Source organism: Notolepis coatsorum, assembly GCF_963971535.1.
Source record: "Notolepis coatsorum genome assembly, chromosome: 1".
In the NCBI taxonomy this organism is placed as follows: domain Eukaryota; kingdom Metazoa; phylum Chordata; class Actinopteri; order Aulopiformes; family Paralepididae; genus Notolepis; species Notolepis coatsorum.
The window spans coordinates 104,074,679-104,218,857 of NC_140165.1; the positions used below are offsets into that span (position 1 = coordinate 104,074,679).

The window sequence follows — 144,179 nt, forward strand, 5'->3', positions numbered from 1 at the left end:
TATGTTCTTCCTGTGCTCCAGGACAGTTCAGTCAGTATGTTCTTCCTGTGTCTCAGGACAGTTCAGTCAGTATGTTCTTCCTGTGCTCCAGGACAGTTCAGTCAGTATGTTCTTCCTGTGCTCCAGGACAGTTGTCAGTATGTTCTTCCTGTGTCTCAGGACAGTTCAGTCAGTATGTTCTCCCTGTGTCTCAAGAAAGTTCAGTCAGTATGTTCTTCCTGTGCTCCAGGACAGTTCAGTCAGTATGTTCTTCCTGTGCTCCAGGACAGTTCAGTCAGTATGTTCTTCCTGTGTCTCAGGACAGTTCAGTCAGTATGTTCTCCCTGTGCCCCAGGACAGTTCAGTCATTATGTTCTTCCTGTGTCTCAGGACAGTTCAGTCAGTAAGTTCTTCCTGTGCTCCAGGCCAGTTCAGTCAGTATGTTCTTCCTGTGCTCCAGGACAGTTCAGTCAGTATGTTCTTCCTGTGTCTCAGGACAGTTCAGTCAGTATGTTCTTCCTGTGCTCCAGGACAGTTCAGTCAGTATGTTCTTCCTGTGCCTCAGGACAGTTCAGTCAGTATGTTCTTCCTGTGTCCCAGGACAGTTCAGTCAGTATGTTCTTCCTGTGTCTCAGGACAGTTCAGTCAGTATGTTCTTCCTGTGCTCCAGGACAGTTCAGTCAGTATGTTCTTCCTGTGCTCCAGGACAGTTCAGTCAGTATGTTCTTCCTGTGTCTCAGGACAGTTCAGTCAGTATGTTCTTCCTGTGCTCCAGGACAGTTCAGTCAGTATGTTCTTCCTGTGTCTCAGGACAGTTCAGTCAGTATGTTCTCCCTGTGTCTCAAGAAAGTTCAGTCAGTATGTTCTTCCTGTGCTCCAGGACAGTTCAGTCAGTATGTTCTTCCTGTGTCTCAGGACAGTTCAGTCAGTATGTTCTCCCCATGTCTCAGGACAGTTCAGTCAGTATGTTATTCCTGTGCCCCAGGACAGTTCATTCAGTATGTTCTTCCTGTGTCTCAGGACAGTTCAGTCAGTATGTTCTTCCTGTGCCCCAGGACAGTTCAGTCAGTATGTTCTTCCTGTGTCTCAGGACAGTGCAGTCAGTATGTTCTTCCTGTGCTCCAGGACAGTTCAGTCAGTATGTTCTTCCTGTGTCCCAGGACAGTTCAGTCAGTATGTTCTTCCTGTGCCCCAGGACAGTTCAGTCAGTATGTTCTTCCTGTGTCCCAGGACAGTTCAGTCAGTATGTTCTTCCTGTGTCTCAGGACAGTTCAGTCAGTATGTTCTTCCTGTGCTCCAGAACAGTTCAGTCAGTATGTTCTTCCTGTGCCTCAGGACAGTTCAGTCAGTATGTTCTTCCTGTGCTCCAGGACAGTTCAGTCAGTATGTTCTTCCTGTGTCTCAGGACAGTTCAGTCAGTATGTTCTCCCTGTGCCCCAGGACAGTTCAGTCATTATGTTCTTCCTGTGTCTCAGGACAGTTCAGTCAGTAAGTTCTTCCTGTGCTCCAGGCCAGTTCAGTCAGTATGTTCTTCCTGTGCTCCAGGACAGTTCAGTCAGTATGTTCTTCCTGTGTCTCAGGACAGTTCAGTCAGTATGTTCTTCCTGTGCTCCAGGACAGTTCAGTCAGTATGTTCTTCCTGTGCTCCAGGACAGTTGTCAGTATGTTCTTCCTGTGTCTCAGGACAGTTCAGTCAGTATGTTCTCCCTGTGTCTCAAGAAAGTTCAGTCAGTATGTTCTTCCTGTGCTCCAGGACAGTTCAGTCAGTATGTTCTTCCTGTGCTCCAGGACAGTTCAGTCAGTATGTTCTTCCTGTGTCTCAGGACAGTTCAGTCAGTATGTTCTCCCTGTGCCCCAGGACAGTTCAGTCATTATGTTCTTCCTGTGTCTCAGGACAGTTCAGTCAGTAAGTTCTTCCTGTGCTCCAGGCCAGTTCAGTCAGTATGTTCTTCCTGTGCTCCAGGACAGTTCAGTCAGTATGTTCTTCCTGTGTCTCAGGACAGTTCAGTCAGTATGTTCTTCCTGTGCTCCAGGACAGTTCAGTCAGTATGTTCTTCCTGTGCTCCAGGACAGTTGTCAGTATGTTCTTCCTGTGTCTCAGGACAGTTCAGTCAGTATGTTCTCCCTGTGTCTCAAGAAAGTTCAGTCAGTATGTTCTTCCTGTGCTCCAGGACAGTTCAGTCAGTATGTTCTTCCTGTGTCTCAGGACAGTTCAGTCAGTATGTTCTCCCCATGTCTCAGGACAGTTCAGTCAGTATGTTATTCCTGTGCCCCAGGACAGTTCATTCAGTATGTTCTTCCTGTGTCTCAGGACAGTTCAGTCAGTATGTTCTTCCTGTGCCCCAGGACAGTTCAGTCAGTATGTTCTTCCTGTGTCTCAGGACAGTGCAGTCAGTATGTTCTTCCTGTGCTCCAGGACAGTTCAGTCAGTATGTTCTTCCTGTGTCCCAGGACAGTTCAGTCAGTATGTTCTTCCTGTGCCCCAGGACAGTTCAGTCAGTATGTTCTTCCTGTGTCCCAGGACAGTTCAGTCAGTATGTTCTTCCTGTGTCTCAGGACAGTTCAGTCAGTATGTTCTTCCTGTGCTCCAGGCCAGTTCAGTCAGTATGTTCTTCCTGTGCTCCAGGACAGTTCAGTCAGTATGTTCTTCCTGTGTCTCAGGACAGTTCAGTCAGTATGTTCTTCCTGTGCTCCAGGACAGTTCAGTCAGTATGTTCTTCCTGTGCTCCAGGACAGTTCAGTCAGTATGTTCTTCCTGTGTCTCAGGACAGTTCAGTCAGTATGTTCTCCCTGTGCCCCAGGACAGTTCAGTCAGTATGTTCTTCCTGTGCCCCAGGACAGTTCAGCCAGTATGTTCTTCCTGTGTCTCAAGAAAGTTCAGTCAGTATGTTCTTCCTGTGCTCCAGGACAGTTCAGCCAGTATGTTCTTCCTGTGTCTCAAGAAAGTTCAGTCAGTATGTTCTTCCTGTGCTCCAGGACAGTTCAGTCAGTATGTTCTTCTTGTGCTCCAGGACAGTTCAGTCAGTATGTTCTTCCTGTGCTCCAGGACAGTTCAGTCAGTATGTTCTTCCTGTGTCTCAGGACAGTTCAGTCAGTATGTTCTCCCTGTGTCTCAAGAAAGTTCAGTCAGTATGTTCTTCCTGTGCTCCAGGACAGTTCAGTCAGTATGTTCTTCCTGTGTCTCAGGACAGTTCAGTCAGTATGTTCTCCCCATGTCTCAGGACAGTTCAGTCAGTATGTTATTCCTGTGCCCCAGGACAGTTCATTCAGTATGTTCTTCCTGTGTCTCAGGACAGTTCAGTCAGTATGTTCTTCCTGTGCCCCAGGACAGTTCAGTCAGTATGTTCTTCCTGTGTCTCAGGACAGTGCAGTCAGTATGTTCTTCCTGTGCTCCAGGACAGTTCAGTCAGTATGTTCTTCCTGTGTCCCAGGACAGTTCAGTCAGTATGTTCTTCCTGTGCCCCAGGACAGTTCAGTCAGTATGTTCTTCCTGTGTCCCAGGACAGTTCAGTCAGTATGTTCTTCCTGTGTCTCAGGACAGTTCAGTCAGTATGTTCTTCCTGTGCTCCAGAACAGTTCAGTCAGTATGTTCTTCCTGTGCCTCAGGACAGTTCAGTCAGTATGTTCTTCCTGTGCTCCAGGACAGTTCAGTCAGTATGTTCTTCCTGTGTCTCAGGACAGTTCAGTCAGTATGTTCTCCCTGTGCCCCAGGACAGTTCAGTCATTATGTTCTTCCTGTGTCTCAGGACAGTTCAGTCAGTAAGTTCTTCCTGTGCTCCAGGCCAGTTCAGTCAGTATGTTCTTCCTGTGCTCCAGGACAGTTCAGTCAGTATGTTCTTCCTGTGTCTCAGGACAGTTCAGTCAGTATGTTCTTCCTGTGCTCCAGGACAGTTCAGTCAGTATGTTCTTCCTGTGCTCCAGGACAGTTGTCAGTATGTTCTTCCTGTGTCTCAGGACAGTTCAGTCAGTATGTTCTCCCTGTGTCTCAAGAAAGTTCAGTCAGTATGTTCTTCCTGTGCTCCAGGACAGTTCAGTCAGTATGTTCTTCCTGTGCTCCAGGACAGTTCAGTCAGTATGTTCTTCCTGTGTCTCAGGACAGTTCAGTCAGTATGTTCTCCCTGTGCCCCAGGACAGTTCAGTCATTATGTTCTTCCTGTGTCTCAGGACAGTTCAGTCAGTAAGTTCTTCCTGTGCTCCAGGCCAGTTCAGTCAGTATGTTCTTCCTGTGCTCCAGGACAGTTCAGTCAGTATGTTCTTCCTGTGTCTCAGGACAGTTCAGTCAGTATGTTCTTCCTGTGCTCCAGGACAGTTCAGTCAGTATGTTCTTCCTGTGCTCCAGGACAGTTGTCAGTATGTTCTTCCTGTGTCTCAGGACAGTTCAGTCAGTATGTTCTCCCTGTGTCTCAAGAAAGTTCAGTCAGTATGTTCTTCCTGTGCTCCAGGACAGTTCAGTCAGTATGTTCTTCCTGTGTCTCAGGACAGTTCAGTCAGTATGTTCTCCCCATGTCTCAGGACAGTTCAGTCAGTATGTTATTCCTGTGCCCCAGGACAGTTCATTCAGTATGTTCTTCCTGTGTCTCAGGACAGTTCAGTCAGTATGTTCTTCCTGTGCCCCAGGACAGTTCAGTCAGTATGTTCTTCCTGTGTCTCAGGACAGTGCAGTCAGTATGTTCTTCCTGTGCTCCAGGACAGTTCAGTCAGTATGTTCTTCCTGTGTCCCAGGACAGTTCAGTCAGTATGTTCTTCCTGTGCCCCAGGACAGTTCAGTCAGTATGTTCTTCCTGTGTCCCAGGACAGTTCAGTCAGTATGTTCTTCCTGTGTCTCAGGACAGTTCAGTCAGTATGTTCTTCCTGTGCTCCAGGCCAGTTCAGTCAGTATGTTCTTCCTGTGCTCCAGGACAGTTCAGTCAGTATGTTCTTCCTGTGTCTCAGGACAGTTCAGTCAGTATGTTCTTCCTGTGCTCCAGGACAGTTCAGTCAGTATGTTCTTCCTGTGCTCCAGGACAGTTCAGTCAGTATGTTCTTCCTGTGTCTCAGGACAGTTCAGTCAGTATGTTCTCCCTGTGCCCCAGGACAGTTCAGTCAGTATGTTCTTCCTGTGCCCCAGGACAGTTCAGCCAGTATGTTCTTCCTGTGTCTCAAGAAAGTTCAGTCAGTATGTTCTTCCTGTGCTCCAGGACAGTTCAGCCAGTATGTTCTTCCTGTGTCTCAAGAAAGTTCAGTCAGTATGTTCTTCCTGTGCTCCAGGACAGTTCAGTCAGTATGTTCTTCTTGTGCTCCAGGACAGTTCAGTCATGTTCTTCCTGTATCTCAGGATCAGTCAGTATGTGTGAACACGTGCCCCTCTCCTAATGCTTACAATCTAAAAACCTGCATGGACAACACATGACGTATATCATGCAGGTTAAGGTACCTTGTGTATACCGTTTACTTTTACTCATAGTATACAGCAGGGGTCGGCAATTAGGTTTGCCCACGGGCCAAATTTTCCCCAAGCCATTGTGTGGCGGGCCAATGATAATGATTTTTTTTTAACTCTGTCAAAATAAACGACATATACATGTTTGCACTGTCTTTTTTCTATTATAAAGTGCCTCTCACACAGTGCATAACACATTAACAGATCAGTCATTTGATTTTAATGCAGGTGCTCGCATTATAAATCGAATGTATTATTATTAGTATAACACATGAACAGATCAGTAAGGGTGCATTTGATTTGAAGCACCACAGCGGGTGTATTATACATCGAATGTGTTGTGAAGGGCCAGATTAAACCGAATATATATATTTATTTATATATATATATTTAATTGTATTTGTATATTCTCTAATATTCCCTGATATCCCTTGTATATTCCTTGTACAATATGCATTGAATATCCATTCTAGCCTACTGAACATCCCATAATAGTCTCCATTCTACTATTGGTCGAGACCTTGGTGCCAGGCTGCCATACCCCTCAGACCCAGTTCAAACGTACCGCTCCACATGTACGAACAAGTCCTAGTTCCGCGTAGGAATCTGGCTACCGCACCACTAATGGGACTATTTGTTCATAGTGCGTATATATACTGCGCTACTAAAGTAGGACTTTCTTTTCAGTCCAGTTTCTTACCCTCCAATAGAGTCACAGACGTAAAGCCTCCCCGCGACGCCACGTGTGGGAGTAAGGCCAAGTTCGCCTACCATCGGTATTGAGACATCGTGTATATTAATATTTGAATAGTCATATTTGGCACTATATCGTCGAGTTGGACGTAGTCTATTAAGCTAATAATAGTCTGTTAATATATAGTGCTTCGTGCGGTGAGAATACTACCGTAGTCAGTACCCCATCGTTTCGGGCAGAGAACTGGCTGCTTACCCAGGGTGGTTGACCCCATGTGAAGCTGCACCCGAGGAGCCCCAGAGCCGACGAGCGAGTGGACCTGTATACCGGATTATTCTACCGACGACAGCCCGCCTTCCCAGGCACGGATTATGCTTTGTATACTTTGATTATTCCATGGATAAAGACCCCCGACACTGCAGTGTGTTGGAACCCCCCCCCCTGGAGAGGACGCAAGGTGAGGAGACGCTCTGCAAGACGAGGTCGCTTCACGTCTCTCCCCCGTGGACCGGAGAGAGCCGGCCCACAAAGAGTCCACCTGCTTTCATCTGTGGTCCAAGGATCGCCGGCGCATTGAACGGCACTACAGTGGGTTCACCTGGGATACCCTTGGCCGGACGAGGCAGCCGGATTCTACCCCCCCCCCCCCCTTCCTACTCCTGTCGGCTTACAAGCGACCGGATTAACCCCCCCTTAGTGTATCCAGTCTTATAATCATTAAAGTATCATGGCTGTTATTCCTTAACTATTCCAGGTCGTATATTTACCACCTGCGCCATCAGAGATTGGACATTCTCTATTGATATACCGACGAATACTCTTTGCCATAAAAGTGCATACTATTTCAATTCATAAATGTAATTAAGTGATTACGTGCTTGCTCTACACACCATTGCTGTGTAGTAATAAACGCATACTTCGACTTCGTACATTTGTGTTGGATCCGTTTCATCTACGTGAGAGTGTTTATGATAATATATTTATGCCGTGTACTGGGTGGCCGAATATTAAGTACAAAGGTAGTGGTAGTAAGTATCATATCTAGTAATACAGTCAGGGAATTGTACCCCTCAGTTACAATTGGTCCTTCGAGCCGGATGGTAATTAGTGTAATATTAATATAGTGTTATTAATATTGAAATGGCCTATGATGAACACTCCACGAAACGATCCTCCTAACCAACGCCCGCAGCGCGAACGACGGCTCCCTCAGTACTTAGAGGCTTACGCTGTCAGTCAACAACCTAGTCTTCTACTAACAGTAAACGCGGTAAAACTAGAAAGTAAAAGTATGTCTAACCCCAACGCCCAGACTACCCCGACCATAGAGGCCCCTACGGGCTCTAATGTAACTGACCAAGTTCACGGTGGGGACCAGTGGGAACCAGACATGACTTCACACCCCGCCAGTACTGAAGAAGTAGTCCCCGATGAGTCCCGGGAGGAATACAACGCTACCGAGAGAGAACTCGGCACGGAAGAAGACGGGGAGAGCACCGTGGAGATAGAGCTCCAAGGCTCCGCAAGGAGTACCCCGAGGGAAGGCTCCCCTATACAACCGCCTTCTCCCAGCGAGGCAGAGAGGACCCTACAGCAGGCCTTCCTCATCAGCCTGAACGCCGCTGCTGAACGCGACCGACTGCAGATCCAGCAGCGAAGCGAACACGAGCAGATACGTCTAGAAATAAGACGCATTCAGATGGAAGAGAATGTGGCCCGAGAACGAGCCGGTGCTCAACGGGACGCAGCGCGCGACAGACAGCAGTCGCAACTAATAGAACAGCTGATCAGACGGACAACACCCTCTCCCTCCGCCAGAGGCTCCAGGAACTCGTCTAGACACACCTCCAGGGCGGCATCCCCTAGCCGAGTAAACAACCCTGAACTTGACCAACAGACGAGGTCTATACCCCCCACAGACCACCTCCCCCCACCGGTCCAAGCGAGACCTAGCAACCGGGAAGGAGCAGCATATCCTGTGGAGAGGCTAAACCAGAGACTACAAGCACTGGATGACCTAACTGAAGACGAAGAGGAAGAGGAGGAGAACCACGCCCGAAGACAGCACAGTACTCTACCGGACCAGGAGGTCCGGTACAGCCCAGGCTATACCCCCGCGGAGCTGCGCTACAGACCCCCGACTCTATACACGGGTGAGCACGACGCACGACCCGCACCGAGGAACAGCACCTGGACAAGCGGGCCATGGTACACTGCCGGCACCAGCCCATACCAAGGAGCGGGAGGAGACTCGCCTAGGAGGCCTCTCCCCCAACGCTCGCCGATGTATCCACAGTCAGCGTCATACATTGGCACGCCTATGGTACCCGACTTCACCCAAGAGAACCGGGCCCAGTATACAGAACTCTGCATGTGTCTGGAGACCATGTTGGTGGATGTATTGGATGAACGCCACAAATACGCCATCCTACTGAAGCACTTAAAGGTACCCCGCGCACATAATATAGCGCTCGCCTACGCGACTTCCACCACCCCATACACAGCAGCGCTGGTAGCATTGGACCAGAGGTATGGGCGCATATGGGATTACGTGATCCAGGAGATCCGACACATCGACCGCTTACCCCCAGCAATAGACAATCGAGCACTGGACGACCTGTCCATCAGAGTGCAGTCCCTGGTAGGGATGTTGGGAGCGCAAAGAGAGAAGGGGAGGCATGAACTTTACGCCAACTCAAATGTGGAAAGGATTCTGGAGAAGCTGCCGCCCGCTCGTCAGGAGCGCTTTAGGCGGCAGAGGGACCACAGAGACCCGAATGGCCCCGAACCGAACCTCCTCGATCTAGCAGACTTCCTGGCGAGAGAAGTCAGCAGCCTACGGCTAGATACATTCGGACGGAGCACCCCTGGCTCCAGAGAAGGAACCAGACGACTAAATGATGGAAGAAGATCGGTGACTGTGATGCACCAATCGGAGTCAGTACCGAGCAGCAGGAGCCACAGTACCCCCTCCAGAACGGAGAAGTGGAAGATAGTGTGCCCCTACTGTGAGAAAGAACACTGGCTAGCGCAATGTGACTCCTTCCCCAAGCTGAACGCGGAGGAAGCAGGTCAATGGATAAAGTCCAACAAGCGCTGTTTTCGCTGTGCGCGCTCACACATGGCAGCCGAATGCCGCTTAAAGAAAAGGTGCACCAAGTGCGATGGAGCCCATCTGGACATACTTCACGACAGTAACAGACGGCGCCCTTCACCCGCACCATCCAGCCGCAAAGCGAGCGTCATGTACATCGATCCCGCCAGCAGCAGTGGAGCCCGAGTACTCCTAAAAGTAGTGCGTGTGACACTAAGCTACCAGAATAAAGTCCTGGACACTTACGCCGTCCTCGATGACGGGTCAGAGAAGACCCTGCTGCTCGCCTCCGCTGCGGCCCAGCTAGGGCTGCGGGGAAGCGAAACCCAAATGACAATTCGGACAATAAGACGAGATTTGAAGACGATAAAGGGCGAGAATGTCTCATTCTCTATCGCAGCAAGCGGCCAGCCTGAGCGACGGTACCAGATTGCAGACGCTTTCACCAGCCAAGAAATAGGACTGTCGCGGTACACATACCCCGTCGCCAAGCTGATGGAGAAATATGCACATCTGCGCAAGTTACCGATCCCGCTCATAGACAATGCTATGCCGACCCTGTTGATAGGCTCCGACCATGCAGACCTCATTGTCCCGATAGACCGGGTTCATACCGGACCCCGAGGCTGTCCTGCAGCAGTCGAGACCCGTTTGGGATGGACTCTCCAAGGCCCGCTCGCCAAATCTCTCAACCGAAGTACAGCCACTAGATGTCTCCACTCCCGAGTCACAGAGGGAGAAACCGCACTCCTGCAACACGTAGAGCGGCTATGGACCTTGGAACAAATGCCCTTTAAGAACGGAAAGAAAGACATTCGCTCTAAAGATGACATTTACGCCATTCACCTCCTCGAGACAGGGACCAAGAGAGTCCCGGTCAACGGCGTGTTGAGATACGCCACGCCACTCCTGCGGCGAGAAGGAATGCCTACTTTCCACGCCAAGACAGACGCCACAGAACGGTACCTGCTGAACACGGAGCGGCGCTTAGCCAAGAACCCCGCCCAAGAGAGTGTATACCGCGCTGAGATTGAGAAGCTCATCACAGCGGGACACGTCACAAAGATGGACATTAAAGAGGCTGACCAGACCACTGAATCGTGGTACGTGCCCCACCACAAGGTCCATCACAACGGTAAAGACCGCATAGTATTTAACTGCAGCTACCAGATCGGATCCCAAAATCTGAATAAAGAGTTACTGCCCGGTCCCACACTCGGCCCCTCCCTACTCGGCGTTCTACTCCGCTTCCGCCAGGAAAAGGTGGCCATCAGCGGGGACATTAAAGGAATGTTCCTGCAGGTGAGATTAGTAGAGGCGGACAAGCCCCTGTTACGGTTCCTATGGAGAGAGAAGCCAGGAGATGAGCACCCAGCCATCTACCAATGGGAAGTCCTCCCCTTCGGAACGACGTGCAGCCCCTGCTGTGCTACATTTGCACTACAGAAACATGTAGCAGAAGAGCCAGCAGCGGACGAAGAGGTCCGACACAGCGTAAAGAACAGCTTCTACGTAGACAACTGTCTACAAAGCCTTTCAACCCAAGAAGAAGCCGAGGCTCTCCTGATTAAACTCCGCGCCTCATTGATCAAAGGCGGCTTTGATCTCAGGCAGTGGGCCAGCAGCGATCTGCAAGTACTGCGCAGCCTCTCCTCCGAGGACAAGGCAGCCAGCAGCGAGACCTGGATGGCTACAATCCCGGGAGAAGCCCAGGAGATGACCCTGGGATTGGTGTGGCGATTCAAAACAGATTCGCTTCACTACAGACACAAGCCCCTGACTACGGAGCAGGGAAGGCCGGCGGCGGCGCCGACCACCAGACGGAGTGTGTACACAACACTCGCCCGACAATATGACCCGCTAGGATGTATTCTACCGTACACCACCAGGGCAAAAACGATTGTACGAGCATTGTGGGACAAGGACCAGGGCTGGGACGACCCCATTCCCGCACACCTTGCATCCACCTGGAGAGAGTGGGAGATGGAGCTCCACTCACTCCCAGGCGTTAATATGCGCCGAAGCTACTTCCCACCCACGGTGAGGCCAGAGACATGTAAAATGGACTTACACGTCTTCAGTGACGCCTCAGAGGTCGCATACGGATCAGTAGCCTACTTGCGGGCCCAAGACCAGGGGGGAGAGATCTACACAGCATTTGTCCTCGCCCGCTCGAGAATAGCCCCACGCAAGCAACAATCTATCCCACGTCTAGAGCTCTGCGCAGCCCTAGCCGGAGCGCACCTAGCCACGCTCATCCAACGTGAGCTCACCATACCGGTGTCTAGAACAATCCTGTGGTCAGATTCCACGACGGTACTCGCCTGGATCAAATCGGACTCATGCAAGTACAAAGTCTTCGTGGGAGTCAGAGTCACCGAGATTCAAGACTTAACCGAAGAGTTAACCGGAGAAACAGAGTGGCGCTACGTTGATACAAAACAGAACCCAGCTGACGTCATCACCCGGGGGATGCCCCTGGATGACCTCACCCGTCGCAATGTCTACAGTGACGGCCCCGCATTCCTAAGACTCCCGGAAGGACAGTGGCCCACGCCTATCCCGAGGGAAGCAAGTCCAGAGGAGGTGGAAAATAAGAAGTCTGTGTTCTGTGGATTGAGCACCGTAGCCTCCACCGACCCTAACATAGACGATTGCACGTCCATAGAGAGTGCACAACAAAGAACATTCCTGCGGTACCACCCGGAGTGCAAGTCCCCCGCTGATATGTCAGCAGCTAACTACGAGGAAGCAGAATTGCTTCTACTGCAGCGAGCCCAGAGAGACTCGTTCCCCGATGAATTGGCCTGTCTACAGGGAGGAAAGCCCGTCCCATCCGACAGCAGATTAATTCACCTGGCCCCCGAGAGCGACGCTCATACCCTCATCAGAGTGGGTGGTCGCCTACGCAGAGCCCCCAATCTACCGGATGACATTAAATACCCGATCGTATTGAACAGCCGACACAAGGTCACAGAGCTGATTATAAAGAAATACGATGAGGATGTACATCACGCAGGAGCAGAAAGAGTCTTCGCGGAAATCAGACGTCGTTACTGGATCCTACAAGGAAGAGAGGCGGTACGACGCTTCCAGCGAACATGTCTAGACTGCCGCAAGTGGCGCGCGCAGCCCAGCATACCAAGGATGGCTGACCTTCCTCCATGTCGCCTCCGAATCGGTGACAAGCCATTCCACTCAACGGGTATGGACTGCTTTGGCCCGCTGCACATAAAGAAAGGAAGAGGAACCGAGAAGCGGTGGGGTATTGTATTCAAATGCATGACCACCAGAGCGATACACATCGAGCTTCTCCCGACCATGAGCACAGACTCATTCCTTATAGCCTTCCGTAGATTCACATCACGGAAAGGAAGACCGTCTACCCTATTGTCCGATCATGGGACAAACTTCAAAGGCGGCGAAAGAGAGCTGAGAGAGAGCTTCCAAGCTATGGGCCCAGAACTTAAGACCCACCTCGCTCCAGCACAGGTTGATTTCCAATTCAACCCCCCAAACGCACCCCACTTCGGTGGCACTTGGGAACGAGAAGTGCGCTCCATAAAGACAGCCCTGTACGCAGTACTTGGGGCCCAGACTGTGGCGGAAGAAGTCCTAATGACAGTCCTCACGGAGATTGAGGGAGTACTTAACTCGAAGCCCCTCGGATATGTCTCCAGTGATGTGGCGGATATCGACCCAGTTACCCCCAACACACTCCTGATGGGGCGGCTAGATCCTGCATTACCCCAGACAATGTACCGGCCTGAAGAAGCGAACGGCCGACGAATGTGGAGGTACAGCCAAGTATTAGCCGACAAGTTTTGGAACAGTTTCCTACTGCACTACCTACCGTCTCTACAGACCCGCCAGAAGTGGGTAAAGGAGAGAGACAGTTTGACAGAAGGAACAGTCGTCATGATTATTGATCAATCACTGCCCAGAGCTATGTGGCCGGCCGGCCGCGTAAGCAAAGTGATCACCGGTGCCGACGGCAAGGTCCGAGCAGCTGAAGTGCTCGTCCAGGGTCGCACTTACACCCGTCCCGTGGCGAGGCTCATAGAACTGCCTCGACTCCCAGACACAATCGATGATGACCATGACCCTACAACCCTATGACTTTGTGAAGACTGACCCCTACAGCAAACCCTTATGTGTAAATAGACAACGCGATTAATCTGTCTCTGTTTAACTGATTAGGTCTGGGACCTATTCAGGGGGTGGCTGTTGTGAAGGGCCAGATTAAACCGAATATATATATTTATTTATATATATATATATTTAATTGTATTTGTATATTCTCTAATATTCCCTGATATCCCTTGTATATTCCTTGTACAATATGCATTGAATATCCATTCTAGCCTACTGAACATCCCATAATAGTCTCCATTCTACTATTGGTCGAGACCTTGGTGCCAGGCTGCCATACCCCTCAGACCCAGTTCAAACGTACCGCTCCACATGTACGAACAAGTCCTAGTTCCGCGTAGGAATCTGGCTACCGCACCACTAATGGGACTATTTGTTCATAGTGCGTATATATACTGCGCTACTAAAGTAGGACTTTCTTTTCAGTCCAGTTTCTTACCCTCCAATAGAGTCACAGACGTAAAGCCTCCCCGCGACGCCACGTGTGGGAGTAAGGCCAAGTTCGCCTACCATCGGTATTGAGACATCGTGTATATTAATATTTGAATAGTCATATTTGGCACTATATCGTCGAGTTGGACGTAGTCTATTAAGCTAATAATAGTCTGTTAATATATAGTGCTTCGTGCGGTGAGAATACTACCGTAGTCAGTACCCCATCGTTTCGGGCAGAGAACTAGCTGCTTACCCAGGGTGGTTGACCCCATGTGAAGCTGCACCCGAGGAGCCCCAGAGCCGACGAGCGAGTGGACCTGTATACCGGATTATTCTACCGACGACAGCCCGCCTTCCCAGGCACGGATTATGCTTTGTATACTTTGATTATTCCATGGATAAAGACCCCCGACACTGCCGTGTGTTGGAACCCCCCCCCCCTGGAGAGGACGCAAGGTGAGGAGACGCTCTGCAAGACGAGGTCGCTTCACGTCTCTCCCCCGTGGACCGGAGAGAGCCGGCCCACAAAGAGTCCACCTGCTTTCATCTGTGGTCCAAGGATCGCCGGCGCATTGAACGGCACTACAGTGGGTTCACCTGGGATACCCTTGGCCGGACGAGGCAGCCGGATTCTACCCCCCCCCCCCCTTCCTACTCCTGTCGGCTTACAAGCGACCGGATTAACCCCCCCTTAGTGTATCCAGTCTTATAATCATTAAAGTATCATGGCTGTTATTCCTTAACTATTCCAGGTCGTATATTTACCACCTGCGCCATCAGAGATTGGACATTCTCTATTGATATACCGACGAATACTCTTTGCCATAAAAGTGCATACTATTTCAATTCATAAATGTAATTAAGTGATTACGTGCTTGCTCTACACACCATTGCTGTGTAGTAATAAACGCATACTTCGACTTCGTACATTTGTGTTGGATCCGTTTCATCTACGTGAGAGTGTTTATGATAATATATTTATGCCGTGTACTGGGTGGCCGAATATTAAGTACAAAGGTAGTGGTAGTAAGTATCATATCTAGTAATACAGTCAGGGAATTGTACCCCTCAGTTACAGAATGTATTATTATTATTATTATTATTATAACACATCAACAGATCAGTAGGGTGCATTTGATTTGAAGCACCACAGCGGGTGTATTATACATCGAATGTACAACTCACCATAATGCAGGCAGACCTGGGCTTATTATTGTCTCTGCTTCCTCCTCAATCCATGCTAATGTTTGAAATATGTCAAATGTCCACTCGCGTTGAATGCCCACCCATGTCCACCCAACTTGAACACAGTTGCTTGCTTCATTGAACCCATTCTGCAATCGGTTAATAAAGTTTTCAATCAATCAATCAATCAGCCTCGTGTTGCCATGTGAACACGCAAGAGACACGTTTTGCGATAAACCCGTATTTTAAATATGACTCCTCGTTTTGTTTGTGTCTTGGAAGTCGTAGTTCCCTCTTCTGGCGCCTGAGTTGGTATTTCCTCTTTGCAAGAAGCTACCTAAAGATGTTTAATTGCATTACTGTTTAATGCCAAATTGTATTTTTAATTTAATTCAAATACCTATAGCGCGGCGCCGTCATTTCAGGAGCTTCTTCAAGCACTCTTTTTAGTTAATTGCATTGTTTTTCCATTGTTTTTTATTGCATTACTGTTCACATGCATGTGTGGTGCCGTCAGTCATGACTCGAGTAAAGATAAAGCTTGAATGATTTACTGAACTGGTGTTTTTATTTCATGGACTTGCGTGTTTCCCATTTCAGCACCAGCGCTGTCCACCTCACTTTGAGCAAGCCTATAGCACAGTACATTGCACTCACCTGTTATTCACTCTCAACATGGATAAAACATAAAGTATGCATATAATAAAAAGAATATATATATATAATATTAATATAATATAAATATAATAATAATAAAAAAAAAATATTAAAATAAAATAAATATATTCTCAAAATAAACTGACGGGCCAGAAATTATTGCTGGCGGGCCAATTTCGGCCCGCGGGCCGCCTATTGCCGATCCCTGGTATACAGTATATACAATTATAATTTTGTATTGCCTATATTTATTCTAATGTATAATATAACCGATAGGGCATAGACCCTCATCTGCACCTTTTAGTTTATTTAAAAAATATATATATTCAGAGCCAATTATATTGTTTACACCATTTTTCCCCTCGTATTTATATATATTAACACTTTGAGTGCCAGCCACACGTTTTGTCGTTAGTTAATGCCGACCGTTGAGTGCCGCCAACGCTATATAGCGTTTGTTTGTCGTATTTTTTTTAATTGATTGGCGATTCATATTTCATCAATCGAGCCTCAGGTTAGTGTTGCACTCTCTCTGAGCTCAATTGGGAAGATACCGCCCCCTATCGTCTCTCCCTGTGTAACTGCACCCCATTACTTTAGACTGATGGGGGGGGGGGGGGGGGGGGGCGGGCGAGTTTCCTCATTTTACTTTTCCGTCAAGCCAACTGAAGAATCCATTGTGATCGCCGGCCCGGAAAACGCGTGGATTATGTATTTACAGTACCCAACGCTGAATCAATAAACGCGATCGATATTTGGAATGGCGATCAGGAATTGGAATAATCTTTTTGGATAACATCTGATCTGAGGTAAGGAATTTATTTTACCAGTCTTAGGATAATCAGACCCGTTTTCACAGAGATATCAGCGTTTGCCCTATGCGTGTGTGTGTGGCTGTGATCGCTGATCAGGAAATGAGAGAATCAATATTTCAGCCCGCTTCTATAGCGTGCATAAGTACACATATACTATCGATAATCTAGCATTTATTTGAAAACTATTCATAAATAGGCCGAAAAATTACAACGTTTTTGTGTGCCAGAATATTCCAGTAAATGCCGATTATCACAGAATCTTTATATTTTCCTTGAAAACGAGGGCTTTTCAAAATGCTATAAAACGGAAATGAAGCGATTAAAAAAACAATCAGTTTCAACAATGTTGACTGCAAAAAAGTCATTGATAAGCGACGGGCAGATTAGACATAGCCATAATTTAAGACAGAGATTATGCGTTCACAACGCTATCATTGAAGTGGGTGGTGGCATTCAACCACGTTTTACCATGTTAACCAGTGGCACTGGAAGTGTTAAGGTAAAATTGTATTGCCTATATTTATGTCTTTCTATTACCCTGCCCATAACTGTACCTCCCCTCCCGCTATGACGCACACATTTAACGGGCACTGTCCGCTTCCATTCATTGTGCTAAACTAGGCTAACGTGCAGCCAGATAGCTTTCTACTGAACGCACAGAGAGGAAACTGGTATCTAAGCTAATCACTGAGGTCACTGGGATGCAAAACCTCCTCCAGAGGAACGAAGGACTTCGAGGCCATGCAATGGGTTAAGAGCTCACATAAACACTTGAGCTTTATATTCCAGCCTAGTCAGTCTGAACCAGAACTAAATCCTCATTTGGGTCTAAAGAGTTCACACAAACATTGTCTGGTCTGATAAGAGTCAGAGCTCCATCGGGATATTAAAGATGGTATAAATAAAAAAGTTATAGTATTGATTTAAAAAATATAATACACCCAGAGTTTTTAGAAAGGTGCAGAGTATTGCTTAGAAAGTATAGTTTTTCCCAAACAATTTTTTTTATTGATTAATGAATTGATCCTATTTTGGCAGGGGCAAAATTAATGTATCCCCCGCCCTACTTCCCATTTCCCCAGGTAGAATGAACCTGCTCGGCTAAATGACATGCCGGTGCTCTAGTGCGACATCTAGTGGCGATTATCCATATTAGGTTTCCACACCCCGATTACAAACTCGATGAGAAAATGTATACCAAACAATGAAAAGTTCTTTATTGCCATCAGAACATGAGTGAGAAAATCAGAGACAAAATCTGACAGTGAGGAGTTGACTGTACAACTAGCAAACACACATACGTACGTTATGTACGTACACACACAGGCAATGTGGCCAGCAGTCTTTCAACAAGGGGATACATACATGACGGAATCCAGTACTCACGCAATACATGGCGAGGTATAAAGGATTAACACAAACAAGACAGGGCTCCATCTTTCTCCCTCTCTCACACATACATGCAACAACTTAAAAAAAAAAAAAAAAAAAGTACAAATACTCGTGCCTTCCTTTCGTACTCACTAAAAACACAGCATACAGGTAAACAGGAACGGGTTTAACAAAAGCAGCATCTCGGTCACCTCAATCCCACCGCATGCTCCCCATTCATCAGTCTCACCAAAAATACCTTTGGTCATGTGGGACACTTGCTTTTCACGCACCGTTCAGCCCTCCTTGCATTTTAAAAACAATTTCCTTAGGACTCCTGCAACACCGGGGGAAGAAGACGGGCCTCTCCTCGACTCGTATGCGCTGTGATGGAAACCGGGCCATCGAGGCATACGAGTGGGTGGGGTGGGGTGGGGTGATGTTGCGAGAGTCAAAAGTCACAAAACAGGAACGGGCACTTTTCGACCCATCTCAAACTCGACCCTCTTCTCCATTCTTCCTTTCGAGTGGAGTTTGAGATGGGTCCATTGTAGTAGTAGAGTACTCCCTCTTTTTTTAAAGTTACGTGTCGAAATGAGCACTTGAGTAAACTTGGGAGAAATCAAAGCCGGGAGTTTGGCGTCTTGCAACATAAAGGTGCAGGATACTGACGGCACTGCCAATTTAATTCAATTGTAACCTCAAGATTCAGGAGAGGAATCGCCCCCCCCCCCCCCCCCCCCCCCCTTGTGTGAAAACATGTTATTTTCTTTGTCCCAGTTCAATCTCGAGATAAAAAACAAAAGCCACATGCAAATTTCGATTAGTGTTTCATTAGTGGAGTTGGTGGTGGTGATAAAACGAGTCCTCGATCACCCGTGCCCATCCCTAGGTCACAAAATACAGTTCTCTTTAAAAAGGTAGAGTTTCTAAGTCGCACATTCAATGTGTATATTAGCAGCAATTCTAGTGAATGAAACAATGGCTTTTTAAGTGGGATTAATAACGACAACCCCTTCCTCATGCACAGGACAGGATCCACCTACTACTTGGTTCAACTAAGACCATGCAAGTTTAGAAAAATAGATTGCAAACTCACAAGACAGAAATCAAAAAGTTCATTTCGAGAAGAGTGGTTGATTTCACTTCCATTTTTTATTTCATATTTTCTATGATGTGGAAAGAACAACAACAAAAAAAAGAAAAAAAATAAGTTGAGAGCGGTAACCAAGACAACAGTGACAACATGAGCCGAGAGCCAATGAGGTTGAGAGTCTCCTCCCTTTCTCCACCCGTTTGACGACCCCCCCCAGGTACGAGACGACCACCTCGCTTTGACGTTTTAAATCGGTATGTCTCCTGTGCGTCACGCAGGCGCCCGCGCTCATCCCCCACCTCGCGTGAAGGACTCGTCGCGACCGTGCAGTATTTTAGTGTGCTTCCATTTTTGTGTAACTTTTACAAACTGTATGTCTGTGTGCGTTGCGTGTTTATGGCTCCCATCTCGTCCGAAGCTGTGCTGATCCCGCGATCCGGTGGGCCTCCTGGCCCGCCCCACGAGCACCCGCGACCTCTGACCCTCCCGGTGGTCGCCCCGCGTGCGCTTCGGAGGCGTGTGCGCGCTGCGGTGGTTACCGAGGCGCTCGTGTGGCTGGAAGCTAAGTCCCTAACCCCTTCCTCTGTCCTGGAGAAAGGAGGCACAGTGTAGTTCTTTCGTAAGTCTAAATCAACATTTTTGTTAAAGTCCACAATCTGTCTGTCTGGTCTCTGTGTGTCAGTCTGTGCCGTCTGTAAGGCTGTGTGGGCACAGCCCTGGACCCTCTAAAGAAGTCAAAAAGGGAGGGGGAGGGACGAGCAAATGACCAACCGCCTCTCAAACCTATCCGACCAATAGCGGCCTCGCCTTGTTGACCTGCCCAGGGCTACCATGCCGACCGAGTGTTAACTTCACCCTCCCCGCTTAGTTCTGTGGTTGCCAGATATCTCAACTGTGCACACATACATACAAACACACATACACGCACTCGCACACATATGTGCTAACCCCCCCCCCCCCCTCCCCAACGCTGTCCAGTACACGCTTAAAAAAAAAAGAAAAAAGGGAAAGAAAGAAAGAAAAAAAAGGAGGAAAGAAAATAGGACAAGCGCCTTGAATTTCGTGTTTGGCACCGGACTTTAGTTTATTTTTTATCTGGCCAGTCACTCCCTCGGTTCCTGTATACATCTCACCCTCTCTCTACCGTAACCGTAGAGACACCTCTGCTCTCTATTCCGCTCCTCCCTCACAGGTCCGTCCGTACGCTCCCTCCTCGGAAACAAAAGGGAAAAAGACATCCCGCCTTACTTCCTTTTGTGGAACCAAAAACTAAATAAAAGAAAAAGAAATTAAAAGAAAAAAAAACCTGTAAAGTTATTTTTTTCTTCTCTCAAATTCAAGGCACAATGTCTATCAATAATCCAATCTCTGACTGACTGACTGTCCTGTCCCATCCGCTTTGTCAGTCTCCAAACCCCCTGGGTTTAGGGTACGATCGACGCCTCGACGAAGCTATCGGACCGTCCCGCGCCAAACCCCCCCCCCCCGCGTGTCCCTCCCCTCCGGCTAGCGTCGCCAATCTCTCTTCTCCTCTGAACGTTTTTTTAACACTTTTAAAAGAAGACGCGTGAGAGAGCGACCGCCGAGTCCTAACCAGTGATCAACAACAACAAAAAGATAACGGAAGAAATAAACAAAAAAACAAAAATAAAAAGACAACCGTTCCAAAAAAAACAAAAACACAAAAAGAGTCTCGTCCTGTTTCTCGTGTTTCAGTATTTCTTTAAAAATCAAGTCATATCCACCAGCTCTTTTTTGGCAAGCTAGTTTTTTTTTCTCTTTTTAAATAAGCACTAAGTACTGATAGATAGGATAACATACACAGTTACGTGTGTTTTTAAGTAGATGCGTTTGTCGTTTTTTTGTACTTTTTCACTCTCGTATGAATTCAGGTATTTTGTCAGGTATTTTTCACTCATCAGTTTTTAAGGTTTAAGTTAATGCAAGCAGGGACAGAATTTGCCATGAAGTCTTGCTCTAGACGTGGGTTTTGAGAGGGGCGGGATGCCACTCCCCTTTACGAGACGCCGTTGACCAGCGTCAGGGTCTCACTGGCCGAAGCCATGCCGTTGCTAGGGGAGCGCTTGGCCGCGGCCCGCTCGTCCCTCTTGGCGCTGCTCCCGTTCTCCTGGGGGGGGTTGAGGAAAAAGGTGAGAATGGTTCAATAATTAAGAGTGAAAAGGTTATTGAAATCATGGCAAGACTGTTAGAAGGTTTTTGGGTCCGACATCACTTAAATTAGGTTTGGTTAAATCTCCAATAACTGATTTACCATTTATGTCAATATACTTTCTAGAAGTTAGGGTTCCTTGCAAATATCAATTTTTTTTTTATTAGAAAGAATTTGACATAGCTATTAAAAATGATTGCTTGAACCAAAACCAAACAAGAAAATGTTTTGTTTCAAACAAATAAATAGCAATGTCAGATATATCAAAGTGTCCATATATGTTCCATTAGAACAAAAACAGTTCACAGGGCTAGGGCTATGTGCCGATTATGCCATTGTTGTGAGGAAGAATTGGTGCTTTCTATGAGGCACTTTTGCCACTAGTGATACATGGGTAAAAGGCCTAGATTGGCCTGATAATATGGGCTGAGTGGTAATATAGGTCTAGCCCCAGCTGAAAGCGTGCACGGTTCTGTGTGTACCTTGGGCTCAGGGCCGGCGTGGTTCTCCTTCTGTGGCAGATTCTGTCTGCTCTGGGACTCTGCACGGGAAATATAGTCTGCCACGGTCACTAGTGGAACAAACATTGAAGACTTAATATACAGCGGAAGAAACACTGAATACCTAATCTACAGCTAAAGAAACATTGAAGACTTCATCTACAGCTAAACAAATCATTGAAGACTTAATCTACAGCTAAACAATCATTGAAGACTTTATGTAAACCACATTAGATACTATGCTCAAGGATCCCTAAGAAAAGGAAGCCGATATACACTGTTGGCAAGTAAGAAAGAATACAACTAGGGCTGTCGCTGTAACCGCATCACCACAATCCCGCGGTGTCGTCACCCACGGATGCAGAACAGCGTCAACAGTGTAAAAAAAAAAGGGGGGGGGGGGGAGTCATCATTTTTAACTCCGTTCATTTAATGACGAGGCGTCCGTTTTCCAGTAGCATGAGCTAACTTCACGTTTCCATACAGTTTACAACTCGCACATTAAATCAGGATTTATTTTCATATCCCGGACTCGAGCCCCCAATGTATACCTTTTCCTGTATTAATCTCAACCGTGATAGAGTTTGCAAACGTAACTTAACGTTCGCCATCTAACATTAGCTATAGGCTAAAGGCCTCTAAATGCTACAGCAACTGCAACACATCAGCACGACTTCAACGCAACATGTTGCAGAGGGTGTTGTAGTGTGTTGCGAGCATGTTGCGTACCTCTCCCCAAAATCTAATCTGAACAACCTTGCGTTGATGTTGCGTAGCAGTGATTGGTTGGTTAGCGAATGGGGGCGGGGCTGTCGTAGAATAATATTGGTCGCAGGGAGGAATACCATCCTCGAGTTAATGTAATTTATACAAATGGAAGTATTGATTTCGCCGTAACGAATCAATAAAAAAATATATCGTTAACTGGAATATGTTAGTTTCTTTACACATATGACAAATCAATAAAAAAATCACGAATTAACCGGTGGTTATCCTATAAACACTTTGCCGCCCAACCACGAGTTAACTCGGGTTTCGGTGCCATGCGTTGAGGACCAGAGCCACGAGTTAACTTGTGGCAAGTTGTTATTGTTTTATTCCATATTAATAAACGGATCAAGATCCCCGATCGACTCTGCAGATTTACCCGCCTCCTTGAAATTGGCGACATGCAATACCAGCCAGATCCTCTTAGGGGCGCCATCGCTCCACTGCAGTATCATTGTGGGCGAGTGGATAATTTTTTCTTTTTACTGTCTATGGGCGTTTCATATGAGCCTGGATCCCAAGCAAACATCCTCCACCGTTGATCACATTTCGAAGCGCAGATTTCAGCCTGGAATAATGGGATTTATGATCAGCCAATGGACATATCGATCTACCAGATGCCGATGAATAATGGGGAAATGCTGCCGGCTGACGGTAAGACATTATTAACCCAAATTACAGACGGATCAGACATTGTTGTAAAACGCAAGCGATCGATCAGTGAATGTGGCTACTTGAACGCACACTGTATTGCTAATCAATAATACTAATCGGCGTCCCCCACCGCCCCCATTTCATCCATAGATGCTCTGTAATAGTCCGGATGCTAAGCAGTTTGTTTTATTTCATTCGTATATATACAACAGAAATGCTGTTCGATATAACGTGACTAGCCGTTAGCCCTATAAATAGCTTTCCAGAAAAAATACGAGACGAAAACTGCGATAAAGCTTATATTCACGACGCTATAAAATGACAACCAACCGATGGAATTTTATTTTCTTTAAGCCATTATGAAGGCACGGTTTATGCACTCGAGTGACAATGAGAATGGACAGATAGCAATACTATAAAGTATATATATAGCTATCCAAAAGTACATCGGTTTGTTTACAAAGCATGGTCCTCCAGCCACATATTAGATGGCTAGGGCCGGTCGTCAATGTGTTAACATAGCTACAACAACACACCGCAACGTTAATATAATTACATGCATCATTGTTTACAATGAACGGTGGGGCTAATCGAAAGGACTGGACACGGACAAGTTAAACAGCAATCAATGAATTTAATATAACAGGTAGTTCGAGCTAGGGCTGGGCGATATGACGATATTATATAAATATCGGGTACAGTTCATTAACGATACACTTTTTCAAAGTATCGTGGATATCGTGATGTTTTGCCCAAGAGGATTGTGTCGCGTCAATCTGTCCACACGTTACTCGTTCATATCTCAGCCTGTGCTGAGATATGCCCATTCCGCGGTCTGTTAATAAAGTTTTCAATCAGACAGATGTATGGAAAGGCTTTTATTATAACATTCGTTGTAGTAAAATCATTATGCCTCATTTAGTCATCCTGTGAAGCACTGGTCTCCTACTCGACGGCCACGGGGAGCTAACGTTAGTAGCTTTGTTGATGTTCAGCACACGGGACATTCAGGAAGTCAAAAACTAATAACGCTTGCCGATTGGTGCTAAGAACAGCAGGGCGGGTGCAAGCGGTGTGACGTCATTGGCAGACTCGACTGTCAATCAAAATGATTATGTTTCCGTCAGAATGAATGAATGAAAACTGTATTAAAAGGTTGCAGAATGGGTACAATACAGTACAGGAGGATGAAGACTAGAAAAAGACTTTCGGCTTTTTTACATAAGGGTCCTCCATTTTCAATTCATCAAAACATTTAGAGACATACATATATACAGTAGTTTCATAAAAATGCTAAAATGCTATTTATTGATTGATTGATTTAAAACTTTAACGTATTGCAGAATGGGTACAGTACAGCTCAATACATACAATTGTTAAGGGGATGCAGACCAGAGAAAGACTTTAGTCTTGTTTACATCAGGGTCCCCCATTTTCAATTCATCATATTTCATATCTAAATCATATAATATCTCATATGCAATATATAATCTAATAATCTAAATCTAATATAAAAATGCTAAATGCATGGGTATTTTATTTTGTCTTTAATGTTAGCTTGCAAACTCAAATACTGTCTTGGTAAGCCTCATAATGAATTGTTTGGGGTAAAAAAGAAAAACATCGTGATGTGTATCGTGTATCGCCGAAAGGTCAGAAAATATCGTGATATCATATTTAGGCCATATCGCCCAGCCCTTCGAGCTGCATTTTCGTGCCTACAACCACAGGGATATATCCGGCTTTGACGAGCTCTCTCTCTCCTGCCGATTAAATTCAGCAGCTCTTCCACCTCGAGTGCCTGTAGCTGCCTGCATTTGCACAAAGGCGTCCATCCCTGCTGCTAGCTAATGTTAAAACTAACCTAAAGTTAGTTGTTCACCAACAATCTACAGACACCAACAAACACAGAACCGGACTACCGGTAAGTTACACAAGCAGAAAAGCATCACAAATACATCCGGTCGGGGGGTTTCAAAATAAAAGAGCGACGTCTAAAGTACCGGAAATACGTTTATTTTGTACATTAACGTTAAAACAAACCTAAACTAACGTTACAACTAACCTAAAGTTAGTTTAGGTTTCCGTTAACGTTAGATAATGTACAAAATAAACGTATTTCCGGTGCTTTAGACGTCGCTCTTTTATTTTGAAACCCCCCGACCGGAAGTATAAATGATGCCTCTTTTTCGGCTCGTTATCAATGGGTTGGTTGAGAAGGGAAGTTTCATCTATCTAGGGAACCTAGCTACATCCGGGGTACAATGTCGCATAGGCTGCGCGTCGATGTTGCAGAAGCATAAAGGCAGAGTGTCTGCAACACTGTTGGTTGTCGATGTTGTGTTGCAGTTGCTTCGCAGTTGCTGTAGCATGTAGAGGCCTTAACACATGTTGTGTGATTAGCCACACACACAACCACGGTGAGAAAATGTCATACTGCGACAGCCCTATCAAAACCCCTTTACTACAGCGATAAGAAGTCTGTGCTACACAGTAATTTTCATTATTTGGAGAAAACACAAGCACTTCCTTCACATAACACGCCCCAACCCCCCCCCCCCCCCCCTCCCCATGAGTGCATTTCTAAATATTGAGGTATACCAAAATGGGAAAGAGGGTTGCGGACAGTACATGCTACATTTGAGATGAGTACCATGTTACCTTTAGTGGTTGACCAGTATGGGTTTTTCAATGGCCAATACAGATATAATTTCTTTTACAATATATACAATATTTATTTTGGATAAAATACAATTTATTAACAAACGAGACACAAAATTGCTTAGGTTCTCCAATCCTAGCTATGTTAGCTAGTTGATGACAGCAAGGTTTGCGGTTGCCAACATTACAATTGTACTAGTAACTGGATATAAAATAATGCAGTATTTTTTCCGCTTCAAAACATCCAAACTTAGTGGTGAGTGTCCATGTTTACCCTTCCATTCTACGTAAGCTACCATGAAGTGATTGGTATTAAAAGATCCCTTGCGATCTCTAGTTTTGTAATGTGATCAGCAGGCACATATAAAAATTCAATATTGTGCAAACGGATACATTTGTCGACCACTAGTTAACTTGACGGGGAGGATGGACACTCACCACTCTCGCCTGGCTGCCTGTCGCGGCTGCTCGAGCCTCCCTCGGGGCGGGTGCCACGGTTACGGCGGCGGCGGCTTCTGTTGCGGCGCTGGGGTCTGCCTTCCTCATCTTCCGGTCAGAAGGAGAATATTTGGGTGAAATTATAGTAGGGATGCACGCACCGATACTGGTGTTGAATATCGATCTGATACCAGGTTAAAATAGGGCATCAGTATGGTCTGATACCAGGTTAAAATAGGGCATCAGTATGGTCTGATACCAGGTTAAAAAAAGGGCATAAGTATGGTCTGATACCAGGTTAAAATAGGGCATCAGTATGGTCTGATACCAGGTTAAAATAGGGCATCAGTATGGTCTGATACCAGGTTAAAATAGGGCATAAGTATGGTCTGATACCAGGTTAAAATAGGGCATCAGTATGGTCTGATACCAGGTTAAAATAGGGCATACGTATGGTCTGATACCAGGTTAAAATAGGGCATCAGTATGGTCTGATACCAGGTTAAAATAGGGCATCAGTATGGTCTGATACCAGGTTAAAATAGGGCATAAGTATGGTCTGATACCAGGTTAAAATAGGGCATCAGTATGGTCTGATACCAGGTAAAAAAAAAGGCATAAGTGAGTCTGATACCAGGTTAAAATGGGGCATAAGTATGGTCTGATACCAGGTTAAAATAGGGCATAAGTATGGTCTGATACCAGGTTAAAATAGGGCATCAGTATGGTCTGATACCAGGTTAAAATAGGGCATCAGTATGGTCTGATACCAGGTTAAAATAGGGCATAAGTATGGTCTGATACCAGGTTAAAATAGGGCATCAGTATGGTCTGATACCAGGTTAAAATAGGGCATAAGTATGGTCTGATACCAGGTTAAAATAGGGCATCAGTATGGTCTGATACCAGGTTAAAATAGGGCATCAGTATGGTCTGATACCAGGTTAAAATAGGGCATCAGTATGGTCTGATACCAGGTTAAAATAGGGCATCAGTATGGTCTGATAGCAGGCTAAAATAGGGCATCAGTATGGTCTGATAGCAGGCTAAAATAGGGCATCAGTATGGTCTGATAGCAGGCTAAAATAGGGTCTGATAACTAAAACAGTGTGCCTAGAAAAGAAACATCATATTCTATCTTCATGTTATGGGATATAAATGAACCAATACCGTCGATATTCACCCCATATTGGCCTCATCTCATATGCTCGTAGTCTATGTTGAATCCATTATGCAGTATAATCTGTGACGCTTATAGAAGCTGTGTCACAGAACAGTCTGGAACTTCTCATAAAGGTGCACGTTAATAAGGTGACTTAAATGACCAAAAACGACGACTTAACGGCCTTAACACATTGGTCGCCAAGAACGACTTACGCGGTGTTTGCCCGCCATGCGTTGAACGCCAACAACGGCGTTGGGATCAATATTTCATTTTTTCACCATGGCATTCATAATTCATCCAGTCTCCTGCAGCGGCACCCTGTATGAGATTATAACGCCTCAATACCGCCACCTGGTGGATGGTCGGGCGAGTTACACTCTCGCCAAAACCGGAAGTGGCGCTGGTGCATCGAGGAAATCCCTCCGGCAGTAATATCTTGTTACGTGGATCCAGACAAACACTAGTGCATTTGGATCGCGTTCTAAACGCAATAATCGATATGATTTCGGCGTTTATTGCGACATACAAACCGGAAATGGATCTAGGAGATCGGCGTCAAATAATTGGGATCTTTTTCCTCCAGTCTCATCGGCGAACGGTAAGAGGACACGAACGTTATTTTCAGCCCGATTGTTTATTCATTTCACTGCAAACCATCTGATCAATGTATCAACCCATACTAAATAAAGCAGTTACTGACAATCAAGGAATTATAAACGACCCCCCCCCCCCTTTCCTTCACGCATGATGAAGCATAATGTATACCGATCATATACATTTGAATTTTTTTAATATAGCGTGTATAGGAAAGAAACACCAATCGATAATCTATCATATTTGTCAAGGCCTATAACTCGTTTTTGGAATTACAGCAGAAAACCTTAAAGGGGAACTATTTTACTATTTCTTCCACTGTTTGGGCACTTTTACACAATTCCTGTGAGTTTATGAAACACCTCTAATTTTCTATTTTTTTTTTTTAATTCATTGTTTTGTATTTCTAATCAAGTCCTCAAAAACAGCATTTTTCTACCTCAAGATCTTAAGCCACTTTGAGCTGACTGTGTGGAGTGGGTGTGAGTCTCAGCACATGGGGCCACATTATTATGCAGCCGAGTCTCTGACATCACAAATCAGCACATTTTCAGATGACTCAGTTCAGTGAGGGTGAATATTGTGAGAGGAGAATTGGAAGAATGCGCCAATATGACACTGTAGGGGTGGACGGTATAAACGGTATACGGTATAAACGGTATGAATTTGCTCTACGGTATGGATTTTGACTATACCGTGTAACCGGTAGGGCAGCTCTAAAATAGCAATGACGTCATGTAACCACAGCGCGACTATTTCACTCGCATTTGCCCCTAAAAATAGATAGAATTAGTCATAGATAATAGATATGTGCGAACTGGAAAAAGTTATTTAGGAGGCTTCGCGCAGTGGGCGTGCCAGCCCCTACCGCACGCATGTAAACACGGGTCTAGTAGTCTAGTGGGACGGGAATGAATGAATGAATGAGAACTTTATTTAACAGATTGCAGAATGGGTACAATACAGTACGGCTCAATACATACAATTGTTAAGGGGATGCAGACCTGAGAAAGACGTTTGTCTTGTTTCCATCAGGGTCCCCCATTTTCAATTCATATAGTAACGTATAGACACGGGAAGACGGCGGCGTCTCCCTGAGCTAACGTTAGCTTAGCTACCGTTACAAAATGACCCAGTCAACTATTCACTTTTAGTTTAATACATGATGAGGCATTGTCTAACCGAACGGTATCTAGTCGGCCAGCTACCGATAGCTCCTGACATCAACAAACGCTCCACAAAGTCTAGTAGAGAGACGTGTATGCTACCTGTTAGCTCACGTTAGCGCAAGCTAGTTCACTGTTCAAAACGAAATGTCCCATTGAACTAAATAATTCACTGAGGCGTTGTATTAACGTTATATATCCGGCTAGCAGTAGCTACAGATAGCTCCTGATATCAATGTCTTATAACACTGATTCGATGCGTATTCGAGCTGAGGGCTTGCTGAGCACAGTTAAGTAACGTTATGCCAATAGGGTCCAGGTGCAGCGCCGGAGAATCCTGGCCGTAGCTCTGCTCGAGGCTACTCGAGTATGGGTCCAGGTGCAGCTCCAGAGAATCCTGGCCGTAGCTGGAGGCTACTAGAGTACACACAGACAGTGGAGCTTGTTGCGTGGTGGCGATGTCTCGCAGATAATACAAGTACAAGTCTAATTATATAATATATATATTTTATAAAAAAAAATAAAAAATTATATAAAATATTTTTTTTTTAATCAAAAACGATGATACCGTGATATATACCGTTACCGTCTATGCTTCAAATTATACCGTGATATAAATTTTAGACCATACCGTCCACCCCTATGACATAGATCATATTAATATAAGTCCACATAGCTAGGAAACAATGCTAAACACTGAAAAAGGCCATTTATAAGATAGTTCCCCTTTAAAAACACTTATATTCTAGACGGTATTACTATTAACACAACAATGTATGAATGAAAAAATATAACGTTCCCACATCCTGAACGATAGATAATCGATGTTGAATGGGCCATAGTAATGTCAATATAGCAATACAATTTTAAAAGTTATAGCCCTGCAAAGAAGGTAAACATCTCCATAGGCTTTCAACAGTGGCAGAGCAGACTGGGTACAATGATGGGCACAACCCCCGGCGCCCAATGTGTTAAGGGAAGGTCCACCTCACACAGCACATCCTCTCCTAACCTAGTCCGTTCTCGTTGGGGCCGGTCTGGCCATCCGACTCGGCCGCGGCGTCGATCACGCTGGGCTCCTGGTCGTTGCGGCGGCGGCGTGAGCGTCTCCGGCGGTCTCCGCCCGCGCCCTCGCTCAGGTCTGCGTCAGCCAGCTCACCCTCGCCCTCCAGCAGGGAGTATGGGTTGCTGTCCGGGTCCTTCAGAACTGCAGCGCAAAAGATGCCGACAAAGACGATTGAGACTCTAGACCAGAGGTTGGTCAACGTCCAAAGAATACATCCAGGTACCATAACCCTCAAGCCCGACAAACCATGGGACTTATCATTTTGGCTCTCAATGTTGATTTTCCATTTATCATGGGTATCAATGACACTCAGCATTTAAAGTTTCTATTTGACTCAGTTTATTGGATCAATTAAGCCTGTCAGTGTGTCAAATGAAGACTTCCAACAATAGGTCGTCCAATAATAAAATATTTTCCCTGGATTCAGATTTGTACTCATTTAACTTTTTACTACCAATTGTGTATACATTAAACTTTACAAAAAGTAAAACATTTCTTGGCTAAAAAGTGACTTTCCGGGGCGGTCAGGTGGCGTAGCGGAGATTGTGCTCGTCACCAATGCAAGAGGCTGCGGTCTCGACTCCCGGAGAGTCAGCATTGCCTTGGCTCGGGCTGATCGCTATACTAACTAGTTTGGCTGAGTTAGGGGGAGGGGAGCCGTGGGTGGGTCCTGGGCGTTGTGGACAGCGACCCCTACAGTTCGGTCGGGGCGCCTGCTCAGCGAAGGTAGGATCTGGTGAGAGGTAGTGCGGCCTCCCACAGGTTACTCTCCCAGTGAGAATCTGCGCGGCCAGGCTGGCTGCCGGCTGGCTGCACATGCGTAGGATGAAAGCATGCGAGTCTCCGGCCTCTCGGACCAACAGTAGGGGAAAGTGCGCAACAACCGGGAAGGGGGTTGGGAATTGGCATAACGACTAACAGTGGGATGGGGGAAAAAAATCGGAAAAAGAAAGGAGGGGAAAAAAGGTAATAAAAAATAAAAAATAAAAAAAGTGACTTTCCCCGTTTCTGAAGTGAGATTTTAGTTGATTGTGCTTCACTGCATGTAGGCCACTCTCTGGTTCCAGTCAAGTCCTGATATATGATACAATGATAATAAATTAAATAAACTAGTGCCCCCTTCTCAATTCTGCACCAAGTGCTCACAGACCCTCTGAATGCCCCCTGGGGGGGGGGGGGGGGGTGGTACCACACCAACACTCACTGAACGGGTGGTACCACAACAACACGCTCTGAACAGCCCCTGAGGGGGTGGTACCACAACAACACGCTCTGAACAGCCCCTGAGGGGGTGGTACCACACCAACACGCTCTGAACGCCCCTTGAGGGGGTGGTACCACACTAGGCCTGCCGCGATAATCAATAAATCAATTAATCGGCGCGATAATTAAAATAAATGCAATGATTTTGACGGGCGCGATTAATTGCTATTTGCGCGTTTGTTTTAATGAGGCAGAACCAGTACCCCTCGTCAGTCACTCTGTGTGGGGGGCCGCTGGCGTTACTACAGAGTACAGCTCCGTGGGGCAGTAGCAACGCTACATAGCTTAACTACAATTCTCAATAGCGTTGCTCCTTTTAACCAAGTAGCGTTCTTTGTAGTGTAGCTATTTTTAGACCCAAGTAGTTACTCGCTACTGCCCGAAGATACTGGACTGCTAAATAAAGATTAAAGATCTAGCGTTGATGCTATTCAATGCCATCAACATTAGCTAAATAGCTAACAAACTAAATACAATGTATAGCATAGCTACAACACACAACGTTAATACAATTACATGCATCATTGTTTACAATGAACGGGTGGGGCTAGTCAAAGGACTGGACACGGGGACAAGTTAAACATGAATACATTTATTATAACAGGTAGTTTCGAGTTGCGCTCCCGTGCCTACGCACCACAGGGCTATTCTATTATATACGGCTTTGACGCTTCCTCCTCATCGTTGATTGCCTGTAGTAGCTGCATCTAACGTTAGTAGCTAACGTTAAAACTAACCTAAAGTTAGTTGTTCACCAACAATCTCAACATTTGTTTTATCATTAGCTCAAAAACACAGAACCGGACGAGACAAGTTGTCCGCTCATAGGTTCTGCTAGGATAATAACAATACTTCCGCTCCGGTCGGTGGGTTTCAAAATAAAAGTCTAAAACACCGGAAAAGACGTTTATTTTGTACAGCGTTTTCCTCCACGAGTACATCATGTGATCAATCGATCTGGATTTTTTTTGCCCATCCCTAGTTTATCCTGTGCTGAAGTCTCCATTCCAATAGAGATGGTATTGTATATTAGTACACTGCACAGTATTGTATATTGTATGGTAACTACGTCTATTCTGCATCGAACATTGTACATATGTCTAAACTGAACACTGTGACCTCATTTTTTTACTTCTAATTTTACTATGTTATTTTATTTCATACTTATCTTGTCTTGCACAGTCTCTGGAGCGTAACAATAAGAAGCATTTTGTATAAAAGTATTCTGTACTTCTGTATGACAAATATTAAAGAAACTTGAACTTGAAACTTGAAAGATAGTATATATTTTGGTGTTTATTTGATTATTGTTTCACTGCCTTTTTATTTATTACGTTTCCACAGTTTTTTTCCTCATACTTTATTAACATTTTGTACATGGTACCGCAAGGTACATTAATAATACATGTACATGTTAAAAGGATGACACAAAAAGCCAGACAGAGGGCTTGTTTCCAGTTTCAGTGTTTTATAATAAACAATCAAACTGAGAATTTTTTTTTTATTTAGGATATTTAAAATGTCTTCCAATGTTAAATAAAGGTTTATTGCACTTTGAAACAGTTTCCTTGCATTATGATGGTATTATTATATTAGTAAAAAAAAATAAAAAGGTTAATTGAAAACTTTTGGGAAATACATTTCTCAAAAAAAATTACTCAAAACCGCAATAATATCGCTTATCGCAATAATTTTCTGGGACAATTAATCGCCCAGCAAAATGTGTTATCGTGACAGGCCTATACCACACCAACACGCTCTGAACACCCCCTGAGGGGGTGGTACCACACCAACACGCTCTGAACACCCCCTGAGGGGGTGGTACCGCCCCCCCTTCAAAAACTCTAGACACTAGACCCAAGGTCTGAATTCTAGAGCTCTTCCAAGTCTATTAAAAATGCATCCACAATAATGACTCAGCTGGCAACATAAGGGTTTTCTGGCATAGTGGGTTTAAATAACAAAAAACATCACAGTCATCATTTTACCAGTGGTCTTATCATGTCGTGTTAAATGGTGGCCAAGGGTCACTGGAAAGACTAGAAAGTCTGTTTATTTATAGTATGGCAATAAAAGGCTGATTTGACATTCTGGAGGCACCGAGGCAGGGCACCATCAAATACATACAAATGGAATCAAATGTTTCATAAATTATATAAAATATCACAAATACATCATTTAAAATAAGTTTAACCATTTTTCACTAAATGTATTAACATTCACATTAACCCATTACTAGCCAGATAAGGATAAATAAATGGAGCTTTTTAGGAAGGTTTAAATACCGTAATTCCTCTAATAGTAACCCCGGCTTGTATTTGTTTCAACTGTAGCGGGTACCAGGCTTGTATTAGGAGGAGGCCTGTATAAGAGGGAGGCCTATATTTCAAATTTTCAAACGGATCATAATGAATAAATCAACATTTTGTGTCAGTTTGAACCCAGTAAAATGTACTGGGTTCATTTATTGAAACCAAGTACTGTATGAAATAGTAAACAGTGCAATTACAGGTGGTCACTGGTCATTTCAATGTTTTCAAAGTGAAATCAAGTAACTAGCTCAGTATTCAGCTCAGTATATTAGTAACCCGGCTTGTATTAGGAGGCCGGCTTATAATTGCTTAGCTCAACAGCGCACCCGGCCATTAATAGAGACCTGGCTTGTATTTGAGACCCGGTTACTATTAGAGGAATTACGGTATTAACCTAATACACAACAGTAGGCTACTACAAGTGTACATTTCATTTTGGAAGATTAATTTAAAACTAAATTATAAAACCGCAGTATTATTCCAAATACCAATATAACCATAGCTGTTGGCGGCCCTCTTTGTTTGATCCTCCAATCACTTAGACCGAGGGAAGCAACGGTTGTGATTGGAGGACAAACAAACAAAACAAAGTTTGTCAGAGGAACGCAATAGTTGTGACTGGAGGTCCAGGAAAAGAAGGTGGAGCTTGAAATAGGTCAAGTACTGGAATGTGGAATGCAGATTACTGAGTGGGAACAGGACCACGTTTCTTGGAGTAGGGTAGGATTTTCAGATTCAATACGAATTTAGATTTTAAGGTCATTTAAGTTCATAAACAATGGAAATTAGCCTTAGACATTATGCCAATAGCAGTAGCCATACCACCAGTTAAAGAGAGAAAACGAGACCTAGGCAACAGGAGAATTGTCGATACAATTTAGAACGTCGATGCACTGTACAGAGAACGTACAATATCACGATACTGGCCATGGTGTATCCATACAATATCACGATACTGGCCATGGTGTATCCATACAATATCACGATACTGGCCATGGTGTATCCATACAATATCACGATACTGGCCATGGTGTATCCATAACGATACTGGCCCAGCAGTATCTACCATTACCCGGCCCATACCTGTACCTCCCCTCCCCCGGGCTGCTATGACGCCCCCACATTTCTCCAAGGGGATCGATAAAGCCACCTGTTCTCCCTTGCCTTCAACCCCCCCCCCCCCCCCCCCCAACGCGATTGATGTCTGTCTCCTGTCGCTCTGTCTTTTTGTGCCATCTCATGCTGCTTTCCCCTGTTCCCCCCATGGTCTCATGTTCCTTCGGTTTTGTTTTTGTTTTGTTTCTTTTGTTTTTACTATGTTCCTAACTACTGTCAGCGTCTTTGGGTCATTGAGAAGCGCTATACAAATAAAATGAATTATTATAGATAAACATTTTTTATTATTCCATTTGAGAATATCCACACTAGCCGGCATCTTAATAACCCTTCAGCAGCTGGAGCTACGGTGACAGTGTGGGCAGTTCAGAATGAGGTGAACATGGCGTCAATATATCCCCACTGGCCCTATGAGCTACCTGAGCTGATTGAGTTAGAGGGCCTGGAGCTGGGCCCGCCGCGGCCTCGTCCTGTGTTGGTGCCACGGCCTCTGCCGCCCCGCCGAGAGCCGCGCTCGTCTCCGCCCACGCCGCGGGGCCGCTGGTCACGCTCCGTGGCCTCCTCGGACTCGGAGGCGTTGGACTGCTCAGAGTTTGTGCCTGAGACGAAACAAACGATAAGCAGCGCGGTGAGAAGCAGACCAAAAAAAAGAGACCCGACACAACAAGGTTGAGGATGATAAAAATACACTGTATTTGGAAAAAACTGGAAAAAAAACTGTGTGGGGGGGGGGGTTCTTCCAAACAGTCCCAGAAATATGAATAAAGTAATAGAAACCTCACCAAAATGCATCCAATAGACTTTTATATACGCCGGAGTCTCCTGAACACGGAGAGACCAATCCCAAGTCCATCGAAACTTTCTCGGCCGAGCTATAGTCACTTATTCGCACCTACTCCCCAAATTCTGCATGCGCAGATTGATAAACCTAGATCTCTGGACAATCCAGAGACTCCGTGGGCAATCTGTGGATGCAGAGTTCGGGAGTAGGTGTGGAAAAGTGACTATAGCTCAGCCAAGAAAGTTCCGATGGACTTGGGATTGGTCTCTGTGTTGAGGAGACTCCGGCGTATAAAAGTCTATTGGATCATGTCTCCAGCACCCCCACAGCCGTAGCTACAACCACTTAATGTCAAGGCTCTCATCCACATTCATTAATTTTCTGCCCCCGCTCTCTCCTCCATGAGCTCAATGTAACGCGGAAGTGCAGTGGTCTATCTGTATGTAATGTCATCATGGGAGTTGTAGTCTCTCATACTAAACTGAATAGACCAGTGCACTTCCGTGTTACATTGAGCTCATGGAGAAGAGAGTAGGGGGATAAAATGAATGAATGTGGATGAGAGCCTCGACATTAAGTGGTTGTAGCTACGGCTGTGGGGGTGCGGGAGACATCATTCAATATACTTTTATACGCACGAGTCTCCTGAACACGGAGAGACCAATCGCAAGCCGATCGGCACTTTCTCTGCCGAGCTATAGTAACTTTTTCACACCTACTCCCAAACTATGCATGCACAGATTGATGAACAATCCAGAGAGACTCCGTGGGAAATCTGCGCATGCGGCGTTGGGGAGTAGGTGCAGAAAAGTGACTACAGCTCGGCAGAGAAAGTGCCAATCGACTTGGGATTGGTCGCCCCGTGTTCAGGAGACTCGGGCGTATAAAAGTCTATTGGATCATGTCTCCAGCACCCCCACAGCCATACCTACAACCACTTAAGCATCCGCGGAGCTAATGATGCTAATGATGGAGCATCGCAGTCGGTTGTGCGATAGTAAAGGGCTAACCTTCTGTATTGTCACAGTGAACGGGTTAACCGGCTGTCGTGTGGCAGTGAAAGGGTTAATGTCAAGGCTCTCATCCACATTCATTCATTTTCTCCCCCCGCTCTCTCTCTCTCCCATGATTTCAGAATACCGGAAGTGTTGCGGTGGTCTATAGTGCACCCGTTATCATGGGAGCTGTACTGCATAGTGCATCTGTATGTAACGTCATCATGAGCGTTGTAGTCTTCTCACCATATCCGGAGTACTGGCTGTTGGAGGCCCTGCGCCCCCGGCCGCGGCCCCCGTAGGTGCGGGACGTGTGCAGTGAGTTGCTGCTCTCGTCCGTCAGGTAGCCCTTCTCGCGCTCTCCGCCGGGACCGCTGGTCCGACTGGCGGGGGCGCGGTACCCCACCCCGATTTGACGTAGCTGCTCGTCGATCTGGAGTCGCTCCAGACGCAGCTGTTCCACTTCCTGCAATGAAGGTAAAATATGTTTTATATCGGACTGTTTATAGTGACACTTCACAGCCTACCAAATGTGCAAATTGGTAATTTAATTATTATTAAGTATTTTATAGGGACCCAGTTTAAAGGAAGAGGTGCTATTCATATTTGACGGGGGCCCAGTTTTAAAAAAAAAAAGTCCGGCAGAGAGGAAGAATGGGAGGAGAGATATGGGGGAAGACATTCGGCAAAGGTTGCCGGGTCCGGGAGTCGAACCCGGGACGGCCGTGTTGCACTGCAGTGGACCCAGTTTAAAGGAAGAGGCACTATTCATATTTTACAGAGACCCAGCTTAAAGGAAGAGGCACTATTCATATTTTACAGAGACCCAGTTTAAAGGAAGAGGCACTATTCATATTTTACAGAGACCCAGTTTAAAGGAAGAGGCGCTATTCATATTTTACAGAGACCCAGTTTAAAGGAAGAGGCGCTATTCATATTTTACAGAGACCCAGCTTAAAGGAAGAGGCGCTATTCATATTTTACAGAGACCCAGTTTAAAGGAAGAGGCACTATTCATATTTTACAGAGACCCAGCTTAAAGGAAGAGGTGCTATTCATATTTTACAGAGACCCAGTTTAAAGGAAGAGGCGCTATTCATATTTTACAGAGACCCAGTTTAAAGGAAGAGGCGCTATTCATATTTTACAGAGACCCAGTTTAAAGGAAGAGGTGCTATTCATATTTTACAGAGACCCAGCTTAAAGGAAGAGGCGCTATTCATATTTTACAGAGACCCAGTTTAAAGGAAGAGGCGCTATTCATATTTTACAGAGACCCAGCTTAAAGGAAGAGGCGCTATTCATATTTTACAGAGACCCAGCTTAAAGGAAGAGGTGCTATTCATATTTTACAGAGACCCAGTTTAAAGGAAGAGGCGCTATTCATATTTTACAGAGACCCAGCTTAAAGGAAGAGGCGCTATTCATATTTTACAGAGACCCAGTTTAAAGGAAGAGGCGCTATTCATATTTTACAGAGACCCAGTTTAAAGGAAGAGGCGCTATTCATATTTTACAGAGACCCAGCTTAAAGGAAGAGGCGCTATTCATATTTTACAGAGACCCAGCTTAAAGGAAGAGGTGCTATTCATATTTTACAGAGACCCAGTTTAAAGGAAGAGGCGCTATTCATATTTTACAGAGACCCAGCTTAAAGGAAGAGGTGCTATTCATATTTTACAGAGACCCAGTTTAAAGGAAGAGGCACTATTCATATTTTACAGAGACCCAGTTTAAAGGAAGAGGCACTATTCATATTTTACAGAGACCCAGTTTAAAGGAAGAGGCACTATTCATATTTTACAGAGACCCAGTTTAAAGGAAGAGGCGCTATTCATATTTTACAGAGACCCAGTTTAAAGGAAGAGGCACTATTCATATTTTACAGAGACCCAGTTTAAAGGAAGAGGCGCTATTCATATTTTACAGAGACCCAGTTTAAAGGAAGAGGCGCTATTCATATTTTACAGAGACCCAGTTTAAAGGAAGAGGCGCTATTCATATTTTACAGAGACCCAGCTTAAAGGAAGAGGCGCTATTCATATTTTACAGAGACCCAGTTTAAAGGAAGAGGCACTATTCATATTTTACAGAGACCCAGCTTAAAGGAAGAGGCACTATTCATATTTTACAGAGACCCAGCTTAAAGGAAGAGGTGCTATTCATATTTTACAGAGACCCAGCTTAAAGGAAGAGGTGCTATTCATATTTTACAGAGACCCAGTTTAAAGGAAGAGGTGCTATTCATATTTTACAGAGACCCAGCTTAAAGGAAGAGGCACTATTCATATTTTACAGAGACCCAGCTTAAAGGAAGAGGCACTATTCATATTTTACAGGGACCCAGCTTAAAGGAAGAGGTGCTATTCATATTTTACAGAGACCCAGTTTAAAGGAAGAGGCACTATTCATATTTTACAGAGACCCAGCTTAAAGGAAGAGGCGCTATTCATATTTTACAGAGACCCAGTTTAAAGGAAGAGGCACTATTCATATTTTACAGAGACCCAGCTTAAAGGAAGAGGCACTATTCATATTTTACAGGGACCCAGCTTAAAGGAAGAGGTGCTATTCATATTTTACAGGGACCCATCTTAAAAAAATAACTACAGGAGTAAGTAAGGACTAGGAACCAAACTGTTCCTTTATAACTGGAGATAAAGTGGAGACTCTGGCAAAATTCATCCAACTCCTCCTCCTGTTTTTGTACAGATGGATTGTGCCTCTGGAGCAAGAAGCGTAAGCTAGCAAATGCAAGAGAAGTTAGCAATATAATGGAGACGGACGTCTGGAACCGGAGAAAAGACGCGCATGCGTTTAAAAGTCTGACACCGGCGACGAGCCCGAGGTAAAACCATACCGTCATTATCCTTAAGGAATGCCATGATGCGTTGGATTCCTCATCCGAGCTACACGGGTCTGAGGGACCAGGCGTCTGAAAGACCGGGGCTGAAGTGCAGTGACAGCAGTTTCTACACTGGTTCACTGGCAGGTTAGATGGGTGAGGGGGGTCACTTTAGAATGAGACAGCTGCACTCTACCAACGACAGCTGAACCTGGTGGGATGTGTCAGAAAGGGGCATGGCCTAAGGAGAGGGGAGGGTCTGACTATTTCTGGACGCCGATGGTCCTGATAGCTGGTAATCTAAACTCCAGCTCCCCCCCCCCCCCCCCCCGCCCCCATCCCACAGAGAGGGGTTATTTATAAAAGCACATGGGCTAAGGGCAAAATGAGGCGCTCTCAGCAGCTTTTTAACATGTGCTGTAGGGGGAGAGAAGAAGACAGGTGACCAATGTGGAATGATTTGCCACGTAGGCCCACGATCGCTGCCTGAAACCCCCAACAAGACAGAAGTACTTCTCTACCAACTGTCCAGAGACACACATACAAATAACTATTAATAACTAGATTCTATTTGCAGCAGATTGGAAATAGCTGTATATACTGAGCTCAGAGTGGGTCATGGACGTGTCCAGCCATGGTGCTGCTGTAGGCTCGTTGCGACTGCCTCCAGCCAAGTGTAGCGGCGCGGTTGCATTCAATTCATTCCAGATGTAGAGGAGCATAACGCAGCCACGAGGTACAACCAAGGTACTGCAGACGCTGTTCTACACTGGAAATTCATTAAATGCAGCCGCGCTGCCGAGATTTGGCTGGAAGGACCCTCAACAGGGGACCAGAGGGTAGACTCGCCTGCAGGTAGGCCACGTGGTACTCCAGCAGAGCCTGGGCGTTGCTGATGTTTTCTTTAGTTCCCACGAACACAAAGGGAACCATGCCCTGTTGACACAGAAAAAGGGGGGGGGCATGAGTTTAGTAGAAAAGATGGTCATCATGTATACTGAATTCATAGCATTTCAATAGAATAAAAACTGTCCTTCCAGATCAAAGCCATGTCCTTGAAAGCCCTTTTCGTCCGGTACACAGTTCCATAGAATTATTTGACGATGCAGTCGTGATAATCGGTTGATGAGTCACCATGGCAACAAAGGATAATTTCTATCACCCTTCAAGTGGCGGTTGTGATGAAGAGTCGTCTGCGCGGGAAAACAAGGCCGATATTCATGGCGGTGAAGAAGATATTCCTCGTGTGCCAAAGGAAAGCGCTATTCTTACAATATCACTGAGGGATTGATTTGGTAACATAAGTGAACGAGGAATTATGTAATTTCACAGTATTTCTGGGACGATCAGTATGGTTAATCCCAGGATGCATGCCGAACAGAAACACGGTCAGAGACATCGAACGATCATCGCAAAACACCGACTCCCACCAAACGTAATTGAAATGGATGCTGCATGTGAACTAGGGCAGTCAACAGGGCTTGTACATCGATTTAAAGATAAGACGTTTGATTTAAATGCAAGCCTATCCATCGAATTTAAAAGAGTCAATAATTCAACAACAACCGCATGGCAATGATGACAGAGGGTTCGGAATCCAACTCGGGCGCGGAGTGTGATTTGCACTCCAAAAAACCTAGAAAGCCCCATTTGGAAACACTACGGAGACCTGGATACAAAGTTGTATGAAAGCTATGTGAACTACTGAGGCCCTGTTCACCACTAGCAACATGAGGACACGTCTAGAAGACATGACCCAAATGAGTCTGTCCAGGTGTCCAGGAGTAGATGTCCCCTTGATATAGAATAATGAATAGATGGGAGGCATTAGTGGGCTGAGCTGATGTGTTGGTGGTGACAGCAGTTTGAGAATAAAGTGCTTTTGTCGTTGGAAGTAGTCATGTCAAAACAATGTTATACAATTGTGATGTTTAACATTTTAGTATTTTTTTTTAATATATAATCAAACGTCATCTTTGGCCAATGTTGACGGCCCGATGTGAACCGCAAACGATGGAAACAACATTGGCTTCTAGTGATGAATCAAAACAGACTTGGCACAAGAATGGTACACGTCTAAACAAACAAATCAAAACCAGCAGGACGTTCACACCCTGGTTCCTGGTATGCAGGGCTCCAGACTAACTTTTTTCACCACCGTCCCAGAACCGTCCCGAAATACAATTTTAACCGTCCCAAAGTGAATGTAACCGTCCCAAAAATACCAGTGCATAATTTTATTTTTTTTAATTAAATTATATAAATTATACTTTTTTTTAATTCAGCTACTGTTTTATATATACTGTTTTTTAGTAATAACTAGAAAGTAATGGTATTTATTCAACAACAGGTGATTGATTATGATACTAATACAAATCTATACACTGAGTATGGGGCTGCAGCACTGCAGATATACCCTACTCCAGCGATCCACACGGACATTACACGGTGTTGCACTCGTTACCAAGTGGCTCTGCAGATATACCCTACTCAGCTACAAGGCTCCGTTGGAGGATCTGTTGTGATTTTTGCACAATAAATATTCAACATTCTCTTTTGAGACTCCGCCTCAGACTCTTATCATTTGGCACTAAAAGCTAAACATTGTCACCGATATGGCTGTCCGGAACATGTCATTAATTGTGTACGCGAGGTGGTTCAGTGACGACGCTAACATGAGCTAGGTTAGCTAGCATGTAGCTGCAGATGGAAAGACTAACTTTACTGGTGAAAATGTGATTTACGTTGGAATACTCCTTTGCCAACTTGCTGTACTTTGCTTGCAGGTCTGCAGCCATTATTGCTGGATTATGAATAGTCCCAACTTTAGCCAAGGTAACGTTAAGCTAAAACTAGCTCTTCAGCTAATGCTAACACCAGCAATCGAACCCATCAGAGCTCCCCGTCACACTGCTCTGTCGGGAGGATGGCATTTAAGAAAGTATCTGCTGTTAAAATGACAAACAGCATTGACACTTTAATTCACGGTGGGTTAAACACACGTTTGTTTTATAATGCTCACAGCAGACCGCAGTGTTGTTGATAAATTACGTGGGGATTTAAGTTCCGCAAAAAAAGGTTCCGCACCGTTGCAATCGTACGGTGCACAGCGCGTACTGTACCGGAGGAGAGGTGGGTAGGAACTTGATGCTGGATGAGCGTATTGCTGCGTTGGGAGGCGGAGATAGTCATTGGATTTGGCAAATCACGCTACGTTTAGACTTCAGTGAACTTAGTCAGCACGAGACATTAACCATTTGACAGCAATATATGCGCGCACTGACAGTCGTCCAATTGACATTTCCTGTCAAAAAAAAATCCTCTCCGTCCCGGATGCGTCCCAGCAAAGATTTCTGTTCGTCCCAAATCAATATTTGATCGTCCCCGGGACGACGGGACATCGTTAGTCTCGAGCCCTGCTGGTATGGGAGATAGTTTTGCTTTTCAGAGGGAAAAGGCAACATTCCCACGAATGTAGAACGTCGTCTGGTAATCCGGAGGTTCCGGGTTTGATTCCCGCTCCTCCCGGGCAGCGTGTCGAAGTGACCTTGAGCGAGACACTTGACCCCCTAACTGCTCCCGATGAGCAGGTTGGCACCTTGCATGGTTGACTATGCTGTTGCTGTTGGTGTGTGAATGTGTGAGTGAATGGGTAACATTTTGTACAAATTGTAAAGGTGCTTTGGATAAAAGCTGCTTATATAAATGCAGCATTTTACCACACGGTGGGCGTTTTGCTCAGGTCCAAGGAAACTATAAAAGAAGCTCATTGAGTCACCCGTCATTTAAACGGGTCATTACCTCGGGTGTCAGAATCATCGTCAATTTGTCGCATTGTTAACTAGCCAACGTTTGATATATTGGTTGGTGTACATTTCCTCAGATAGCTTCTATATTTTGAATTTTAATAGAGGCTTCAATAGAACTGGAACCAAGCAGAGCATAGAGCACTGGTATTCTACTCCTTTTATAGTTTCCTTGGCTCAGGTTGAGATTCCTTTCCACCCTGTTCTACGGGAACCTGAGCAGGACATGTGTGAATATGGTAAATCGCTCGACAGAGCGAGCACTGCACTCACATCTTTCTCCTTCTCCTTCTCATTCTCCTTCTCCTTCTCCTTCTCTTTCTCTTTGCTGCCGGCGGTGGCGTCTCTGGCTGGCCCCTGCCTGCCTCCCTCCTCTCGGGGAGGCTTCTTGTCGTTGTCCCCCTCAATCCGGACTCGCACCACGCCCGACTTGTCCACGATCTCCTGGATGACTTTGCCGTTCTTTCCAATAACTTTGCCTGAGAAAGAGAGAGATAGAGGGAGGGGGAGAGAGAAGAGAGAGGATAGAGGGAGGGGGAGAGAGAAGAGAGGGAGAGATAGAGGATAGAGGGAGGGGGAGAGAGAAGAGAGATATAGAAAACATCCATTAACAACATACGTCCTAGAGCAGGGCTATCCAAAATATGGAACACGAGCAAAATGTGGCCCTTCACAGCATTATATTTGGCCAAAGGGTTCCAGGGAATGACGATATTCGCTGTGGTCCATTTAAATAAGGAGAGATTTTGAAATAACATTTGACCCACGTTAAGATTGGACACTCAGTTTTCAATGTGGGGGTCCTACCCCGCTAGGATTACAACTCCCTTCTAAGCGCTCGACTTGCGGCAAGACGGAAAACGAAAATCGAGGAGTCTGCCAAAACGAGCTTCCTCGGGGACACAATGTGCTGTTGACTCACCCACAAGGTTCCTGGGCACCTGGAAGTAGTCTTCTTTGAACTCCAGGTACACCCTGGCCTGCTTAACTGCCTCCGGGGTCTGCAAGGTAGCACAAACACAATTTAACCACCTGCTCTACACCGTAGTAAGCCTTGCAACCAGGAGCGATAGAGAAAATAAATACAATTTAGTCGTGGAAAATCACATTGGACTGCAGGGTCATGGGAAGTGTCATAAAATATAAAAATTAAACTACCGGTAGTTTTCAATTAACATTCGATAAGAAAATGTATTGAGAGAAATCCAACTTAATATTTACTTTGATCTTAATGCATTGTCATTTAGCAGATGCTTTTATCCAAAGTGACTTACAAGTTCTGTACGACAAGTCAGCAGGAAGTAAGACAATGTTCATCAAACAGTTCAATGACACAGCAGTCACACAAAGTTCTCAACGCTGGCCTGCTCACAAACACATTCAGGCCTGCTCAAACACAGGAAGCAGCCATTAATCAAACCATGAGGCTATTTTCACATATATTCACATGCGAGTGCGCACACACACACACACCAATTAGGGATGTGCACAACATATTTGTGTGATTATACTGTAGTTGTTATGATCAAATAACCCGTTTATTGTAAGATTTAGTTGGAGGCACTATGAGACATGAACAGTGTTTTGCAATATTGTTTAGATTGAATACAGTGCTGTATGCTTCGTTTGTAGGCTCGATCGATATGTATTTATAATTTTCAAAACAGAATTATATTATAAAAGTTTGTGATTTTAGACCCATTTATAATTTCTCTCAACAAAAATGTCTCCACTCTAGTGGCCACAGGTTTCACCCTAGGGGGCAGAGATTTGGCACAGAGTGTGTGTGTGTGTTCATGCCCACTGGCTAAAAGGGTGCGTGGCAATGTGTGTGGCGCATCACAAAAAGGGTGCAGCTATTGTGAATTTGTGTTTGCTCTCACTCACTGATCATGTTTATTGCCACAGAAATCATTGTTATTCACAACAGCTGTAGTTCACATGCTCCGCGTTTGCCTCTCGTAAGATGGAGGTTCCCCAAAAATCTAAAAAGTAATTGAGAGTGGGTTCCTCTTCTAAGTAGATGCTGCGATGGTTGCGGCGAGCCTGCCGAGATCACGCAAGCCTACCGGCGACGCCTACATGCAGCTGACTGCCAAAAGTGTAACTGCCAAATCGATGCGAGCCGACGTGGACAGCGCAGAGCTGCGATTGGTCGCTGCCCTGGGCGGGGCGGGGACGGGCCGTGTACGTGTTCCTCCCGACTCCCTATTAACAATTTAACATCTCGGGAGCTCGGTCGGAGCGTTCCATTATCGAAGGTGATTAACTACATTACAAACATGGACCAAATAGTTTGTAGAACACAGCACAGCCACCTAGTGGTTTGGCGGTGTACCGCCGACCCGCGCGTTGAACTGACCACTGAAGTACGTCGTCGGTCGAGCCCCCACGGGCAAAATATCAGCGACGGTCAACGTTGAAGCATAATTATCCGGCCTCTCTAATGCTCTTAATAGAATAATCGATTACTCCAGTCCTGTCCTGATACCACTCTACCAAAGGGTTAACCATTTCTCTGCGAAACTACAGAAGGATAACCCTTTCACTGCCACATGACAAAGGGTTAACCCTTTCACAACCACACTACTGAAGGTTAACCCTTTCACTGTTAACCGTCTGTAGTGAGGTAGTGAAAGGGTTAAGGCCGACACAGGGCCTTCGCAGTAGCAGCGTACCTCTCCGTAGATCCTGAAGGTGCAGCTCTCCTCCTCCAGCTCGATAGCGGTTACGCCCGGCACCTTCCTGGCCTGCTGGATGTTGGCGCCGTGGGATCCGATGGCCAGGCCCATTAGGTCCTCCCTCACCTTCACCTCCTCCTGGTACGCTGACGCCAGTTGCTTACTTGTCTGGAAGGAGGCGAGAGATGCCACGGGTGAGTTTGTGTCATGCGCGTGACGTGTACATGAGTCATGTGTACGCACATGTGTGAGCAAGGGCTTTGGGACTATGTGTTGACATCTACTCAGGGAGCCTAGGGAGGGTTAAGTAGGCATGTTTTGACAGTATGTGAGAGGGTACGCGCCTACCTCCAGATGTTTGGTCGCCTCTTCGTTGCGGGACATGAGCATGAGCTTGGTGCGGATGCTGCGGAAGTGCATGTCACTCAGGAGAGCGGCACGCTTTACTGTGGTTTCATTTGTCGACTGTGAGAAAAGAGGGGATGGTGGAAAAGGAAGGGTTATATATTTGCGATAAAATAATCTACATGGAGCTACGTTGAGTGCCGGTACCAGCAGCTCATAAAGACAGTGGTGCGTGTTTAACTTTATTTAAACTACCAGCGCCTCATAAAGACTGTGGTGTGTGTTTAACTTTATTTAAACTACCAGCGCCTCATAAAGACTGTGGTGTGTGTTTAACTTTATTTAAACTACCAGCGCCTCATAAAGACTGTGGTGTGTGTTTAACTTTATTTAAACTACCAGCACCTCATAAAGACTGTGGTGTGTGTTTAACTTTATTTAAACTACCAGCGCCTCATAAAGACTGTGGTGTGTGTTTAACTTTATTTAAACTACCAGCACCTCATAAAGACTGTGGTGCGTTTAACTTTATTTAAACTACCAGCACCTCATAAAGACTGTGGTGCGTTTAACTTTATTTAAACTACCAGCACCTCATAAAGACTGTGGTGCGTTTAACTTTATTTAAACTACCAGCGCCTCATAAAGACTGTGGTGTGTGTTTAACTTTATTTAAACTACCAGCACCTCATAAAGACTGTGGTGTGTTTAACTTTATTTAAACTCAACACAACTGAGGTTTCCCTCGAAACCTTGACCTCCAACCTTTGTCAATCAAGTAGTGCACGTTTTAATTGATTGGTTATCCTTGCTCTTTGCATCGTCTTGTTTATGATTTTATGTGCTTTTTATTTAGCTTATTTCTGTATGTACACTCAACATGACTGTAAAAAGGCAAAGCTGCCTTTCAAGTTTAAATAAAGGTTTGAAATTAAATAAGAAAATCCCAACACTGGTGAATTTTACCATCCAACAGTGTGAGCAGGGTATTGAACAGCAGTGGTTAAATAAAATAAATGGCTGCACTTATATAGCGTGTTTATCCAAGGCGCTTTACAATTTGTTCCTCTCATTCACACACTGATGGCGGAGGCGACCATGCAAGGTGCCAACCTGCTCATCGGGAGCAATTAGGGGTCAAGTGTCTTGCTCGAGGACACCTCGACACGCTGCCCGGGTGGAGGACGACTGCTCTACCTCCCGAGCCACCGTCGCCCCCTAAAAAGGTGAACACATAAAGAAACAAACCGACCAGCACTATGAGCTCGTGCGTCGCGGCGCTGTAGAAGATGCAGTTGGCTCCGATGGCTTTCCTGAAGTCTTTGTGGATGCTGTCGTTTGCACAGCTGTGGAGAAATCAACACAAGCGGCAGAGGACCTTGTTATTCCTTCATTTAGTAGCCATGGGTCATCATGACGATGACGACAACAACAACAACAACAACACACTGGGATGGACACAGGGGTAAGGTAAACACTGTTAAGAGACAGCAGAGGGAGGGAGAGTCCAGCGGACACCGTTCGTCACGCCTGGCGTGTATTGATTTAGGAAGACACGCGTGTTGAGGTTTTCAAGCTGCATGCTCTTCAGACCAATTCGACTCGTGTAAAAAACCAATGATATAAAAATGCAACCACGCTATAAAAAGGCGACTTTCATGCAATGTGATATATAAATAAAGACGGCGACAGAGACACTCACATGTCTCTCAGGTCCTCTGGGACGGCGATGGGGACCTTGTGGAAGGAGGTTCGGGTGGAGGGGCTGTTGGGGTTGACCGGCCGGATGCGCTCCGACGTGACGATCTCGTTGTATGTGGCGTCGCATGCTGCGTATTCGATCACGTAGAACTGTAAAAGGTTAACCACACAGAGGCACAACAGCTCTCAGAGACGTAGTGAGAATCACACAGACACAAGAGCGCTCTTAAGAGACGTAGTGAGAATCACAGGCACAAAATCTCTCAGAAATGTAGTGAGAAAGGGTTAACCACAAGAGCTCTCAGAGACGTAGTGAGAATCACACGGACACAAAAGCTCTCGGAGACGTAGCGAGAGAGGGTTAATCACACAGAGGCACAAGAGCTCTCAGAGATGCAGCGAGAGAGGGTTAATCACACAGAGACGAGAGCTGTCAAGAGACGCAGCATTGACAAGAATGCAACTAAATATGAGACATAAAAGAGATACAATAGGAAATATTGACTATTGTGTAAGCACAGCTACAGAGCGGATCAAGCTCGTGATCAAAGCCTTCTTGGATGTTGCAATCCACCAGCAGCAGGCTGGAATACCCTGAAGGGTCATGGCTAGAAGGTATCCGCTTTTCGTTGATTTGCCACCTTTAAAAAGTTCTTTACATGTTTATGTGTTGTCGTGTATGCACTATTATTGTGTTGACATTTTTTTTTTTTATGTCGTGTTGTGCTCATTGTGCAAAGCAAACTCCCCCTAGGGACAATAAAGGTTGCATTCATTCATTCATGTCAAGCTAACCCCTACCTTAGCCCTAACGTCATTGGAGACATCAGGACCCACCTTAACCTAAAATAGAGATGAAAAAGATAATTTGTGTGATCATGGATTTTCTAAAGTTATGTGTACCTTCTAGCCATGACCTTGACGAAGGCCACAGACAAATGAGAAATTTGCACAAATGGTATTTGATGATGAATATTATACCGTAATTCCTCTAATAGTAACCCCGGCTTGTATTTGTTTCAACTGTAGCGGATACCAGGCTTGTATTAGGAGGAGGCATGTATAAGAGAGAGGCCTATATTTCTAATTTTCAAACAGATCATAATGAATAAATCAACATTTTGTGTCAGTTTGAACCCAGTAAAATGTACTGGGTTCATTTATTGAAACCAAGCAAGTACTGTATGAAATACGGTAGTAAACTGCAATTACAGGTTGTCAAAAAAAGTTAAATAAAGTAAAAGAGTGCAATCACAATACTGGTATAATAATAATAATAATAACTTCATTTTATACAATTCTGAGGTAGGCTTACTCTCTTGGTAAACATTAACACCATACCATTATATGGTATTTACTGCACAGCCAGGCCAGCATATAACAACAATAACTCCAATATACATGAAACCCGGCTTGTATTAGGAGGCCGGCTTATAATTGCTTAGCTCAACAGCGCACCCGGTCATTAATAGAGACCCGGTTTTTAATTGAATACCGGTTACTATTAGAGGAATTACGGTACATCTTTACATTTCAGTTACATTGTAAAATGCATACAGTTTGGGATTTGATTCGATTAAAAGTTACTAATGTCACTGTAATGTATGAGAATTCTTTCCCATACAATGTTCCAACTGAATAATAGCAGCAGTAAAAAATATTCAATATCAAGCAAAGTAGTCCTTTTTGGTACTCGTCTATAGGTGACTCATAACAAAAAAATCCAAGTATTCATACTTCAGTCAGCAAAGTGTGGCATCAGTCCACCTCTGAAACTCTTGAAGTTTACTCCCCAAAGTAAAAAATTAAATAAAACGCATCTCACTTTGAAAACTCATTTAACTACGGCTTCATTCGTTTGATTAATGAGGCAATACCCCTTTTCCAAGCCTCCCGACTCAGAGAGAGAGGGGGGCGAGCAAGAGACTCAACGAAAGATGGAAAAACATGGTAGACAAAGTGAGAGAGATGGAGAGGGAAGAAGAGGGAGGGAGAAAAGATAGAGAGATGGAATATGGCACACTGTGTGCTCAAAGGGCAGAATTAAAGCCATGATTCAACACTAGACATTCCAGCAGGCCCTTATCACACTGCTCCAAATAACAGCACTACAGCAGCAGCAGCAGCAGCAGCAGCTCCCCCCTGATACTGCCTCCAATCCCACTGACCCGCTACTCAACCTGCTGTTCACAACCCTGCTCTTCACACATACAGGTCACATTTGAAAAAGCAACACATTTGAAACGGATTTCAAAAGGTTTTGGCCGTAGGTGCGGCCGGCACCAGACTGTCAGCTTGGTGTTACCCAGCTGTTGTGGCCTGCCTCGACACTACACATGCTGCAGCTCTCTATAGTACATCTATGTAGAGAGACAGATGGATGGATGGCTAGCTAGCTAGCAGCAATGCGCCAACACTACTTGATAACTGCCAATTCTCAATCAAGAAAAGAGGGCAGAGTTTGAGATAAGTCCATTTCATTTTAGTGCTGGGGGAAATCCTACCGATACCTGAACCCCGTTTTAGCCTGGTATCACCTAAAGCTGGGTGACATCACCATAACCCCCGAGCATTGGGGCGACTTTCAATTACTATTCGAATAGCTCTCCATGTCTTGACCCCGCACCCCCCCTGTGATCCCTAACTCACCTCTCCTTTCATCATCCTGACCCGGGCCAGCCACCAGCCACATGGCTCCTGTTCATTGGCCCTGGAATACACCTACATGGGGAGAGAGCAAGAGAGAGAGAGAGAGAGAGAGAGAGAGAGAGAGAGAGAGAAGAGGGTGGGATGGTTGGGTGAACTGAGAAAGAATAGAGGCCTTTCACAGACACTGATTCAACGGTCTCAGTGTTTGATATGTGAGAAATATATCAACAAACATGCTAGATTGGCATCTCATCACTGGATCTTAAGACAAGCTGTAGTGAACAGTAACACCATGCTTTTCCAAAATAATATATATATATATTTTTTATTATCAACTCTTACCAAAGCACATTTTCTTTCAAAGTGGTTACCAATAGTTACAGGCCGCCATGTTGGAAGAAAGATATTCCATGCAAGGCCTCCATTAGTAATACAAATTGACTGAAACGCTAAATGTGCTTTTAGTACAGAACTTGTAATGTTCAACAACAGATGAAAAGGTTCTAATTAGGGAGAACTTTTAGAAAAACACAAGCAAACAAAAGGATATTTTTTAGCATTCAGTCCTAGTGCCAATCTAGTATTTTCTCTCCTCCACATCGCCTGTGGTGCTTTTTCTATTTCTAGGTTTTTTGTGAGTTTTTCCTTAGCTTCGCTGGGGTATGTCTGGGAGTGTTGCATTTATTAATTTGACATTTATTTGGGACTTCATGATGGGTTTTTGTTCTTGATTTATTGTGATGTTTCTTCTTGACATGTTTAAAGACTTGTCCAGCCCATGAGGGCATTACCTTGTGATTTCGGGCTTTACAAATACATTTTATTTGATTTAGAACTAGATTCTTCATTCATCCAATGAAATGATGTTCCATACAGTTATTGTTATTATGATGATGAAAATGTTTGTATCCTGGAAGGTTTTGTACTATGGGCTAGATCCACAAAGAATGGATTGCATGGTGCTAGTTGCACCCTTACTTACAATTCATTATGAATTGAAAATGGGGGACCCTGATGTAAACAAGACGAAAGTCTCTCTGGTCTGCATCCCCTTAACAATTGTGTGTATTGAGCCATACTGTATTGTACCCATTCTGCAATCTGTTAATAAAATGTTCATTCAATCAATCAATCTGCACAGTGATTGATTGAATGAAAATATGCGAATAAACCCCATATTGATATGGTCAAAATAAATAATGGATTTATTTGATTTAATTGAAACCATCAATTCATTAAAAATGAATTAGTTAAATGAAATTAATGAAAGATTCATATTGATACACTGGTTTGTTGACTGTCGCTATGGCTGCATCGTCAATGGCAACACTGTAAACATTCCAAAGACCAGCATTCTGTGGTTTTCATACCTAGCGACGTTGTAAAGGCCAAATGAGTGTTCTTGTTATAGATTATTATTATTATTATTATTATCTATATATTATATTATATATTATAATTATGCACCGTTTAGACCGTCTTATTTATGTTTGGACACTAGAGGGCTCACCACCCATTACAGCCCACTCATAAATAGCCAAGGTGATCACTGCAAACTTTGTGCACCTGTGACGAGGATACAATTTTCTACCCGTTTCACTGTTGGATCTGACCTTGGGGAGCAATTGACAACTGTTCTGTTTAAACCCTTCATTCACTATCATTTACCTTTGGACAACAATAAACCCTGTAAACCGTAAGAGGAGCAACGTTGGACATTAAATTCATTCAACATCACAACTTTGGGACTGAGTAAGATAGTTAATTGCGGGTGCATCATAGGGCTGGGCGATATGACTATTATATAAATATCGGGTACAGTTCATTAACGATACACTTTTTAAATGTATCGTGGATATCGTGATGTTTTGCCCTCGCGTTAGAGGCCGCCGCGGCTGAGATGAGACTAACAAGCGCAGTGCTAAATGCTTTCCTCTCCCTCTCGCCTCTCCCTCTTGCAGAAAAAAAAAGTCAGTCACACACACACTTGCCCAAATTACGTCATCTACACGCACATACACGCACGCAAGCGCACACACCTAGCCAGAGACAGAGAGGCGGTGGCTCGGTGCTAGGGATGCCCCCTGAAACCCAGGAGTAAGCTCCGACGTTAACGGTACTGCTATCGGTAAATTAGTCTATGAGCGGATTAGCTATGGAGCTAACAGAGTGTACCATCCATCTGCGACGCAACAGTGGCTGCAACAGTGGACACGGAGTAATGTTAACGTTATGTCGAGTTCATACTACACTACACGTATGAACTCGACATAACGTTAACGTTACTCCGTTTCCATGAAGCGTTTAATTAGCAGCAATCTGTTGTTGAAAATGTAACGTTAACCGGAAAACCGGAAATGGAATGAGAGGACAGGAAGCAGTCATGAAGTCGGCTTCTGGACCTTGTAGTCATATATATTGTAGTCTTTTAGTCTTATTAACTAAAAGATTTTAACCAAATAAAAAGCAGCAGCACTATTGGATAACTGAGTCATGTTTGCTATGTATTTCTTTCTTTAGGGGAGTAGGACATTTGTTTCACAGTTTTAGCATGATGTTTTATAGATGGCTAGGTTAAACACAGGTTTTTGTTTTTAAGGGGGGGGGTTTGATTTGATTGAAGTTTATTTCAAGTATGCAACACAACCAACAAACATAAAGTACAGATATAGCCTTAAGCCGTTCAAATAATAAATGTATACATACATGTAAATAAATAAATAGTTACAATATGTAATCTAATCATCTAAATATAATCTAATATATAATCTAAAAAAACGAAAGGCTAAAATGCTAAATATATAATCTAAGAATCCAATAATCTAAATCTAATATATAATATAAAAATGCTAAATGCATGAGTCTTTTGTCTTTAATGTTCGCTTTAAAACTCAAATACTGTCTTGGTAAGCCTCATAATGAATTGTTTGGGGAAAAAAGGAAAAACATCGTGATGTGTATCGCCGAAAGGTCAGAAAATAGTGATATCATATTTAGGCCATATCGCCCAGCCCTAGTGCATCGTGGACGCTTGTCGATTCATTGGGGAGCGACAAGCGGCCACTACAGACGTGTATGGGTACCAGGCCATGTGAGCGGATCGGAGCGTGAGCGGCGCGGGGAGCGGAGCGGGCGGTTTTGACGTGAGCGAGGAGTGGGTTTTAAAATGGGTCGGCGCAACGTCCGGAGCGAGAGTTCTCCTCCGCTCCAATCCACTGCGGGACGCTCACACAGTGGTTTAACATAATATACATGTAGTACAATGCCAAAGCAACAGATGGCGATGTACAAACATGAAGGCCATTTTCAACCAATGAGAATTGAGAAGGGTGAACCTGTGATATCCTGTTCAGGCTTCACTCCTCCTTCACTCACTCCTGTTAGAAAAGTATCGACGCCATTGTTGTTGTCGTTAGCTTACATGCTAACGTTAATGGCAGCGACCATAGCATTGTGGCTCGGCTAACTATCATCGCTTAATAGAGCTAGTGAATGGATAAACAACGTTATTTAACATTGGAGAATGGGTACAATTACAATGCTGCTCAATACAAACAATTGTTAAGGGGCCCAGGGGGTGTAGACTGTTGTAGTTTGAGCTCATTTACACCATGCTCCAAAAAAAAAAAAAAAAAAGCAGAGCGATCTGGCGCGGGGAGCGCTCGATTCAAGGTGAGCGGTGAGGGAGCGGAGAGCGACTTGGGGGCGGGGTCAACATGAGCGATTAGCGGAGCGGACCAAGCTTTAAAGAGCGAAGAGCGGATTTCTCGGCCGCGCCGATCCGCTCACGTGGCCTGATGGGTACATTGTACATTTTTTCATGATATAAAGTAGGGCTGGGCGATATGGCCAAAAACGTTATCGTGATAAAATTATTAAATTATTTTCATATAACTCTATATCGATAATTATCATCAATATAATTTCTGTCAAGTTTAATTAACTTCTTATGCCCAGCGCCAATGGACGGGCTATTAATAGACTTGTTTTGCTGCTGCGAATGTCTCAAGTTGATGTCGTCATCAGTCCGCGCACGTTAGCAGTTAGCCAGAGCAAGCGGTGTATCCCATGACAATGTACTAAATATAACCCTAAAATACTCCGTTCAGCCCCAATACATTGCAACGACGTCCACCGCATACCCCACACTACTCTAACCGTGGCCTCAGAATTCACGCTACACACCCACTCGGCACGTAAACTATAAAATAGCGGCGTGCAAGCTAATTATCCTAGCCAGCCTTGTTTCCAATGTACTAAATATCACCCTAAAATACTCCGTTCAGCCCCAATACATTGCAACGACGTCCACCGCATACCCCACACTACTCTAACCGTGGCCTCAGAATTCACGCCACACACCCACTCGGCACGTAAACTATAAAATAGCGGCGTGCAAGCCAATTATCCTAGCCAGCCTTGTTTACTACTGGAGTCCTACCTCTCTACCCAGAGGTGCAGCGCGGGTCTCCTTCGCTGTCGGCCATCTCCTTCACTGATTGGTTGTTAGTGCGTGTGCTCATATCCAAGCTTGGAAAATCGATATATCGAAACTTTGCGACCACGTTTCATGTTTATTTCGAGGAAATAATTTATCGCGATAGTTATCGTTATTAGGGATGCCCCGATCGATCGGCCACCGATCGTTACCGGCCGATACTCCGTATAAATATGCAATCTGTGAATTCCGATAATGAGTCATATTCGCCGATCGCGGAAACCGATCAAGCGAAGCTCTCACTCGCAGTCTGTCTCAGACACACACGACCTGCAAACTGCCGCTGCTCCTCCTCCCTAGCCCCGCCCGCCCCCATGTAGAGTTTGTAAACAAAGAGGACTGAGAGGCGGCTCCTCTGCTCGAGTCTGTAGTGCATTCGACCTGCGCTAACGTTAGCTACCTAGCTATCGTTACTGTTTAAACAAAATTACCCAGTCAACTATTCACGTTTAGTAGGCATTGTCTAACGGTATTTAGCCGGCTAGCTACCGATAGCTCCTGATATCAACAAATGATCCAGAAAGTCTAGTAGTCCATGTTCATACCTCCGTTAGCTTGCGTTAGCTGACGTTAGTTTACTGTTCAAAACGAAATGTCCCATTGAACTAAAGTTCTGTCTTAACGTCATCTAGCCGGCTAGCAGTAGCTACAGATAGCTCTTGATATCAATGTCTTATAACATTGATTGAATGCGTATTCGAGCTGAGGGCTTGCTGAATGTTAAATGACCAAAGCATAACGTTACCAATAGGGTCCCGCTGCAGCGCCGGAGAATCCTTTTTGGAGCTGGAGGCTACTAGAGTACACACAGACAGTGGAGCTGTTTGCAGATAGCGAGCATTTTGACTTGTTGCGTGGTGGCGATGTCTCGCAGATAATACAAGTACAAGTCTAATTATATAATATATATATTTTATAAAAAAAAAAAAAAAAAAAAAAAAAAAATTATATAAAATCAGTTTTAATTTCTTTTTAATCAAAAACAAACGTATCGGATCGGTATCGGCCGATATGGCTCACGACGATCGGTGATCGGTATCTGTGGCAAAAAACGTGATCGGGGCATCCCTAATCGTTATCGTTTTATCGCCCAGCCCTAATATAAAGTTCAAATTGAGTTACTTTTAATTAAATACACTGTTACAAAATAAAGCGCATGAACAAAGTAAAGCAAGATCCAACATGCCCACGTAGGGAGGCAGTGATGGAAGCTTCCGTGTTTCCTTTTTTGTACAGAAAACGTCAAAATTCACGGTGTGGATGATTATAATTAGCCCATAGGCATGTCCAACAGTTGGGAGAAACTGAGGAAAGTGGACTCCGGAGTGAGCAGTAGATTATAAGCCACTATTGTTGATGACAAACTGAACGCTCTTGTGAGCGTGTGGCTGCTTGAAGCCAAAGATGCTGTGGGGAAAGTAATATCACACGTAAGAATGGAGATGTCGTCAAGTTAATTGTGAGCGTGTTATAGCCAAAGTTCAAATGCTTGCCGAGAACAGAATGAGGAGATGAGGCTGGTGGAGAGTCCATATGAAAAGGAGGTGCATGATGGGCATGTATACATGTCGAGCTTGAATCTGCAACTGTGTTATGAACATGTATTATTAGTTGTTTATGGTTGATGAAGCACTGTTGGTATTGCACACAAGTGCCTTCATAACCTATGTTGGACTATTTTATTTTTATTGCATAGCCCCGTGTTACTCAATAATGTTTCAAGTTCACCGTCTGGTTATAGTTCAGTGAGCTAGCAAGGCAACCAGGCTAACGTAAACCCACAGTGAGCTTGTTTACACTAATACACTTTCGTTATAAACCGGAGAAGATTTACTACATTTGCACCCAGCGTCTATATTACTGCCCCAGCTATTTTTAGCTGCCGACCCAGTCTTCATTTGCAAAAGCCAGGGTTGCGTGACAGTGTGGGACAGGTGAGATTGTGAAAATGATGAGGCAGACCCCCATTTTCAAAACAAACTAGCATGTACAGCGCATAGGGTTGAGTACCATTCACATTTGAAACGATACCTGGGAATCGATGCCGAGATCGGTAACGAAATGTGGCACCGATTGATCTAACGTGAATCGATACCACCAAGGTAATTCAGTCTGAGTTCGGTACCCAAGCCTAACGGCGCATCGATAGCAAATATTGAAAGAACATTTCAGAGATATTTACATCAAAGCAACAAGTACAAATGACAAATCACTGCAGTGTAGACAACAGTGCTACAATACTGTAGTAGGTTTGGCTATCCGGTGCTGAAATACTTTTGGTTTTGGCAGCCTCTAAACGGAGCGCAACAATTAAGTGTACACGGTAGGTCTTGTGATACGAGTTTTCAGGTGAACTAGTAAGGACAGATCTTTTCTGGGATGGTGCTAAAAATGCTTCTGTAGACAGAGATCATTATTTGAATTCAAGTCGTGCATAAACCTAAACAAGGAAGTACACAGAGAGAGAGAGAGAGAACACATTTTCTATAGTGACCAATTTGTTAACACAACCAGGAGATGAATAGGGGTAAATTTTTCCTATACATCATAACTTTCACAGTCATATTAAATGTTTTCCTTAATGTTTTAAATCTTTTGAGAAAGTGACAGTGGTGGATGTTTTGGGTCTTACCTCCACCTCCTCCCCCTCGCCGATGTCTTTATGGTAGTCTGTTGGGGGAGGTAGCCGCACATCACTGAAGGGCAGCTGCCTCTCTGGCTGCCAACTAGTAGGAGACATGAGCAAACAACATGTTAGAACATTAAAAACACAATAGGGCTGTCCTTTAACTTCACTAATGAAATTAATTAGTCGACAAACAATTGATTCAAATGATTGATGTAAAAATGTGTTTCCTACATGGCACATTAGTTTAAATGATTGTCCTTCTGCAGACTATTGTGAATGAATGACTAACATTATTTTCTAGTAATGACTAATTAAACTTAAAATAAAAAAAGAGGGAAGCAACGGTTGTGATTAGAGGATGATGCAAAAGAGGCCGGCGAATCTGCGATAGGAAGCAGCACAAAATACTACTTAAGAATAGAAATACTTTATTTATCCTGAGGGAAATTCAGTAGGCGTGCTACCCACCGTTCATTCATTCATAAAAACAAGTACTATATACAAACATGTTTGTTTACATTACTACAGTTCAGTCTTTACACGTACCTTCATCCTGCACCCGTTCTAAAAACCGACAGCTACTGTACTGTCCTTATTACACACTGATAATGTATAAGATCATACTACCCACTTAATTCTATGTTGCACGCAGACAAACGCCATCATGAAAAGCCAGCAGTAAAACTTATACTAGTTCATTAGGTTTGATGAGGAAGTGTAAAAGATAAAGAGTATTGAGGATTCTATTGTTGGTAAAATGCCCTATTTTCATAACTACACTCAATGGGAGCTCGTCTAAAAACGGCATGTTGGCACAGGAATGCACCAGTGGAGGTTTTTCACTGTCAACTGGGTGCTAGACATTAAAGTGGAACAGTGCCAATTTAAGAATTCCTACATGTTATTTCTATGATCCAAGAATATTCAGTGACCAAACAACTCCATGCCAAAAGGCAAAAACGGGTTAGACGTGCTAAAACTCAAATCTGCGATTGTGATGTCGGGTATGAAGTCTGCAGCTGCTCCATAGACAATACAGTGGGAAAGACGACAGACATCTTCATCACATCCGAGCGCCATGTTCTGATCACACGGGGCAATGTTCAACTTCTGACCACCCAGGGCAAGGTTCTGACCACCCAGGGCAAGGTTCAGGTCATACAGGTACATTTTCTGTTTCAGAACCGAGACCACTACTATAGAATAAAACTAATTTGGGTTAAAAAAAAAAAAAAAAAAAAAACATTGTGTGGGTCCACAAAATCAGTCATTCATCGTCAATGGAGCAGCTCCGGACATGGAATTCACAATTTGAGGTGTTGTTCTCCTTTAACCTCTTAACACATTGGACGCCAGCAGCAGGGGGCGCTGATGGCCTTCAGCGCCAGTGCGTTATTCAATGTAATAGTTTTAGAATGCCAAACTTGCGAGTCCTAAAACTATATTTTATATTATAGCTATGGATCTAATAACGCCGTCGACTGTCAGTGAGTTGCTTCTGGTCAACATGCAAGAAACAGATTGTTTTTTCATCCGTACATTTCCGTTTTAAATGAGTATAGTTTGAGTGATTCTGAGTAATTCCAGGAAAAGACGAGAAAAAAGCATTTTAGTGTAACCCAGTTATCACGTTGTAATTTTTTGGCTGATTATCTAATAATCCTGAAATCAACGCTAGATTGGTATTATGTCTCCTCGTGTATACATGAAATGTTGCTTGATCCATGATTCGCTCATTCCTATGTGGGGTACCATTGGAAAGCCCTACTCAATTTTCGAGATCAGCAAATGATTGACGGAGGTAGAGAGTCGGGAGTGGTATTTGATTTTTTTAAGTCTGCCGTGTACGAGCACGCCTCACATATCGGCATGTAACTTGAGAATCGCTGAACGGATTTTGTCGCCTGAAACGGACAGGCAACAAATAGGGCTTTAATTGGAGCAGTGGTCAGGATTCCATCTGCTACTTTTACTAAACGGACAAGAGTTATGGGGTCAGTGGATAAGAATTACATTAGAGAAATCAAAGATCTTTGTACATGTGCCAAAAAAAAGCATAAATTCAAGTTGCTTTGATTTGCTTTCCGACATGTTCCATGCGACTCGTGGTATTGCATTTTTGCATTGGGGAAATTCTCCCAATACTGACGCCAGATTTGAATTCTTAAGTCGACTAATAGTAAAGGACTTTGTCAACTAATCGAATAGTGGATTTAAAATCAACAAATCTGTACAATTTCTATTTCCCTCATGCAAAAACGGAAAATGACCTAATCTGATTTACCGGAGATGTGTTTAATAATTGTTCAGAATGCAACTAATTATTATATACCGTATATCTTTATTGTTTTTTTTTATAAATATAGACTATTGACTAAAATTCTTGGCCGACTAAGAACAGACCAACTGATTCATTTAACTGGGGGGGGAAGCATCAACTTATTTAACTTGGTATCGACCTGAGATCTGATATCAGTATCATATCGGTTCAGACTAGGGATGGGCATTTTACAAAAAAATCCAGATTGATTGATCGCATGATGTACTCGAGTTATTGCTAGTGGAACCCATCTATGAGCGTCCCCGTGTCCAGTCCTTTGACTAGCCCCACCCGTTCATTGTATGCATGTAATTGTATTAACGTTAATGTGTGTTGTAGCTATGTTATACATTCTGAATGGCATTAACGTTAGTTGGGTACTGTCATTGTATTTAGTTGGTTAGCTATTTAGCTAATGTTGATAGCATTGAATAGCATCAACGCTAGCTGCGTTATTTTAAAACCTTAAAAATCCAACATATTTCCAGGCACAACTTTTTCACACATTGTTGGTCTAGGCAGAGCAGTGTCCACGTTAGCCTACTGCTAATCGGCTGCTGTCGGCCATCTCCCCCTCGCGTCTGCTCAGCCTACATGCGTTATTGTTTTGCCGAGTATCGTGACAAGAAACCCACCCCAAAAAAACACAGAAACCCCAAATGAAACCAAACAGAAAGTAAATGAGTATTATTCCAGGGACGACATTTCAAGACAGGCCCCAGGAATGAAGGATGCAGTGACCATAAGAGAAGGAGTCAAGCAGAGGGTTCAGAAACGCCACATGTCCATGTCCATGTCCATGTCCCTTATGGAGGCTTACCGCTGCACTTCCAACCAAAGAGGACAAGTCCTGGGTCAGTTTTGATCAGATTCGTGAACACCTCAATCCTCACATGGATAACAGAGGGAGATACCATTCCTCTGAACCAGTCCAGGCAGAGTTGGACTTGATTTTTTATAACTTTCTTTTTCATGGTGAGGTTGACATTTTCATGGAATTGCTCCAAAACTCATTTTCTGATTTAACCGATATTGCTGTTCTCTGTATAGAAAACACTTGTTAATCAAATAAAGAGCTATTTTCCAAAAACTTTGTAATTTATTTTCAGAAGTGACTGATATTTTGAAACTATTTAAGACAATTATTATTATTATTATTTTTTTTTGTGATTTTTGTGATGTCACAGTATGATGTCATAATACATTCTAGAACATGTGATGTCACAGTATGATGTCATAATCAAACATTCTAGAACATTTGTGATGTCACAGTATGATGTCATAATCGAACATTCTAGAACATTTGTGTTCTATATAATTTCAACAATTCTCTCAGCATTTCCTGGCATTTTTTCAGACTACAACATGAATCCAGACCCTCAAAATGGTCCACCAAAGTCAAATATTCACAGAGTTTTCATCATGTGTTCTGTGAGTCCGAAAAGCTTGTCAATTTCCGTAACATCCATAACGCTGTGTATTTTGTCACCCATCTCAAAATCCAAAAGGTCAAAACATTTCTTACTGCAGGCTCATCTTTATCTCAATAAGTGTAACTAAAATGTGTAAATTATACTTCCAATTCAAATCGATGCCTTGTCAATGTCAAGTTAAGTTTCCAATGTTCTCTCTGAATGTAACATCCATAACGCTGGAATTGCCCCTAACGCCTAGTTTATCACTGGTTAAGCTTAGGCGACTCTTTTGAAGTTGGTTAAGGTTAGAGTTTGGAATCAGGAATCGCCCTGCTCTAAGACAAACTCTAACCTTAACCAACTTCGAAAGAGTGCCTAAGCTTAACCAGTGTAGAATAGGGCTGCACGATTAATAGATTTTTAATCGAAATCGCGATTTGGAATGATGCAATTATCAAATCGCCAGGCCTGCAATTAAAATATATATATATTTTTTTTTACATTATTTAACCAGGAAGTCCCATTGAGATACAAGATCGGTTTGGGAGAGGGAGGTATGGGGTTTTAGATTGTGTGTTGTGAAGTTCTTCAGAGAGGGAGAGTAAAGTACAGAAAAAAAAGGTACCGTTTGGTACCGGTATCGATTCCCAGGTAAAAAGAAACATTTTCAGGCTCGGTGTCCCGAAAAGACCCACCGCGTAGGCCAGATGCAAGCCGCATTTTGCAATAAACCTCTGTGGGGCTGCTGCTTTTTTATTTTTATTATTATAATCGCAAATGTAATCTCGATCGCAATATCTGTGAGAAAAATCACAATTAGATTATTTCCCAAAATCGTGCCCTAGTGTAGAAACAGGCGTCGGCCAATCAGAGAGCGTCTCCGAAATATGCGGCTAGGTTTAAAAATAACGCACGCTAGCTGGCTACAACGAATTCTCACAAGCTGGCATCGTAAAAAAAAGTGCGTCTTCTTAGTAAATAATTTAAGATGGAGTTTAAATAATTTAAGATAGTTCTCATAGCCGTGAGTAATCGATCAATCGATTACTCACGCCCACCCCTAGTTCAGACTACAGTATTAAGAGCGATACACCGCTCGGTTATATATTTTTTATTGAACAATTTTATCACACTTTACGGTCCGTTCCATTTTATTATTTTTAGCCTTATTTGTATTACTGAAAAACTGTGATTTACCTTACCTTGCTACCTCGCCATCTTTTTGTATTTAATTTTTTATGCTCGATTCCTGCATTTAATTTTTTTTACTGTTGTGAAGCACTTTGAACTGCAATTTCTGTATGAAAAGTGCTATACAAATAAAGTTATATATACACAAAAGTTTAAGTTTAACCAACTCATCAACTTCAAAGTCAGAAATAAACACCCCTAACATGAAATGTACATAATGTATACAATGGTTCACTGTAGAAATAAATTGTGAATCCCATCACTTTCTGATAAAACAGCCCAAAAAAGAAAAAGTAGGCGAATGAGACGCACATAATCCAGAACACTAGGGCTGACCTTCGAAGCTTCGGGGCAGAGATTCGATTTTAATTCGAAGTTTAGAGATACATTTGTTGTTGATTTTTTAACATTTTTTTTTTATGTTGTGGGACTTCTTAGACAAACGAAATACTTTGCTTTCATGAAATATTGTAAGCCATCATTTGAGGCTTTATAAAAGCAGCACAATGAACACAAATCTGTCAGTGCAGAGTCAGACCTCATCTTAAAATAACAAACAGCATTGCTTGTTGTAGTTAACCTCTTCCACCCGACGGGACGGGGACCGGTCCCGAAATGACATCTGGTCATAAATCAATATTTTTTAGACTGTTGTATAAAAGTTGCGATTTTAATTTCAAACGTATTCAAGTATTAACATCATAAACATGTCACAACAGCATGTAGAATGTATATTATCATCAATACGTTAGTTTAGCAATAGGTAGATAGATTTAACTTTTCGATTTGGGCAAGTCTATTCCGAGAGGTAGACCATTTTGGAAATTTTGAACCATGGGAATTGTAGTTTCTTTGCGGCCATTTTGTAATAGACATCGCTAGCTGTAGATCAGCGTTGGAATTTTTCAAAACGACACTTCCTGTACATTTCTATGGGGTTGAAGGTTCAAAGTTCTGTATGGATTATTTCAATAACTGTTAATATTCAGGATAATTCTACCACAAAAGGTAACGTTTGACAAATTAGATCTGAAATTTGTTTCAAAATGGTTGCACTGTGGTGAAAATAAAAAAGTACAGTAGATTACAGTAATTTCATTATCTGTTCTTATGCACGCCTGGTGATACTAAATCCAAATTGAACTCTGGCATTTGAAAGATAATATATGTATTAGTGTTGTCAAAAATATCGATTTTTCTATACATATCGATTCTGAATATTTAAAACAGTTTAAATACTAATTTCCCGCAATATCGATACTTTCTGCACTATCGATACCAGCTGGCACACGCCGTCTTCTCTCATCCTACAGCAAGTTGTTGACACGCACACACACGCTGCTCCCAGTGCATTGCCCCTGCCCCTCCCAGACCCATCTAGTCACATCTCTCATTCGCTCTGAAGAGAGCAAGAGTGCAGCTCCTCTTTCAACATCACTTGAAAATGGCCAAGTAAACTATTCACTTTAGTTTAAAGCACGAGGCGTTGTCTAACGTTACGTAGCTGACTAGCTGGCTAGCTACTGATAGCTCATATCAACGGCTGATACCATCATCATTGGAGCAACTGTAGCTAGCTAGTAGCTAATACGGTCTGTGCTAGAGCAACCTTTTAATTCACAATGGAGTGGAGCCAACTAACTGTACAAATCGATGCGATTGGCCGAGACTGTATTTTGTACGGTTGGCTGGCTGGCTGTTGTGGATTGGGGTAGCCAGCTAGCTGGCTGGAAGTTCGTAGTGCAGTAGCTGGCTGTTGTATTCTGGCTAGCAGTTTGCAGTGCACTAGATGGCTGTTGTTAAAGGTAGCCAGCTGGCAGTTCGTGGTGCAGTAGCTGGCTAACGTTGGCCAATATAGCTGTAACTGAACGCCAATGATGCTAGCCTTATGTGATCTTATGAGTTTCAGTTCATAGGAAAATACTTTTGACTATAATGGTCAGAAGTAAATTAACTTCGATGCCGTTATGCTTAACACACATTCCTGATGAATTGAAAATGGGGGACCCCGGTGTAAACAAGACTAAAGTATTTTTCTGGTCTGCATCCTCTTAGCAGTTGTTTTGTATTGAGCCGTACTGTATTGTACCCATTCTGCAATCTGTTAATAAAGTTCAATCAAAGTACTATTAACATTACTTAATTTCTAAGATTAGATTAGATAATTTAGTTATTTTTAAATGTCTGATCTAAAGAGAAAAAGGGTTTTAAATGTTTTTTTTATCCACTTTTCTATTTTTCTTCCATCCCAATTTCGTATTATCCAATTCTTCCCTCCCCTATCTTGAACGTTGCTAGACTATGCCTCCCACTGGTCAGCTGTAGTGAGGAGAACAGAAGCCTTGCATCACGTGTCCCCGAGGAGGCAGCCTGTTGAGTCTTTTCACCGCAGCAGCTCGAACTCTGTGGCGAGGAGTAACGTGTGGGAGGCTCACGCTGCCCCCGCTACTTCCTGTTTCCGCTGCACCGGCGTCACCAAACCGACCTGTAGGAGTCGCTGTCCACAACGTCCAATCCCCACCGGCTTTCCCACCCTCTAACACTTGCCAATTGTGTTAGTATGAACGATCGGCCAGCAGAGAGCTGGGCTCGAACCCAGCGTATCCTGCGTTAGTGGTGAGCGCCTTGCCCACTGTGCCAATCAGCCGCCCAGGGTTTTAAAAGTGTTATATTTATCTTCTTATAATACCAGGTGAGGAGAATCGAGCAGCAACAAAAGAAAAAAATTTATAAAGAAATTTACATTTTAAAATCTTTTCCCTGTGGTATCGAAAATGGTATAGAATATAGATACTTTTCAAGGTATCGTATCGAAGTTAGAAATTACAGTATCGTGACAACACTAATATGTATACGGTATATATAAATGTGCGAATTGGCAATAAGGTAATTTATAAGCCTCCTATTCTATAATAATATTTCAAATTGCATTGGTCCGGATGGGAGAATACAGTACTGCATCTACAGAACCTTCCGTTTAATCATCTTCCCTTTATTAATTTCCTTAAGATTTTTTGCAAGAAGGTACTGAACAAGATCAGTGGCAGTTTTTAATGTTTGGTCATTATTAGCATGGTGTTATTTACTGTCAAAGAAAAATCATAATTCATATTCACCTTTGTTTCATCACAATTTAAGCAAGCCTAGTAACACAATATTTCTGACACCGAATACATTCCCTGAGGTCCATAGATGTCCCTAGATACCAAGAATATGCAATGCCGTTGCCATTCTTGGGATGGTTTCATCGTACAACCTCCTCCCTCTTCTGTGTGTGATGTGAACTAGAGGCTGACATGCGAGTGGATTTTGACTCCCGCTCCTTCCCACTCCCACAGAAATAATCCCATCCCAATCCCGAGTGAGTTTAAAAAAAAAATCCCACTCCCTCCCACTCCCACAGAGACTGATCCCACTCCCGCCCGAATCCCATTGATTTTGTTGTCATAGTTCCCACTCCCTTCTGCTCCCGTTGACGTTTACTCCCGGTCCTGCACAATCATGGGATTCAAAGTGAATTTGACTCCCATCCGACGGGAATCCCGAAAAAATGTCATCCTCTAATGTGAACATAGGTGTGGTATTAGCTGCTTCTACATGAATGAAAATCCCTTAGTCCGCAAATGTAGTTTTTTAGTTGATTTAATCAGCAAAGGTGTAAAATTGTGTTTGCCACATCCAATTTATTTAAATGAAATGTTTTTAATTTAACCAGGGTAATCACATTGAGATTTCCATCTCTTTTTCAAGTGGACCCTGGCCAAGAACGCAGCATACAGATAATAATTTCATATAAAACATTCAAACAAATTCAAATCAAGTTAGGCAATGGAAAAAAATTGATAATGGAAAAAATTGATAAATAAAATCTTAGTCGATTTAGACCAAACTAACCGATTAATCAACTAAGAGGCAACAGCCCTAGATTTGAGTAATCGGTTAGTTTGGTCTAAGTCGACTAAGATTTTATTTATTATCAATTTTTTCCATTATCAATTTTTTCCATTGCCTAACTTGATTTGAATTTGTTTGAATGTTTTATATGAAATTATTATCTGTATGCTGCGTTCTTGGCCAGGGTCCACTTGAAAAAGAGATGGAAATCTCAATGTGATTACCCTGGTTAAATTAAAAACATTTCATTTAAATAAATTGGATGTGGCAAACACAATTTTACACCTTTGCTGATTAAATCAACTAAAAAACTACATTCGCGGACTAAGGGATTTTCATTCATGTAGAAGCAGCTAATACCACACCTCTATGTTCACATTAGAGGATGACATTTTTTCGGGATTCCCGCGGGATGGCAGTCAAATTCGCTTTGAATCCCATGATTGTGCAGGACCGGGAGTAAACGTCAACGGGAGCAGAAGGGAGTGGGAACTATGACAACAAAATCAATGGGATTCGGGCGGGAGTGGGATCAGTCTGTGGGAGTGGGAGGGAGTGGGATTTTTTTTAAACTCACTCGGGATTGGGATGGGATTATTTCTGTGGGAGTGGGAAGGAGCGGGAGTCAAACTCCACTCACATGTTAGCCTCTAGTTCACATCACACACAGAAGAGGGAGGAGGTTGTACAATGAAACCATCCCAAGAATGGCAACGGCTTTTACCCCGCCCGCCCACCCCCCCACACCCCACCCGAACAGGATACCTCTGGGGACTATTTTTAGGGACACCACAGCTCCATAGACTGAGCCAAGTAGATAAAGAGGGACGGGGGCTGTGGACCATGGGCAGTGTGGGGGGGGGGGGCATAGGACAGCTAGTGGTGCAAAGGACACATTCGGGGGCGAGGGGTGGTGGCGGAGTAAGAGGTAAACTATAAAGAGTTGTGCGGACAGCTGCGGGCCGGGGCACAGGTGCTGACAGAGGGGGGGGGGATTTTAGGACGGGATGGGTCTACAGACTGGTCAAGACTGGGTACGAGGGGGTGGGAAATATCCTTATTAGGGGTGTAACGATTCGACCCCACAACAATTTGATTACAATTCTTCAGGCAACGATTCAATGCATCATGAAATCTCTTCATTTGACCACGATTTGATTAGATACATTTTCCATCAGTTAATTCCCCCCCAAAAAATGTTCACACAAATGTGGCTGGGGGAACTGATCACTCAGCATGAATGGACCATAGGTCAATAAAATCGATGCAGTTGAATAGTTACCGATGCATTGTTACACCCCTAATCCTTACGGTCTAGAAAAAGCTACCATACTCATTTGACAAGCAGGGTGTAAGGAAAACTTCCAGGAAAACTTACTTGTTTTCAAAAACTATTGTGAGCGAGTCTTCATGGACATCTTTGATATAACCCTGGAAGAGAAAGAGAAGAACAATTTTATTACCAGATACGAGAGAAATGTCACTGACTTATAAAGGGATGGGATTTGACTTTATGGGGGGGGGGGGGGCTCTAATTTAGTATGTGCTGCTTATGGCATCCTCACAACATGGCTGACTGGTTTGTAAGCAATGCTAGGACCAACAGTGTGATCTGTAGCTGAAAAAGCATCTAGGACCTTTTGGAGCCAATATATCACATCACCGACACTTTTCTCTGGCTCAGAGTTGTGTGTGTGGGGGGGGGAGTGACGAGGAGTGCTCCGACTGTATTCTCCTGACAGCAGCACAGATAGCCCGGGTATATTGCGTACGCACATAAACACTCAATGAAAATGCAGGAGATAGCTGCACGTGTGTGTGTGCGCATATACCATGGTACTGTGCATGTATGGGAGACTGGCAGAGACAGTCTTACATGAGTGATGTGTACAGGAGGGCATGTGACCACAAGGGAAAGTGAGGGCAAGCTCTCATGGCTGAGCCTATATGGATAGAGAATGACACCCCATCTACGATCAACATTACGGGAGAGCGAGGGCCTCTAAATCTGTTGCTCGTTCATCACGGCCCGCCACACATGCATCACGACGTGCCATAAACTTTACCAATGACACCCCCAGCAATGAGTGGGGGGGGGGGGGGGGGGGGCTGGGGAAGACAGAAAGGAGAGGGGTGGGGTGGCGTCGCTTTCAGTGTGACACTGCCTTATATGGGACCGAGGGGTCGTGTGATCGGGCCCCTGGAGTGAGTGCGTGCTAGGGGGGGGGGGGGGAGGGGGTTCACCTGCTGGGAAGGTGCTAGCTCTTCTCAGGGAAAAGTGGTTAGGGACCAGGTGTCAGGCAATAGTATCAGTGCTATGTGAGGAAGCCTCAACTCAACTCTCGAGGTTTCCTAATTTGAACCAAACATAAATTCATTGAAGAGCTTTTTGAACGCCCTCTGGAATGGGCAAAAGGTGCCAGCTGCCATCGCCTGCGTCACTCAAGCTGGAGGCCCCAGAGGCACCGCGGTGCAGCTAGCTCCTAATCTCCTCTCCACAGCTCATGTATGGGCCCCACATATAGGCATCACTCCCACAAAGTACTGCCAGGCTGGGTGTCGTTTCAAAATGTTCGATACCGGTGCCAATACTGATACCTGGGATTCAATACACACACCAAAAACAATTCCCCCCCTCTATATACCTTACTTTGCCGAGTTATGTGTCGTGTGAGCCAATCAGAGGTTGTTACATTTTGGATCGCGGTTAAACAGAAGAAATGTTACATGTCGGAACAAACATGCTTATTGGCTCACTGACAATGATGAGATTAACTACTTGGGTTGGGTATCAAAAGTTTGGTATCGACAACACAGCATTTTTTGACACTCGATAGTAATGAAGCAATGCGATCGATACCATAAAAGTATAATATTTGAATGCCCTAGTAAAAGGGCTGGAAAGCCCTCCGTTTTACATGATCAGTGTGAGGGTAGAAGGGTGTGGTCGCTGATGGCCAAATGAAGGTCCCTGCTGTGATCATCATTCGCCATCGACCCTACCCAGTTCAATAAGCCCACCTGGTTATCAAGAATGGGCTGGGAAAGAAAGCTGTTAAGGCTCCTCTGACCATACAGATGCACACAAGTAGTGCAAGTAGTAGCTTGCTTCCTAATCAATTAAAATCAACTCTGACTGCAGAACCTCAGTCCCCCAGGAAATCTGGTCCAGCAGTTGAACCTAGATGGGACATGGACAGAGCTTAAGTTTCTCCCAAGTGTGTGTGTACAAGTAAAGAAGCAGTACAATCAGGACTAGTAGTCATTTTACTGATAAGCAGGTCCATAATCACTGGGCCCATATTTAAAGCTGCACCGGGCAGTTTTGAGAAGAAAGAATTTCCTCTATAATAACTAGTAACAACGGCTTGAATAATTGTTTATAATCACTATTTGAAACAAATTGCAGCAACAGTGCTCTTAGATGATGCTTCTTTGTATGGTAAAGGTGGTGAGAGGGTAAAAGCACCACAGCCAAAAATAATAATTTCTAGTTTCAAACAGTGTTTGAACAGGGGTCAAATTTTACTCTTGTAACTTTATGTATTCAATACTAAAGATAGATCATACTTTATTTTGAAGAGGTTAGTCCCCCCCTCGCAAAAAAAGAAACTACCTGGTGCAGCTTTAAAATGGAAAACAATACCTGACCCAACTACTACAACAAATGACTGAACTATATAAAACCGCATTGGAGACCCATCTCTCTGAATACACTCAAGAGCAGCAGACAGGCGTATGTAGCGAAACGCACCAGCTCCTTGACAAAAACAGATCCGTTGGTAAACATGGCATTTTTTTATGTAATTTAACAAAACAAGGATCATAATCTTGTGGATATAAAACGAGAGCTGGTGGGACGATGTGAATACGTAGCATTAGCGTTGAGTGGAAAGTGTTTACTCGTGCCAGAGTCAAACTGTCACCCTGTTAAACATAGCGACAGGTGAGGCGGCAGCATGAGGAGAGAGGAGTGTAAATATAGGCTCATCTCTAAACCACCATGTGGCCGAGCAGACAGGCCCTAGCACGGAAAAGAGAAGGAAGGCAAGGCATGAGGCAGAAAAGAGATAGTGATGAGGGGATAATAGAGGTGGGGGATATGAAGCTGACAGAAAAGAGGATGGTTGTGTTGTCATGTTTTAGGATTACTTGTCCGTTTAGGCGAGTGCGTTTAGGATGCCCATTAGCAGTTACCCTTCATAGGATTTGATCATAGGCAGACGGCACACCTGACCTGGCTGGTTCCTCAGCTTGTGGGGCAATCACCCCCTTATTAAAATCACTACAGCCCAGCGCATACACGCAAAAAGGTAATAGCTGAAGGTTCACAGTCATATAATGTTCACAAATGTGAAGAAAGTGAACGCAAACATCGTCTTACGACCAAGAAATGACTAAAACATTGTCGAGAGAGCAATGAGAAGTGGGCTATGTTGATGACACGAGACAAAAGCAACGATGGAGGAGCAATGGTGACTGTTAGACCATGTGACTGAGTACAAAAGTAAATAAGGCCGTTTTACTTTCATGACATGGAAGAATCGAAAGGAAAACATGGCTACCTGACCTAGCTAAGCCTAATTGGTGTGGTGGCCCGTCCTGACTTAATGAAAACGACATTTGATAGTAAAAAAAGAGGAAAAAAAATAAACGTGCCAAATATGGATCTAAGTGCATATAAAAAGGTAGACTATCTTCATAAACATTAAAGACCAAAGTATGGAATTTGAGATGTGACATCCTTTCACACTTGCTTGCAAGAACTGAACAACAGCTCACTATATGATTAGCTTTTGTCATTTTCAAAGCCAAGCCAAGGGAAAGACGCCCTCCAATAGTCAGCCATTCGGAAACTATGGGAAACTGGTTCCCTTTAGAGCAGCAGCCCATAATAATCACATTGGCAGTTGCTAAAAACAATCAAATGTAGGCCATGATGATGACAAGTATAGTTAGCTCGGTAGCTAATATTAGCTGGGCTAACGTTATCCACCCCACCACAATGGCCAAACCCACAGGAACGCAATCCATCCTTGTACTTTTTCTGTAACGGCCTCAAGCTAATGATAAACCACGAGCAAGCTAAAGACCACAATAATACACAACATTTTGGGCTAACATCAGTTTCTAGTCTTGATTGAAACTTTTTAACGGCGTCGCAACAAGCTCCGCCGCGTCCCCGCAGAGGCACAACAGTGTTTAGTAGCTAGCTACCTTGTAGAAGGCCCCGTTGGAGCCGCGGACCTCCACGGCCAGCCCGTCCATACTGGTCGGTAGATCCCCGCCGCGGCTGTGCTTGTTGTCGGGAGGAGCCGCGACGAGTCCGAGCGAGTCGTCCGGTACCAGCCCCAGCTTGGCTGGCCCGTCGTCGCTCTCCGGTCGCTTGTGGATTTCCAGTGTTTCGGGTGGAGAGGGGTAGAGGTGAAGGGGTTGGGGAGCAGGGTGTGTGGCGGGCGGCTACCGACCGAGAGTCAACTAGACGCCGTTGTCTCCGGCAGCCAGTTTCGAAGCGACCGTTGGAATCTCGCCCGTTGGTGGTGGGGTGTAAAATGCGGTGCTCACGCGCCGCGCCGAGTGGCACTACGACGGCCACGGCTCGATGTGCGCGAGGAGGCGAGCTAACGATGCTACGGCGGCGGAAGGATGCTAGCTAATGGATAATCAGCTAAGGCTAGCAATCAACACCTTGACTCCCGTCAGTTGCAGGGATGCTAACGTTAGCTTAGCTGCGTTTCGCTTATGTGTGTGTGTGGGCGCAGTCGTTGCGCGTTGAGTTATTTAAAAGAAAATCGTCGCCGGGGTTCCTTTCTTTTGTTTGTAATGCAATTTGCGGCAAAGCCACCTCCCGAAAGAGCGTTTGTGGTGCACTATTGCCCGGCAACTCCTTACTCCAACCGCCCGTCCCCTGAAACACACGCCGATAGAGTGAAGCAGAGAGGGACTGAATGACCTCGAAGACCCCACCCCTCGATGGTGAAAGACCCACACAAAGTGAAATTCCGACTTGTCATTGGGCGACGAACTCGACAATCAACTGCCAGCGTTCATGGTTGGTTTAGAAGTTAAGGGCTGGTCCACGCGTCTGACCAATGATATAACCAACTATCCCATCCTAACACGATGTATTGGTTTTACTCACTGTCAGTTATGTAGTTACTCCTATGTCCAATTTTGCTCATTGATGAGTGAGGAGGAGGACCACTATTACATACACAGTATCAGCCATTGTGTTACTCCAGGATAACTATTATATAGCCTACACGTTGAGAGAAAGTTACAAGTCACCCTGTTTCAGTGGATTGGTATTAACATTATTTATGCACTGGGAATTTACTTGGGGCAGTGGAGGACAGGGATAGAGCTGGAGGGTGCCCCCCTACCCCCCCAAAAATATTATGTACCAGTGTCTGTTCTTGTCAGATTACCTTTAACTATACTGTCTTTTACTACTGTATGAATGGATTGATTGATTTATTGGATGAAAACTTTATTAACAGATTGCAGAATGGGTACAATACAAACAATTGTTAAGGGGATGCAGACAGGAAAAATACTTTTGTCTTGTTTACATTTTCAATTAAAATCAAATCAAATCAAATTTATTTGTAAGGCCCGACAACACACGTCAATGTCCCCATGGGCCGGACACGTCTTCTTTAAACAAGTCAAGAAGAAACATAACAATAAATCAAGAACAAAACAAGAACACCATAAGGTCTAACAAATTTCAAACAAATGCAAATAAATGAATGAATGCAAACACTCCCAGACATACCCCACGCGAAGGTAAGGAAAAACTCACTAAAACCTAACAATAAGGAAAAATGCACCACAGGCAGTGTGGAGGAGAGAAACCTTAGAAGGGCCATTCAAGGGGGGATCTCCCTTCTTAGATGTCGTGATAGTGTTGCAGACTGACAGTTGGTAAGCATGCACTCATGTGTGTAGTGAAACACAGATGAGTGCATGTGTTAACAGAATTCGGCTATAGGGCGACAATAATGTGGTCAAGAGGCATGGTTTCTATCTTGAGCCTTAACGTGGCGTGGTTTATTATTCACATGGCAGAGCAGTTACACTACAGGTCTTCTCTCACTGAGAGACTGGGGGAAAGAGAAAGAATGGGAGGAGACATCTGTATTTATACTCGCCACATGGTGGTGTACCTGAGTGGCTCCGCCTAGAGCACCCTCTAGTGGAAACAGTTATGCAGTTAGACAGTTACTGGTGGAAACAGTTATTATGCAGTTAGACAGTTACTAACAATCCTACACAGAACCTCTGACCTCAACACTCCCACTTAGGTTTGTATTAGGTATTAGCATACTGGATAACTTCTTTGAAAAACATTTTACAAAGGAAATTATATAATCCAAAACATTAACAGGGTGTGACAGTCAATATTTTCACATTAAACATGACCCTTGCAAATCCCTTCAATTTTCATTTGGAACAGTTTTCCTCATAGTGTCTGCTACCCTGTCGTCCGTTCTTCCCTGATGACAGATCTGATTAGATGATATTTTCTATATTGACAGGTTTACATCTATGTTGACACACTGGGTTCCTAGCAATCACAATGGTTCCCTGGTTGCCCTCATAAACAACAGTGTCCATCATTTTTAACTGATGTTGACTGTCAAGTTAGACCGCGCTCTCAAGATACGACACTGGGTGCTGAAATCCCATTAAGTATTATATAAAAGAAGCAGTGAAGCCAGACCAGCACTCTCAGGTTCAAAATTTAATGGCAGCCTGAAACAAACATGTTTCGGAATTACATATTCCTTCTTCAGTGGCAAGCTATAACACTGAAGAAGGAATATGTAATTCCGAAACATGTTTGTTTCAGGCTGCCATTAAATTTTGAACCTGAGAGTGCTGGTCTGGCTTCACTGCTTCTTTTATATAACTGATGTTGACAAAATGCCCCTCATCTTCAAAAACCACCTTGTCTGGTATAGAGAGTACATTCCAATTACCTATTACATCTTAAACAATATACTCGTAATTTTATCTCCATCACTCCTAACAGTTGTTCTGGATAAACACACTCATGTATGGTCAGAGCTAGAGCCGTATATTCGGCTTCACTAGTTGATAGTACCATTGTGGGCTGCTTCTTTGTTTTCCCATGAAACCAGTGAGCTGTCTGTATTCAAACTCACACAATATCCTGTACCTTTAAGATAACAAAAAAAACATGTTTGGCTGTAATCCAAATGCTCCTCTATGGGGTCAGCCAAATGCTGTGACAATCCAATCTCTACAAACCATTGGTCAGGGCGGGTACACATTGTTAAATAAATGAGGCTACCCACGGCATCTCTATACATTTTCAGTTTCTGAGCATCCTCCTGATAGTCTAGTCTTTGATCACCTGGTGTTTCCCTTGATCTACATTCTTACATGTCTAAACGTTTCAGGGTCTTTCCCACATAGTTACATCATTGAGAACATGGTAAGTCATCCACCTTTGTATTTAAACATGGGATCCATTTTTGTATTTAAACATGGAATTAAACAATCATCCACCTCTGTACTTAAACCTGGAATTAATCATCCACCTCTTGCCTTTAAGCAGTGTAGCCACCCTCCTTCATTATTTAAACATGGAGTACCCTCCTTCAGCATTTAAGGAATTTGCTACGAACCACACTTTGTATTTGTCGTGGCCTTCAATACCCTCCTGGATTGAATACACCCATTTCCTCCCACTGTCTGTCTGCCCTCTGGTAACTTGGTTGAATACACCCATTTTCCTCCCACTGTCTGTCTGCCCTCTTCGGGGGACAATGTGACCTCTTTAACGGTCGGGGTTACCCCACTGACTATCCTGTAGTAGTAATCAACGGGGGTAGGTGTACTGTCCTCCTCGTCACTCCCTTTCCGGGCACAGTCTGTCAGATACTTTGGGGGTTTGTGTTCCCTTGAGGGATACCTCCCACTGCTTGGGGCACTTGACGTCACCCTCGGGTGCTCCTCGTCATCGCCCTCTGGGGGTCGCTGCCTGTCTGCCTGCACAACCGTACTAAGTACACTGGGTTGATGTGTCTCTGTTTCTACACACCTTACTCTGGAGTCCTGGGCCCTCATTCATCAACGTGTCTTACGCACAGATTTGTGCTTACCCTGTGCGTACGATCATTTCTAAGCAAAGAGTGGGATTCATCAATTTCAACTTGAACTTGACTTTGTGCTTATGTCTACGCACAGCTCTGAGCACACTTAGCTGACGCCCAGTGGTAGAATATCGTTACTACGCACAAGCGCTCCTCAGTGCATGCATTCGTTCCAACGCGGAAATAAACACTGGCGCGTGTTCTGTATGACCCCCGTAATTCATTATAGTTCATTGTGAAATAGCGATATTAGTGTAATTATTGTCAAACCCTAAATAGCATGTGGAATAGGTCTTTCTCTCCGAATGAATGCAGGTTTATATATATAGCGTTATGGGGTGCACTGACTGCGCTCGCAGGAACTGTTTTCAGAGATAGCATCAGATAGGGATGAATGAGGGGCAGTCCAATTGCAGAGAGAACATAATATTAACTAGAGTCCACTACCCGAGACACCTCCTTCATTTGTACCGCAATTTGGGACCCAAATTGGAGCTATGAGCTTAAAAGCTTTTCCGTGCTTATTTGAGAAGGTCCAGCTGCAGAGCCGGAGAGACAGACAGCAGAGAGACAGACAGACAGACAGATAGACACTGTTCCACAGTGTGTGTGTGTGACCACTAGTCTCCTAGTAGAGCCCCCCCCCTCTGGACCACCTCCCAGTAGAGACCCCCCCCCCCCTCTGGACCACCTCCTAGTAGAGACAAGTTTTCTGAAATCTATGTTTATATATGCAAATGAGGCACTTCCCCATTAAATATGTGGACATTTATGGATGCAATAAGGCAAAATGAAGTAAAATGAACAACTAAATGTGTGTTATTGACGTTTTATTGTCACTAGTTTCATAGAAGACATGTTTAGGAAGCAAAATATAACAAAATCTCAAAATCAACAAAAAAAGTATATTTGCCTATTCACCTGCAGTGTCTCGCCTTAATCCTCATCTTCGTCTTCTTCCTAGAGAAGTCTCTACTAGGAGGTGGTCCAGAGGGGGGGGGGGGGCTGAGTCTCTACTATTAGACTAGTAGTCACACACACACACGCACGCACGCACACACACACACACATACACACACACACACACACACACACACACACACACACACACACACACACACACACACACACACACACTGTGGAACAGTGTCTGTCTGTCTGTCTGTCTGTCTGTCTGTCTGTCTGTCTGTCTGTCTGTCTGTCTGTCTGTCTGTCTCTCTGCTGTCTGTCTCTCTGCTGTCTGTCTCTCTGCTGTCTCTCTCAAAATAGTATAAGTGCTATCTTGGCCCTGAGAGTTGCTCTCCGGCTCTGCAGCTGGACCCTCTCAAATCAGCACGAAAAAAGCTATAAGCTTAGAAAACGATTTAATATGCTAAACTTCGTTTTAAATTCTTTAATTCACTTTTGTTTATTTCATAAGGATTTTCCCGACATAATGATACCTGCCCCGACCAGATCCGTGACTCTGTTGCGATACAGATGAATTATCTACTCAGAAAGCTTATAAAACAATTTAATATGCTAAACTTTGTTTTTAAATTCTTTAATTCACTTTTGTTTATTTCATAAGGATTTTCCCGACATAATGATACCTGCCCCGACCAGATCCGTGACTCTGTTGCGATACAGATGGATTATCTATCAGAATAGTATTATAAAGTGGCTATCTTTTATGCTGTAGATCACTGCTGGTATGTGCGTGCAGAACCTTTATTTCAGCGGGGACTGTAGTATTTATTTGACGTTACTGTACAATATATGTGTATTAAAAGACGGAGCTGTCTTTTATTGTATTATAATAATTATTAATATTAAAAATAAATTAAGAAAGGCATTCTTATTCCAGCATGCATTAATGACACTAACGGGCAACGGCAAAACAGTGGTTAATGGTCTTTATTAGTGTTTGTGGTGTCCAGGCAGCAATGGTTAATAGATATCATATCCGACATCACCGTTCTCATAACACGCTTCCCTCGGCTTAGTCCATTTTTCCACATTTCATGGGGGTATTCCATTACCGTATATGGTTAATCGGGCGGTTCTGGTATGCAAATACTTAAAACAGTGCACAAGCTCAAACGTAGGATCAAAGTCATATTCATCATGACAGGTGTGCGTAGAACCTGCGTACGCACGTGTGGTGAATCCCGATTTTCCTGTGCGTGCACTGATTCTACATTCTGTGCTTACGTCTGGAAATAGAACATATTCTACGTCCACGTTGATGAATGAGGGCCCAGCTCTGGCTCCTCTGTCTGTGTCTCGCTCTCACATGTTGCCTTCGTGACAAACTCGACTAGCATGTGTTTCTGCACTCTCCCGTTACCGGGATGATAAACTAGGAAAGCGGGGCTTCCCTTGTCGTGTCCTACGAAAAATCCTTTTACCCCTCTGGACTTGGGCTTTCCCCTGTCATGCAGGTACGCATAACACACTGATCCAAATCGGTGCATTCTGGCTAGATTACACTTCTTTCCTGTCAGTGCTGTATACGGGGTGGTGCCCGCATGCTTATTGAAGCACCTGTTTCTGGTGTAAGCGGCTTCTTGCACCGCATAATGCCATAGGCTCTTAGGTAAGTTACTATCTGCTAGCTTACTCCTAGCCATTTCGAAAAGGTTATGCCATTCCCTCTCTGCCACCCCGTTCTGGTGTGGGGGATATGGACGTGAAGTCTTGTGTCTTATCTTATACCTTCTCAACAGTGATTGGAACTTTCTGTTCGTGAACTCGGTTTCGTTGTCGGACCTCAAGCATCCTACGTTACCATAAGGGGCTACGTCTGCCAGGAATCTCTCCGTGGCCTGGAGCGTGTCACTCTTTGCTTTGAGGAAGTAAACAAACACTGCCCCTGTGCACACATCTGTAAAAGACAGTACATATCCAAAACCTCCTATGGACTCGTGGCTTACTGGGCCGGCTAGGTCCGTGTCAACTAATGCAAGTGGTACCCTTACTCTGTCTGTGGGATTTCTGTATCTCGGTTGAGTAAACTTCCCCGTTTTGCACTCTGCACAATTTTTGTCAGGTCTACACTTTTCTCCTTCAATGTGCATGCCTTCTGACACTACTTGCAGTTTCAGTAAATCCTTGTAATTACAATGACCCATAAGCTCGTGCCATGTCTGAATATCGTGGCTGGCCGTCACGCTACACATATCATTATTATCATTACACTTGTCGTTGTCATTACACTCCGTTTGCAGATAATATACTCTCTGGTACATATTTATGTCAAACCTTGTACTGTCAGGTTCTACAAGAACATTTTTACCTTTAACCAAGAATACCTTGGCACCGCTTGCAGTAGCAGCTATTACAGAGAATAGTCCTTGTGGGAACGATGGTACGTAGAGAGCGTTCTTTAATGTCACCGTACGCCGGCGTCCCTTACTATCCGTGAGGCATACCTGTGCGTCTCCTCTCTCTTGCGCCAATCCGTAGGTGCATCTCCCGTCTGCCAGCTCCATGCTGTGCCTCTCCGGGTGGAAAGTGTCGTCAAAGTTCTTGAACCGACTCCTGTCGTTGATGATATGGGACGACGCACCTGTGTCCACGATCAGTCCCCTTCTCTGGGCTCGCTGCAGCTGGGCCGGTCCGGCGGTGCACGCCGTCCGCGCCCCGAAAGCGCAGTCTTCCTGTCCCGTTATTCTCTGGGCGTCGTCTCGATCCGTCTCACGCCGACCGTCGCCGCCGTCTTGTCCGCTGTCATCATCCTGTCCACAGCCGTCTTCTTGTCCGTAGCCGCCATCTCGTCCGTAGCCGCCATTTTGTCCGTAGCAGCCATTTTGTCCGTGGCCTCTGTCTCGTCCTTGACCGCCGTCTCGTCCATGGTCGTCATCTTGCCCATGCGCGTATCGCGCGTTCTGGTCGTGTTTCTTCATGCACGCTCTGTCTGTGTGCCCCGTGGATTTGAAGAAACTACACCAGACAGTCTTTGTGCAGTCGCTTCTCCGATGGCCTTTCTCTCCGCATCGCCAACACGCCAGTTCCGTCGTGGTCCTGGTCCTCTCCCTTGGCGTCGCTCAGGCGTTTAGCACCCTCTCTCCCGCCTCCGCGGCGGCTGGGTCGGTATCTTCTGAGGCCTCGAAGTTCCTTAACTTAGCCTTGAACTGTCCCAACGTCATGTCCGTTGAACCGTGCGTTACCAGGAGTGTGAACGGTTTGTACAGCTCCGGTAGTCCTCTCATCATCATCGCCATCATTAGCCCATCGCTTGGTGCTTCTCCGGCACTCCTCAATGGCGTCGTGATCTGCTCCGCTCTGTTGACGTATTCGGTCACAGTCTCGGTGGGCCCCTTCCTCAGGGCCGTTAGTGCTATGTAGAGGGCCACGACTCTGGGTCTTCCTCGCTTGATGTAATGCTCTCTCAACACCTCCAGGCTTTCTCGGCTTCGGTCTTTAGTGTCGCGGAATATCAGCCCCAGGCTGGTGTCGTCGAGCAGCGGCGCTAACTCACAGTACGCGTTTGCGTTCCGCTGGTCGTCCAGGGCTTGCTCTTCCGCCATCAGTTCTCCCGTGGGGGCTGCCAGGATCGTCTCCTTCAGCCCTGCACGTGCATGCAGCATAGCATGCGCTCATCCCAGAGCTCATAGTCCTGTACTTTTCCATTGAATGATGGCCATTTGCCCCTTCTCTTGTTTTCCATCCTCTTCGTTGGTGGTAGGCTTAGCTTTAGCTCTTGTTGGCCTAGCGTCTAGCCACGTGGTGCTCCCGGCGCTAACCTAGCCTATACTTTAGCTAAGCTTGCTACAGTACCCTTATTATTTTGCCCCGGCGTTATCTGGGCCCATAACCTGTTAACAGAATTCGGCTATAGGGCGACAATAATGTGGTCAAGAGGCATGGTTTCTATCTTGAGCCTTAACGTGGCGTGGTTTATTATTCACATGGCAGAGCAGTTACACTACAGGTCTTCTCTCACTGAGAGACTGGGGGAAAGAGAAAGAATGGGAGGAGACATCTGTATTTATACTCGCCACATGGTGGTGTACCTGAGTGGCTCCGCCTAGAGCGCCCTCTAGTGGAAACAGTTATATATGCAGTTTGACAGTTACTGGTGGAAACAGTTATATATGCAGTTAGACAGTTACTAACAATCCTACACAGAACCTCTGACCTCAACAGCATGCAATAGCAACTGAACATTTTGAAAAATTAAAGATAGAGCTGATAGCGATATCAACTGAACATTTTGAAAGATTAAAGATAGAACTGATAGCGAATCTATTTGAGGCACAGGGGCGGCGCAAAGAGGGTCGCGTCCTCCCCGTCTTAATCACGGGACGTTCAACACTCCGGTCATCGCTCCGAGACAGCCGGAGACAGGGAGATAGGGGCGGCGCAGAGAGGGTCGCAACCTCCCCGACAACATCGCGGGACGTCCAGCACTCCGGTCACCACTACGAGACATTTATGACATACATGGCATACAGATATACAGTACTGTTTCATCAAGACATTTATGACATGCAAGACATACAATTATACACTACTGTTTACGAGAAAGAGATCATAAAAAATATATATACATTCGAAGGGGAAGAAACTGTACATTGGAGGGGGTTGGATGGGGGGGGGGGTTGGACATTTACCGGGGCCAGTTTCCAATTGCAGCGACCCGTAGGTGCTCTTTGAGAGCGGTTTTGAAGGAGGGTAGGGATTCACATTATTTTACGGCTGTGGGTAGGGTTTTCCACATTGTTGTGGCATAATTGCTAAACGTGTTTAGTCCCTTCTTTGAGCCGAATCTGGGTTGAACATGACTTGTGGAACTCCCTCTGGTGTTGTGGTCGTGGAATTCACTGACCTTTGGGAAGTATTTTGACATGTACATGGGTATCTTAGTGGTGTAGTGTATCTTGTAGACCAGTCCCATTGCAAGTTGCTGTACTCTGTCGTCTACTCTAAGCCATCCTAGGTTGTCAAAATGGGCAGGGGTAAGGTGGGTTTTAGGAGTAAGGTCAAGCTGTAGTCTGACCAGTTTGTTTTGTGATGTTTGTAGTCTTTTTAGTTTTTTGAGGTGCTTTGGTACCATGCGGTGCAAGCATAGTCGTAGTACCCTTGAATGAGTGCTCCTGTTAGAGTCTTCAGGGTATTCTTGTTTACCAGAGAGGAGATCCGGTACAAGAATCTTGTTCGTTGGTTGACTTTTTTGATTACATTGGTTGCCATTTTGTCACAGGAAAGATTTGCCTTTAGGATGGAACCCAGGGCCCCATTCCCTGTACCTGGCTCAAGTCGATCAAAAGTCCCATTAGCCATCTTAAATTAACCCGATGATTGAAGTCAGGCTATCTCGGTTTCTCGAAGGCTGATTCGGTCTAGTTAATTCGAACCAGACTTCAGTAATCAGGATAATTACGTGTGGCCGTTTTACCTGAAAAGGGGGAGGTGTCGATCCCAGAAAACCCTGATTTTCTAACAAGAAGATATCGCAGACAAATTAGGCAAATTTTAAGTCCCTCATTACCCCAATCAATCAGATTATATTTCTTTAAATGTGCCTGCTGGCAGGCTTAATGGAATGAATAATCGAATGAGATCTTGCTAGCAAAAATAATTATTTCAACTCTTTCAGAATAAGTAGATAAAAACAAGCCCAAAGAGTATCTAATTTATACGAATTAATAGATACTTATAAGGATATCTGTACTGTATGCGCTTAGGTATCATATTCATGGTTCCCAAAGTTTTCAAGGCGCGACCCCCGAAATAATGGTGTCAGAGAGGCTTGGAGGCTATTAACAGTTTCGGACATCATGCATACATGCATTGAAATGATTAACCTTTGGTTTATACCAGTCATGTTCATCACCCTCTTGTTCATCATAACAGATAACAGTGCTTGAACAGATAAATGCATTTTCTCAAATGCATTCATCAAAACGTCAAAGGCTTGCAATTGCTCATTCACTTTTCTCATGTCACGTCCACGTCATCAAGTCCGTCAAACAGCGCATCTCCTCAGACATTTTAATCCCAGTTACAATATCACAATAATGTGTGACAGACAGTGATACAATTCAACAATGCACAGATTCAGATTCCTCGTAATTCACATCCACAATCCACACGCTCCGCTTAAGCAAATACATCCACAGCGGAGAATATGAAACAAGAGAGCCAAACGCATGATAGGATCCAAGTTTCATTAATTAAAAATATCCCAGCAGGATTCACATTTGCAAATTTTTTTAAATTGATTATTTAGCCTTTATTTAACCAGGTTTGTCCCAATTGAGATCCAGGATCTCTTTTACAATGGTGTCCTACTGTCTTTAACTATGAATGGACAGAACACTCTAACACAGGGGTTCCCAAACTTTTCAGGCCGCAACCCCCAAATAACGGTGTCAGAGAGCCGCGACCCCCACTATTATAGGAGGTAAAAAAAAAAATATATATATATATATATATATATATATATATATATATATATATATATATATATATATATATATATATATATATATATATTCTTTTTTTTATAAATGGAAATGTATGGTTGAAACATGCAAACGTTCAAATGCACACACACTAATACGCATTGGAGGCTTTTAACCAGAGCCGGACTGGGGAAATCATTCAGGCCAGGAAATATAGTGCAAAATATAGCCCCAGTCAGGCCACTTTTTAAGCAGGACATTTTTTGTTACAACGACTTCATTTCCTGCATTCTGGTGCAGGAATTTTTTTATTTGTACCCTTTAAATACCAGTGTTTGTGATGGCATCACAAATTATTGTTAAAAAACAGGCTAGCATATGTATGATTAGCAACAACACAGATTGTTATGGATTTTCAGTTTTTTTGTAATTGATAAAAAATACAATCTTTTATTCAACTTCAGCCCTGATCATAACACCACATATTCATTTTATAATTCTAACCCTTTAAATGCCAGTGTGTGTGATGGCATATATTTGCAATATATCAAATGCAAAGTAGATTTTTCTGGGGGGGATTATTACAGGCTAGCATGTGTCAATGATTAGCAGTTTTTTGTAAGGGTCCCGCCTCCACCAATCACATGCGGCTCCCTTTGTGTGTGTGTGAGAGCAAGAGAGGGAGAGAGAGAGATAGTTCTCCAACTTGTGTGAGTTGCAGTGATCTCCTGGTTGTTCCCCACCTAGGTTATCATATTGCGCTGGTGCAACTAGAAACACTGGCCTGGCCTGCTTCTAAGTTCAGTGGCCTGACTGCATTACATTTTCTTTTTCTTTTTTATCATCTGGCGACACCCCCGCGGTGGCTCGCGACCCACCTGGGGGTCGTGACCCCGACTTTGGGAACCCCTGCTCTAACATACCATCTTTAGATAATAAAGTACTCAACCTCTTCTGTCTTTAACTATGAATGAACACAACACTCTTAACTTACCATCTTTAAATAATAAAGTACTCAACCTCTACTCTCTAAAACTATAAATGAACACAACACTCTAACTTACCATCTTTAGATAATAAAGTACTCAACCTCTACGGTCTAAAACCATGGATGAAAACTCTAATGTGCCATCTTTATATAATACAGTTTGAAAACATTGTTCCACTGAAAACCCAAAATGGAGTTATGGTTATTCGCCTGAGGTACTTGATTAGTAAGTGGCTTAGTAGCCAAGAAAGGAAAACAGTGAGCTATTACACATGGACCTCCGTGTCCATAGGTGAGGGGGCAGGAGTACAGATGCATGCGGAAGGATGCACCAAGAAGATGTTAAAGGCTCTCCTGCCAGAAGAGTTGGGCTACTGCTGTGGGAGAACAGCTGCGAGGAAAAACAGATGCAGAACAGTCAAAGGTCAAGGGAGACAGCCGCACTGTTCAGAAATACAAAAAATAAATAGTGTAATGGTCTTGTAGAAATCCTTCACAAAAACTTCAGACCGACATGTGTCTGAAAGATAATAAAGTAGTCAACCTCTACTGTCTTTAATGGTAGCTTTAGCTCATTCATTTTCTCAAATCCCGTCCACGTCATCAAATCCGTCAAACAACGCATCTCATCAGACATTTTAATCCCAGTTACAATATCACAATAACGTGTCAGTGAGACAGTGATACAAAACAACTAGAAATTCATGGAAAAAATAGTATACGAACAGGTCGAAAAGTACCTCGCGGGAAAAAATCTAATCTACGAATTCCAATCTGACTTCAGAACATCCCACTCCACTGACACATGCCTTTTCTATTTGAACGACGACCACATCAAACAAGAGGTGGACATGGGCAAATACTGCGGCATGGTCATGCTGGACCTACAAAAGGCCTTCGACACTGTCAATCACTCCATTCTGATTGACAAGCTAAAAGCAATTGGTTTTGATAGTCTATCAGTGAGCTGGATGCAATCCTACCTGGAGGGGAGAGAACAGATGGTGGAGGTAAACGGTACCCTATCCCCCCCCCCCCCCCCCTCCCAGTGAGCTGTGGTGTTCTACAAGGAAGCATGCTAGGACCGCTACTGTTCCTAATTTATGCAAATGACATGTCATCAGCTTGTGACTGCAACTTGTTCCTGTTCTGACAAGAACAAGTTACAGGTTGAAAAAACCCTCAGCTCGGAACTAGGCAAAATCTGCACCTGGCTCGCTGATAACAAACTATCATTACACCTGGGTAAAACAGAGTCCATTCTCTTTGGTTCAAATAACAAACTCAGCAAGACCGACGGCTTCTCAGTTACAGTGGGTGACAATATTGTCACAAGGAAAGATGAAATTACATACCTAGGTTCCATCCTAGAGGCAAATCTTTCCTGTGACAAAATGGCATCCAATGTAATAAAAAAAAGTCAACCAACGAACTAGATTCTTGTACCGGATCTCCTCTCTGGTAAACAAGAATACCCTGAAGACTCTGGCAGGAGCACTCATTCAAGGGTACTACGACTATGCTTGCACCTCATGGTACCAAAGCACCTCAAAGGCACTAAAAACAAAATTACAAACATCACAAAACAAACTTGTCAGACTACTGCTTGACCTTACTCCTAGAACCCACCTCACCCCTGCCCACTTTGACAACCTAGGATGGCTTAGAGTAGACGACAGAGTACAGCAACTTGCAATGGGCCTGGTCTACAAGATACACTACACGACTAAGGTACCCATGTACATGTCAAAATACTTCCCAAAGGTCAGTGAATACCACGACCACAACACCAGAGGGAGTTCCACAAATCATGTTAAACCCAGATTCGGCTCAAACAAGATACTAAACACGTTTTGCAATTATGCCACATCAATTTGGAACGCCCTACCCACAGCTGTAAAGGAATGTGAATCACTACCTGTTACATGCCAGGCTGTTTGCCACTGTGTCCTGTGTTGCAGCAATCAGCTGCTAATTGGGAAGCCACCTGTCTGGCCCTCCCCGTCCCCCCCCCCCCCCCCCTTCCACCACAATTGACCTTTTGTTTGTGCTAGTTATGATAATAAATATATCCTTTTGGTTTAAACTTGACCGTTGGTGTCTGTGTCCCCTTTATGTTGCTTCCCTCTAAGCCAGGGTCGTAACACTACCCGCTTTTCTCAAGGAGCACCTACGGGAGACTGCAATTCAAAACTGGCCCCTGTAAATGTCCTAACCCAACCCCCTCCAATGTACACTAAATGTCTTAATGTAACGGTACACAGAAGCCACGGTTCGGTACGTACCTCGGTATTGGGGTCACGGTTCGGTACGAGTTCGGTACAACAGAAGATTTTTTTTTATAATTATTATTATTAATATAATTGTTTTTTTAAATTAATTTTTTTTTTTTATATATCATATTTATGATAACTATTATAATTATTATTAAATAGAATCATTTTCTATAGGCTTGCCGTGGTAGTCAGTGATGGTGTCATTCTGTGTTCAGGCATCCAGAGTAAATGAATTGCCTAGTGCCCCTTTAACAACTTATAGGCTTGCTAAGTTTCACTTTCACTTCTAGAGAGTTTTTAACTTCACGTTAAGCCGAGACTGAAGACTAGAGAACAGATGACATGTTACACAACAATGGCAGAGGATTATTTAGATTTTAAACACAATAGCAGTTCAACTGGAGACTGGAGAGGAGCTCAGATGATCAGTCAGAAAAAGTATGTTTCTTTCTTTTATTTGATCAGCGTGAGTCCGGCGGGGGAGAATGTTGTTGTTGTTTGTTGGCGACGCATGTGTGTGTTGGCGACGTGCGGTGCCGCATGTGTGTGTGTCGGCGATGCGCGGCGTGTGTGTGTGTGTTGGCGACACGCGGCGTGTGTGTGTGTTGGTGCTGGTGTGTTTGCGCGGAGGCGTATTCATCGTAGGCTGCATGTACCGCACCGTGACGGCCGTACCGTAAATTCGCGGGACGAATACACTTACCGTTACACCCCTAGTCCTAACCCAATAATACACGAGACCCTCTTCTTGCAGTAGGAGTTAGATCATTTTGTGTACTGTACTGTGTAGGGACTGTCCTGCTCCACTAGGGGCAGGCTTTTCTCATTCACTAGGCTGGGGGCGGGGCTGGCTTTTCTAATTCACAGGAGCGATCTTTTCTACCACAGTGCACGTTGGCTTTGAGAGTTGTTTGATTGATTGAAAACTTTATTAACAGATTGCAGAATGGGTACAGTACAGTACATAGATGTAGCAGTACTGTCTATCTGTGTGTCATGTATGTCATATATGTCCTGATACATCACTGTCCTGCTACATCACTGTGATGTACTGTCCTGCTACATCACTGTCCTGCTACATCACTGTCCTGCTACATCACTGTCCTGCTACATCACTGTGATGTACTGTCCTGCTACATCACTGTCCTGCTACATCACTGTCCTGCTACATCACTGTGATGCTACATCACTGTGATGTACTGTCCTGCTACATCACTGTGATGTACTGTCCTGCTACATCACTGTCCTGCTACATCACTGTCCTGCTACATCACTGTGATGCTACATCACTGTCCTGCTACATCACTGTGATGTACTGTCCTGCTACATCACTGTCCTGCTACATCACTGTGATGTACTGTCCTGCTACATCACTGTCCTGCTACATCACTGTGATGTACTGTCCTGCTACATCACTGTGATGTACTGTCCTGCTACATCACTGTCCTGCTACATCACTGTCCTGCTACATCACTGTGATGCTACATCACTGTCCTGCTACATCACTTTCCTGCTACATCACTGTGATGTACTGTCCTGCTACATCACTGTCCTGCTACATCACTGTCCTGCTACATCACTGTGATGCTACATCACTGTCCTGCTACATCACTGTGATGTACTGTCCTGCTACATCACTGTCCTGCTACATCACTGTCCTGCTACATCACTGTGATGCTACATCACTGTCCTGCTACATCACTGTGATGTACTGTCCTGCTACATCACTGTCCTGCTACATCACTGTGATGTACTGTCCTGCTACATCACTGTCCTGCTACATCACTGTCCTGCTACATCACTGTGATGTACTGTCCTGCTACATCACTGTGATGTACTGTCCTGCTACATCATTGTCCTGCTACATCACTGTCCTGCTACATCACTATCCTGCTACATCACTGTCCTGCTACATCACTGTGATGTACTGTCCTGCTACATCACTGTCCTGCTACATCACTGTCCTGCTACATCACTGTGATGTACTGTCCTGCTACATCACTGTGATGTACTGTCCTGCTACATCACTGTCCTGCTACATCACTGTCCTGCTACATCACTTGTGTGTGTGTGTGTTGGTGCTGGTGTGTTTGCGCGGAGGCGTATTCATCGTAGGCTGCATGTACCGCACCGTGACGGCCGTACCGTAAATTCGCGGGACGAATACACTTACCGTTACACCCCTAGTCCTAACCCAATAATACACGAGACCCTCTTCTTGCAGTAGGAGTTAGATCATTTTGTGTACTGTACTGTGTAGGGACTGTCCTGCTCCACTAGGGGCAGGCTTTTCTCATTCACTAGGCTGGGGGCGGGGCTGGCTTTTCTAATTCACAGGAGCGATCTTTTCTACCACAGTGCACGTTGGCTTTGAGAGTTGTTTGATTGATTGAAAACTTTATTAACAGATTGCAGAATGGGTACAGTACAGTACATAGATGTAGCAGTACTGTCTATCTGTGTGTCATGTATGTCATATATGTCCTGATACATCACTGTCCTGCTACATCACTGTGATGTACTGTCCTGCTACATCACTGTCCTGCTACATCACTGTCCTGCTACATCACTGTCCTGCTACATCACTGTGATGTACTGTCCTGCTACATCACTGTCCTGCTACATCACTGTCCTGCTACATCACTGTGATGCTACATCACTGTGATGTACTGTCCTGCTACATCACTGTGATGTACTGTCCTGCTACATCACTGTCCTGCTACATCACTGTCCTGCTACATCACTGTGATGCTACATCACTGTCCTGCTACATCACTGTGATGTACTGTCCTGCTACATCACTGTCCTGCTACATCACTGTGATGTACTGTCCTGCTACATCACTGTCCTGCTACATCACTGTGATGTACTGTCCTGCTACATCACTGTGATGTACTGTCCTGCTACATCACTGTCCTGCTACATCACTGTCCTGCTACATCACTGTGATGCTACATCACTGTCCTGCTACATCACTTTCCTGCTACATCACTGTGATGTACTGTCCTGCTACATCACTGTCCTGCTACATCACTGTCCTGCTACATCACTGTGATGCTACATCACTGTCCTGCTACATCACTGTGATGTACTGTCCTGCTACATCACTGTCCTGCTACATCACTGTCCTGCTACATCACTGTGATGCTACATCACTGTCCTGCTACATCACTGTGATGTACTGTCCTGCTACATCACTGTCCTGCTACATCACTGTGATGTACTGTCCTGCTACATCACTGTCCTGCTACATCACTGTCCTGCTACATCACTGTGATGTACTGTCCTGCTACATCACTGTGATGTACTGTCCTGCTACATCATTGTCCTGCTACATCACTGTCCTGCTACATCACTATCCTGCTACATCACTGTCCTGCTACATCACTGTGATGTACTGTCCTGCTACATCACTGTCCTGCTACATCACTGTCCTGCTACATCACTGTGATGTACTGTCCTGCTACATCACTGTGATGTACTGTCCTGCTACATCACTGTCCTGCTACATCACTGTCCTGCTACATCACTGTGATGCACTGTCCTGCTACATCACTGTGATGCTACATCACTGTCCTGCTACATCACTGTGATCCACTGTCCTGCTACTGTTGCATCACTGTCCTGCACAGTACAGGACACAAAATGATTTAACTACCTCTCTCTTCTTGGGACCAAGTAAGGTTTCATCGATAATCCAATGTACAGTTACCCCCCCCCACCCCGCCTACCCCCCCCCCAACCACCTCCAATGTACAGTTCCCCCACCCCACCTCCTCCAATGTACAGTTTCTTCGTCAAATGTATATACTCTGTTTTTTAGACTCTTTTTGTATCACAAACAGTACTGTATTTGTAAATCTGGTATGTCATAAATGTCTGGATGTAACAGTACTGTCTATCTGTATGTCATGTATGTCATATGTTATGATGAATTGAAAATGGGGGACCCTGATGTAAACAAGACGAACGTCTTTCTCTGGTCTGCATCCCCTTAACAATTGTGTGTATTGAGCCGTACTGTATTGTACCCATTCTGCAATCTGTTAATAACATTTTCAATCAATCAATCAAACAATCCATATTCAGATTAGTCGTAATTCACATCCACAATCCACAGATAAAGACGCTTCAATTTATGCTTGAATGAAACTGAAGTGGATTTCCCAAGCTATTTCGGTTCTGCTCTGCTCAGAACCGGGTTGCGTTAGTACTCTGCGTTGTGATTCAATACTTTAAAGCTCTGGGAATCACTTCTCTTCTTTCAGCGGTGCAGGCAGACGGAATTAGGAGGAAAAAGGTAGTATAACAGTTGTTTAATCAAAGTTTAAGAGTGTATACAAATTACAATAAGAATGCTATAGTTGTGATCAAAAACACTGTGCCGTAAGTTATACAACTAGACTAAAGAGAATGATAGTTGATTAGTTGTTGAAAGTCTTTGTTCTGTGCTGATAACAAAGAGTTGGTTTTTCCCTCCAAAAAGGTTCCTTTGTTTGGCCGCCTGCTGCCTTGTGGATGAGATGGTAGAGAGGTCTTGTCGTGTCGGTTGGGTTGTTCAGAGTCCTTCTTCCCCCCATCACACCCCATTATATCCCCAAGGCCCAGTGCCTCGGAGTGATGACCTCATCACATTCTTTCCTCCAATGCCAGGCCGGCTTAGCTTGCATTTGAAAATAGGGGTTTGGCTTATAGGCCAAACCCCCTTCACATTAACCCAGAGAATATTTTCCCTGTATTTTTACTTAAACACATTACTTGAATACTTTGATGAACCTCAAGATATATTGATTACATAAACACAGATAATCATACTTAAACACATTACTTGTACAAATTACAATAATACAGTTTTAGTATGACTTCATAATTATTACCACAATGTAAAACACTTTTAATTATATTTTGTGTGTGTGTGTGTGTGTGTCCTCTGATTGTGTGAATGTGTGTATGTGTGTCTATGTGTGTGCATATGTCCTCTGATTGTGTGAATGTGTGTATGTGTGTCTATGTGTGTCTGTGTGTGTGTGTGTGTGTACGTGTGTCTATGTGTGTCTATGTGTCTGTGTGTGTATGTGTGTGTGTGTGTGTGTGTGTGTGTGTCTGTGTGTGTGAGTGTGTATGTGAATGTGTGTGTGTGTGAGTCTATGTGTGTCTGTGTGTGTGTGTGTGTGTGTGTGTGTATGTGAATGTGTGAATGTGTGTGTGTCACAGGAGACTCCAGCCTAATAGTCTCACATTGATGCAATCACTCCCGAAAGGGGAAGAAGATTGACTTGTTCAAACAGTTTAGGTGCATGTCCTTGTGTCCCCCAGGCCGTAAAGCAGCTGATAACACTTCATGGGCGCTTTGACCCTTTTAACCTCATCACCTCATTGTGTTTGCTAGGGCTTATCTGAAATCCTTCCTGTCCCACCCTAGGAACCAGATGGTTCTATTGTTATAAACATTCTACCTCAGTAAACACACATAAGTTACTACTCAGATTTTAGCTTTTACAGCCGGCTATTTTAAGTGGCCCGGGACACAATCTGTTGGGAGGATTCTTGTGTTGTCTTACTCAGGCAGCTGTTATCCCTAAATATAATACCTTAGTTTGATTGTTGTTCCACTTTGACTGTTTCTTTAAGACTTTTACACCACAGTTTGATTAGATCTTTGATGATCTATGTTGGGATTTTACCACAGTTCCCCACTTGGATAGTTTACCTATCCTTAATATGTCAAACATAGATATCAATCTCTACACACTACTATCTAGATAACACTTAAGACATTTTAAATCATATTAGGATAACATATATATGGTTTGCCACACTCAGATCCTAAAATTCAAATTAGCAATTTCAGTTTTTGTGATCGTGTGTACAGTCTTTAACAACTTGTTCTCGTACCAAGATCAATTTCCATTGGTCTCAACTGTGAGTTGTCAAATTCTGACTTGGAGCATTGAGGAGGGGGGTCTATGTTTTCTAGATTTGACCCGGCCTCCTCTTTATTGCTCAGAGCTGGTGCAGTATCACGACTGCTGGGTGCAACTCCCCATTCTGGGAGGTGGAATTTAGAAAGCAAATTGCCTTTCTCATCACACTCCATCTTCTGTCGAGCACATCTTGACTCGTGTTGACCTCTATTAGGGGGTAGGACCCCCTGCTGTATTGCTGGTTCAGTTGAACCCGGAGCTCTTTCCTCGGGTGTCGCTGTCACGGCTGTGAGGAGGTCATTGCTGGCTGCTCAACCCCCGTTGACCCTCGGATTAGTGGAAGAGGTTTGTTTCTCCTCCCCTCCGCCTGGTCGTTGATAGGGGCGATAGCAGCTCCACCCCTTCGCTTGTTGACCCCCTGGTCAATAGTTGAGGCCTTGCTTCTGTTGACAGCCGGAGTTGTTGCTGAGGCCTAGCCGCCTGTCTCCTCGTTGGTTGCCTGTCGTTTCCCTCTGAAGCCTCAAGACTCGGTCACTGCGTTGGCCGAGACTCTCCCGGCCCGAGAGGTAGGCGTCTCCTGGTTCTCCGCAGTGTTGTGGTTCCCCATGGAACCGCTGGGTAGACACTAGCCAGTGTCCTGGATCAACAGTACCGATGGAGTCCTTGGTATTCCTTGTACCCCACTCTGATGACTGCTGTCTCCCCAATCTCCCATCCGTATCCTGCAGTGAATATATATCGCTTCGGGGGACAGTGCAGGTCACTTCTACCACAACAATTGATTGAGAATCCATACTTTTCCTCCCTCAGACTCTCTTTACTGGTCTGAGCTTTGACAACTTTCTTTTCCAAATCATTTATCTATATATTTCATGGCTTCTAGATCATTAAATTTCAAAATTCTGAAAAATTCACATGGCTCTCATTATATTATGCTGTCAAAACAGTATACTCCTCCACCTCTCGATGTGGAATACACATTCAAACATCGTTACCTCTGCTTTTGGACAGCTGCACCCCGGACCGGATGGTCAGCACTGACACATCCACTCTCCCAGTAACCTGTGTGTATGGCAACAAATCACAGTCCGCCTTAAACACACATCTTCCACACCACAAGCCAATTATCAATTGCACATGTTCACACCCTACACAAGACTAATTTGGCCAATAGCGACCAAACCTATTGAGCTTCATTAATGTACAGAGAATCATGCTTCCCAACACTTTCACCAATCACGACACACCCCCAGCCCCTAAAACCGGGTATTCAATGGGCGGAGAACAAAAATCCATAACTAGCTCATGTTCCTTCACTCTGTTCCCAGTCCATTTTACAGACATATACTACCCTGTCCTGATGTGTCGAGATCACTCCCAGCTTGCCAGGTATCCTAAGAAAAAATATACAGAAAGAAAGAAAACAGAAAACAAAACACACAAAGAAAACGCTGCCAAACCAATAAATGAAAAAATAAACCAAACTTGTGAGCTTTTTCTTTTTTCTTCTGAGCTCATTTTTAACCTATCATCTAGAGGCTTATGCACCCCCGTATTAACTAAGAAACAAAAAAGGGAAATCAAATGAATAAACAAAATGAACGCTCCCGGCCTAAGTCCGGAATTGCTCGTAACACACTAGAAAAGAGAAGTAAAAATAAAAGTAAATAAACACCTATATCTATTGCTCATAACTGTTAATACGCTTCTATCAATACTATAAAATACTAGAAACAACTATGAGTCTTTTTAATTTCTTAATCATGCAGTCCACCCTTTGATCAATCTGAATGTTGACCAAGCATGGATAATTTACTGATCACTAGCTGCCGCAGTGTCACATCATCACACTGTCTAATATTGATTAACTGTTTAACATAATTTGATCCTCTTGTTAGTCTGATTAGTTCATGCATTTGTCAGTCACTCATACATCCGTTTTTAGTAACTTTCATTCATAATCTAATCACCTAACACCTCTATTTATTTTTTATTCTATTTTTATTCTAATCTAATTAGGAGCATATTTTATCATTCAATGTATCCCACCTCTACCCTAGTCAGTTGCATATATTTTTATTCTGCCGGTGGCCTCTGCAGACATGACCTTTGAAAATGACCTTTCACTCCACAGATCCAACAACACTGGCGGTCTCCCCCGGGTTGTGGGACCCGGTGGGTCAGTCGCCTGTGACCGGATGACACTGGGGTCATCGGGCCCCGAGCATGTCCTGGCTGTATGCCATCATCGCCATGGTTCCCTGGAGCCTGTTCTGAGGAGAAAGCCACGTACCTATTTGGTTCAGTCACAGTCCCTTGAGCACATTCCCGAGAAAGGTGTCCGAGAGTCCCGCACGACCAACACTCCATCCGCCGCACCGCGTATCCATTCGGATTCCTGCCTCTGCCTCCACCTCTTCCTCGTGGTTGCCACCCGATTGCCCCTCTCGACCTTTGTTGTTGTTCTGGCGCAGGACCCCCTTGTGTTCCCGCTTGAGCCCGTCTCTGGCCATCTGGTTCTCCATTGGAACCTGTCTCCCCTCCGGGCTGTGTGGACTGGATTAGGCCTTGGAGGTATTCCACTACCTGTCTAGCCTCGGTTAGCTGTTGTTCTAGAGGGAGGCACGTCTTCCCCTCTTCCTCCACCCTGGCCCTCGTTGACTGGCTCCTAGTCATCGGGCCACATCTCTCAGTTTGGTACTGATGGTGGGGGTGGAGAAAACCTGGGCACGAGACACAAGTGGGCTGTAGAAACTGTTCATGTATCGCTCTCCTCAGCCGCTTTCGTTGTCCCTTGGTTAACTGGCAGTCTCCCGCAACGGACACTTCAGCGTGGATCGGCTCGGGTAATACAGTTGTCTCTGGGTCGCTCGCTGCAACGACTCCCTGTGGCGGAGTAAAAGACATTATTTCCAGTCCCTCCGTCACACTGGACACTAGAGGGGAGTCAATCAAATTCCAGTCAATCAAGTTAACGTCGCCATCCAATTCGCTCAATGTAATGTCTGCAGAGGTTATCGGCATTACCCCACTACCGACATTATTTCTTTTTATCACCTTTCGTAATCTCTTTTTCTGTTTCTTAATTTGGGTACGCATTCTATACCGGCCTCCTTTAACTACAAGGTTCTGTAATGGCCTGAATATCTTTGGCCATTTTTTCGTCACTTTTATTGTGACAACTCCAGTCGTTGAAATAGACAGATTGTCTACCCTTTCTATGGTTAGTGCATCTAACCCTCCGGTTGCTCCTATCTGTGTATTTTCCATTCTCACCTTTCTTCAAACACTCGTAACGTCACCGTTTGGAAAGCAAGTTTCTCTGTATTCAAACTATTTTTACCAAACTTGAGTTAATTTCACTCACACTTCTATATTGGTGTAAACAGGAACTGATAACTCGCTCTTGTGATACTATACCCCCTGACTGTCAACAGTCTCTTTGATTTCCCTGTTGGGGTTCGGAATTGTCAGCGCTGGCCATCCGTCCTGGAGCAGCTGTGAAGAGAGAAGCAAAAAATACACTTAATTATCAGTGACATTTCCCATTCACAATCCATCATTTGTCTTTAAGCATGGAATGTCGGGCATCTCCTATACTAAGATCACTTGAGAGCATTTGTGCAATTTTCGTTTTTGATTTATCAATGACACAGCCTTAATCTTTTTCCAGTTGTCTCCATTGGAAAACCAGACTCTCAACCCTGTTGTCATGATCCTCCTTAATACAACTCCGGGGAACTTATTTTGCATCAGCCGTTTCCTTCTGTTGGTCAATCAGAAATTTGTTATTTACAGCCTATCATTTCTAAACATCTGCATTGGACATGGTAATTTAGGTGCATAATCTCACTTTTACTCTAATTATTCTTTGCAAATGACTATGTGTATGTGTAACTATATTTTTATCTGTCCGTGAAAGCCTAGTATGTATTTCGCTCATATTACATTATACATATCAGTAACATATATATTTTCCATTCATAATTTCTCACACAGTTACTATATCTCCCCCAGAACACCTAACCCCTTAGGTGTTAAAACGCGCTTCTCACGAGAACAGAAATCAATTTTCAGTGTCTTATGTCACTGAAGTCCCCGTGCATTTAGAACAGTGTCACACAACCCGTTCATAACCACAGGCCGCCGACACCATCCCCACATTGAAAATCCTGCCGACCAATGACATCCCACTGGTCAACTCGTCCTGTGGCCCACGGCATCACCCCCAGTTTGCAACCTGGAACGCGAAACCCCGGGCCTCCTACTCAAGGATATTCAAAGACCATACCACTCACAACCACTGCCACACACACACAGCACCCCTGACACCACTCACCCACCGTAACCACAGTCACCCAAATACCCACACACAATATAATCCGACGCGCGTAGTGTGGCAGCGAGCCTTTGACGAGTGCACGCATAGCGCACCCCCGTTAATGCGCGGTGGCAGACAGCGAGCCCACCCCCGCCACGACGTTCAGCAGTCCCCGTACCCCTGGCAAAATGAAAACTGTGCGCAGTGTGGCAGCGAGCATCGACGAGTCGCACACATAGCGCATCCCCGTCAAAGCGTGGAGGCAGACAGTGAGCTACGACAAACTGTCTACCCACACCCCCATCGCAGGCGCAGCCGAGCAGAGTAATTATGCTCCGACTTACGGCCCACCAACATGAACGCCACACAAAAATACTGACACGGAGCCCCCGCCTCACCAGCCGGAGCTTGTCCAAATGCAAGGAAAGAAGTACGAGCGCCTTGTCGACCAAAGCGTAGCCCTAACGCCAGCCAATACCACTGCCAGCACTAGAAATTCCCTAAAAATAACAATAAAACTGAATATGGAACAACAACACCCGCTCAATAAGTCCCAAACTCAACCTACTGCCTTTGAACCCTACAGTAAACAGCAACAAACAATAAACCTAGCACTACACCGCGTTTGAAACCCATAAAAAAACAACATATTTATATACAGGCCCAAACTAGGAGAGAAAGAGAGAGCGTTTCGGGGGGGCCGAGGGGGGGAAAAAATATATATGGAAGTGAGGCGGTGTGGGAACAAGAGCCCCCGTCCATACCACACCATATCACAACATAATCTGTGCCCATAACCATGAGGGGAGTGAGGGGGAGGGAGTGAGAGGGGGGGGGGGTAAGAGAGAGAGAGAGAAAGGGAGAAGAGGTGAGAGGGAAAGAAAGAGAGGGGGGGGGTTAAAGAGAAAGAGAGAGAGAGGGAGGTGAGAGGGAGAGGGAGAGAGGGGGGGAAGGTGAGAGGGAGAGGGAGAGAGGGGGGAGGCGAAAGGGAGAGGGAGGGAAGAAATAGAGAGAGAGGGGGGGTGAGAGAGGGAAAGAAGGAAAGTGGGGGGGCAAAAGAGAGAAAGAAGAGAGGGGGGGGGGTGAAAGAGAAAGAGAGAGAGGGGGAGGGAAGGTGAGAGGGAGAGGGAGAGAGGCAAAAGGGAGAGGGAGGGAGGAGGGTGAGAGGGAGAGGGAGAGAGGGGGGGAGGTGAGAGGGAGAGGGAGAGAGGGGGGAGGTGAAAGGGAGAGGGAGGGAGGAGGGTGAGAGGAGGAAAGAGAGAGAGGGAGAGGGGGAAGGGTGAGAGAAGGAAAGAGAGTGAGAGAGGGGGGAGAGAAGGAAAGAAGGAGAGGGGGGGGGGGAGAGAAAGAAAGAGAGAGAGGGGGAGGTGAAAGGGAGAGGGAGGGAGGAGGGTGAGAGAAGGAAAGAGAGAGAGGGAGAGGGGGAAGGGTGAGAGAAGGAAAGAGAGTGAGAGAGGGGGGAGAGAAGGAAAGAAGGAGAGGGGGGGGGGGAGAGAAAGAAAGAGAGAGAGGGAGAGGGGGGAGGGTGAGAGAAGGAAAGAGAGAGATGGGAGGGGGGGGGGGGGTGAGAGAGAGTGTACGAGGGGGAGGGGGGGCCAAGGCCCCACAATCCACCGCCAGACTAAAGCACAACAATTCAATATCACTCTACCAGCACACTAACCCCCTAATGAAAACGTTCTGTGAGCAGAATCCAAAAATATTCATCCTGTCCTCTTCCGCCCCCTACCGTATTCCTAAATAAACTCCACCCTCCCCTTAACAATGGACGCTTGGCGCCCCTCCCAAAATGGACGCCGGCGCCCCTGCTAAGATGGACGCCCCCTCGCGAGACATCCCGAGAGCCCCATCATGCCATGACGTCAGCACAGTTAGCTTAGCTTCGTTAGCCACGTCGCGGGCCGTCCGACCGCGCACCCTTAAGACGTCACAACCGGCGACCATTTTAGCCGTTAGCGCGGCTAGGTAGCATTAGCTTAGCTTCACCCATGATCCCATAAAAACTACCCCCAACGACCCAACGACCCGTTCCGCCGCGCGGGCCGACTCCTCGCAATGTTAATATAACACCACATTCCCCACAACAGAATCCTAATTCCCCCAAAACGCCAGTGTAGTGATCTAAACAGAAATATAAAAACATAACAGCCTTCAGGCCGCCTCAAAACACTAGTTTGACCCCTCTGTCGTCACCACCGGCGAGCTTAGAACGACTTCCGGGTCCCCGCAACATATAATCCCAATCACTTTAAACATTATACATCTATTTTATCCGCCACGAATATGAAAACTTTTAAGTGCCTTACACATCCCCGTAATCTCAAGACACTATCGATCGACCTTATACATTTGAACCTATGTTTATTTGTCCGCCGTATCCTCGGGTCGCCTCAGAGGCTAATACAACAGCTAACTGCTGCTGCGTTCCACCGGCCCCGAAAAACCGGCGTTATCATTACATTTCCCCACGGCTAACCGGTGACTTAAATTACATAATAACACAACAATATTCTCATACGTACCACCAATCATACCTAACCATAGCCATTCTTCAACCATTGCAATCATACACGCTTCCTAACCACAAATAAAAATACAAACCTCCATTCACGCACATATTATCGTCTCTCGAACGTCGCACGGCAGCGCGACTAGTAAACACGAGACCAAACGTAATCGCACACACTTTCATACTGAATGTTTAAGCTTACCATAGCTTCATAATCGAATTTCCACTAAGTACTTCATCAGTCATCTCGACCGAATTGTTTTTAAGTACTTATTCATTATTACAGCGAACGCAGTTAACTAACACGCCGGTTTTGTTCAAGATTAAAATGGGATCTCCGGACCCAATTCAATATTATGCCTAAGGACGAACATTATATCTTCATTTAATTCGGCCGATCGGTTCCTGCAGATACGTCCTGTCTATCACGCGATCAGTCAGCAAACCATTCATTATTGAGCCTTCATGAACACGCCGGCCCCTACCTTCTATTAATTACTACGTGTTAATCCTGTAATCGCACAGACCAAGTTCCCCGATCATGCAGGGGCCAAACTCATCTTCACCATACCTGATTTGCATGTTCTAAATAGCAACAGAGCCCTTCTTATACACAGCTCTCTCCCCATTCAGAACAATAAAATCTTAATCAACCATTACCCGCGCCCTCTTCCTGAGAATAATTTTTAGGGAATCTATATACTCAGAACGCGCCCCTGTCGCACACACCAGATCGCCGCGCTTCCTAGCCAGAAAAGCCTTTTATCTGCCGTCATGCGACGCTAATCCCATTACACCATGATCAGATAGTCTGTGCACCCAATACGTCATCATATTACAACAATATGAGGTCTTTTAACTACTTCACCTAATTCTACATGAAGCAATTGCTTTTCCCAACCCCTTGTTGTTCGAACTGAGAAGCCCATTCTCCTCCAACACTCACCTCTCTCTCAAGAACGAAGCTCCCGCAGCTGTGTCCCCGTCGTCCGCTGATGAGGTCGATGAGTGAAGGAAAAAAAATTTCTCGTCCTGGGCCGCCACTTGTTCACGGGTCAAACGGCACCAAAATGAAGTGGATTTCCCAAGCTATTTCGGTTCTGCTCTGCTCAGAACCGGGTTGCGTTAGTACTCTGCGTTGTGATTCAATACTTTAAAACTCTGGGAATCACTTCTCTTCTTTCAGCGGTGCAGGCAGACGGAATTAGGAGGAAAAAGGTAGTATAACAGTTGTTTAATCAAAGTTTAAGAGTGTATACAAATTACAATAAGAATGCTATAGTTGTGATCAAAAACACTGTGCCGTAAGTGATACAACTAGACTAAAGAGAATGATAGTTGATTAGTTGTTGAAAGTCTTTGTTCTGTGCTGATAACAAAGAGTTGGTTTTTCCCTCCAAAAAGGTTCCTTTGTTTGGCCGCCTGCTGCCTTGTGGATGAGATGGTAGAGAGGTCTTGTCGTGTCGGTTGGGTTGTTCAGAGTCCTTCTTCCCCCCATCACACCCCATTATATCCCCAAGGCCCAGTGCCTCGGAGTGATGACCTCATCACATTCTTTCCTCCAATGCCAGGCCGGCTTAGCTTGCATTTGAAAATAGGGGTTTGGCTTATAGGCCAAACCCCCTTCACATTAACCCAGAGAATATTTTCCCTGTATTTTTACTTAAACACATTACTTGAATACTTTGATGAACCTCAAGATATATTGATTACATAAACACAGATAATCATACTTAAAGACATTACTTGTACAAATTACAATAATACAGTTTTAGTATGACTTCATAATTATTACCACAATGTAAAACACTTTTAATTATATTTTGTGTGTGTGTGTGTGTGTGTCCTCTGATTGTGTGAATGTGTGTATGTGTGTCTATGTGTGTGCATATGTCCTCTGATTGTGTGAATGTGTGTATGTGTGTCTATGTGTGTCTGTGTGTGTGTGTGTGTGTACGTGTGTCTATGTGTCTGTGTGTGTATGTGTGTGTGTGTGTGTGTGTGTGTGTCTGTGTGTGTGTGTGTGTATGTGAATGTGTGTGTGTGTGAGTCTATGTGTGTCTGTGTGTGTGTGTGTGTGTGTGTGTGTGTGTATGTGAATGTGTGAATGTGTGTGTGTCACAGGAGACTCCAGCCTAATAGTCTCACATTGATGCAATCACTCCCGAAATGGGAAGAAGATTGACTTGTTCAAACAGTTTAGGTGCATGTCCTTGTGTCCCCCAGGCCGTAAAGCAGCTGATAACACTTCATGGGCGCTTTGACCCTTTTAACCTCATCACCTCATTGTGTTTGCTAGGGCTTATCTGAAATCCTTCCTGTCCCACCCTAGGAACCAGATGGTTCTATTGTTATAAACATTCTACCTCAGTAAACACACATAAGTTACTACTCAGATTTTAGCTTTTACAGCCGGCTATTTTAAGTGGCCCGGGACACAATCTGTTGGGAGGATTCTTGTGTTGTCTTACTCAGGCAGCTGTTATCCCTAAATATAATACCTTAGTTTGATTGTTGTTCCACTTTGACTGTTTCTTTAAGACTTTTACACCACAGTTTGATTAGATCTTTGATGATCTATGTTGGGATTTTACCACAAAACACAATCCGGGTGCTCCGTTAAGCAAATACATCTACAGCGGAAAATATTAAACGAATCAGAGCCAAACGCCAGATAGGTTTCATTCATTAAAAATATCGCTGCGGGATTCACATTTGCAATGCTCCGTTAATAAAATAACCACAGTGTGTGTCGCAACTCGCGAGCGCCTTATCCGTATGACTATGACGTGCATTATTTAGGACAAAGTAAATCCATAGGCTGAATATGATTTATTATCAGCTGTAGGAACCAAAGCTATTTAGGTTATATTGTATTATATGAATGTTTAATATTGATTGGAGTTAGATAAAGTCATTGAACCGTCGTATTTGTCATAATAGAATTTCTAGAACATTTGTGATGTCACAGTATGATCGGAGAGAGAGAAGGGAGGGTAAGTTGACGTATGCTGGGGCGGTTAGCAGGGCAGGACAGGGGAGCCAAGAAAGGGTGCAGGGGGTTGAAGGAGGGCCTTTGGCAGTGAGGGTAGAGCAGGTGGAAAGAGACAGGGGAAGGGAGGAGAAATTAGGTATTGTGGCCTTCGTGGCAGGGGTAGTTACTGGTATGGCAGAGGTTACGGGTAGAACAGAGATGGTGAAGATGATTGTTAGGATAGCGGTTCAACATCTGGGATTGGAAGGTCTGGACTGGAGGGAGGTGTGTGAAGAGTTGGCTGAGGGGGCTGCGAGGGACAGGGCTGCGAGGGACAAAGCGGCCCAGGATAAGATAGCAGGGGGCAAGGAGGGTCCCACGGAGGGGGGCTCAGACAGGAAGTAGCAGCAGTAGATGCACTCCAATGGACAATGTAGTTGATGACGGGGTCCAGTAGAAGAAGAAAAAGAAGGTGAAGAAGGATAAGAAGGAGAAGAAGAAGAGCCCATAAAAAGAATTGCGGAGGGCAGTAATACGCCTCGATGCGTCTACTCTGCCGGAAATTCAAATAAGAAGAAGAAGAAGTGTAGCTTGAACAGGACTGAACAGGACTGAACGGATGGACTCAACAACCAAGACTGAAGCCTGCATTTCTCAACCAAGGTGCCAAGCCTTCCGGTTTGCTGTGGAAAGAGCCGGCAAGTGGATATACGGCTTTCCAGTGTGGAGGAATTTTCATGTGTCGAGTCGGCGGTGATTTTGGATACTGGGAAAATACAGTTTTCTTACCTTGTAGTAGTGACGTGAATATTTAGGAAAGTAGATTTAGGACCACTTCTGTAAAGAAAGACTTCGCTGTGGAAGAGAAATAAACCATTTGGATATCTTTGTTTTACACTGGAGCGGCTGTGGACATTACTTTTCTTTATCAATGAGCATACTACTCACGAGTAAGTAATGTAACCAGTAGAGTGGAACGTCGGCCCTCATATCAGCATTTTAGGTCTATTATTTTACATTTCAAAAGCCCCCTCTAGAAAAACGAAGCACAAAAACATAATTCAGAATGGTAATGGGATCTGTGAGGAGAGCTGGCATTTCTTTGCGAGGGCGTGACCAGTTTATTGAGCTAAATGAACTTAACCCTGCGCTGGACCAGGTTCAAACTTTCTGATATGTTGCCATATTGATTTAGACAATCGCACGTCGGGGAACCGAAAGGTCTAGCTTAAGTCAAGTTATCCTGAAAATTATCCGGCTAACTCAGTTAGCCAGGTACGAGGAACAGGGCCTTGATATCAGCTGTGGTGGAAGCAAAGTCAACCTCTGAGTGTGGTCGTCAAATTAGCTTCCATCACTGCATTTTCTGTCTCGAGGTAGCCAGCAAACGCCTCTCTCTCAGGAGGAGAGAGACTCAGGAGGAGAGAGACTCAGGAGGAGAGAGACTCAGGAGGAGAGAGACTCAGGAGGAGAGACTCAGGAGGAGAGAGACTCAGGAGGAGAGAGAGACTCAGGAGGAGAGAGACTCAGGAGGAGAGAGACTCAGGAGGAGAGAGATCAGGAGGAGAGAGACTCAGGAGGAGAGAGATCAGGAGGAGAGAGACTCAGGAGGAGAGAGAGACTCAGGAGGAGAGAGATCAGGAGGAGAGAGATCAGGAGGAGAGAGACTCAGGAGGAGAGAGAGACTCAGGAGGAGAGAGATCAGGAGGAGAGAGAGACTCAGGAGGAGAGAGACTCAGGAGGAGAGAGACTCAGGAGGAGAGAGACTCAGGAGGAGAGAGACTCAGGAGGAGAGAGAGACTCAGGAGGAGAGAGATCAGGAGGAGAGAGACTCAGGAGGAGAGACTCAGGAGGAGAGAGAGACTCAGGAGGAGAGGGAGGAGAGAGAGACTCAGGAGGAGAGAGAGACTCAGGAGGAGAGACTCAGGAGGAGAGACTCAGGAGGAGAGACTCAGGAGGAGAGAGAGACTCAGGAGGAGAGAGACTCAGGAGGAGAGACCCAGGAGGAGAGAGACTCAGGAGGAGAGAGACTCAGGAGGAGAGAGACTCAGGAGGAGAGAGACTCAGGAGGAGAGAGACCCAGGAGGAGAGAGACTCAGGAGGAGAGAGACTCAGGAGGAGAGAGACTCAGGAGGAGTGAGACTCAGGAGGAGAGAGACTCAGGAGGAGAGAGACTCAGGAGGAGAGACTCAGGTGGAGAGAGACTCAGGAGGAGAGAGACTCAGGAGGAGAGAGACTCAGGAGGAGAGAGACTCAGGAGGAGAGACTCAGGAGGAGAGAGACTCAGGAGGAGAGAGAGACTCAGGAGGAGAGACTCAGGAGGAGAGAGAGACTCAGGAGGAGAGAGAGACTCAGGAGGAGAGAGACTCAGGAGGAGAGAGACTCAGGAGGAGAGAGACTCAGGAGGAGAGAGACTCAGGAGAGGAGGGGAGAGACTCAGGAGGAGAGAGACTCAGGAGGAGAGAGACTCAGGAGGAGAGAGACTCAGGAGGAGAGAGACTCAGGAGGAGAGAGACCCAGGAGGAGAGAGACTCAGGAGGAGAGAGACTCAGGAGGAGAGAGACTCAGGAGGAGTGAGACTCAGGAGGAGAGAGACTCAGGAGGAGAGAGACTCAGGAGGAGAGAGACTCAGGAGGAGAGAGACTCAGGAGGAGAGACTCAGGAGGAGAGAGACTCAGGGGGAGAGGCTTATTGCTTATTGCCAGCGGAGGAGCGCTGCCGAGTGCTTCCGCGTTTTCCCTGATTGGCTGCGACACGCCCCGCGGCAGGCGCGGCAGCCGCAGAGCGGAGCGGCAGAGCTTGCGGCAGAGCTTGCGGCATTATGTAGCCGTAATCCGCAATGATTTTCATTCAAAGCTTAGCTCACCTGGCAGCGCTGCGGTCCTGCGGTCCTGCGGTCCGTTGGTGACAAGTTCGAATCCCATAAATTTTTTTTTTTTTTTTTTTTTTACGTGTATTCTTTCGCCGGTTAAGGTTAGGCATGGTTAAGGTTAAGGTTAAGGTTAGGCATTGTTTCGGAGTTGGTTAAGGTTAGAAGGGTTAAGTTTAGGCGCTGTTAAGGAGCTGGTTAAGGTTAGAGTTTGTCTTAGAGAATGGCAATATTCTTTCTATGGTTAAGGTTAAGGTTAGGCATGGTTAAGGTTAAGGTTAGGCATTGTTTCAGAGTTGGTTAAGGTTAGAAGGGTTACGTTTAGGCGCTGTTAAGGAGCTGGTTGTCTTAGAGAATGGCAATAGACAGCCTATTTCCGCACTGCCGCTCTCTCGCGCTGCCGCGGTCACATGGCAATTCCGCTGGCAATAAGCTACACGCGGGAGAGAGACTCAGGAGGAGAGACTCAGGAGGAGAGAGACTCAGGAGGAGAGAGACTCAGGAGGAGAGACTCAGGAGGAGAGAGACTCAGGAGGAGAGAGACTCAGGAGGAGAGAGACTCAGGAGGAGAGACTCAGGAGGAGAGAGACTCAGGAGGAGAGAGAGACTCAGGAGGAGAGAGATCAGGAGGAGAGAGAGACTCAGGATGAGAGAGACTCAGGAGGAGAGAGACTCAGGAGGAGAGAGAGACTCAGGAGGAGAGAGATCAGGAGGAGAGAGAGACTCAGGAGGAGAGACTCAGGAGGAGAGAGACTCAGGAGGAGAGAGAGACTCAGGAGGAGAGAGACTCAGGAGGAGAGAGACTCAGGAGGAGAGAGACTCAGGAGAGGAGGGGAGAGACTCAGGAGGAGAGAGACTCAGGAGGAGAGAGACTCAGGAGGAGAGAGACTCAGGAGGAGAGAGACTCAGGAGGAGAGAGACTCAGGAGGAGAGAGACCCAGGAGGAGAGAGACTCAGGAGGAGAGAGACTCAGGAGGAGAGAGACTCAGGAGGAGTGAGACTCAGGAGGAGAGAGACTCAGGAGGAGAGAGACTCAGGAGGAGAGAGACTCAGGAGGAGAGAGACTCAGGAGGAGAGACTCAGGAGGAGAGAGACTCAGGAGGAGAGGCTTATTGCTTATTGCCAGCGGAGGAGCGCTGCCGAGTGCTTCCGCGTTTTCCCTGATTGGCTGCGACACGCCCCGCGGCAGGCGCGGCAGCCGCAGAGCGGAGCGGCAGAGCTTGCGGCATTATGTAGCCGTAATCCGCGATGATTTTCATTCAAAGCTTAGCTCACCTGGCAGCGCTGCGGTCCTGCGGTCCTGCGGTCCGTTGGTGACAAGTTCGAATCCCATCATTTTTTTTTTTTTTTACGTGTATTCTTTCGCCGGTTAAGGTTAGGCATGGTTAAGGTTAAGGTTAAGGTTAGGCATTGTTTCGGAGTTGGTTAAGGTTAGAAGGGTTAAGTTTAGGCGCTGTTAAGGAGCTGGTTAAGGTTAGAGTTTGTCTTAGAGAATGGCAATATTCTTTCTATGGTTAAGGTTAAGGTTAGGCATGGTTAAGGTTAAGGTTAGGCATTGTTTCAGAGTTGGTTAAGGTTAGAAGGGTTACGTTTAGGCGCTGTTAAGGAGCTGGTTGTCTTAGAGAATGGCAATAGACAGCCTATTTCCGCACTGCCGCTCTCTCGCGCTGCCGCGGTCACATGGCAATTCCGCTGGCAATAAGCTACACGCGGGAGAGAGACTCAGGAGGAGAGACTCAGGAGGAGAGAGACTCAGGAGGAGAGAGACTCAGGAGGAGAGACTCAGGAGGAGAGAGACTCAGGAGGAGAGAGACTCAGGAGGAGAGAGACTCAGGAGGAGAGACTCAGGAGGAGAGAGACTCAGGAGGAGAGAGAGACTCAGGAGGAGAGAGATCAGGAGGAGAGAGAGACTCAGGATGAGAGAGACTCAGGAGGAGAGAGACTCAGGAGGAGAGAAAGACTCAGGAGGAGAGAGATCAGGAGGAGAGAGAGACTCAGGAGGAGAGACTCAGGAGGAGAGAGACTCAGGAGGAGAGAGAGACTCAGGAGGAGAGAGACTCAGGAGGAGAGACTCAGGAGGAGAGAGAGACTCAGGAGGAGAGAGACTCAGGAGGAGAGAGACTCAGGAGGAGAGAGACTCAGGAGGAGAGAGAGACTCAGGAGGAGAGACTCAGGAGGAGAGACTCAGGAGGAGAGAGACTCAGGATGAGAGAGACTCAGGATGAGAGAGACTCAGGAGGAGAGAGAGACTCAGGAGGAGAGAGATCAGGAGGAGAGAGAGACTCAGGATGAGAGAGATCAGGAGGTGAGAGATCAGGAGGAGAGAGACTCAGGAGGAGAGAGATCAGGAGGTGAGAGAGACTCAGGAGGAGAGAGACTCAGGAGGAGAGAGAGACTCAGGAGGAGAGAGATCAGGAGGAGAGAGAGACTCAGGATGAGAGAGACTCAGGAGGAGAGAGACTCAGGAGGAGAGAGATCAGGAGGAGAGAGACTCAGGAGGAGAGAGACTCAGGAGGAGAGAGACTCAGGAGGAGAGAGACTCAGGAGGAGAGAGACTCAGGAGGAGAGACTCAGGAGGAGAGAGACTCAGGAGGAGAGACTCAGGAGGAGAGAGACTCAGGAGGAGAGAGACTCAGGAGGAGAGAGAGACTCAGGAGGAGAGAGACTCAGGAGGAGAGAGATCAGGAGGAGAGAGACTCAGGAGGAGAGAGACTCAGGAGGAGAGAGATCAGGAGGAGAGAGACTCAGGAGGAGAGACTCAGGAGGAGAGAGACTCAGGAGGAGAGACTCAGGAGGAGAGAGACTCAGGAGGAGAGAGACTCAGGAGGAGAGAGACTCAGGAGGAGAGAGACCCAGGAGGAGAGAGACTCAGGAGGAGAGAGACTCAGGAGGAGAGAGACTCAGGAGGAGAGAGACTCAGGAGGAGAGACTCAGGAGGAGAGAGACTCAGGAGGAGAGAGACTCAGGAGAGGAGACTCAGGAGGAGAGAGACTCAGGAGGAGAGAGACTCAGGAGGAGAGAGATCAGGAGGAGAGAGACTCAGGAGGAGAGAGAGACTCAGGAGGAGAGACTCAGGAGGAGAGAGAGACTCAGGAGGAGAGAGACTCAGGAGGAGAGACTCAGGAGGAGAGACTCAGGAGGAGAGAGACTCAGGAGGAGAGAGACTCAGGAGGAGAGAGACTCAGGAGGAGAGAGACTCAGGAGGAGAGACTCAGGAGGAGAGAGACTCAGGAGGAGAGAGACTCAGGAGGAGAGAGACTCAGGAGGAGAGAGACTCAGGAGAGAGACTCAGGAGGAGAGAGACTCAGGAGGAGAGACTCAGGAGGAGAGAGACTCAGGAGGAGAGAGACTCAGGAGGAGAGACTCAGGAGGAGAGAGACTCAGGAGGAGAGAGACTCAGGAGGAGAGAGACTCAGGAGGAGAGACTCAGGAGGAGAGAGACTCAGGAGGAGAGAGACTCAGGAGAGAGACTCAGGAGGAGAGAGACTCAGGAGGAGAGAGACTCAGGAGGAGAGAGACTCAGGAGGAGAGAGACTCAGGAGGAGAGACTCAGGAGGAGAGAGACTCAGGAGGAGAGAGACTCAGGAGAGAGACTCAGGAGGAGAGAGACTCAGGAGGAGAGAGACTCAGGAGGAGAGACTCAGGAGGAGAGAGACTCAGGAGGAGAGAGACTCAGGAGGAGAGACTCAGGAGGAGAGAGACTCAGGAGGAGAGAGACTCAGGAGAGAGACTCAGGAGGAGAGAGACTCAGGAGGAGAGAGACTCAGGAGGAGAGACTCAGGAGGAGAGAGACTCAGGAGGAGAGAGACTCAGGAGGAGAGAGACTCAGGAGGAGAGACTCAGGAGGAGAGAGACTCAGGAGGAGAGAGACTCAGGAGGAGAGAGACTCAGGAGAGAGACTCAGGAGGAGAGAGACTCAGGAGGAGAGAGACTCAGGAGGAGAGACTCAGGAGGAGAGAGACTCAGGAGGAGAGAGACTCAGGAGGAGAGACTCAGGAGGAGAGAGACTCAGGAGGAGAGAGACTCAGGAGAGAGACTCAGGAGGAGAGAGACTCAGGAGGAGAGAGACTCAGGAGGAGAGACTCAGGAGGAGAGACTCAGGAGGAGAGAGACTCAGGAGGAGAGACTCAGGAGGAGAGAGAGACTCAGGAGGAGAGACTCGGGAGGAGAGAGACTCAGGAGGAGAGAGACTCAGGAGGAGAGAGAGACTCAGGAGGAGAGACTCAGGAGGAGAGAGACTCAGGAGGAGAGAGACTCAGGAGGAGAGACTCAGGAGGAGAGAGACTCAGGAGGAGAGAGACTCAGGAGGAGAGAGACTCAGGATGAGAGAGACTCAGGAGGAGAGACTCAGGAGGAGAGAGACTCAGGAGGAGAGAGACTCAGGAGGAGAGACTCAGGAGGAGAGAGAGACTCAGGAGGAGAGACTCAGGAGGAGAGAGACTCAGGAGGAGAGAGAGACTCAGGAGGAGAGAGACTCAGGAGGAGAGAGATCAGGAGGAGAGAGACTCAGGAGGAGAGAGACTCAGGAGGGGAGACTCAGGAGGAGAGAGACTCAGGAGGAGAGAGACTCAGGAGGAGAGAGACTCAGGAGGAGAGAGATCAGGAGGAGAGAGACTCAGGAGGAGAGACTCAGGAGGAGAGAGACTCAGGAGGAGAGACTCAGGAGGAGAGAGAGACTCAGGAGGAGAGAGAGACTCAGGAGGAGAGAGACTCAGGAGGAGAGAGACTCAGGAGGAGAGAGACTCAGGAGGAGAGAGACTCAGGAGAGGAGGGGAGAGACTCAGGAGGAGAGAGACTCAGGAGGAGAGAGACTCAGGAGGAGAGAGACTCAGGAGGAGAGAGACTCAGGAGGAGAGAGACCCAGGAGGAGAGAGACTCAGGAGGAGAGAGACTCAGGAGGAGAGAGACTCAGGAGGAGAGAGAGACTCAGGAGGAGAGACTCGGGAGGAGAGAGACTCAGGAGGAGAGAGACTCAGGAGGAGAGAGAGACTCAGGAGGAGAGACTCAGGAGGAGAGAGACTCAGGAGGAGAGAGACTCAGGAGGAGAGACTCAGGAGGAGAGAGACTCAGGAGGAGAGAGACTCAGGAGGAGAGAGACTCAGGAGGAGAGAGACTCAGGAGGAGAGAGACTCAGGAGGAGAGAGACTCAGGAGGAGAGACTCAGGAGGAGAGAGAGACTCAGGAGGAGAGACTCAGGAGGAGAGAGACTCAGGAGGAGAGAGAGACTCAGGAGGAGAGAGACTCAGGAGGAGAGAGATCAGGAGGAGAGAGACTCAGGAGGAGAGAGACTCAGGAGGGGAGACTCAGGAGGAGAGAGACTCAGGAGGAGAGAGACTCAGGAGGAGAGAGACTCAGGAGGAGAGAGATCAGGAGGAGAGAGACTCAGGAGGAGAGACTCAGGAGGAGAGAGACTCAGGAGGAGAGACTCAGGAGGAGAGAGAGACTCAGGAGGAGAGAGAGACTCAGGAGGAGAGAGACTCAGGAGGAGAGAGACTCAGGAGGAGAGAGACTCAGGAGAGGAGGGGAGAGACTCAGGAGGAGAGAGACTCAGGAGGAGAGAGACTCAGGAGGAGAGAGACTCAGGAGGAGAGAGACTCAGGAGGAGAGAGACCCAGGAGGAGAGAGACTCAGGAGGAGAGAGACTCAGGAGGAGAGAGACTCAGGAGGAGTGAGACTCAGGAGGAGAGAGACTCAGGAGGAGAGAGACTCAGGAGGAGAGAGACTCAGGAGGAGAGACTCAGGAGGAGAGAGACTCAGGGGGAGAGGCTTATTGCTTATTGCCAGCGGAGGAGCGCTGCCGAGTGCTTCCGCGTTTTCCCTGATTGGCTGCGACACGCCCCGCGGCAGGCGCGGCAGCCGCAGAGCGGAGCGGCAGAGCTTGCGGCATTATGTAGCCGTAATCCGCGATGATTTTCATTCAAAGCTTAGCTCACCTGGCAGCGCTGCGGTCCTGCGGTCCTGCGGTCCGTTGGTGACAAGTTCGAATCCCATCAATTTTTTTTTTTTTTTTTTTTTTACGTGTATTCTTTCGCCGGTTAAGGTTAGGCATGGTTAAGGTTAAGGTTAAGGTTAGGCATTGTTTCGGAGTTGGTTAAGGTTAGAAGGGTTAAGTTTAGGCGCTGTTAAGGAGCTGGTTAAGGTTAGAGTTTGTCTTAGAGAATGGCAATATTCTTTCTATGGTTAAGGTTAAGGTTAGGCATGGTTAAGGTTAAGGTTAGGCATTGTTTCAGAGTTGGTTAAGGTTAGAAGGGTTACGTTTAGGCGCTGTTAAGGAGCTGGTTGTCTTAGAGAATGGCAATAGACAGCCTATTTCCGCACTGCCGCTCTCTCGCGCTGCCGCGGTCACATGGCAATTCCGCTGGCAATAAGCTACACGCGGGAGAGAGACTCAGGAGGAGAGACTCAGGAGGAGAGAGACTCAGGAGGAGAGAGACTCAGGAGGAGAGACTCAGGAGGAGAGAGACTCAGGAGGAGAGAGACTCAGGAGGAGAGAGACTCAGGAGGAGAGACTCAGGAGGAGAGAGACTCAGGAGGAGAGAGAGACTCAGGAGGAGAGAGATCAGGAGGAGAGAGAGACTCAGGATGAGAGAGACTCAGGAGGAGAGAGACTCAGGAGGAGAGAGAGACTCAGGAGGAGAGAGATCAGGAGGAGAGAGAGACTCAGGAGGAGAGACTCAGGAGGAGAGAGACTCAGGAGGAGAGAGAGACTCAGGAGGAGAGAGACTCAGGAGGAGAGAGACTCAGGAGGAGAGAGACTCAGGAGGAGAGAGACTCAGGAGAGGAGGGGAGAGACTCAGGAGGAGAGAGACTCAGGAGGAGAGAGACTCAGGAGGAGAGAGACTCAGGAGGAGAGAGACTCAGGAGGAGAGAGACCCAGGAGGAGAGAGACTCAGGAGGAGAGAGACTCAGGAGGAGAGAGACTCAGGAGGAGTGAGACTCAGGAGGAGAGAGACTCAGGAGGAGAGAGACTCAGGAGGAGAGAGACTCAGGAGGAGAGAGACTCAGGAGGAGAGACTCAGGAGGAGAGAGACTCAGGAGGAGAGGCTTATTGCTTATTGCCAGCGGAGGAGCGCTGCCGAGTGCTTCCGCGTTTTCCCTGATTGGCTGCGACACGCCCCGCGGCAGGCGCGGCAGCCGCAGAGCGGAGCGGCAGAGCTTGCGGCATTATGTAGCCGTAATCCGCGATGATTTTCATTCAAAGCTTAGCTCACCTGGCAGCGCTGCGGTCCTGCGGTCCGTTGGTGACAAGTTCGAATCCCATCAATTTTTTTTTTTTTTTTTTTTTACGTGTATTCTTTCGCCGGTTAAGGTTAGGCATGGTTAAGGTTAAGGTTAAGGTTAGGCATTGTTTCGGAGTTGGTTAAGGTTAGAAGGGTTAAGTTTAGGCGCTGTTAAGGAGATGGTTAAGGTTAGAGTTTGTCTTAGAGAATGGCAATATTCTTTCTATGGTTAAGGTTAAGGTTAGGCATGGTTAAGGTTAAGGTTAGGCATTGTTTCAGAGTTGGTTAAGGTTAGAAGGGTTACGTTTAGGCGCTGTTAAGGAGCTGGTTGTCTTAGAGAATGGCAATAGACAGCCTATTTCCGCACTGCCGCTCTCTCGCGCTGCCGCGGTCACATGGCAATTCCGCTGGCAATAAGCTACACGCGGGAGAGAGACTCAGGAGGAGAGACTCAGGAGGAGAGAGACTCAGGAGGAGAGAGACTCAGGAGGAGAGACTCAGGAGGAGAGAGACTCAGGAGGAGAGAGACTCAGGAGGAGAGAGATTCAGGAGGAGAGACTCAGGAGGAGAGAGACTCAGGAGGAGAGAGAGACTCAGGAGGAGAGAGATCAGGAGGAGAGAGAGACTCAGGATGAGAGAGACTCAGGAGGAGAGAGACTCAGGAGGAGAGAAAGACTCAGGAGGAGAGAGATCAGGAGGAGAGAGAGACTCAGGAGGAGAGACTCAGGAGGAGAGAGACTCAGGAGGAGAGAGAGACTCAGGAGGAGAGAGACTCAGGAGGAGAGACTCAGGAGGAGAGAGAGACTCAGGAGGAGAGAGACTCAGGAGGAGAGAGACTCAGGAGGAGAGAGACTCAGGAGGAGAGAGAGACTCAGGAGGAGAGACTCAGGAGGAGAGACTCAGGAGGAGAGAGACTCAGGATGAGAGAGACTCAGGATGAGAGAGACTCAGGAGGAGAGAGAGACTCAGGAGGAGAGAGATCAGGAGGAGAGAGAGACTCAGGATGAGAGAGATCAGGAGGTGAGAGATCAGGAGGAGATAGACTCAGGAGGAGAGAGATCAGGAGGTGAGAGAGACTCAGGAGGAGAGAGACTCAGGAGAAGAGAGAGACTCAGGAGGAGAGAGATCAGGAGGAGAGAGAGACTCAGGATGAGAGAGACTCAGGAGGAGAGAGACTCAGGAGGAGAGAGATCAGGAGGAGAGAGACTCAGGAGGAGAGAGACTCAGGAGGAGAGAGACTCAGGAGGAGAGAGACTCAGGAGGAGAGACTCAGGAGGAGAGAGACTCAGGAGGAGAGACTCAGGAGGAGAGAGACTCAGGAGGAGAGAGACTCAGGAGGAGAGAGAGACTCAGGAGGAGAGAGACTCAGGAGGAGAGAGATCAGGAGGAGAGAGACTCAGGAGGAGAGAGACTCAGGAGGAGAGAGATCAGGAGGAGAGAGACTCAGGAGGAGAGACTCAGGAGGAGAGAGACTCAGGAGGAGAGACTCAGGAGGAGAGAGACTCAGGAGGAGAGAGACTCAGGAGGAGAGAGACTCAGGAGGAGAGAGACCCAGGAGGAGAGAGACTCAGGAGGAGAGAGACTCAGGAGGAGAGAGACTCAGGAGGAGAGAGACTCAGGAGGAGAGACTCAGGAGGAGAGAGACTCAGGAGGAGAGAGACTCAGGAGAGGAGACTCAGGAGGAGAGAGACTCAGGAGGAGAGAGACTCAGGAGGAGAGAGATCAGGAGGAGAGAGACTCAGGAGGAGAGAGAGACTCAGGAGGAGAGACTCAGGAGGAGAGAGAGACTCAGGAGGAGAGAGACTCAGGAGGAGAGACTCAGGAGGAGAGACTCAGGAGGAGAGAGACTCAGGAGGAGAGAGACTCAGGAGGAGAGAGACTCAGGAGGAGAGAGACTCAGGAGGAGAGACTCAGGAGGAGAGAGACTCAGGAGGAGAGAGACTCAGGAGGAGAGAGACTCAGGAGGAGAGAGACTCAGGAGAGAGACTCAGGAGGAGAGAGACTCAGGAGGAGAGACTCAGGAGGAGAGAGACTCAGGAGGAGAGAGACTCAGGAGGAGAGACTCAGGAGGAGAGAGACTCAGGAGGAGAGACTCAGGAGGAGAGAGACTCAGGAGGAGAGAGAGACTCAGGAGGAGAGAGATCAGGAGGAGAGAGAGACTCAGGATGAGAGAGACTCAGGAGGAGAGAGACTCAGGAGGAGAGAAAGACTCAGGAGGAGAGAGATCAGGAGGAGAGAGAGACTCAGGAGGAGAGACTCAGGAGGAGAGAGACTCAGGAGGAGAGAGAGACTCAGGAGGAGAGAGACTCAGGAGGAGAGACTCAGGAGGAGAGAGAGACTCAGGAGGAGAGAGACTCAGGAGGAGAGAGACTCAGGAGGAGAGAGACTCAGGAGGAGAGAGACTCAGGAGGAGAGAGAGACTCAGGAGGAGAGACTCAGGAGGAGAGACTCAGGAGGAGAGAGACTCAGGATGAGAGAGACTCAGGATGAGAGAGACTCAGGAGGAGAGAGAGACTCAGGAGGAGAGAGATCAGGAGGAGAGAGAGACTCAGGATGAGAGAGATCAGGAGGTGAGAGATCAGGAGGAGAGAGACTCAGGAGGAGAGAGATCAGGAGGTGAGAGAGACTCAGGAGGAGAGAGACTCAGGAGAAGAGAGAGACTCAGGAGGAGAGAGATCAGGAGGAGAGAGAGACTCAGGATGAGAGAGACTCAGGAGGAGAGAGACTCAGGAGGAGAGAGATCAGGAGGAGAGAGACTCAGGAGGAGAGAGACTCAGGAGGAGAGAGACTCAGGAGGAGAGAGACTCAGGAGGAGAGACTCAGGAGGAGAGAGACTCAGGAGGAGAGACTCAGGAGGAGAGAGACTCAGGAGGAGAGAGACTCAGGAGGAGAGAGAGACTCAGGAGGAGAGAGACTCAGGAGGAGAGAGATCAGGAGGAGAGAGACTCAGGAGGAGAGAGACTCAGGAGGAGAGAGATCAGGAGGAGAGAGACTCAGGAGGAGAGACTCAGGAGGAGAGAGACTCAGGAGGAGAGACTCAGGAGGAGAGAGACTCAGGAGGAGAGAGACTCAGGAGGAGAGAGACTCAGGAGGAGAGAGACCCAGGAGGAGAGAGACTCAGGAGGAGAGAGACTCAGGAGGAGAGAGACTCAGGAGGAGAGAGACTCAGGAGGAGAGACTCAGGAGGAGAGAGACTCAGGAGGAGAGAGACTCAGGAGAGGAGACTCAGGAGGAGAGAGACTCAGGAGGAGAGAGACTCAGGAGGAGAGAGATCAGGAGGAGAGAGACTCAGGAGGAGAGAGAGACTCAGGAGGAGAGACTCAGGAGGAGAGAGAGACTCAGGAGGAGAGAGACTCAGGAGGAGAGACTCAGGAGGAGAGACTCAGGAGGAGAGAGACTCAGGAGGAGAGAGACTCAGGAGGAGAGAGACTCAGGAGGAGAGAGACTCAGGAGGAGAGACTCAGGAGGAGAGAGACTCAGGAGGAGAGAGACTCAGGAGGAGAGAGACTCAGGAGGAGAGAGACTCAGGAGAGAGACTCAGGAGGAGAGAGACTCAGGAGGAGAGACTCAGGAGGAGAGAGACTCAGGAGGAGAGAGACTCAGGAGGAGAGACTCAGGAGGAGAGAGACTCAGGAGGAGAGAGACTCAGGAGGAGAGAGACTCAGGAGGAGAGAGACTCAGGAGGAGAGACTCAGGAGGAGAGAGACTCAGGAGGAGAGAGACTCAGGAGAGAGACTCAGGAGGAGAGAGACTCAGGAGGAGAGAGACTCAGGAGGAGAGAGACTCAGGAGGAGAGACTCAGGAGGAGAGAGACTCAGGAGGAGAGAGACTCAGGAGAGAGACTCAGGAGGAGAGAGACTCAGGAGGAGAGAGACTCAGGAGGAGAGACTCAGGAGGAGAGAGACTCAGGAGGAGAGACTCAGGAGGAGAGAGACTCAGGAGGAGAGAGACTCAGGAGAGAGACTCAGGAGGAGAGAGACTCAGGAGGAGAGAGACTCAGGAGGAGAGACTCAGGAGGAGAGAGACTCAGGAGGAGAGAGACTCAGGAGGAGAGAGACTCAGGAGGAGAGACTCAGGAGGAGAGAGACTCAGGAGGAGAGAGACTCAGGAGGAGAGAGACTCAGGAGGAGAGAGACTCAGGAGGAGAGAGACTCAGGAGAGAGACTCAGGAGGAGAGAGACTCAGGAGGAGAGAGACTCAGGAGGAGAGAGACTCAGGAGGAGAGACTCAGGAGGAGAGAGACTCAGGAGGAGAGAGACTCAGGAGGAGAGACTCAGGAGGAGAGAGACTCAGGAGGAGAGAGACTCAGGAGAGAGACTCAGGAGGAGAGAGACTCAGGAGGAGAGAGACTCAGGAGGAGAGACTCAGGAGGAGAGACTCAGGAGGAGAGAGACTCAGGAGGAGAGACTCAGGAGGAGAGAGAGACTCAGGAGGAGAGACTCGGGAGGAGAGAGACTCAGGAGGAGAGAGACTCAGGAGGAGAGAGAGACTCAGGAGGAGAGACTCAGGAGGAGAGAGACTCAGGAGGAGAGAGACTCAGGAGGAGAGACTCAGGAGGAGAGAGACTCAGGAGGAGAGAGACTCAGGAGGAGAGAGACTCAGGAGGAGAGAGACTCTGGAGGAGAGAGACTCAGGAGGAGAGACTCAGGAGGAGAGAGACTCAGGAGGAGAGAGACTCAGGAGGAGAGACTCAGGAGGAGAGAGAGACTCAGGAGGAGAGACTCAGGAGGAGAGAGACTCAGGAGGAGAGAGAGACTCAGGAGGAGAGAGACTCAGGAGGAGAGAGATCAGGAGGAGAGAGACTCAGGAGGAGAGAGACTCAGGAGGGGAGACTCAGGAGGAGAGAGACTCAGGAGGAGAGAGACTCAGGAGGAGAGAGACTCAGGAGGAGAGAGATCAGGAGGAGAGAGACTCAGGAGGAGAGACTCAGGAGGAGAGAGACTCAGGAGGAGAGAGACTCAGGAGGAGAGAGACTCAGGAGGAGAGACTCAGGAGGAGAGAGACTCAGGAGGAGAGACTCAGGAGGAGAGAGACTCAGGAGGAGAGACTCAGGAGGAGAGAGAGACTCAGGAGGAGAGACTCAGGAGGAGAGAGACTCAGGAGGAGAGAGAGACTCAGGAGGAGAGAGATCAGGAGGAGAGAGACTCAGGAGGAGAGAGACTCAGGAGGAGAGAGACTCAGGAGGAGAGAGACTCAGGAGGAGAGAGACTCAGGAGGAGAGACTCAGGAGGAGAGAGACTCAGGAGGAGAGACTCAGGAGGAGAGAGACTCAGGAGGAGAGAGACTCAGGAGGAGAGAGACTCAGGAGGAGAGAGACTCAGGAGGAGAGACTCAGGAGGAGAGAGACTCAGGAGGAGAGAGACTCAGGAGGAGAGAGAGACTCAGGAGGAGAGACTCAGGAGGAGACTCAGGAGGAGAGAGACTCAGGAGGAGAGACTCAGGAGGAGAGAGACTCAGGAGGAGAGAGACCCAGGAGGAGAGAGAGACTCAGGAGGAGAGAGACTCAGGAGGAGAGAGACCCAGGAGGAGAGAGAGACTCAGGAGGAGAGAGACTCAGGATGAGAGAGACTCAGGAGGAGAGAGACTCAGGAGGAGAGAGACTCAGGATGAGAGAGACTCAGGAGGAGAGAGACTCAGGAGGAGAGAGACTCAGGATGAGAGAGACCCAGGAGGAGAGAGAGACTCAGGAGGAGAGAGACTCAGGAGGAGAGAGACTCAGGATGAGAGAGACTCAGGAGGAGAGAGACTCAGGAGGAGAGACTCAGGAGGAGAGAGACTCAGGAGGAGAGAGACTCAGGAGGAGAGACTCAGGAGGAGAGAGACTCAGGAGGAGAGAGACTCAGGAGGAGAGACTCAGGAGGAGAGAGACTCAGGAGGAGAGAGACTCAGGAGGAGAGACTCAGGAGGAGAGAGACTCAGGAGGAGAGACTCAGGAGGAGAGAGACTCAGGAGGAGAGACTCAGGAGGAGAGAGACTCAGGAGGAGAGAGACTCAGGAGGAGAGACTCAGGAGGAGAGAGACTCAGGAGGAGAGAGACTCAGGAGGAGAGAGACTCAGGAGGAGAGAGACTCAGGAGAGGAGGGGAGAGACTCAGGAGGAGAGAGACTCAGGAGGAGAGACTCAGGAGGAGAGAGACTCAGGAGGAGAGAGATCAGGAGGAGAGAGACTCAGGAGGAGAGAGACTCAGGAGGAGAGAGACTCAGGAGGAGAGAGATCAGGAGGAGAGAGACTCAGGAGGAGAGAGACTCAGGAGGAGAGAGACTCAGGAGGAGAGACTCAGGAGGAGAGAGAGACTCAGGAGGAGAGACTCAGGAGGAGAGACTCAGGAGGAGAGAGACTCAGGAGGAGAGAGACTCAGGAGGAGAGACTCAGGAGGAGAGAGACTCAGGAGGAGAGAGACTCAGGAGGAGAGAGACAACAGGATGCCATCCCCCACAACAATATCGCTTTTCACACCTGGTAAAATGTTGTGTACTCAGTGTCTCTCAGCACAGCAGCACCTTATATTTATAAAATGCTATATACTGTGTGTTGTGAAGGGCCAGATTAAAACTGAGAATCTACCTTTATTGTTTGATATACTTTGTATATTATTTATATATACACGGAATATCCCTTTACCTGCGTTCAAACCAGAGTAATATTCGCTCTCCTTATTGGACAGCGCCCTAGGCGCCACCTCGCAAGCCCCCAACGTCAGGTTCAAAGACAAGTTCAGGCATGTCAGAACATGCCCGGAGACAGCGTATTGATCCCAGACAAGGACTGCGGTTTGGGACTAGATAATCACTTAAGTATATATACAGCGCAAGGTGCGCACAGCAGTAGATCACCTGCTTGTAGATCACCTGCTTGTCCATCTAAACAAGCCAACGTAGTTCATCGTGTAAATTGAGCACTCGTGCGTTGAGAACATGTGCGAATAGAATAGTAAAGTGCCAGAGTTTAATGCAGTAACGTCAAGTTCGACCTAATCTAATGTGAAGTAAATAGTCGTTCATTTATTGTATATCGTGCAACCACAGTTCGTTCGTGTGTAGCATTACCCAGCGGTTCGTCGTGTTTTAGCTAGTGTACCTTAGCCAGGGTGTGTGGCCTAAATATGTCGCCCGCACCCGAGGAGGCCTAGTCGGAGAACCGTTGGACATGTGCACAGGAGAACCAGCGTCTGCGATTGCAGAACCATTACTGGTTGGATTATATTGATTTGGAACGTGTTACCCGGAGAAGAGCCTCGTTGATTTCCACTATCGTTTGGGATTCAACCTCGTGAGGATTACAACTCGGGCTGGCCTCATGGACAGAGGCTGGCTAGCTGTCATCAGTGCTATCGAGCATTTGAATTACAACTATTGCTTTGCTGCTGATCGTTGGATTTACAAGGACCGACTCCTGTACGTGGAGTCTCTTTATTCTTCATTGAATCAGACTGAGTATCCGAACATTCCTCTACCCTCCAGGCCTTACACCCCGGAGGGAACCCATTGTCTCCAGGCGGTACCAGCGTTGCCTTATATAGTTGCTATTATACGACAGGTGGCGTCAACTTAGACCCATCGTAGGAATCCTGCTATTCCCAGTGACTCATGCTGCTGACTGACTTTATTCATATTCTTCGCCATACAAGCGCGACCCTAATTCTCATTCTGTAACCTAATGTTGCATAATAATAAAATACCCTCAAATACTATTTCTTTGTCAATGCCGTGTTCTTGTGAGTGTTCACCATCTATATTTGATGTACTGTCTGGCCAGTAATTAAAGTACATACCTAGCAGTGGTTTAATCTATCACAATCTTTAATACAGTCAGGGTTTTGTAACCCCTCAGTTACACTGTGAATAGTCTGCGAATATGCATACCGATATCCACATTCATATGTTCTATATTCTATATGTAATATATTCTGTATTCTTATATTATTCTATATTATTATTCTTCTCGTAAAACATGACCTGGTCTGGTCATTTATTCTTTGTTAGGTCGGTCAGCGGTGCTGCTGGGGGAGAGAAGTTGGGGTAATAGCTGGCTAGTCCTATGAAGGTTCGTACCTGCTTTTTGGTTTGGGGGCGGGGCCAGCCTCGGATGGCCTCGACCTTGCCGGCTTGCGGTCTGATACACCCCCCCCTGATGGTGTATCCCAAGTAGTCAGCATCCTGTAGGCCCAGGTGACATTGCTTTGGGTTGCGGTTAGCCCCGCCCCTCTCAAGGCTTGTGACCTGCCGTGAATGTGTCCCCCAATCCTCGCCGTGAATGATGATGTCATCGATGTCGGTAGGGATGAAGTTTCACCTTTTTTCCTATGACAGTAGAGGTGTGGTGGTGTATTACCTCGGTTCTTCCCGGTTCCGTGGAAAACACATCCCGATGGCGTTCCACCAACTCTCTCAGATCATTCTTCTGGGGAACGCTGAGTTGGTCTACCATGGGGACTTTGAGCGGTTGGGTCCGGACTGGTATCTGTTGTGTGGTGAAAGTATACAGAGCCTCCCGGGCCACCCATGTTTTTAAGAGGTTGACATGGTATATTTTCACCGGAGGACGCCTCCCCGGCTGTCGCACTCTATAATTCACGGACCCACTTTTTCCATAATTTCATATGGTCCGTGCCACTTGGCTAGAAACTTACACTCAGAGGTGGGAACCAACACTAACACTCTATCCCCTGACTGAAATTCTCGGGGTTGAGTGCCCCGGTTATAGACCCTGACTTGGGCCTGCTGGGCTTTGGACATGTGGTCTCTTACCAGGGGCCACGAGGTGGCCATCCGCTCCTGTACCTCCTCCACATGATCCACCAAACTCCTGTGCGGTGACGGCTGGTGTTCCCAGGCCTCCTTGGCTATATCTAGCATCCCTCTAGGCCTTTTCCCATACAAAAATTCAAAGGGGGAGAATCCTGTGGAGGCCTGGGGAACCTCCCTGATGGAGAACATCAAGTAGGGGAGAAGCTGGTCCCAGTTCCTCCCATTGGCTTCCATCACTTTCTTAAGCATGCTCTTCAGGGTGCGGTTAAACCGCTCGACTAACCCATGATGGGTAATTTTTTACAATCCGGCCAAGTCCTTCATTACTCTGGACATCTTGATCTGTCAAGATTTCGTCCGGAATACCCATGCTATGTCTGGTACTCTAGCGAGTGCCAGCACTCAAACCAGTGTTCTGACTATTGCAACTGTGTCGTGTTCATGTGTTGAGATTCATGTTACGGCTTACGCGTTGTCTGATAATTCCAACGTAACAACCCACTCTCGTGATTAATAACATTAGTTCCCGGGCTATACCTTTTGAAGCCACTGTGTGGAGTGGGATGGCCTCGGGATACCGGGTGGCATAGTCCATAATCACCAGGATGTACTGGTGGCCCCTGGCGCTGCGGGGAAGGGAACAGATATAATAGGCAGGGTAATCAACGGGTTACGCACAGTCGGTCGTGGAGCTACCAGCTGACATTCGGGGCAGGACCGACAGTAATCCTCTGCGGCTCTTTTTACCCCCGCCCAGGAAAACCTGGCCTTGATCCGGTCTAGGGTCTTCTCGACCCCGAAGTGAGCCCCTAGCACAGTGCTTCTCAAACTTTTTCTGTCAGGCCCCCCTTTGGCGGACCAAAATATTTTGGGCCCCCCCCCCCCCTCGCCCCAACAAAATAGTCATGAAATGGGCCATGTTTAAATTTATTGAAATAACACCAATATCGTGACCTTTCAAATTGGCCCTATATTTTGTTTTCAGAGCTGTCATGGATGAAAAGCCAGCTTCACACAGATACTGTATGTGGTGCTGAATGGTATCAACACCTTAACTGCTGCATCATGAGATACTTGGTGGGCCATGAGATGAGATACTTGGTACTCAGCACCACACTCTGAAACTAGCTCTCTTGGTGGTATCAGATGAGATTTCAAAGAGTTCTTCCAAGAGTTTGGATGGAGATGTGTCAGGAAGCTTTGTCTCAATGTTGTCTGTAAAGGTTTTTTTTATCCAGAGTAACTTGGTGATCCTTTTCTGTGTTTTATTAAATAATGATTTTCAGATTTTGAGAAATGGTATTTTCATGGAGAACAGTGCAGCTGCAACAGATAGCACTTTAGTGATAGTTTTATGGAATCCAAAAAAAAAACAAAAAAAATAAAACGTTTTTCTTTTTTTCTTTTTTTTATATAAATCTCAAGGCCCCCCGTCATGCCTCTGCGCCCCCCACTTTGAGAAACACTGCCCTAGCAAGTGAGAGTGGGCTAGTCGTAACACCGTATTTATGTGTGGTTGGGGTACCAACAACAATTTGTGAATTATCCCCCCTTTTTTCACCACTTGATACAACAACGTCTTTTTGATGGCAAAATGTGGAAACATTAACTCTCCTACTCCGTCCATCTTCTTACCGTCGACCACTGCTACCTGTTGTAGTGCTGGGGCCAGGTTCTTATCCTCCAGCTGGGTGGTGCCGAATCGACCAGTCAGTTGTGGTCATAAGGGTGGGGCTTCATCGTTCGGGTTGCCGGGGAACAGATCTCCCCAGACTGGCTCGTCCTCGTCGTGGATTGGTGACTCCTCTCCTCCGCTGTTGACTGGTGGAGCGTTGTCCTCTGCTGGGTCAGTGGCGTCATTGTCCTCGCTGACAAGGCTGGAGTTTTCCTCTGGTAGGGGGTCGGTAGAAGCCTGGGGGTCCACCTAGTGCAACCCGCACATCCGGGTCCTTTGTGCCTGGGCTCTGGTCGACGTGGTGGTGGTCACTGTTCTGGGGGGAAGGCGTTGTTCGGCCGCCAAACTCTCCCATAGCGGTCGGAACAATGCACAGATTAACACTGATACCGGTAGGTTTTCTACTACCCCTACGGTCGTCGTACACTTTCCCCGGGTGGAGGTTAGTTCGATGGTGGCGGTCGGATATTGTCTAGTCTCACCATGCACACATGTGACTCCCACTGTTTTTCTCAGGAGGGGACCATCCACCAACTCTGGTTTTACAAGCGTCACGGTGCTCCCTGAGTCTAACAGTGCGGTCGTGTCGTGGTGATGAGCTCTTACTGGTGTGAGAGTGGACACATTTGTTTCCTCCGCCAAACAGGCGGTTGCAAGTGCACACAGTCGGGGCAGGTGTGGTTCAGATGCTGAGGGCATTGACACATCATTCCTATATGGACAGTCTCTGGAAATATGGCCCTCATCACCACAATTGAAACATCTTCTTTCATTATACATTACAGGTTGTCGGTGTGTGGGGAGGGGTTGAGGTAGCGGGGTGTTTCAAGTCTCTTACCCTTCTCTTTCAGCCGGTCTTTCAGCCCCAGTTTTCGGGCTGCTACTCCTCCGGTATAGCGTTTTTGTTAGGGCAGCGGTGGCGGAGCCCAATAGCAGAACACAGGGAGAGAGAGAATGGAGCGTTTTAAGTAGGTTTTAATTCCTTTGGGTACCAAGCAGACAAGGCAGTAGAGAATATACACGAATGTGCGACTTTGGACGAATAGTGACTCTTGCTTGAGGTCCTCAGGAACGTCCAGGCAGGTAGTACGTCAGGAGACGGCGTCGGCCGAGAGTGGTAGTCCTGGGCACAGGGAGAACATAGGTTAGGACATGGCAGGCAGTACAGATAGAGCAGGCAAGGCTAAGTACGTCCTCGTACCTAGAGTAGATAGGTTAACACTGAGACGATCAGGAGCAGGATCCGCAGGGTAGATATCCGGACCGTTGATGAGCTGACGTCTCTCAGCTGGGCTGATAATTGTCAGGTCACAGCGTGGGGAAGATGGCGTCGGAAGCTGCCCATATAAGGGCGTGGAAGCAGGTAGAGAGATGGAGGCTCTCGCCGTGATTGTGACAGGACCCCCCCCTCTACGGGCGCCTCCTGGCGACCCTCCAGGCTTGTCCGGATTGGCCCGATGGAAGTCCCAGATGAAGGCAGGATCCAGGATCAGCTGGCGGGAGATCCAACTGCGCTCCTCCGGACCGTAGCCCTCCCAATCCACTAAGTATTGGAAACCGCGGCCGCGGCGGCGCACGTCCAGCAGCCGCCGGACGGTGTAAGCGGGGTGGTCATCAATGATCAGCGGAGGAGGAGGTTCCGGAGCTGGAGGAGACAAAGGACTGGAGGCCACCAGCTTCAGCTGTGAGACATGAAAAGAGGGGTGAACGTGCACATGGGAAGGAAGCTTGAGCCTGACGACTGAGGGGTTGATTATAGACAAAATCTCGTAGGGACCAACGAAACGGGGGGTGAGCTTCCGAGAAACTGACTTTAGGGGAAGGTCTCGGGACGAGAGCCAAACCATCTGACCTGGTTGATAGTTGGCAGCCGGGGTCCGGTGGCGGTCAGCGAAGCGCCGATTCCGGTCAGCGGAGCTGAGCAGCGCGGCCCTGGTGTCCTTCCATATCCTCCTGCAGCTGCGAAGGTGCGCCTGCACAGAGGGGACTGAGATCTCTTCTTCCTGAGTACGAAACAGTGGAGGCTGGTAGCCCAGAGAGGACTCAAAAGGGGACTGACCTGTGGCAGCGGAGGACAGGGAGTTGTGAGCGTATTCGATCCACGGTAGGAAGGCGCTCCAGCCAGAGGGGTCCCGGGTCATGACACAGCAGAGGGCGGACCCTAGGTCTTGGTTGGCCCGCTCCGACTGTCCGTTGGTCTGTGGATGGTACCCGGAGGAGAGGCTGACCGTGGCCCCCAGGGCTCGGCAGAAGGTCTTCCAGACCTGGAAGATAAACTGAAGCCCTCTGTCGGAGACGATTCAGCAGGGACAAGGTACGGTCGACCCAAAGATGACAGGCGAACCGGGAGGTGTGGATCCACTGGAGCACCTGGGAGCAGACAAGGTCGGGGACAAAAAGCCGGTTAGGTGGGCCGTTACCTGGATCAGGCTGGGTGAGCTGGGCCTCCCTGACGACGGACTGGATCTCCCAGGTGGCGGAAGCCACCAAACAGGAGGAGGGGAGGATGTTGTCTGGGTGAGAGAGAACCCCTTCGGGGACAAACTGCCGGGAGAGGGCGTCTGATTTAGCGTTCTTGGAACCGGGCCTGTAGGTCAAGGTGAAGTTGAACCGGCCGAAGAACAGCGCCCAACGGGCCTGGCGGGAGTTCAGGCGCTTGGCCGTCTGGATGTAGGCGAGGTTCTTATGGTCCGTCCAGACAAGGAAGGGGATCTCGGAACCCTCCAGCCAGTGTCTCCATTCTTCCAGGGCCAGGTTGACCGCCAGGAGCTCCAGGTTCCCGATATCGTAGTTGACCTCGGCCGGGGTCAGGCGGCGAGAGAAGAAAGCGCAGGGGTGTAGTTTCTGGTCGAGAGCGGAGCGCTGAGAGAGGACCGCCCCTACCCCGGTACTCAGTGGTGCAGTCGTAATATAGGAACTGCCCAGACGCCACATGCATGCGCGCTCCCGCACACGCATACATGTTCCCTCGCTTGCGCACAGAACAGATGATTATTATGCATAACAATGTTTTAAATGTAATTGTAGTTACAATTTTTTTAATTGAATTAACTTAAACTAGAAAAGTAAATACAAACTAAATTAACAATGTAACTTAGTTTACAGAAGGACAGTTTCCTTCTGAAGCACAACTTAATGTCTCATCCTTCCAGTCGGGACCACGAATCAAGCAAACCCCCACCAATTCGTACAGGGCTTGTATTTTGGTTTGGCTCTTCTCTTCTTTGTTATGCTATCGGTATCCTATTATTATGCAAAGTCTAGGTGATAAGTGCCGGCCAGGTACTTGGTGCACGGCGCGACGAGTCCAGTGACAATTGTGAACGCATTTTTGTGTGCGCGCGTGCACATCCGATTGTGCGTACTTCTGCCTCAGTGAACTACTAGGACGGCGTCTTACCCCGTCCTACTACCACTGTAACACTGCCGGTACTGGAGGCGTCCACCTCCACCACAAACTGGCGGGACGTGTCCGGCTGGACGAGGATGGGCGCGGAGGTGAAGAGCCTACGCAGCTCGGCGAAGGCGGAGTCCACCTTATCGGACCAGAGGAAGGGCACAGAAGCCGAAGTGAGTTGGGTGAGGGGTGTGGCGACCCGGCTGTAGTCCCTGATGAAACGTCGATAGAAGTTCGAAAACCCCAGGAAGCGTTGGAGCTGCTTGACGTTGGTGGGCCTGGGCCAGTCCAACACCGCCTTGACCTTCTCGGGGTCCGCCCGGATCTGGCCGCCCTCGATAATGTAGCCGAGGAACCCGATGGAGGAGACGTGGAACTCGCATTTCTCCGCCTTGACGAACAACTTGTTCTCCAGCAGGAGTTGGAGGACCCGGCGGACATGCTGGATGTGCTCTTCCATAGAGCGGGGAAAAAATCGTCATCCAAATACACAAAAACAGAGCGGTTCAGGACATCATGGAGAACATCATTGACAAGGGCCTGGAAGACAGCAGGGGCGTTGGTCAACCCAAAGGGCATTACCTTGTACTCGAAGTGACAGAGCGGCGTCTTAAAGGCTGTCTTCCATTCGTCCCCCTCCTGGATACGGACGAGGTGGGACCGCAAGTTTCTACATTGGTTAGGCTTAGGCGCTCGTTCGAAGTCGGTTAAGGTTAGAGTTTGTCTTAGAGCATGGCGATAGAACGCCTGCCCTGATTCCGACGGTTAAGCTTAGGCACTCTTTCGAAGTTGGTTAAGGTTAGGGTTAGGGTTAGGGTTAGGCGATAGAACGCCAGGTGCTTTGCAGGCTGTTCGACGCGGAAATGGGCAAAGACACAGCTCGTCACGCTATTGGGCGCACATGTCACATGACCATAAACGTCAGTGGCCAATCAGATTCGCAAATCGCCGAACTCCGTTGTAGAAAAATATGACGCTTCCTGAGGTCCAGCTTTATAAAAATGGTGGCACCTTGCAGGGGTTCAAAAGCAGAGCAACCTCCCATTTAGGCCGTGGGCATCGCGGGGAATAGGCAGCGCGTCGGTAGCAATGTGGAAGCGGGATACGACGCCGGCGTCAATGAGGTTTTTGTCAGCGCCCGATTCGACCAGTGCAGACAGGGGAAGTGACTGGCCGTTCCAACACAGGGTGGCACTGAATTGCATATTGGGACCGGAGCTGGGGACATAATTGAGGCTCGAAGATGCACCCAGCATTACTGTCGAGCCCCGCCTTTTGGGGCGAAGCGGACACGAATGGAGGAAGTGACAGAGCTGGCCGCAATAAATACATGCCCCAGTCCTAAGCCTGTGGAGGCGTTCGTCGGGGTGAAGGTGGGACCGGTCCAGTTCCATTGGCTCAGGGGAGTAGTGCTTGGCGCGAGCAGCGCGCCTGGGGGGAGAAGAGCGAGATGACTTGGACAACGAGGAGTGGGTGCCGCTCGTCCTTTCTCCGGTCAGCGGAGCTGAGCAGCGCGGCCCTGGTGTCCTTCCATATCCTCCTGCAGCTGCGAAGGTGCGCTTGCACAGAGGGGACTGAGATCTCTTCTTCCTGAGTACGAAACAGTGGAGGCTGGTAGCCCAGAGAGGACTCAAAAGGGGACTGACCTGTGGCAGCGGAGGACAGGGAGTTGTGAGCGTATTCGATCCACGGTAGGAAGGCGCTCCAGCCAGAGGGGTCCCGGGTCATGACACAGCGGAGGGCGGACCCTAGGTCTTGGTTGGCCCGCTCCGACTGTCCGTTGGTCTGTGGATGGTACCCGGAGGAGAGGCTGACCGTGGCCCCCAGGGCTCGGCAGAAGGTCTTCCAGACCTGGGAGATAAACTGAAGCCCTCTGTCGGAGACGATTCAGCAGGGACAAGGTACGGTCGACCCAAAGATGACAGGCGAACCGGGAGGTGTGGATCCACTGGAGCACCTGGGAGCGGACAAGGTCGGGGACAAAAAGCCGGTTAGGTGGGCCGTTACCTGGATCAGGCTGGGTGAGCTGGGCCTCCCTGACGACGGACTGGATCTCCCAGGTGGCGGAAGCCACCAAACAGGAGGAGGGGAGGATGTTGTCTGGGTGAGAGAGAACCCCTTCGGGGACAAACTGCCGGGAGAGGGCGTCTGGTTTAGCGTTCTTGGAACCGGGCCTGTAGGTCAAGGTGAAGTTGAACCGGCCGAAGAACAGCGCCCAACGGGCCTGGCGGGAGTTCAGGCGCTTGGCCGTCTGGATGTAGGCGAGGTTCTTATGGTCCGTCCAGACAAGGAAGGGGATCTCGGAACCCTCCAGCCAGTGTCTCCATTCTTCCAGGGCCAGGTTGACTAGTTTCTGGTCGAGAGCGGAGCGCTGAGAGAGGACCGCCCCTACCCCGGTACTCAGTGGTGCAGTCGTAATATAGGAACTGCCCAGACGCCACATGCACGCGCGCTCCCGCACACGCATACATGTTCCCTCGCTTGCGCACAGAACAGATGATTATTATGCATAACAATGTTTTAAATGTAATTGTAGTTACAATTTCTTTAATTGAATTAACTTAAACTAGAAAAGTAAATACAAACTAAATTAACAATGTAACTTAGTTTACAGAAGGACAGTTTCCTTCTGAAGCACAACTTAATGTCTCATCCTTCCAGTCGGGACCACGAATCAAGCAAACCCCCACCAATTCGTACAGGGCTTGTATTTTGGTTTGGCTCTTCTCTTCTTTGTTATGCTATCGGTATCTTATTATTATGCAAAGTCTAGGTGATAAGTGCCGGCCAGGTACTTGGTGCACGGCGCGACGAGTCCAGTGACAATTGTGAACGCATTCTTGTGTGCGAGCGTGCACATCCGATTGCGCGTACTTCTGCCTCAGTGAACTACTAGGACGGCGTCTTACCCCGTCCTACTACCACTGTAACACTGCCGGTACTGGAGGCGTTCACCTCCACCACAAACTGGCGGGACGTGTCCGGCTGGACGAGGATGGGCGCGGAGGTGAAGAGCCTACGCAGCTCGGCGAAGGCGGAGTCCACCTTATCGGACCAGAGGAAGGGCACAGAAGCCGAAGTGAGTTGGGTGAGGGGTGTGGCGACCCGGCTGTAGTCCCTGATGAAACGTCGATAGAAGTTCGAAAACCCCAGGAAGCGTTGGAGCTGCTTGACGTTGGTGGGCCTGGGCCAGTCCAGCACCGCCTTGATCTTCTCGGGGTCCGCCCGGATCTGGCCGCCCTCGATAATGTAGCCGAGGAACCCGATGGAGGAGACGTGGAACTCGCATTTCTCCGCCTTGACGAACAACTTGTTCTCCAGCAGGAGTTGGAGGACCCGGCGGACATGCTGGATGTGCTCTTCCATAGAGCGGGGAAAAAACCGTCATCCAAATACACAAAAACAGAGCGGTTCAGGACATCATGGAGAACGTCATTGACAAGGGCCTGGAAGACAGCAGGGGTGTTGGTCAACCCAAAGGGCATTACCTTGTACTAGAAGTGACCGAGCGGCGTCTTAAAGGCTGTCTTCCATTCGTCCCCCTCCTGGATACGGACGAGGTGGGACCGCAAGTTTCTACACTGGTTAGGCTTAGGCGCTCGTTCGAAGTCGGTTAAGGTTAGAGTTTGTCTTAGAGCATGGCGATAGAACGCCTGCCCTGATTCCGACGGTTAAGCTTAGGCACTCTATCGAAGTTGGTTAAGGTTAGGGTTAGGGTTAGGGTTAGGCGATAGAACGCCAGGTGCTTTGCAGGCTGTTCGACGCGGAAATGGGCAAAGACACAGCTCGTCACGCTATTGGGCGCACATGTCACATGACCATAAACGTCAGTGGCCAATCAGATTCGCAAATCGCCGAACTCCGTTGTAGAAAAATATGACGCTTCCTGAGGTCCAGCTTTATAAAAATGGTGGCACCTTGCAGGGGTTCAAAAGCAGAGCAACCTCCCATTTAGGCCGTGGGCATCGCGGGGAATAGGCAGCGCGTCGGTAGCAATGTGGAAGCGGGATACGACGCCGGCGTCAATGAGGTTTTTGTCAGCGCCCGATTCTACCAGTGCAGACAGGGGAAGTGACTGGCCGTTCCAACACAGGGTGGCACTGAATTGCATATTGGGACCGGAGCTGGGGACATAATTGAGGCTCGAAGATGCACCCAGCATTACTGTCGAGCCCCGCCTTTTGGGGCGAAGCGGACACGAATGGAGGAAGTGACAGAGCTGGCCGCAATAAATACATGCCCCAGTCCTAAGCCTGTGGAGGCGTTCGTCGGGGTGAAGGTGGGACCGGTCCAGTTCCATTGGCTCAGGGGAGTAGTGCTCGGCGCGAGCAGCGCGCCTGGGGGGAGAAGAGTGAGATGACTTGGACAAGGAGGAGTGGGTGGGGGGGCGGGGGGGGCACCTACTGTCTATGACTATAGAATGTAGACAGTGAGCACTGAATGACTGTTTGACCCCCCCCCCCCCCTCAGTCAGAAGCAGGATTGTATTCAGGGTAGAAAACAGGTGCAGTTTTCTGAATGTGCCTCTAATGCAGCGGTTCTCAAACTACGGGTCACGAACCAAAGTGGGGTCATTGGTAGGCATTGGCAAGTAAGAAAAAATTACTTTAACATTCTTTTTAATGTTCTGGCAACATATTTTGGCTAAATATGCCTCATTTTATAAATGTCTGCTTTGTGTAAATGTCTGGGTAGATAGAAACTCCTCACTCTAAAATGTATAATCTCTCTGGATGAGAGCAAGAAATGAACCACCAGGGGTCAGCAGAGAACTTTTAATCAGAACATTAATAACACCATAGCTCTTGTTACTGTGACAGATGCATCATTGTCCAATCCTTCTATCAACACCTTTAACACTTAAACTTAAAACAAATGGCAGACAATGAATGACGTTTTTATTGAGTGGTGAAAGGAAGGAAAGACCTAGTTGGGTCCAGATCCTCAGTTCCGTGGCCATTCTCTGACTAACATGCTTTGATGACTGATTTGATATTTAATACAATTATTAATTAAACTGGACTTTGAAGAAGTCTTTATTCATTGCACACATTGACAATGTCGTCATGCAGTGACACACACATGCGATGGACAGCACACACAGATACACACACATGCAATTCTTTCTTTTTTGTTGGGTCGCCGATGAAATGTACCTCTCTGCGTTTGACCCATCCTGTCGTCCTACCCCCCAAGGGCAGCCGGGAGCAGACATGGGCTGCTGGATTTGCCATTTTTACAGTATGCAAGGAAGGAGATTAACAACTATAGCTAGTTACAAATCTATGCCTACCAAAATATTTAGTAATGGCAATTCACGGCAAAGATGTTCATGTCAAAACCCACCCATTCCAAATGCTGAATCAAGAGCCCCATCTTTCACTCTGTCATCTTTCTCTCCCATTTCAGATGCCAAAGCGTTGACACTGGTAACGCCAAACCGTCCCACTACATGCCAGCTGGACCTGATACCCTCCCCACTCCTCCAGACCATAGCACCAGACATCCTCCCATTCCTAAATGCAACCATCAACTCCTCTCTCAACTCTGGGGTGGTTCCCACCTCTCTAAAACAAGCTAAAGTCACAATGCTCATAAAAAAATAAAAACTGAATTACTGTCATATAACTACCACCCTGTCTCTCTTCTCTCTTTCCTCTCTAAATCACTTGAACATGCCGTATCCAACCAACTCACTGATTATCTATTTCAGAACAACCTCCTAGTCCCAAATCAGTCCGGCTTCAAGACTGGTCACTCCACAGACACGGCCCTCATAGCAGTCACAGAGGCTCTTCACTTTTGTATTACCTGTATCACCATAGATATATAACACTAGATGGCTCAAGGCGGAGTCTGCCGTGTGCGTGTATGCTTTTACCAACGCATTTGTGTTTCCGGGTTCCCGTTTTTTGCGCTCTGATTGGCCACTGACCTACACGCGTACGCCCCCCTCGCTATCACCGCTGGGGCGTGAGATATGAAGACAGATTTGCCTGGGTATAGGAAGGATGCGACAACAACCCAATAATAAACACTCGAAACAGCTATTACCAGACAATTACAACAGCAGTGGTGCCTGCTTCAAATGTCACGTATTATAGGCTATAAGCCCGTGTAGATCTATTCGGAATAATAAACATATACACGCTCTAGCAAAACATGACACAATGTGATCCTATCTCCGATAGAGCGGCTGGTCCCAGAGATGTACCCCTCCTGGTGATTTGTTGTTCACAATCTGTAAGTCAATTTGGATAAAAGCGTCAGCTAAATGATTAAATTGTAAATTGTAACCCATTTTACTTGTATCTTAAAACTTCTTCTTCCATACTGCCATCATTACAGATTTCCAGTGGTGGAAAGTAAGTAGTACTTAAGTACAATTTCAAGCTACTTGTACTTTATGTGAGTATTTTCATTTTAGGGAACTTTTACTCCACTACATTTCAAGGGAAATATTGTACTTTTGACTCCACTACATTTATCTGAACCCATCAGTTACTAGTTACTTTTTTTTTATCCACTTTTTCTCCTTATTTTTCTATTTTTCTCCCATCCCAATTTCGTCTAGCCAATTCTCCCTTCAATTCTCCCCTCCCCTGTCTCGAACGTTGCTAGACTATGCCTCCTACTGGTCGGCTGCAGTGAGGACCAAGCCTTGCATCACGTGTCCCCTCAGGCAGCTGTCGCATCTTTTCACCTGTACAGCGCGATCTCTCAGTGGCGAGGAGTAACGTGTGGGAGGCTCACGCTGCCCCCGTTACTTCCTGATTCTGCTGTACAGGCGCACCAACCGACCTGTAGGAGTCGCTGTCCACAACGTCCAATCCCCACCCACCAGCTTTCCCACCCCTAACACTGCCAATTGTGTTAGTATGAACGACCAGCCAAGCTGGTAGCAACGTAGAGAGCTGGGCTCGAACCCAGCGTCTCCTGCGTTAGTGGCGAGCGCCTTGCCCATTGCGCCACTTAGCCGCAGTTACTAGTTACTTTGAAGAAAAGGATTTTGCATAGAAAACACAATATATAAAATAAAAAAAAACGTATGAAGATGATATACTTTCACATTTGAAGCCTGTCAACTTCAAGAGGATGTAATCAGAGCAGCATAACTGGACCACATACCACTTTAACATAACATTTAATCAGAGCAGCATAACTGGACCACATACCACTTTAACATGATCTATAGAGGTCAATAGATATACAAATGTCATGTAGAATGTATACTTTTTTAGATACTTAAGTACATTCAACAGCAAATACTTCTCTACTTTAAGTTTTACCAGAGTACTCATGTATCTGAGTACTTCTTCCACCACAGCAGATTTCACAGCCAAGCTTTGTTCAAACTCCCCTGTCTCCTAGTCTCATCGTCTCTGTGTAGGTGTGGGTATGTGTGGCTAATTGCAGGATTAAGGGACCTGGTGTAGAGGCAGGTCCCAAGCATCCACATCTGCTGGTGATCATCCAATCATCCGGCTACAAATACCCAGCTCATACTGCAAGACGTGGCCAGATGGTATAGTTTCAGCTAACCCAGTCAGTCGTAGTTTGTGCTCATTCTTGTTTATTCTGTGTTGCCTTGTCTAACCCTGTCTTGTCCTCCTTGTCAACAGTCCTCTACCTGGCTCCCCTCCCTGCTCTCATTCTGGATCCTGTGTCTCGGAGACAGTGGTCAGCAGCACTGGGGCCCCACAGGGGACTGTTCTCGCTCCGTTCTTGTTCACCCTCTACACGGCAGACTTCAATTACAACTCTGAGTCTTGCCACGTCCAAAAATATTCGGACGACACAGCGATTGTGGCGTGTGTGAGGAAGGGACAGGAGGGAGAGTACAGGGACCAGGTGGGAGCCTTCAGCGACTGGAGCGAACGGAACGGCCTTCTTCTGAACGCAAAAAAGACCAAGGAGATGGTACTGGACTTCCGCAGGTCGAAACCACCTCTGCAACCAGTCAGCATACGGGGAAACAACATTGAGACGGTGCAATCATACAAATATTTAGGAGTGCACCTAGATGATAAGCTGGCCTGGGCTGCTAATGCGGAAGCACTTTACAAGAAAGGACAGAGCAGGCTGTTCTTCCTTAGGAGGCTCAGGTCTTTTAATGTGTGTGGGGAAATGTTGTACATGTTTTATCAGGCAGTGGTGTCAGGTGTGCTCCTCTACGCCGCTGTCTGTTGGGGTGGTAATACCACGGCCAGGGATACCAGACGGCTGGAAAAGCTGGTCAAGAAGGCTGGCTCAGTGGTAGGGAGGAGACTGGACCCACTGGGGACCGTGGTGGAGAGCCGCACTCAGAGCAAGCTGCTGGCCATCATGGGCAATATCAACCACCCTCTCCACCACACCCTGGTGGGGCAGAGCAGCAGTCGCAGCGGACGGCTCATCTCCCTGCACTCACGGACTGAGCGGCACAGGAGGTCCTTTGTCCCCACAGCCATCAGACTGTACAACAGCGTATTATAGTTACACCTGTTTTTACACCTGTTTTTACACCTGTTTTTACATCTGTTTTTACACCTGTTTTTATACACCTGCTTTTATCTAATCACGCTCCTATTTTAATTTTAATTTTAATATTGATGGGTATGATTTGATTGAATTTTATCATGTACTTATTTTAATTCATGATACAGACATAATGTGTAACTACTGTTTGGGAATGGTCAAATGTCTGTATGCTATGTGAGCTGCGAGATACCCTGAATTTCCCCAAGGGGATTAATAAAGTATCTATCTATCTATCTATCTATCTATCTATCTATCTATCTATCTATCTATCTATCTATCTATCTATCTATCTATCTATCTATCTATCTATCTATCTATCTATCTATCTATCTATCTATCTATCTATCTATCTATCTATCTATCGTCTGACTACCCTTCTCCTCGATTACCCCCTGGACTGTCTGAGTACCCCGCCTCGATACGACCCCTCGCTTGTCTGACTGCTCTATGTCTATTACATTAAACACCATTGGAACCCGTCCAGTTGTCTTTCTCGTCTCTCTGCATTAGAGTCTACAGTCTACCAGTCGAACCTTAGGGCGAGACAGCACCCCCAAAATCGCCTTTTTTCTTGTTTTTTCTTCTATGATATTGAGGTTTTGTTATATTTTGCTTCCTAAACATGTCTTCTATGAAACTATAGTGACAATAAAACGTCAATAACACACATTTAGTTGTTTATTTGACTTCATTTTGCCTGATTGCATCCATAAATGTGCACATATTTAATGGGGAAGTGCCTCATTTGCATATATAAACAGAAAATTCAGAAAACGTGCAATATATTTTCTCTTAGTTTATGTGTTAAGTTCTTTAATAGTTGTCATACAGAAGTACAGAATACTTTCATACAAAATGCTTCTTACTGTTACGCTCCAGAGACTGTGCTAGACAAGATAGTATCAAATAACATAATATAGCATGTAATTTAGAAGAAGAAAAATGAGGTCACAGTGTTCGGTATAGACATATGTACAATGTTCTGAGTTACCATATAATATACAATACTATGCAGTGTACTAATGTACAGTACTATCTAGTGCAAAGCAGAAATGGGATGAGGTACAATTTTAGGTACAATTTACAGTAAGGTGTACGAGTTGTAGTGCAATCCTTCATCAATAAATATAAAGTGTGGGGAGTGGGTGCTACAGTGTGTTTGTTTAAAGTGGGTGTGTGCTATAAAGTGTGTGGAGTGGGTGCTACAGTGTGTTTGTTTAAAGTGAGTGTGTGCGTGGATGTGTGTGCTATGTGCGTTTGGTGGTTGTTGTTGTGTAGTGTTCATTCATTGTTCGTTTAGCAGCCTGATGGCCTGGGGATAGAAGCTTCTTCTGAGTCTTTCTGTGCTCGCCTTGAGACTCCGGTATCGCTTGCCTGACCGCAGCAGTTCAAAGAGGCAGTTGTTCGGGTGACTGGAGTCTTTAATGATTCTCTTAGCCTTGCCCTTGCAACGCTTGTTGTAAATGTTCTGGAGGGTGGGGAGCCCCCCTCCAATTGTGCGTTCGGCTGAACGTGTCACTCTTTGTAGTCTGCTTCGGTCTTGTGCAGTGCTATTCCCAAACCAGGAGGTGATGTTGCCGGTCAAGATGCTCTCTATTGTACATGAGTAGAAGTTCTTAAGGATCTTCTGACTGACTTGGAACTTCCTTAGGCGCCTGAGGAAGTAGAGGCGTTGTCGTGCCTTCTTCACAACACTGTCAATGTGTGTGGTCCATGTCAAGTCCTCGGATATGTAGGCTCCGAGGTACTTAAAGCTGTTGACTCTCTCAACCGGTGCCCCGTCGATGCTGAGGGGGCTGTAGTCCTTGACCCCCGACCTCCTGAAGTCCACAATCATCTCCTTTGTTTTGCTGACGTTCAGGGAGAGGCTGTTTTCCTGGCACCATCCCGCCAGGACCTTGACCTCTTCCAGGTAGGCCCTCTCGTCGTTGGCAGAGATCAGGCCCACCACCACTGTGTCGTCAGCAAATTTGATGATTGTATTGCTACTCCGCTGAGCCACACAGTCGTGTGTGTACAGGGAGTAGAGGAGGGGACTCAGAACACAGCCCTGGGGGGGCCCTATGTTGAGGGTGATGGATGAGGAGGTGCAGTTGCCTGCTCTCACCACCTGGGGTCTGCCAGTCAGGAAGTCCAAGACCCACTGGCAGAGGTCATAGCCCAAGCCCAGGTCCCTGAGCTTGGCTATGAGTATGGAGGGGACTATGGTATTGAATGCCGAGCTGTAGTCGATGAATAGCATTCTCACATAGTTCCCCTGCCTCTTGTCCAGGTGTGATGCTGCTGTGTGCAGCACATGGGCTATGGCGTCCTCCGTGGACCTGTTGGGGCGGTATGCAAATTGCAGGGGGTCCATGTTGATGGGGAGGGAGGAGCAGATGTAGCCCTTTACTAGCTTCTCAAAGCACTTCATGGCTATGGAGGTGAGAGCTACAGGGCGGTAGTCGTTGAGGCAAGCAGGCTTGGATTTTTTGGGTACAGGGATAATAGTGGACTTCTTCAGGCAGGTGGGGATGACAGCCTGTTCTAAGGACAGGTTAAATATGTCAGTGAATACTGGGGCCAGTTGGTCGGCACAGACTTTTAGGACGCGGCCGGGGATGCCGTCCGGACCTGCTGCCTTCCTGATATTCACTTTTTTAAAGGTCCGCCTCACCTCATGCTCTGTTACCCTGAACACTGCGCCTCCATCAGCAGCCGACCCCCCCCCCCCATTGCCGTGGCTTGTGAGCTGGTGTTGTTATTACCAGCATCAAACCTCGCATAGAAGGTATTGAGGTCATTTGCTAAGGAGATGTCACTGTTCAGTTTGAGGGAGGCGCCTTTGTAGTCTGTCATCGTTTTGAGCCCCTGCCACATAGCTCTAGAGTCAGCTTGTTCAAACTGGAGTTCAATTTTATCCCTGTAGCGCCGTTTGGCCTCTGACACTGTCCTCCTTACGTTGTATCGCGCCACCTTGTGGTCATTCATGTTGCCTGCCACTAGGCCGTCGTTGTATGCTTTGGTGCGCTCTCTCAGAGCTTCACGGACGGATTTGTCTACCCAGGGTTTTTGATTTGGGTAAACTCTCATTTTGGTAGTGGGGATTGTTTCTTCCACCCTAGTACAAACATAGTCCAGCACTGTCTCCGTGTAGACATTAATGTTATCTGTGTGTACATAACAAACTGGGAAAGTTTCATAGTGATATCTATTCAAATATTTGTTTTGCCTATTAGAGGGTACTACACTGTTACTACACTGTTACTACACTGTTTGTAGCCTGTGTGTAGTTCTGTTCAGTTCAATAACATCATTATTATTATGTTATTATGTTATTCAGTTATCAGACATGTGTTTAGGTTGTCTATTACTAATGGTTTGATTGGGTGTTGTGTTTGTAAATAGCTGTTTAAAAAAAGATTTATGGCATTTTACAATACAAAACTTTGAGGTCGTTTTTTACTTAGGCCATGGTTAGACTAGGTGTTTTTGTTTTCGTTTTGTAGCTGAATGAATACGTTTGCTGTCCCTGTTAAATAGAAATGCCGTTTTGGCAGGAAAACGCGTTGCCCTACTGACAACGCTGAAATTGTGTTTCCGTTTTTGCCCAATGCCCATGCGCAGTAGAGACCAAGGCCAAATCCTCCGCCTCCCAACATGCATGTCAACAAACCAGCAGCCACGCAAGAGTCGATTGCATGAGCAGCTCAGAGCTCCTCTTTCAACATAACAAGCATTAAACAAAATGGCCCAGTCATCTATTCACTTTTGTTTAATACATGAGGCGTTGTCTCTAATGTTATCTAGCTACTGATAGCTCCTTATATCATCAGTTTTGTGCTGGCTGGCTAACGTGAGCTAACGTTAGCTACCTACCGTAGCTACCTAGCTACCAGACCCTGTTAGCTCAGAGCCCCTCTTTGATTGATTGATTGAAAACTTTATTAACAGATTGCAGAATGGGTACAGTACAGTACAGCTCAATACATACAATTGTTAAGGGGATGCACACCAGAGAAAGACTTTCGTCTTGTTTACATCAGGGTCCCCCATTTTCAATTCATCGTAACATATATGACATACATGACATACAGATAGACAGAACTGCTACATCTATACATTTATGACATATCAGATTTGCAATTACAGTACTGTTTGTGATACAAAAAGAGTCCAGAAAAAAAAAGTATATACATTTGACGTAGAAACTACATTGGATTGGGTAGGGGGGGGTTGGGGGGGGACTGTACATTGGAGGTGGTTGGGTGGGTGGGTGGGGGGGGGGTTGGGTAGGAGTGGGGGGGGGGGGGGGGGGTTGGGTAGGAGGGGTGGGTGGGCGACACTGTACAACTGTACAAACAAAACTGTACATTGGATTATTGACAAGACCATACTTGGTAATTTACTGTACATTGGAGGGGGTTGTGTTTGGACATTTACAGGGGCCAGTTTCGAGTTGCAGTCTCCCTTAGGTGTTTTTTGAGAGTGTTTTTGAAAGTGGGTAGTGATTCACATTCCTTTACAGCTTTGGGTAGGGCGTTCCACATTGATGTGGCATAATTGCGAAACGTGTTTAGTCCCTTGTTTGAGCCGAATCTGGGTTTAACATGATTTGTGGAGCTCCCTCTGGTGTTGTGATCGTGGTATTCACTGACCTTTGGGAAGTATTTTGACATGTACATGGGTACCTTGGTCGTGTAGTGTATCTTGTAGACCAGGCCCTTTCAACATAACAAGCATTAAACAAAATGCCCCAGTCATCTATTCACTTTTGTTTAATACATGAGGCGTTGTCTCTAATGTTATCTAGCTACTGATAGCTCCTGATATCATCAGTTTGTGCTGGCTGGCTAACTAACGTGAGCTAACGTTAGCTGCTAGCCACAATGCTATACTGTTATACTGGCATATTCCATTCACGTTAGCATGTAGCTAACAACATCTGCAATCTTTTTGTGAGACTAAACTATCCGCTCTTGGTGGTCAATTGTGTTGATGTTAGTTTTGTTTTCATCAACAAATGAGAGGCAGAACACACAGTGAATGTATCCGTTTTGTTTATTGCACTTTTATTGCAATAAATTGCTATTTCTTTGCTGAAAAATAAGTGCTACACGGAGGCATTTAAAGATGGCGGCTTGTTGATATTTCTTGCAGGAAGTGTATTGGCATTGGCACATTCAAGTTCTGATTGGTTGAAAATTGCCTTCATGTTCGCCACCTACTGCCACCTACTGCTTTGGCATTGTACTACATCACTGTGCTCAGGTTGCAAAACGAATGTCTCACTCGGCTGCCACTACGTTGCGACCTGGAAAAGCTAAACTCATCCTGAAAACGAAACGAAAACACCCTAGGTGTAACCGACGCCTAACGTCTTGGAACTCCATTTCCCTAGTACCTACACACACCAAACTTTCCACATTTCTTCCCATCCATATTATGCTTCTTTCTATAGAAAGGTTTGTTGATATATATCATTCATAGCCGGGTTTATAGTACATTATTTTATACCAAAACTAAGCGAATAACCTTATTTTTTTATGACAGTAGACAGTATTTCCTGATAAGAGGACATAGCCACAAAGTCTTTCTATACAAAGTTTCGTTTTGAATGTATCAACAAAATGAAACCAAGTTTTTGAATCTGGCATTATCCATTTTGGTGATGCGAGTCTTGGCAATACATGCAAATATGTGCATATTTAATGGGGGAAGTGCCTCATTTGCAGTGATGCCAGTAACTTTCTCCTCTGAGCACCCTGGATATATTCCAAATTTTTATGGTCTGTCCAGACTGTGAATGGGTGTTCAGCTCCCTCTAGCCAATGGCGCCACTCCTCCAATGCCAACTTGACCGCCAACAGCTCTCTGTCCCCAACATCATAGTTTCTTTCAGCCGGCGAGAGCCCACGTGAATAGTACGCACATGGGTGTACCTTACCGTCGGACGATGAGCGTTGAGACAGAATAGCTCCGACTCCAAGCTCAGAAGTATCCACCTCGATGATAAATGGCAGGGATGGGTTAGGAGTAATGAGGATAGGCTCAGAACTGAACCTTCTCCTAAGCTCAATGAACGCTGCCTCAGCCTTGGGAGTCCACTGGAAATGGGAAGGTGCTGTCTTCCTGGTGAGTGCAGTGATAGGTGCTACCACTGAACTGAAATTACGAATAAAACGACGGTAGAAGTTTGCAAATCCTAGGAATCGTTGCACCTGCTTGACCAAGACGGGTGTAGGCCAGTCTGTCACTGCTGACACCTTCTTGGGGTCCATTTGAATCCTCCCCTCAGATACAATGAATCCCAGAAAGGACACAGAGCGGACATGGAAGGCACACTTCTCAGCCTTCGCAAACAACCGTGCATCCAAAAGGCACCTCAAGACCTGCCTAACATGTTTGACATGGTCAGAAATGGACTTGGAGAATATCAGAATGTCATCTAAGTAGACGAAAACAAACTTTTCCAACATCTCCCTGATTAACGCCTGAAAAACTGAAGGGGCATTAGTAAGACCAAATGGCATCACCAGGTATTCGTAGTGACCATTATGAGTGTTGAACGCGGTCTTCCACTCATCCCCTTGGCGTATGCGCACCAGATTGTAGGCATTGCGGAGATCAAGTTTGGTAAAAATGGATGCCCCCTGGAGGCGTTCGAAGTTCGAACGCCGAGTTCATCAAGGGAAGGGGATACCGTTTTTTTTTTGGGTAGGAGTGGGGGGGGGGGGGGGGGGGGGGGTGGGGGGGGTTGGGTAGGAGGGGTGGGTGGGGGACACTGTACCACATTGACGTGGCATAATTGCAAAACGTGTTTAGTCCCTTGTTTGAGCCGAATCTGGGTTTAACATGATTTGTGGAGCTCCCTCTGGTGTTGTGATCTCAGGGTCTCAGTCCTCCATCCTTTTTTCCCACAAAAAAGAATCCAGCACCCGCAGGTGAAGTGGAAGGTCTAATAAAACCGGTAGCCACAGCCTCCTTGATGTAGGTGTTCATAGCTGCGCTTTCGGGGACCGACAACGAGTACAAGGAACCACGAGGGGGAATAGAGCCCGGCTGCAATTCGATGGCGCAATCATAAGGTCGGTGCGGTGGCAGGATGGTGACCCTTTGTTTGCTAAACACCTCACTGAGGTCAGCATAGACAGTGGGAACTCCCTCTGGTAACGGGTGTGACTCCACGCTCATGATGTTGGTGCTCTCCATGAGGGGGTCAGCTGTACAAGTAAGCGAGGAGAAGTCCTCACACAGAGCCTCTAAACTGTCTAAACTGTCCTCCGCCAGAACCTCCTCACAGAGGGAGTCCCAATCAAACTGTGGATCCCATTCCAAACTCCCATCCTGATCGACAGATGGCTGGGAGTCCAATGGTTGAGAGAGTGGGCTCTGGAAACCAAGACCGCCCACTGCTTCAACAGGATCACAAACCGCTCTCACTAAACTGATCATAACTCATGGGTGACGGAGGAATTTGGAAACAACGGTGATGGCATTGGGAGCCCCACTGCATGACAGTGTCCCTCTCCTCACCCCAATTTATCTGTGGCTTGTGTTTACTAAGCCAAGAATGACCCAGCACAATGGGATACGTGGGGGAATCCACCAAAAAGAATCGAATGCGCTCAGAATGGTTCCCATAAGCAACCCGCATAGATAAATAATTGGTTCTTTTGCTGACACTGCCTGTACCCAATGGCCGTCCATCAAGTGCTGTGACACTACAGGGCTTATGGAGGGAATGTACAGGTATTTTAGAGTCCTCAGCCCATCTGGAATCGATGAAACTGTCCACTGCCCCTGAGTCTAAAAAGGCGTCAACCTTAACAGACTGCCTATTCCAGCCTAAAACCACAGGCAAAAAGGTTCGAAAGGGGGTGATGTGATGTCTCACTAGTGTCTCTCGGCCCACTAGCGAGACTGACCGTTTCCCTTCAGTTTCGGACACTCCACCCTTGTGTGACCTTTTCTCCTGCAGTACCGGCACCAGTCCACATGAGAACCAGTCTGCCTGGAGTCACGCACAGAAGTGCTGTCCACCTGCATAGGTTCAGACAAGCTGGCCACTGAAGATTGTGGGGGAAAGGACGAAACCTCCTCCAGCGGGACACAAAAACGTTGGCCCCGCCTCTCACGCTCTCTGATCTGGTTATCAACGCATATGGCGGTAGTGACCAGTGTGTCAAAATTGTCTGGAGATCCCACAACCGCCAAAGCATTTTTTTTTTTAATATATTTTATTTTACATTTTTCAGAACATTGTACAAACATGACAAACAGTATACCAACATGACATACAAACACACTCAGACAGTGAAAGTAAAAAAAAAATGCATTAAAGAAAAAATAATAATAATAACAAATTTTTTACATTTGCTATTACAACACGGTTACCAGCCATACATGACTGAGAAATATTGTGTTTGGGGTCCCTCATAGGGGGACTGTGAGATCAGACGGGCGAATCAGCTGCCGCCTCTAGCCTCATCGAGATAGGCTAAGAACGGGTCCCAGATTTTTGAAAACCTTTTAAGTGAATCGGTTCTCAGGAACCTTAGTCTCTCCATCCGTATGACAGAGGTCATGTCCGCCATCCACAGTTGGAAAGAAGGTGCTGAGGAGGACTTCCACTCCATCAGTATTTGTTTTTTAGCAACCGTTGTCCCCAATGTCAAAGATTGTTGCACAGCTGTAGGAAAGCTCAGAGAGGACTCAGAGCAGCCGAAGATGGCGAGCTCTGCCCCCGGCTGTAGAGTTATCTTGTAGGCCTTAGAGTACCAGTCAAATATTTTGGCCCAGAATCCTGTTAGTGAAGGGCAAAACCAGAAGGCATGAGAAAGTGTACCCTCTGATACCTGGCACCTGTCGCACAGAGGTGAAACAGAGGGGTACAGTAGATCTTGTGCAATCTATGCTTGGAGTAGTGGAGACAATGCACAACTTTAAATTGGATCAGCTGGTGTCTACTATTGACTGAGCCAAGTTGTACTATAGACAGACTCCTATCCCATACAATATCAGATAGATCAATACCGAGTTCCTCCTGCCATTGTTCTTTAATCTTCTCAGTAGAGGCCATATTACACTTGTCAAACAGACACACAAACCTAGAGATGAGGTGCTTGGAGTGGGGAGGGCTCAGCAATATATCAAAGAAAGAATGTTCAATTGGGAGCCCTTCGAAAGCCTGAACTTTGGATCTAACATCATTTCTGACTTGTAAAAATCTGAGCCAGTTGGTGCCGGGCAACTCAAACTTCCTCTTTAGTAGATCGAAGGATGCAAAGTGACCGTCTATGTATAAGTCCTTAATGGAAGCTAGCCCCTTCCCACTCCAGGCAAGGTAACCCCCGTCTGTCCATGGAGCCGAAAAAGTGTGATTAAAACAGATTGGTGCATGGATAGAAACATCTGGTAGGCTCAAAGCATCCCTGATTTGATTTAAAATTCTGACAGAGTTTTCCACGATAAAACTTAGTTTCAAGCTTCTTAAGATCCCGGGTACCCCTGGTTTGACAAATAGCATAGCTGGCAAGGATGAGTTAATAAGGGAATTAGCCTCCATTCTCAGCCACAAGGGGGCCCCAGGAGTCAATTCACCTGTTGTCCCCTGCCGCCAGTACATCAGAGCCCTTACATTGGCAGCCCAGTAGTAGTGCCTAAATACTGGCAAGGCCAGCCCTCCCTCAGATTTAGGTTTTTGCAAGTGCATTTTTGAGATTCTGTGACTCTTATAATTCC

General features: G+C 46.4%; 1 protein-coding gene across 3 annotated transcripts; it reads right to left on the reverse strand.

Moving 5' to 3' along the window:
• Positions 1 to 18,937: 18,937 nt before the first annotated feature.
• On the reverse strand, positions 18,938 to 72,423 carry fxr2 (FMR1 autosomal homolog 2). 3 transcript variants are annotated; one of them, XM_084315444.1, is made up of 18 exons: positions 71,738 to 72,423; positions 67,899 to 67,951; positions 57,704 to 57,797; positions 50,574 to 50,645; positions 48,726 to 48,767; positions 47,926 to 48,074; positions 47,476 to 47,569; positions 46,227 to 46,343; positions 45,876 to 46,046; positions 44,120 to 44,198; positions 43,471 to 43,676; positions 40,241 to 40,327; positions 36,793 to 37,012; positions 35,190 to 35,369; positions 30,026 to 30,220; positions 26,089 to 26,196; positions 21,550 to 21,638; positions 18,938 to 21,025 (listed from the first exon to the last, which is right to left on the reverse strand). In XM_084315444.1, the coding sequence occupies exons 1-18, from the start codon at positions 71,786 to 71,788 to the stop codon at positions 20,915 to 20,917; spliced, it is 2,118 nt and encodes a 705-aa protein (XP_084171570.1). In that variant the 5' UTR covers positions 71,789 to 72,423; the 3' UTR covers positions 18,938 to 20,914. The 3 variants fall into 3 exon arrangements, with proteins under 3 accessions (XP_084171570.1, XP_084171571.1, XP_084171572.1); XM_084315445.1 differs by lacking the exon at positions 48,726 to 48,767; XM_084315446.1 differs by lacking the exon at positions 26,089 to 26,196.
• Positions 72,424 to 144,179: the final 71,756 nt, after the last annotated feature.

Bases quoted from the DNA above. Each gene is read 5' to 3' on its own strand.
- fxr2 (XM_084315444.1), bottom strand. From the start codon at position 71,788: ATGGACGGGCTGGCCGTGGAGGTCCGCGGCTCCAACGGGGCCTTCTAC. The intron at 44,199-45,875 runs GTACGCTGCTAC...GCTACCTTGCAG, and splicing joins CCTTCAGGATCTACGGAGAG to ACCCCGGAGGCAGTTAAGCA. The intron at 37,013-40,240 runs GCGAGTCTACCC...CCTTCATTGCAG, and splicing joins ACCACGTGGCCTACCTGCAG to GAAGTGGAACAGCTGCGTCT.